The sequence below is a fragment of the Pan troglodytes genome, chromosome 3, assembly GCF_028858775.2.
Source record: "Pan troglodytes isolate AG18354 chromosome 3, NHGRI_mPanTro3-v2.0_pri, whole genome shotgun sequence".
Taxonomy (NCBI): Eukaryota; Metazoa; Chordata; class Mammalia; order Primates; family Hominidae; genus Pan; species Pan troglodytes.
In genome coordinates this window covers 109,061,695-109,183,590 of record NC_072401.2, presented here as the reverse complement: position 1 = coordinate 109,183,590, position 121,896 = coordinate 109,061,695, and the positions used below count along the sequence as shown (strand labels likewise).

General features: G+C 38.8%; 1 protein-coding gene across 3 annotated transcripts; it reads left to right on the top strand.

The window, feature by feature from the left end:
* Positions 1-2,100: 2,100 nt before the first annotated feature.
* On the top strand, positions 2,101-109,293 carry PAPSS1 (3'-phosphoadenosine 5'-phosphosulfate synthase 1). Of its 3 annotated transcripts, none has more exons than XM_016951973.2 (12): positions 2,101-2,406; positions 21,750-21,864; positions 29,018-29,253; positions 35,835-35,973; positions 40,872-40,990; positions 62,909-63,022; positions 65,972-66,083; positions 68,074-68,279; positions 69,350-69,485; positions 77,892-78,160; positions 91,103-91,332; positions 108,572-109,293. In XM_016951973.2, the coding sequence occupies exons 1-12, from the start codon at positions 2,119-2,121 to the stop codon at positions 108,708-108,710; spliced, it is 2,103 nt and encodes a 700-aa protein (XP_016807462.1). In that variant the 5' UTR covers positions 2,101-2,118; the 3' UTR covers positions 108,711-109,293. The 3 variants fall into 3 exon arrangements, with proteins under 3 accessions (XP_016807462.1, XP_063665784.1, XP_016807464.1); XM_063809714.1 differs by having other exon boundaries at positions 2,316-2,522; XM_016951975.4 differs by having other exon boundaries at positions 2,400-2,683.
* Positions 109,294-121,896: the final 12,603 nt, after the last annotated feature.

The following is a 121,896-nucleotide window of genomic DNA, read 5'->3' as shown; positions in this document are numbered from 1 at the left end:
TTACAAACACCTAGATTTAAACATATTTGATATATTTTAATATTTTGTAGTTCTAGTCCATTTAGTGCTTTAATTCTCCCATCTTTGACATGGAAAAATTTCTTTAAATTGGTTTCTGAGTCCTTTTGACATAATCCGAGTAGCTTTTGATAGCTTTTTGTTATGTTTCCTGTTTGATGTTTCTGGCTCATTTGCATGACCCATATCTGGAATCATGAATTTGGATGGACAGTATCAATGTAAACTTATGATATATTTTACCTTAAAAAAAAGTCTTTTACTAGAAATAAGGTCAAACTCACAGCAGTGAGCACTCCTAGAGCCAGATCGTTATATCTAAATACCATTTCCCTCTAATAAGAACCAGAACTCAGAGCAATGGCTAACTTCAGATGTGGCCCTATTTTCTCATATGAAGCTTGAGATCTTCTTCCAAGCTCATTCTTGTTATTGGCAGAATTTGAAATTATATTGAAATTCAGTTCTATGTATGAACCCCAGATTGAAATTCCCTAAAAAAAAGCTGAAGGGAACCATTCACATTTTAAGTAGTCAAGTAACAAGATCAGATTTCTGTTTCAGAAATACCGCTCTGACAGCAGGTGCAAGAATGGGGTGTGTGGCGGGGGTGTGGAGAGCGGCTGCACAGCTGGGAGGATGTCCAGTGAACGGGCTTAATGATAACTCAGGCTGGATATAGGGGAGGCCTAATTTAAGACAGTAGCAGTGGGGTAAATAGATGGAGGGCTGATTTGCTAGTCACTAACAGGCAGCAGCCTCAGGTCTTGGTGATGGGGGCTGATTTGCTAGTCACTAACAGGCAGCAGCAGCAGCCTCAGGTCTTGGTGATGGGGGCTAATTTGCTAGTCACTAACAGGCAGCAGTCTCAGGTCTTGGTGATGGGCGGGGTCAGGGGCGGAGGGCGGCTGTGTCACAGAGGGGCAGAGCTGCAAGCAACTCTCTTGGTGCCAGGGGCAAGCTGCGGAAAAGAGAACTCAGAGTTATGGGGGGTGTGGGGAAGATAACTCCTGGAGGAAACTCTGTCATGCCCCCAGCCCATCCTCCTACGAACTAGCCCTGGAATAATTAGGTGAATTTGAAAATGTCCTCCGTAGGCGGGAGTTCTATTCGGGGTTACCTGCGGCCTCCCCGGTCCTGGATTTCAGTCCTCTAGGTATTTCCTGAGTAGCTCTTAATAATACAGAAGCCCCTTTCCGGTGTAGGTGGGTAAGAAGCACTGCACAGAAATCTGATGCGAAGTGGGGCCTCCTAGCGGAGAGGGAGGCACCTTATAAGTAATCACTAATTCAGGTTGAGATATTAATTATTGATGTCAAGAAATCGGGCTTTTATATTTTTTTAAAAACTGTGTCTTGAGGCCAGGCGCTGTCGCTCACGTCTGGAATCCCAGCACTTTGGGAAGCTGAGGCGGGCGGATCATGAGGTCAGGAATTCGAGACCAGCCTGGCCAACATAGTGAAACCCCGTCTCTACTAAAAATACAAAAATTAGCCGGGCGTGGTGGCACACGCCTGTAGTCCCAGCTACTCGGGAGGCTGAGGCAGGAGAATCGCTTGAACCCGGGAGGCAGAGGTTGCGGTGAGCCGAGATCCTACTACTGCACTCCAGCCTGGGCGACAGAGCAAGACTCCGTCTCAAAAAAAAAAAAAAAAAATTGTGTCTTGAGTAGAGTTTTAATGTGGAGAATGAGCTGTTCGGTAAATCAATTCTTCCCTTTGCAAAGCTGTAAAACATTTAAAACATTTGGCCAGGGTGACATGGGCACAGAAGGGGCAGTCAGGAGGCCAGCAGCCAGGTCCGTGGAGGAGTAGCCAGAGGTGCAGGAGGCCGCGTCAGCGTCCTCCCAATCAGCCTCTGCTGAGGGAGAGCCGCGCGCGGCGAGCCGCGCACTCCCCTTGCCTTTCTCCCGGCGGCTGGTACTCGCTCTTAGAGATCTGCGCTAGCTCAGAACTAGGCTCGGTGCCGCAGAGGCACCTGAGGTTCCACGACTGCATTCCAGGCCCCGCCCCTTCATCGGGATCTGGAAGGAGGAGCGCCGTGCGCGCCCGCGCCGGCGCGAGCGCTGAAGCTCCGCCCCCAGTTTCTACCTCCGGTTCTATGCCGGCGTTTCGCCCTTCCCCACAGACCTCTGCCCCGGACCCATTTCCGAGGCGCGCCGCATGCGCCGCGCAACCCAGGCCACGAGCACGGGCGCGTGCGCAAGTCAGCGCGCGCCCGCCCCGACGCGAGGAGGCCCCGCCCTCCAGCCCCGCCCCGCTCGCTGGCCTGCCCTCCTGCTACCCTCCCGGCACAGAGAACCCCGGCTGCTCAGCGCGCTCCGCGGTCATGGAGATCCCCGGGAGCCTGTGCAAGAAAGTCAAGCTGAGCAATAACGCGCAGAACTGGGTAAGTTGGGGAGGAAGGCGAGACGGCGAGGAGCGGAGGGGCTGTGGGAGCAGCTCGTTCCGGAGCCGCCGCCTCTCTCCCGCCTCCTCCGCATCCATCCTTCCAGGAGCGCGGAGGTGGGTTCCGGGGCTGCGGCGCCTCCCGGCTGGGGCCGTGGGTGGTTGCGAGGCAGAGGGGCGCGGCGCAGGGTGGGGGTCTCGCCCTAGCTTGGCGCAGCGTGCGGTCCGAGCCACCGTTCGTGGGAAGAACGCCCCCCCTCCCCAGCGCCTCCGCTCAGGTAAGACCCCCAGGAAAATCCTTCACCCGTGAACTGGCGCTTGCTGAAACCTCCGGGTGCTGAAACCTGCGGCTGCAGAAACAGGAGCTTCCTGCATACCTTGGAGTGGCCTGAAGATCTGCAGAGGAGGCGGAGGCGGGCGCCTTCGACGCGTTCTTGGTTTTTCTTGGCTCTGCCAGTGCGGTTGGCCCAGGTTTGGGTCCATCTCCGTGTCTTTCCATTTCTGAGTTTCAGTGTGAAAGGAGAGTACCCAACAATGTGGTCATTCATGAGTTGAGACTGCCCTGAACTGAGGTTCTTTGTGTCTCTGTGTTAAATCGGAATGTTTAACAAGTAGGAGTTTGAAAGACTCCATTCCTGGTGACAGTCAGGTATGGGACCAGTCCTTTATAACGTTTAGTAACGACTGCCAGTTGACTTTGTAAAGTGCTGTGTCCTCATAACGTTGCTTACTTCCTTAATTTCTCTGTGATGAGAAAGAGCCTTATCTTCCTTTGTAAGTGTGTGGCAGGGAAGGGCCCATCTTTGGAGTCTGGAAAGGCACTGGTTTAAGTTGAGATGGAAATGTTATTTCACAGTCCAATGGAATAATAAGGTTTAAATGCAATGTCTCCCAAAACGTTACTTGCCCTAGATGAATCAAAGAAAAAAAAAAAAAGCAATTTCAGGCAAATGTTCTTTGGAAGTCATTAATATACCACATCTGTTGTTATTGTTATCATGAATTGTTCACTGATTCCTCTCTCCTTTTATTTAACTCTATAGATGGTAAGGAGGGGAAGGAGATTTAAAAGATGAATTAGAACAGTGGAAAGAGCGCTGGACTCCTGGCCTGGTCTCTCATCCCAGCTTTGCCATTTACTAGCTGTGTGATCTTGAGGAGAGTCACTTTACTTTTTCGAACCTCAGTTAACTTAAGGGTATAATAGTATGTACTTCACGGGATTGTTCTGCTGAACAAAGAAGACAGATCATGAATTTGAATGTGCGGTGAAACCACTGCCTTGAAACTCAGACTCAGTTTCGCTTCTGTTACCTTAAGGTATTTCACGGTTAGGGAAATAAGGTTGGCTTACTTGGGGTATTTACAGATAATTTCTGTTACATTGTCCATTTATGTACTCATTTATTTATTAACATTTGCCACATGGTGCGTATTCTATGTAGAGACTTGTGCTAGACATGGTGGTGAAAAATGTGGGACTTACTGCTTGCCTTCTGGTAGTTCATGGTTTGTGTTGGGGTTGTGACATTTGCCAAGTGGTGAATATGTCTTTGTGGTCCAGAGTGAGTGGCGTAAGACAGAAGTTTTATTGCAATTTAGAGGAGAGATTAGTTTCGCCTGGGCGTTTTGGGAGGGTTTATGGAGGATTTCAGATTTCTGAGTCAGAGGGGAACTGCGTGGATAAGTGTTGGGAACAAAAATTACTATTTTTTTTACTCCAGAAACATTGACGAAACTTGTTTGACTGCCCTGGAGAGTTTTTGTTGGGAAGTGGAGGTAAGGTTCAATAGGGAGGCTGGGGCTCCGTGATGCTCTTGTGTTTGGCTGCAGAGAAGACTTGATTCTATGGGGGATTTTTGATGGGGCTAGAATTTTAAATTTTCTGATCCTTGTAAATTTTTCTCTCCCTCATGGAACACCCATCATCTCTTCCTCTCTCATATTTAAATCATCTTAATAGGCACAAGTGTGAAGAACCCATATACCTTTAAAATTCCTATCACAGGATAAAATTGGTAATCCAGGAAGAATGTTCCGCTGAAGAAATGTAGACCCTGGTAGGACCCAGATGGGGAAGCCCTGGAGACCAGACAAGGTTATAGTAAGGTTTAAATGAATTAATAGATTTGAAGCCTGCCTGGTACATGAGCACTATTTATGTTCTTGTTAATTCATCCAGTGTGAGGGGCTGAAGGGCTGGGGTAAGGTGGCAGTGGGACTAGAGGAGTAGCTGCATTAAAAACATTTAAGGAAGAGTAGAGAGGACCGACTAGATTTAGGGGATGAAAAAGGGAGAAATGTTAAAAGATGATCCTGAAGTTTTGGTCTGGGAAGTGGGGAGAAAGGTTGTTACCTGTGTGGAAATTGGGAAGTAGGTTGGGCACGGGGGTAAGGGTGATATTAGTTAAACACAAAGGAGAGTTTAGTGTGTGCCAGGAACAGTTTGAAATGTTTTACCTATATTAGCCCATTGAGTTTTTGTTACATTTCTGAGGGTGAATATCATGAGAGACAGTGGTTAAAAGCAGGACCCTGGAGCTGACTGCCTGGGCTGAAATCTGGACTCCACTATTTATTAACTATGTAACTTTTGGTTTGTCACTTAATTTCTCTATGCCTCTATGTGCTTATCTGTAAAATGAGAATGATAGCCTCACAGGGATATTGTGACAATTAGAGTTAGCTCTTACTGTTATCATCCTCTATTACAATTAGCATTTGCATTTTATAGATGACGAAACTGAGGCACAGAGATGTCATGGAGCTTGTTAGTGCTGGACCCATTTTAAACCTGTTGCATTTGAGGGACAGCCTTAGTAGAGATAGTCTATAGAGGAAATATGAGCCATGTATATAATTCAACATTTACTAGATACCACATTAAAAAGTAAAAAGTAACAGCGAAATAAATTTCAATAATATATTTAACCTACTATATCCCAAATACTATCATTTCAGTGTTTTTTCAATGTTAATATAAGTTCAACACTATCATAATTAATAAAGAGTTATACAAATCTGGAGTTTTTTTTTACAGTTAGTAGACATTTCACTTCATACTATCCACTTTTCAAATAGTAGGGACATGTGGATAACATAGTTACAGAAATTGAGTTGTGCTGAGGTTGGAAGTAAAGGTTTCATAGTTAAATTTGAGTTAAAGAATATAAGGAAAGTAAATGTGAGACCAAATACTAAGCTTTGGATAATAGCTCCTGTTAAGGATTAGGTAAAGGAAGTGTACTCGTGGGAGACAATAGGCAAAGAGATGGGAAAATGTAGTCTTACAGCTCTGGGAAATGGTTAGAATTACAGGAAGTTAAAGTTGTCCATATACCTGTGAGAATAGTAAAGAAAAACCAAGAAATTAACTTGCTCTTGGAGCTGCCTCTTACTTCAGTCTGATAAAGCATCAGATATAATGAATATCATTTTCTATCCAATTGAATCTTTTTCCAATGGGACCAGTTTTCATCTGCCCTTGGGGATGTGTTAGTTGGGCTGAGGGAAATTTGGGACACTCAGTTCAGGCCCAGGTGTCATTCACCCATTTTGTAGAATCATATTGGGCTGAATCCCTGTTGGACCTGCCTTACAGTGGAGTAGTGTCCTAAAAGAAGCGTTTGAAACTGGGCGTGACATTAAGAAGCATATGCAGTCTCTGGTTTGCTTTTACATTCACCTTTCACAACTCCCTGAATTTCCATAGCTCCAGCCCAACTTTCTGTCCATATCATACATCCTCATGGTTTTACACAAGCCTTTCCTTCTCCCTGGGATGCCTGTTACCCTTTGTCAGGGGCTGAAATGTTTAGAGCCTTGGACCATTTTACCTTAACAAATGTGTGGCCCTCATAGGTACATATGTTCACTTGCTCGTGGGCTGAATTGTTTGTGCTCTTCTGCATTATGTTGCATTCTCTCTGCTGTTATGTATCTTGTGATCATACTTCATTATAGATGTTTTGTATCTACACCGAGCTTTTCCTGATATAACAGAATTGGGGATAAGGGGCAGATGCAAAGTAGCTCGGTAGCTCTGATATTGAAATCCTTAGATGATTCATTAGTATCTTACAAAAGCTTAAGTAACGGAATAAGCTCCATATGTGGGAGGATTCAGATTACGGTTTTGTCACTTACCATCTGGGTGATCTTGGGAACATTATTTAACTCCTTCATCTCTCAATATCCTCATCTGTAATGAGATAATAAAACATACCTCATAGTGAGGCTAATGGTGCATACCATATGGGGTTATAGTGAGGTTTAAAGAAGTTAATATATTTATAAAACTATGGTTCCTGGCACATGAGTACTATTCTTGTTCTTATTATTTATTAGCTCCTTAAATATTTAACACTTAAACTTTGTATGTGCCTTTGTTCCAGGTCCTGAGGATGCAGTGGTAAAAAGACAGAAAAGTGTCCTGTTTCATGGATATTACATTCTACCTGGGAGACAGTTAATTAAACCAAATAAATGAATGAAATAATTCTCCCTTTTACCAATTCTATCTTTCCCAAACAGCTTGTCTCCTTATATGTGGATGTTTTTCGTAGAAGGCCAGCAGCACATTCTGGATTTAGCTGAATACTCAGATGATACAAAAATGAAATAAGAACACAGAAGTGGAACAGACAGCCAAACAAGAGGCCAATGTACTTGTCCTTCAGAGGATTGGCCTGGGTGTGGTCAGGGGCAGGCGTTGGTCTTTTATTTCCCCCACCCCCAGGTTTAACAGAGAATTGATCTTTCTACCCTGGGAAGATGATACTAAAAAAATTGCCTGATGAAAAGGGAAACTTAAACTTCTACCAATAACAGCAATAAGACGAATGATAGTGAGGTCTAGATCTGTGTTGTCCGGTTCACGATCCACTTGTGGCAACTGAAATTTAATGAACATTAAGAAAGTAAAAAATTCTATTTGTTAGTTGCAGTAACCACATTTCAAGAGCTGTGTATGTGGTTAGTGGCCACAGGAATTGGACAGCACAGTATAGAACATTTTCATCATCTCAGGAAGCTCTATTGGACATTGCAGATCTAGATGTAGCTTTGTGATGGCTGCCATTTTTTTTTCCTACTTATCTGTGTGTTTATGTATTCAGGTATTTTTACTCTGTTCCCAAGAACAGGAAATTTCCAGAGTCAGTGGATACTTTGAAATTTTAGTTTTGGGCAGTTTTGCACCCTGGCTTCTGGTAGCGTGTCCAGCAGTATTAGCCTCCCCTTAGCGTAGTTGCTTCTTCAGATTTGAAGTGTCAATATGCTTCCCAGCCTGGGTATGTTACATAGAATTTTGAGGAGTAGTTCTCTATGCCAGTGGTTCTCAATCGTGAGATTTTACCAGCCCTAGGGGGCATTTGGCAATTCTGGAAACAATTTTGGCTATTCTACTTGCGTATGGAGGGGGATAATTCTTCTAACATCTATTGGAAAAGATTTCTTAAAAAATCTAAATTTCTAAAAAAAATTCTTAAATCTGAAATGCAAATGTAAAATCCAGTTGAAAAATCCAATTGATGTGGCATTTTTTTCCCCCATCAGCCTGGAAGTTGCCATTTCTTACTCTGAGATGGATCAGTTACTCATAACATACCAATAACAAGACAGGAAAACCCCAATCCTGAATTGTTTTGAAATCAGATTAAGTAATTAGTTCAAATGGAGGGAGTGATTTTTCTTTTTGGTATTAAGCGGTAGTAAAGAGAATGTTCTCAGGGAGACTATTGCAGTGGCTATAGAGACTTCTGCAGTGGAGTTTTGCCATAGGGGAGAGATTGGGCTCAGTTCCAAATACAGTAAGGAAAAGTGGGAATTTATGGTGAGGGAGCAGGGTGGGGGTCGGTGGATGGAAAATTACTAAGAGGAAAGATTAAGAATTAGGGAGTATTCTGACTAAAACGATTTAACAGGGTTCTTGCTGAAGGCAGGCAGGCCAAGGTGATCAGACATCATTGGGGGATGGTGCAGCTTGAAGACTTTGGTCAGCTATGGAGGATGGGGGATTTCTGCTAAAATTGGACTCTTGAAGACGTGCCCGAGGATAGGGCCCAGTTGAAAAAGGGTTCAGAAGGAGCCTGCCTAGTTTGATCAAGGAGAGAAATCTTGTCGGTGGTAATCGTTTCTGTGACATATCTTTTCCTAAAGACACAGTTGTTAAATTTTAACTGAATAATGATGGTGGAAATACCAGACATTATGTAGAGAAATTCAGTATCTGTCTTTGGATGAATGCAGCCATTGTGCAGACTGTTTTATTCTTCTCTCTAGTTACTTCGGTGCTTGCATACCTTCCCTCTGTCTTTGTCTTTCATATTTTTTTTTTCTTTTTTTTTTTTTGTTTGAGACAGAGTCTTGCTCTGTTGCCAGACTAGAGTGCAGTGGTATGACCTTGGCTCACGGCAACCTCCACCTCACTGGTTCAAGTGATTCTCCTGCCTCAGCCTCCCGAGTAGCTGGGACTACAGGTGTGCACCACCATGCCCAGCTAATTTTTGTATTTTTAGTAGAGATGAGATTTTACCATGTTGGTCAGGATGGTCTCGATCTCTTGACCTCGTGATCTGCCCACCTCGACCTCCCAAAGTGCTGGGATTACAGGCGTGAGTCACCATGCCCGGCCTGTCTTTCATATTTTTAAGTGTACAATTCAGTGGTTTTTAGTATAGCCAGAGTTGTACAGCCATCACCAGAATCTAATTTTAGAACATTTACATGTCCCCAAAAAGAAACCTTGTACCCATTAGTAGTCATTCCCCAGGCTCTGCATTTTCTCCTAGCCCCTGACAACCAATAATGTACTTTCTGTCTCTATGGATTATGCTATTGTGGGCTTTCCTAGAAATGAAATTATATAATCTATGGCCTTTTGTATCTGGCTTTTGTCACCTAGGATAATGTTTTCAAGCGTCATCCGTGTTACAACATGTATCAACTAGCCTGGCCAACATGGTGAAACCTCGTCTCTACTAAAAATACGAAAAAAATTAGCCACGCATGGTGGCATGTGCCTGTAATCCCAGCTACTCAGGAGGCTGAGGCAGGAGAATCGCTTGAACCGGAAGGCGAAGGTTGCAGTGAGCTGAGATCATGCCACTGCACTCCAGCCTGGGCAACAGAGCAAGACTCCATTTTGTATTTTTTTTTTAATAGTTCATTCATTATATGGTTGAAGAAAAAAATCCCATTGTATGGATAATAACACATCTTTTTTTTTTTTTTTTCTTTCCCGAGACGGAGTCTCGCTCTGTCGCCTGGCTGGAGTGCAGTGGCGCAATCTTGGCTCACTGCAACCTCTGCATCCCTGGTTCAAGCTGTTCTCCTGCCTCAACCTTGCGAGTAGCTGGGATTATAGGCACGTGTCACCACGCCCAGCTAATTTTTGTGTTTTGAGCAGAGACGGGGTTTCACAGTGTTGGCCAGGATAGTCTCGATCTCTTGACCTCGTGATCCACCCGCCTGCGCCTCCCAAAGTGCTGGGATTACAGGCATGAGCCACCACGCCCGGCCACATCTTCTTTATTCATCAGTTGGTGGACATTTAGGTTGTTCCTACTTTTTGGCTATCATGAATAAATGCTATGAACATTTGTGCATAAGTTTTTGTGGTTAGTCTTATGTGGTTTTAATAGTTAATTTCAACCTTTGAGGTGGACATTAGTGTATTTTGGCTGCCCAGTCTCTGAACCTCCCTTGTATGTGTGGTGAATGCCTCACTGTGTTTGTGTTAGGAGACAGGGTCTGTTACAGATTAATGATTTCTTTATTTACCTATGTATAACTAGTTCTTTTTATGAAATGTTTTTGTTTTTACTGTGTCCTGAGTGTCTGGAAAGGATCAAACAACAAATAATGAATGAACAGTTAGTCCCAGGCCCATTCTGACTTCTAGGAGTGTCTTAGGGCCGGAATTCCCAGCTGGAGGTAATGGAATGTAGGGCCCTTCCATTAAAGGTACTGATATAAAAACTATTAAATATTTAGAAGTTCTTTAATCTTTAACAGAATAGTTGGAGAGCCGTAATGTGTATGCAGAGTGTATGCATGACAGATGGTACTGATGAGATAAGCATGCTAGTAACTTAGTCCTGATTCAGGACGTCTGTGGTAGGGCCTGAGATTTGCTTCCTAACAAGCAGCCAGGCCATGCCAGTGTTGCCACAGAGCATATTTTGTAGTAGCAAAGTTTTAAGAGTAGCCTTTTCAAGTTGTTTTCTCAACATCCTCCAGGGATGTATGATCTTCACTTGCTTTTTTATCATTGACTTATTAATATTTAAAATATTAATTTCAGTTATTAGTTAACTCTGTGAACTAAAGGTTTTAATTATCAAGAACTCTGTGAACTAAAGATTTCTTTTCATTGTATTCTACAGTCTCTCATTTATCCATATTGTTGCGATCTCTACAGTTTCATCCATATTGTGTCTAGGGACATAAAAGAAACGTGCCTGTTACCATTTCAGGGATTTCTCATTGGAGGAATACACTGTTTATCAGTTTAGGGTGGGTGATAGGATGGATGAAAGATGTTGAAGTCCACAATTATGCTTAGTATTTGGTATATGCTTTGTGTCTTTATACATTTCACTTAAAAATGCACAATTCTTTATAAAATGATGAAAAATTCACAAAATATGAAATTCTCTAAGTAGCATCACAGAGAAGTTGATTTCCTTACAGGCAAGTGGATAAAATAACAAAACGGCCATGTGGAAATTAAGATGGGTCAAAAAGGGCCACTTGTGTCATTGATGAGGATGGAAGTTTGTAGTATGTACAGAAAATGCATACCACAAATATCAGAGGACATGCAATATTAGCCTAGTGACAGGATTGTTAGTCATTTAGTTCTAAATGTAGTAAATATTAAATGGCCTTGCAATGAATTATTCCATTTCTGCTAGATTTAAGATTTCCGAATATCAGTCATCATTTCATTTGCAAGTTACACAGAGAAAACAAACCATACTTTAAAATAAATGTCTTGTATCTAACTTTTATGAGTACTAACTAGTAACAAAGGAGGTTGGGCATTGTGGAAAATATGGATAATTGTAACTCATTGTAAAGAACATGGCTGTGCTTTGGTCAAGGATAGGTTGAGGCAAACGTCCAGAATGACTCAGCGAGTTTACAGCGCAGGTATATAACTCCACTTGTTATCACAGCCATGTAGCCATAACATGAGAAGGTTCATCATTTGGCTGTAAGCCACTATTGTTTGTAAAAGGTATAATTGCCTTGCTGACATTGTATGGGTACGCTTGCACCCAGAGAAGGAGAGAGAGAGCCAGAGCTGTCCATCTTTGCAGATGGACAGGAGCGAGCCAGGACACAGCTCGTCTTGCTCACACCCAGAGAGAGAGAGAGAGATTTAAGCTGCTGACCCTGAACGGAGAGCTGGCCGTGTAGCTATGTGTGGGAGCTGCTGGACTAAGCAATCAAGACAAGGCAAACAGTGTGAGAGAGCTAATGTGAGTGAGCTGCTGATGAGAGAGCTGCTGAGTAAAACTACCTTTCACCTGCCTATGCCCCTGAGTGTTCTTTCAGCTATCTGCTCATCCACTTACTCCCTTCAGACCCCAGCATGAGCTGGAACCTGACCCCGAGCAGGACACTCATAGTCCTTGACCTACTTTCTAGGAAATAATATATAGGCACAAGAAGACAAATAAATGTGTTAATGGTACATAAATAACAAAAGAATGATATGGGCAGTAAATGTTATAGGGACTTCCTAGGTACACATACTTACACTGAGCCAGATATACATATATATATATTTTTCTACAAAGCACCCAGACTATTAAGTAAGAAGCACTAAGCTTGGTTTCTCTCTCCTGTGTATGGAAACTAGGGCACCGAAGACTCAGTATAGAAATGTACTTTAAAAAATAATTCCAACCCAGAAAGCCAAGAATAGAAATTTAGAGGTGGAAGGAAGTAACTCATTCTCAACCCTTAATGAGTCATTAATGTCATGTTTCCTCAGCAGAATTATAGAAAGGATTTGGCTGAAGTGGGTGCAGAAGGAAGGAAAGGGGAAGTAGAAGAAGATTACATGTATAAGTGGCTGTGGAGTCTAAAAATTCAGGCCTAAGTCTACCACTTTGCAATTCTGTAACCACCCAATGCGTTCATTTTGCCTGCTGCCCACAGGCAAATTTATCAAGACAGGGTAATTGCAATAGAGAAAGAGTTTAATTAATGCAGAGCCAGCTGAACAGGAGACTTTTATTATTGAACAAATCAGCCTTCCTCAAAATTTAGAGGCCGGAGTTTTTTAAGGATAGTTTGGTTGGCAAGGCAATGGGTGCAGCCAGTTCGTTGGGGATGTAATCATAGGGGTGTGGAAGATAGTCCTAGTGTGTTAAGTCCACTTCTGGTTGGGAGCACACAGGTGGTTGGTGGGTCCAGGTGGAGCCATTGAGAGTCAGAAATGCAAAAACCTGAAAAGACATCTCAAAAGGCCAATCTTAGGTTCTACAATAGCGATGTCATCTGCAGGAGTAACTGGGGAAGTTGAAAATCTTGTGACTTCTGGAATAGTGGCTGGTAATCATTTATGTTTACACCTTGGGAGAGTTCAGGCTCCTTTCATCTCCTAACCTGGTGGTCTTTTATTCGCTTTAAAAGATGGTTTACTTTTGGGGAAGTACTATTATCATTTAAACTAAAAGCTAAATTTCTCCCAAAGTTAGCTTGACCCAAACCCAGCAACACCTAAGGGCAGTTTCGAGGTTAAAGGCAAGTTGGAGGTTGGTTAGATCAGATCTTTTTCACTGTTAACAATTTTCTCACTTATAATTTTTGCAAAGGCTATTTCAATTCCAGTAGTTTTATAAAAGTGCTCTTTGATTTACTTTGAAAAATTGGGAGGTAGGACAATGTGGCAATTTTTTTTAAGTTTATTTTTTAATATGAAAAATATTCTTAAAAACTTTAGCTGAATTAAATTTAAAAGAGTTTGAGCAAAGAACAATTCGTGAATCAGGCAGCCTCCTGAGCCAGAGTAGGCTCAGAGGCTCCAGTGCAGCCACATGGTAGAAGATTTATGGACAGAAAAAGGAAAGTGGTGCATAGAAAATGGAAGTGAGGTCCAGAAACAACTGGATTGGTTATAGCTCAGCATTTGGCTTATTTGAACATGGTTTGAACAGTTGGCCACATTTGATTGGCCAAAACTCAGTCATTGGCACAAGGGTGGATACAGTCTGTTTATGTCTTCAGCTAGGTTAGTTTACTACATATGGAGAAACCTTTAGGCTGAACTTAAAATATGTAAAAGAGGTAGCTTTAGGCTTAACTTGATTTAACAATATCAAACATACATAAACCAAAAAAAAATCTCCTTATATCCAGAGTACTATGTTTGCTGCCAGAATCTTTTTAAATGTAGGAGGCAAGAAACTGAGGGAGCATTCTTTTTAGAGATTAAAACAGACGGTCTCTACTTACCCTGTCTGTATTTTTTCTCAACCATATTCTCAGCAGTTGATAGCTTGACAGATAATTTTTATGCATTCTAGCTTGATTTGATAAGAAAAGCAGAAGATATTTTACAGAGCCCAAATCAATTAAAATTCATTAGATATATGTTTCTTCTTGTCTATAAAGAGTGAAGTAACTTGGAAAAATCTTCAAACAAAATGACCAAGCCAAACAGGTTCTACCAGTATAGGCAGCAAAATGTGTATAGCACCCTCTGCAATTCCCTTTTAGCAGAGACTTTAGCTCCCTTTTCCTCCTTAGCCAGTATCAATGGGAGCTAAAGCTAAAGAGGTGCCACTGCTTCTCAAGATATACAAATGTCTACTTCTGAAGCCCTCTTTTTTAAGTTCTTGGAAATGTAGAGCTGGTAAGTTGTATTTGCTTCATCAGTTTATTGAAAAGAAATGAATCAGTTTACAGTCCCACCAACAGTGTAAAAGTGTTCCTATTTCTCCACATCCTCTCCAGCACCTGTTGTTTCCTGACTTTTTAATGATTGCCATTCTAACTGGTGTGAGATGATATCTCATAGTGGTTTTGATTTGCATTTCTCTGATGGCCAGTGATGATGAGCATTTTTTCATGTATTTTTTGGCTGCATAAATGTCTTCTTTTGAGAAGGAAACCATCATTCTCAGTAAACTATCGCAAGAACAAAAAACCAAACACCGCATATTCTCACTCATAGGTGGGAATTGAACAATGAGATCACATGGACACAGGAAGAGGAATATCACACTCTGGGGACTGTGGTGGGGTGGGGGGAGGGGGGAGGGATAGCATTGGGAGATATACCTAATGCTAGATGACGAGTTAGTGGGTGCAGCGTACCAGCATGGCACATGTATACATATGTAACTAACCTGCACAATGTGCACATGTACCCTAAAACTTAAAGTATAATAAAAAAAAAAAGAAGAAAAGAAATGAATCTACAGACTCATTACAATTTTTTGTAAGTGATTATTAAATATGTAAAAGTATTTTATTGGAAATAAAGTATTAATAGTTATTGTGTAAATAATTATTGTTAATGAGATGAGTAGATGGGAAGGGGTGCAGCTTTTGTGGCATACCTATTAAAAAGAATTGTCAAATTGTCCCTTTGGTCCCAGAGGATTTTTCAGGTAATGGTAATGATGATAATAAGATTCAGATGTGTGGGAGATGGCATTTCTACTGTACAGGATTGTGAAGGGGAAGGTAGGAAAAGAGATCCTTAATCTCATGGAAGTTGAAGATTTGGATAGAAATTTAATTCCTTAAAAGTCAAATCTGTGTCTTGGTGGAGGTCAGCAAAATGACAGAATGGGACTTCCCAGTGCTTGTCTTCACACAGAAACATTAATTGAACAACTATTCTTGCACAAAAATACTTTAATAAGAGCTAAGGAAACCAGGTGAGAGATGACCGCACCTGGATGTAGCAGAGAAATCAGAAAAAACACATTGAAGAGAGTAGAAAGAACAGTTTTACATGACCTATGTTACTGCCCCCAGCCTGCAACCTCAGGCAGCACATGTGGAGAAAGATACCCTTTGCTTAGGGGAGGAAGAGGGCAGTAAGCAAAAGATTTTGCCTCGGAACCCAACACCAGGCCCACCTCAGTGAAACCCAGTGCAAGGCAGGCCCACATAGCCCCAGACTCCAGGATGGTACCCATGGAATGAGCGTCCAAGCCTACCCTGGTACTAAGCAGGATTCTGCATCCCAAGGTTCCAGCTCCTCCAACCTCCACCACCAGGCCAGACCCAATTGATGCAAGTTTTAGACTTGTCTTAGGGCCAGGCTGGCCCCAGTGGCCCTGGGCTTAGAGCTACCTTTAGTACCAGGCTGGCTGTCACAGGCAGGCACCTGTGGATACAGGCTTCAAGCTGTCCCAGCTTCAGGCCCTCTCCAGGTTTCAGACCAGCTGAGAGCCAGGTTGGCCCACACAGCCCTGGGCTTCAGGTCTGCCCCAGTACAAGGCCATTCCCTGTAGCCCCACCCTCCAGGCTGGCTACTGCAACCCCATACTTAAGAGATCCAAAGTTTCAGGACCATCCCAATACATCCCAGCACTATACCAGCTCCCATTGACCCAGGCTGTAAGACCATTTCTGTGGACCCAGGTTCCAAGCCAGCACCCATATGCTGAGCATCTAGGTCAGCTCCCATGGCTTCAGGGCAGGTCCTGTGATTCTAGGTAGGCTTCAGACCAACCACTGTAGACCTAGGCCTCCACATCCGCTCCAGCACCAGCTGAGCTCTGCCTACCTGCTGACCCAGATACCAGGCCAGCCTCCCTGAGGACTCCAGCAGCAAACCTGCCTGTGCACCATGCCAGGTGGCCTCCCCAGATTGGACAGGCTGACTGGTGAAGTGCTTCCCAAATAAAGCCAGTCTACAAAGACTGGAATAAGTCCCTACCTCTTCATTGTACAGATATTGATATAAGACAACAAGAAATGTGAAAAAACAAGGAGACTTAATACTACCAAAAGTATCAAAATAACCTTCCAGTAGCTGATTCAAAAGAAATGGAGATACATGAACTGCCTGAAAAAGAATTAAAAAATAATTGTTTAAGGAAGCTCAGCAAACCTCAATAAAATAGAAATAATTCAGTGTATTCTGGAAAACAACAAATGACTAACATGAGAAATTTAACAGATTGAAATTATTAAAAAAATCAAAAATTCTAGAGCTGAAAAATTTAATGAATAAAATGAAAAATGCAATAGAGAGCATCCATAGAAGCACTGATCAAGCAAAATAATTGTACTTGAAGACAGATTTCTTCCATAGTTAGAGGAGGAAAAAGAAGAATGAAAAGTAATGGAGAAAGCTTACAGGATTTATAGGACAGCATCAAAAGTACAAAAATCGAGGTATAGGAGTTCAAGGAGAAGAGAAAGACAAAGGGTTACAAAGCTTATTTAAATAACAACAGAAAACTTTCCAAATCTGGGGAAAGGTATAAATAAGTACAGGAAGATCAAAAGTTCTAATCAGATTCAATCCAAACAAGACTACCTCAAGACATATAGTTAAACTGTCAAAAATAAAAGAGGATTCTGAAAGCAGCTAGAGAAAAGCAAATCACATACAAGGGAGTTCCAAAAATGCTAGCAGCAGACTTTTCAGCAGAAATTTTGTAGTCCAGGAGAGACTGGGTTGACATGTTCAAAGTGTTGAAGGAAAAAAACCCTGCCAACGAAGAATACTGTATTCAACAATGCTGTAATTCACAAACACAAACGTACAGACTTGCCTAGACAAAGCTAAGGGAGTTCATCACTACCAGACATGTCTTAAAAGAAACACTAAAGGGAGTTCTCCAAGCTGAAATAAAAGGATGCTAATTAGTAACATGAAAGTATAAAACTCACTGGTAAAAGTAAGTCCACAGTCAAGTTCAGAATTAATATTGTAATTGTCGTGTGTCAATACTTTATATCTCCGGTATGAATGTTAAAAGACAATTAACAATAGTGACAATAATTTGTTAAGGGATGTCTTCACTGTTGAGTTCTACCAAACATTTAAAGAAAGATTAATGCTAGTCTATTAGTTCGTTTTCACACTGGTGTAAAGAACTCTCTAAGACCAGGTAAACTATAAAGAAAAGAGGTTTAATTGACTCACAGTTCTGCATGACTGGGGATGCCCCAGGAAACTTATAATCATGGTGGAAGGTGAAGAGGAAGCAGGGCACATCTTGCATGGTGGCAGGAGAGAGAGAACAAGGGGGGAAGTGCCACACTTTTGAACTATCAAATCTTGTGAGAACTCACTATCACGAGAGCAGCATGGGAGAAAGCACCCCCATGATCCGATCACCTCCTACCATGTCGCTCCCTCCACAATGGAGATTACAGTTCGAGATGAGATTTGTGTGGGGACACATAGCCAAACCATATCACGATTTTTTCTCAAACTCTTCCAAAAAATTAAAGAGGGAATACTTCCAAATTTATTTTATGAGGCCAGCATTACCTTGATACCAAAGCCACAAAAGGACACTAGAAGAAAAGAAAATCACAGGCCAGTGTCCCTGATGAACATAGATGTGAAAATCCTGAACACATAGTAGCAAACTGAATTATATAGCACATTAAAGGATCATTCATCCTTATCAAGTGGGATTTATTTCAGGGATGCAAGGATGGTTCAACATAGGCAATTTTTTCTCTTTTTTTTTGAGGTGGAGTTTTGCTCTTGTCACCCAGGCTCGAGTGCAATGGCATGATCTTGGCTCACTGCAACCTCCGCCTCCTGGGTTCAAGCAATTCTCCTGCCTCAGCCTTCTGAGAAGCTGGGACTACAGGTGCACGCCACCATTCCCGGCAAATTTTTGTATTTTTAGTAGAGATGGGGTTTCTCCACATTGGCCTGGCTGGTCTCAAACCCCTGACCTCAGGTGATCCGCCTGCCTCGGCCTCTGAAGTGCTGGGATTAGTGGTGTGAGCTACCATGCCCAGCTAACATATGCAAATTAATAAAGGTGATGCACCACACTAACAGAATGTAGGGCAAAAAACCTATGATCATCTCAATTGATGCAGAAAAATTATTTGAAAGAGTTCATTAACCTTTTATGATAAAAACTCTCAACAAATTAGGAAAAGAAGGAATGTACTTCAACACAATAAGGGCTACATATTTCAAGCCCACAACTGACATCATACTCAATGGTAAAACAGGAAAAGTTGAAAGCTTTCCCTCTAAGATCAGGAGCACAACAAGGGTGCCCACTCTTACCACTTCTATTCAGCATAGTACTGGAGGTCCTAGACAGAGCACTTAGACGAGAAATAAATAAAAGGCATCCAAATTGGAAAAGTAGAAGTTAAATTGTTCCTGTTTGCAGATGACATGGTTTTAAATAATATGGAAAACCCTAAAGATTTCACCAAAAGACTGTTAGAATAAATAAATTTAGTAAAGTTGCAGAATACAAACTCAACATTAGAAAACTAGTAGTGCTTTTATATTCTAACATTGAAGTACCTGTAAAAGAAATAAGAAAACAATCTCATTTATAGTTGCTACCAGAAAAATAAAATACTTGGGAATACATTTAACCAAGGAAGTAAGAGACCTGTATACTGAAAAGTGTGAAACATTGATGAAAAAAATTGAAGACAGAAATAAAAGGAAACATTATATGTATTCATGGATTGAAAGAATTAATATTGTTAAAATGTCCATACTACTTAAAGTGATCTACAGATTCAATGCAATCCCTATAAAAATTCCAAGGATTCTTCGCAGAAATAGAAAAAGCAGTTCTAAAATTTGTATGGAACCACAAAAGACCCCAGATAACCAAAGCAATCTTGAGCAAAGATAACAAAGCGGGAGGTATTAACATTACTTGACTTTAAAACACACTCTGAAGCTATAGTAATCAAAACAGCATGATACAGAAACAAACATATAAACCATAGAACAGAGCAGAAAGCCCAGATATAAATACGTGCATTTATATTTAATTGATTTTTGACAAAGTTGCCAATAATACATGATGGGGAGAGGACAGTCTTCAAAAAATGGTGTTGGGAAAACTGGATATCTGTGTGAAGAAGAATGAAGTTAGACCCTTATCTCACCTCATATAAAAAAAACTCAAAGTGAATTAAAGATTTACATGTAAGATCAGAAAGTCTAAAACTGCTAGAGGAAAGTAGGGAAAAAGTTTTATGACACTAGTTTAGGCAGTGATTTTTTTTTTTTTTTTTGGATATGACTCCAAAAGTACAGGCAACAAACATGAAAATAGACAAATGGGAGTACATCAAATAAAAATTGTCTCCACAGCAAAGGATGCAATCAACAGAGTGAAGAGACAACCTACAGAATGGGAGAATATATTTGCAAACCATACATCTGATAAGGGGTTAATATCCAAAATAGGAAGCCAAACAACTCAATGGCAAGAAAACAATGCAATTAAAAAATGGGCAAAGGATCTGAATAGACATTCCTAAAAGGAAGATAGACAAATAGCCAACAGGTATATGAAAAAAGGCTCAACTTTTCTAATCATCAGGGAAATGCAATTAAAACCACAATGAGCTATCACCTCACACCTGTTAGAATGGCTGTTATAAAAAAGACAAAAGTGTTGGTGAGGATGTGAGAAAAGAAAATCCTAGTATGCTATTGTGGGAATATTAGTATAGCCATTATGGAAATCAATATGGAGGTTCCTCAGAAAATTAGAAGTAGAACTACCATATGATCCAGCAATCCCACTACTAGGTGTATAATGAAAGGATGTGAAATCAGTATGTAGAGTAGATATTGGCATTCTCATGTTAATTGTAAATTACAGCACTATTTACCATAGTCAAGATATGGAATCAGCTTAAGTGTTGATCAATTGATAAATGGATTAAAAAAAAAGTGGTATTTTACACAGTGGAATACTATTCAGTCTTAAAAATTATACAAATCCTTTTGTTTGTTACCACATGGATGATAAAATGTTAAGTGAAATAAGCCAGGCACAGAAAGAGAAATACCATATGATCTCACTTACATGTGGAATCTAAAAAAGTTGCACCTGTAGAAGTAGAGAGTGAATGGTGTTTATCAGGGACTGCGAGGTTTGGGGTCGAGTGGGGGTCGAGGAGGATGGTTGGAGGAGATGTTGGTCAAAGGGTACAAAATTTTATTTAGATACAAGGATTAAGTTCAAAAGATGTATAACATGGTGATGATAATAACAATGTATTTCTGAAAATGCTGCTGTGGACATATGTATGTACAAGTTTTATGTGATCATATGTTTTCATTTCTTGTGAGTATAATGTAGGCATGGGATTGTTTGGTCATATGATAACTCTGTATTGAACATTTTGAGGGGCTGCTGTTTTCCAAAATGACTGTACTATTTTCGCAACAACAAATATATGAGGATTCCAATATTTCCATATCCTCCCCAGTACTTGTTATTATCTGTCTTTATTACAGCTATCCTAGTGGGTGCAAAGTGATACCTTATTGTAGTTTTGATTTGCATTTTCCTGGTGGCTAATGATGTTGAATATTATTTAAATAATGTGTCTTATTGACCATTTGTATGTTTTCTTTGGAGGAAAGCCTGTTCAGATACTTTGAGGCCTAAGTAATTTTATGCTTTTTTTTTTTTTTTTTTTGAAGCAGCTTTGGGAGAACATGAAGTTATAACCAGTACATTCCACTTTTTTCATTTCAGAAGTAGCTATCTCATGATACCCATAGGCATCTCTTTCACACTTTCTTTGGGAGTCTACTCAAATGTCACCTTCTTAGCATTTCTTGATTATCCTCTCTAAAGAGGCACTCTGTTTCCTTTTTTACCCTATGTTATTTTTCTACAGTGCACTTATCACTCTCTGATGTTGTAGTTAAGTTTTATTGGTTTACATTGTTCCCCAGTGGGATGTAAGCTAATTGAGGGTAGTGACCTTGTTTTGCTCACTTGGCATACTAGTAGGGCCTCAGTAGATACTACCTGAATGGATGAACGAATAAATGAATGTGTGAAAGGACTAGGCTCTGGAGTCTGCCACTCACTAGTTTTGGGATCTCCGGCAAGTTATTTACCATTTTTCAGATTTAAAATCTTCATCTGTAAAACCTTAGTAGTAAGAGTACCTATGTCATTGGGTTGCTGTGAGGATTCAATCAGTTGGCATGTGGAAAGCAGTAAACACCATGCCAGTACTCTTAAGGAAAAAAAAAAGAACTGTTTTATCTTTTTCTTTGCTTTTGGCATGTTACATAGACTTTTGTGTGTTTGCAAGGAATATGTGTTTGCCTTTTAAAGGACTCATGTAAACTAGAATTTTTTTTTCTTTTTTTTCTAGGGAATGCAGAGAGCAACCAATGTCACCTACCAAGCCCATCATGTCAGCAGGAACAAGAGAGGTCAGGTGGTGGGGACCAGAGGTGGCTTTCGTGGTTGCACAGTTTGGCTAACAGGTATGTTCAAGAGAGAGAAAGCAGTTTATTTTAAAAGCAGTGCATATAGGTAACCTTGGACTAGGCGTAAGCATATTTAAATTTTGAGCTCTGTTCTTGTATTTGGAGCATCACGACATATAACTGACATAGTTGCTTAATAATATTTCTTGTTATTTTTTTTGTTCTTTTATAGGATTGCTGTTAAATAAAGGTAAAAACCACAATGAACCTTAAAACTACTTTTTCATAGATAGCACATTAAATTCTACACACTTCTGAGTGCAAATAAGATCTGGATTCTGCTCTGAGAAGCTAACAGTGAAAACCATACGTCTTAGTCTATTTTATGCTGTTATAACAGAATACCAGAGACTGGGTAATTTATATGAATAGAAATTTATTTCTCATAGTTCTGGAGGCTGGAAAGTCCAAGATTGAGGGACTAGCATCTTCTTGCTATGTTTGTAATACGGCAGAAGGCATCACATGCTGAGAAAGAGCAAAAGATTGAACTCACAGCCTCAATCCCTTTTATAGATGGATTATTCCATTAATGAGGGTGGATCATGACTTAAACACCTCCGTTAGACTGCATCATTCAACACTGTTGCATTGAGGATTAAGTTTCCAACACATGAACTTTGAGAGACACATTCAAACCATAGCATGGTACAACCAGAAAGAATGAGTGGCAAGAATTTTCACAAAGTGAATTTCTATTATTCAGCTTTTGCTATGGCCTTTGATTGTTTCCCTAGAGTCTTGTCTTTTGGCTTAGTCATAGCAGGCTGGTGAGTGACTGAATTGATACAGATTTTGAAGTAGCTTTAAAAACGATGGATGCTTTTACTTCTATGAATTATATTTAAAATTTTGATACATTTTGCCACATTGCCCACTAAAATTTTATCCCACTTTACTCTCCTACCAGCAGTATGGGAGGGTGTTTATTTCCCAGTGTCTTTGTCAACAGTGGTTGTTACCAGTTCTTAAAAATTTGTGCTGATTGGCAAAAAAGTTACTCTTTTGTTTTTTTAATCATGTTTCATTTTTAGACAGGTCTGTTTGTTTTTGTATGAAAGAAGATACACTCTCACATTCTTCCCATTTCCTCATTCTTAATTCCAGACAGTTAAATTGTTACATTTTTATTGCCCAGGTTTATAGCACTTAATGGGTCAATAGTTGGTAGCTTACCATCAGTTATTTTACTATGACATGTTCACTCATGAGCTCTTTATTTGAATGGTCTTTAATTGTCTGTATATCATTGTTAAATAATTTTTGCAAGATGGCCTTCCATTAGGTTCTGAACTCCTGGAGGTTTTATGTTTGAGAATGACTACCTTTTATGCCAACTTGGCTGGGTAAAATATATATTTGGTTCATACTTTCTTGGTCTTGGAATTTTAAATATAGTACTCTATTGTCTTCTGGCATTAAATGTTTTGAATAAGTGTGAGCCTAATCAGCTTTTTCTTTTTAGGAGCGTTCCTTTTTTCATCTGGATGACTAAGGAATTACTTATTTCCCTGTAAAAATACAGGGAAATAGAGGCTTTTGTCTTTCTCAGTTAGGTCCTTATCTGCAGTTGATTTTTGTGTATAGTGTGAGGGACAGATCCATTTTTGTTTTTTTCCATGTGGATAATCACTTATCCCAACAACATAGATTTATGAGGGTGTCTTTTTTCTCTGATCTGCAGTGTCTGCTTTGTTTTATATCAGGTCTCCACTTATGTGTGGGCCCTCTGCTCTGTCCCACTGATATATTTGTCTGTTCCTCTGTTAATGCCACATTTCTTAGTTACTGTATTTTTATAAATCTTGAAGGACAGTGGAGTAAGTCCTCTTACCTTGTTCTTCATCAGCAATGTTGACTTTTCTTTTTCATTGTGACTTCCTTTTTCATTGTGACTTCCTTTTTTTTTTGGCTCTTAGTGTTGTCTAAATCTTGTAATAGATTTAACCAATTCCCCTGAACTCTGTTGTTATTTAGTTTGGGATTGCATTGTATCTAAGATTAATTTTGGGGGAAAATTGATCTTTAGAATATTGGGTACTCTTTTTCTTGAACGTGGTATTTTCCATTTATTTCATCACTAATGATGCTTACAAATAAAGCTTATCTGATTTTTTGGTACTTGCTCTGTGGTCTAGTATGTAATAAGTTTTCAGTTATCACCTTGCCCCCACCCTATGCCTTCCTCAATTGGGACGGGATGGCTAGAGTTGGCTGGAGCTGGTATTTCCCTTCCCCCAGGTCAGTTAGGTTCCAATAAAACCTCAGCAGGTTAGGCTTTGGTTAAATAGTTTCTCCTGAGTTCAGTCCTTGTTAAAAAAAAATCTGGTGCTCTGGTGTATTTCAGAATGGAAGCACTTGGGGATTTTTCTCCAATATTTACTGTGAGAACCTGATTGAGCTCCTGGAGGTGAAACTCACAATGTTGTGGGGCCTTCCCTATAACGAGGTTCCTTTGAAATTTTTAACTCTCGGACTTGTCCACACTGAGCCTTAATTAATTCATCAATTACAGTTTAGGTTTTTCTGTGTGACACTGGTTCCCACAGTACTTTTCCCCACAGTGAGTCTCTGCTCCAGTCAATAGTTACTCCCTGCATTTGCCTGTCTCCCCATTCATGGGGTCAGTGGTTTGCCCCCTGTCCTCCCCTCACGGATCCAAGAAGAGTTATTCTGTTCAGGTTTTTACTTGTTCGGATGTAGTGGTGACTTTCAAGCTCCTCCCATGTGGACCTGGAAAACTTGTAGTTTTCATAAACGTGTATTTGAAAAGAATATGTATTCACCTGATGTGTGCAGTATTCTGTATAATAGATTAAGCTTGTCAGTTGTGGTGTCAAATCTTCTGTAGCCTTCATATATATGTTTTTTGATAATGATGTTGGACATGGAAGTCAAGATTTGTTTTTTTCTTGCAATTCAGATGCTTAACCTGGATCTGCCCAAGCTATTGAGTGATTTTTGTATGCTGTTTTGCTAGACATGTTTCAGTTTTTATCAGATTTTATTTTAGGGAAATTTTGTTGTTTTGTGTTTCTACATTGGTTGGTGTATTAACTTCCCAGGGCAGCCATAACAAATTAACCACAAAATAGGTGGAGGAAATTTATTCTCCCACAGTTCTTGAAGCTAGAAGTTTGAAATTAAGTTTGTGGTGAGGTTGGTTCCTCCTGTAAGTGCTGAGAGAGAATCTCTTCTGTTTCCGCCTTGGCTTCTGCTGGTGGCTGGCAGTCCTTGGTGTGTGGACGGATCACTCCAATCTCTTTTTGTCTTATAGCCTTGTAAGAACACCAGCTGTTGGATCACCCTAATCCAGTATGACCTCCTCTTAATTTGATTGTGTTTGTAAAGACTCTATTTCCAGATAAGGTCACCTTCTGAGGTTCTGGGTGGACATGAATATTTGGGGAACACTATTCAACCCAGTAGAGCTGGTTTCTATTCTTCAGGTATACCAGTTATCCATATCTTAGATTTGGATTGCTTATCTTGTATTATCAGTTTCCTCTGACTGCTCTGTTGACTATAATTATCTAAATGAAACTGTTTATATCAGTAATTCAATTTTCAACAGTGCTTATTTGTTTCAAATTAAATATGCACTTAAAACATATAAATACACATGTATGTATGAACAGACACTTTTATTATAATTTAGGTTGTTTTTGTTGTGTAAAAGTTTAGAGTTTCAAACTTTTTTTTCCTGATACTTGATGCTCAATTGGTGGTTAAAAACAACAATTCAAAAGAAATAAAGAACAGCCTTTTTCACCCTAGCCACCATCCCTTTGTTCCACGTACTGTTACTGTGTAACAATTTGCCTAAAACCCAGTGTTGTGAAACAATTGCCATTTAACTTTGCTTACCATTTTGAAGGTAAGGGATTTAAAAGGGCTCATATAGGCAGCTATGCTTAGGGCTTGCTTGGTTGTTGTCATGCTGGCCTGGGCCACAGTCATCTGAAGTTTCAGCTGGGCTGGATGTCCAAGATGACTTACTCAGATGCTGCTGGTTGTCAGCTGTGAGCTTAGCGGGCTGAGAGTGGCTGGTACACCTGCTTGGGATCACGTTAGCATGGTGGTCTCAAGGGATTTAGTCGCTGGCTTCTCCCAAATTAAGTGACCAAAGAAAAGCTGCATAGCATTTTGTGACCTAGCCTTGGTAGTCACACATCATCGTGTCACTATTTCACTACATTCTTTTGGCTGCAGGTAAGTCCTAAGGCCAGCCCACATTTTAGGGCAGGGAATTAGTACCTCTTGATGTGACAGTAGTAAAGTCACATTGTAGACACTTGTAGGTTGGGATATTCAGTTGCAGCCATCTTTGGAAAATGCAGCTGGCTACAGTCATTAATATCGGTTTTTAATGTATAAAGCAACTGACACTGTATCGATGCTCTCAACATATCCTCCTCTTCTTTTTTTTTAAAAATTTTTCTTTAAGGTCTGGGATACATGTGTAGAACGTGCAGTTTGTTACATGCTTGTGGCATGGTGGTTTGCTGCACCTGTTAACCCATCATCTGGGTTTTAAGCCCTACATGCATTAGCTATTTATCCCGATGCTTTCCCTCCCCTACCTACCCCCAGTGGGAGGCTTCCACCTCCCCACCGATAGGCCCTAGTGTATGTTGTTCCCCTCCATGTCCATGTGTTCAGCTCCCGCTTATGAGAGAGAACATGCAGTGTTTGGTGTTCTGTTCCTGTGTTAGTTTGCTGAGGATGATGGCTTCCAGCTCCGTCCATGTCCCTGCAGACGACATGATCTCATTCCTTTTTATGGCTGCATAGTATTCCATGGTGTATATGTACCACATTTTCTTTATCCAGGCTATCATTGATGGGCATTTGGGTTGGTTTCATGTTTTTGCTATTGTAAATAGTGCTGCAATAAACATACATGTGCATGTATCTTTATAGTAGAATGATTTATATTCCTTTGGGTATATACCCAATAATGGGATTGCTGGGTCAAATGGTATTTTCTGGTACTAGGTCCTTGAGGAATCACCACACTGTCTTCCACAATGGTTGAACTAATTTACATTTCCTACCAACAGTTTAAAAGCGTTCCTATTTCTCCATAGCCTCTCCAGCATCTGTTGTTTCTTGACTTTTTAGTAATAGCCATTCTGACTGGCATGAGATGATATCTCATTGTGGTTTTGATTTGCATTTCTCTAATGATCAGTGATGTTGAGCTTTTTTTCATGTTTGTTGGCCACCTAAGTGTCTTCTTTTGAGAAGTGTCTGTTCATATCCTTTGCCCACTTTTTGATGGGGTTGTTTATTTCTTGTGTATTAAGTTCCTTGTAGATTCTGGATATTAGACCTTTGTCAGATGGGTAGATTGCAAAAATTTTCTCCACATATGCAAATCAGTAAATGTAATCCATCACATAAACAGAACCAATAACAAAAACCACATGATTATCTCAATAGACACAGGAAGGGCCTTTGATAAAATTCATCATCTATGTTAAAAACTCTCAATAAACTAGGTATTGATGGAACATATCTCAAAATAATAAGAGCTATTCATGACAAACCCATAGCCAATATCATACTGAATGGACAAAAGCCGGAAGCATTCCCTTTGAAAACCGGCACAAGACAAGGATGCCCTCTCTCACCACTCCTAGTCAACATAATATTGGAAGTTCTGGCCAGGGCGATCAGGCAAGAAAAAGAAATAAAGGGTATTCAAATAGAAAGAAAGGAAGTCAAATTGTCCCTGTTTGCAGATAACATGATTCTATGTTTAGAAAGCCCCATAGTCTCAGCCCCAAAACTCCTTAAGCTGATAAATAATTTCAGCAAAGTCTCAGGATACACAATCAATGTGCAAAAATCAAGCATTCTTCTACCAACAATAGAAAAGCAGAGAGCCAAATCATGAATAAACTCCCATTCACAATTGCTACAAAGAGAGTAAAATACCTGGGAATACAACTTGCAAGGGACGTGAAGGACCTCTTCAACGAGAACTACAAACCACTGCTGAAGGAAATAATAGAGGACACAAACAAATGGAAAAACATTCCAGCCTCATGGATAGTAAGAATCAGTATCGTGAAAATGGCCATACTGCCCAAAGTAATCTATGTATTCATTGCTATTCCCATCAGACTACCATTTGATATTCTTACAGAATTAGAAAAAAACTGCTTTAAATTTCATATGGAACCAAAAAAAAGCCCTCTCTTCTATTTTTTTTTTATTCCAGTTAGCCTTCTGTACTACCATGAATTCTTTCAAGAGCATTGGTACATTAGACTTCAGTATTTTCTCTCTTGCTTTAGAACTATCTTGGTTATGACACTCGCCAAGTTGGCAAGTAATAGTGCATAAATGTACTCTTTCCTTCTCTTTGTTTACTGCGTAAATACTGTTGGTATAGGAAGGTGAGTTGAAATGAGGGTGTTCTATTAAGATTAATTATATTACAAATTGGACTCCGAGATAATTGTATCAAGGTGGTTTGTGAGTGCTGATGATCTAGGAAAATGGAGGTACCTTTGTAACATTTCTTACTTTTGTCCTTTCTTTTTCTTCCCTCACCAGAAATAATTTGGGCATATGACTTTGTTTTAAAATTTGGCATGCAGCTTTAGAAAAGTGGTAACGAGAGGACAAAGTCAATTCCCAACCATGTCTGCTAATAAAATTAGTTAAGCCTTTCTGAAGTTTATCAGTGATTTCTGATACCTTTGCTCATAGATATTTCATTAAAACAAACACTTATTATGTTTAAACTTTAGGTGTTTTCCTAGGCAAGAGGTAAATCTTAAAGAGAAATATTAGATAAGAACATTACTGAGAGATTGCTTTGCATAATGAATTGCAATTTTTTATATCTCTTGAGGCCAGGAGTTTGAGACCAGCTGGAGCAACATATTGAGAATTCTGTCTCTACAAATAATAAAATAAGTTGGATGCGGTGGCATGTGCCTGTTGTCCTAGCTATTTGGAAGGCTGAGGCATGATCTCTTGAGTCCAGGAGTTTGAGGCTGCAGTGAGCTATGCAGCCTCTGCACTCCAGCCTGGGTGGCAGAGCAAGACCCTGTTTCTGGGAAAAAAAAAGTATTACTACATAGTTATCCTTCTAACTTTACACATGGAATCTGTTTGGACTGTTTAATTTTAGGCTTGTCTGGAGCGGGAAAGACTACTGTGAGCATGGCCTTGGAGGAGTACCTGGTTTGTCATGGTATTCCATGCTACACTCTGGATGGTGACAATATTCGTCAAGGTCTCAATAAAAATCTTGGCTTTAGTCCTGAAGACAGAGAAGAGAATGTTCGACGCATCGCAGAAGTTGCTAAACTGTTTGCAGATGCTGGCTTAGTGTGCATCACAAGTTTCATATCACCTTACACTCAGGTATGTGGTTTTTGTGCCATTGCCTTTCTGCTTACATTTATTGAGAATATGGTATCAGGCAAAGCACATACTTTAAACATTGATATGTGCTTTGAGGCTAACTCTACTCCTCCCCAGCTACCATCTCTTTGTTCCTATAACATAGGATTAAAATAACCTAAAACATTTCTATGCTGTGACTTTCTAAGTAAATCTGGTTTTGATAAAACCTGCTTTTAAAAAAGCCGTGAAGTATAACACAGTCATTGAATTTAAGCCAATGGCCAAATTATTTCAAGCTCAACTTTTCAACTTAATAAACCTATAGTGAATACCTGACAGATGTCAAATTCCGGAGAAAATCTAACTTTCTTAACATGTGTCCTACCATGGCTTCTTTGCTCAGAATTCGTTGTTCTTAGCTTGCATCATAGTTCCTCTTATTTTAGAGACTGCAGCAACAACAAACCATGTTTGTGTATTTCTCTGAAAAAATCATTTCTTATCTCAGGATTTTTGTTTCCTCCCTGCCTGGAAAGCACTCTTCTCCCTCCTGTTCCTGTTTTCACAGTGTCAGCTGACTTCTAGTTATAGATGGAGACTTAGGTTAGGTACCTTAACACATTATTTTATTTTCTTCAACTTTTATTTTAAGTTCAGGACTACATGTGCAGGTTTGTTAAATTGGTAAACGTGTGCCATGGTGATTTGCTACACAGATCATCCCATCACCTAGGTATTAAGCCCAGCATCCATTAGCTATTCTTCCTGATGTTCTCCCTCCCTAACCACAACAGTCATCAGTGTGTGTTGTTTCCCCCCGTGTGTCCGTGTGTTCTCATTATTCAGCTCCCACTTCTAAGTGAGAACATATAGTGTTTGATTTTCTGTTTCTGTTAGTTTGCTGAGGATAGTGGCTTCCAACTCCATCCATGTCCCTGCAAAGGACATGATATCATTCCTTTTTTAGCTACGTAGTATTCCATGATATATATGTATATATACACACCATGTTTTCTTTATCCAGTCTATCGTTGATGGGCATTTAGGTTGATTCTATGTCTTTGCTACTGTGAATAGTGTTGCAGTGAACATACTCATGCATGTATCTTTGTAATAGAGTGACTTATACTCATTTGGGTATATACTCAGTACTGGGATTGCTGGGTCAAATGGTATTTCTGCCTCAAGATCTTTGAGGATTCACTGCACTGTCTTCCACAATGGTTGAACTAACTTACATTCTCACCTACAATGTAAAAGCATTTCTTTTTCTCCACGAGCTCATCAGCATCTGTTGTTTCTTGATTTTCTAATAACAGCCATTCTGGCGAGTGTGAGATGGTATCTCATTGTGGTTTTCGTTTGCATTTATCTAATGATCAGTGATGTTGAGCTTTTTTTCATGTTTGTTGGCTGCATGTATGTCTTCTTAAGAGAAGTGTTTGTTCATACCCTTTGCCCACTTTTTAATGTTTTTTTTCTTGTAAATTTGCTTAAGTTCCTTGTTGATCCCATTCTGTAGGTTGTCTGTTCACTGTGATGATAGTTTCTTTTTCTGTGCAGAAGCTCTTTAGTTTAATTAGATCCCATTTGTCAAGTTTTGCTTTTATTGCAATTACTTTTGATGTTTTTGTCATGAAATCTTTTGCCTGTGCCTGTGTCCTGAATGGTATTACCTAGATTTTCGTCTAGGGTTTTTATAGTTTTGAGTTTCACATTTAAGCCTTTAATCCATCTTGAGTTAATTTTTGCCTATGGTGTAAGGAAGGGGTCCAGTTTCAATTTTCTGCATATGGCAAGCCAGTTCTCCTAGCACCATTTATTAAATAGGGAATCCTTTCCCGCTGCTTGTTTTTGTCAGGTTTGTCAAAGATAAGATGGTTGCAGGTATGCATATGTTGTTTTTAAAAACTCAATTCATTGACTGTTGATATTGATAGTAGCTGTAGTGGTAATAATATTAACATTTATTGAACACTTAACTGTGTTCTGGTAACTGCTAGAGTGCTTTTATGTGAATTAACTCAAGTAATTCTTGTCTCCTAGTGGGGACACAAGGAAACAAAGGTGTGCATTGCCCAAGGTCACACACTATACTTGTAGAAGAGCACAGGTTTGCATCCAGACAGTGCGTCTCCTGGGCTTAGATGCTATGCTGCCTCCAAACCCCACTGGCTCCTTGACAGCTGGGACCGTGTCTTATTTGCCTTTGTAATCTTGATGCCAAGCCCGGCTCTTGGACCATATTATATAATTAGTGTTTGTTGAACAATAGCATACTCCCTTGGGAAGCCCTGATATCAATGAATAAGCGAGTTAGTATAGAGGTGAGAGGCAGGGTCTTTGGAGTTGGAAACAAAGGGGCTGAAATCTCAGCTCTGCCAGTTATTGCTGCTGTGGCCTTGTCCAGCACACTTAACCTCCTGCAGTTCAAGTAATGCCTACAACATAGGGTTGCTCTGAAGATTACGTAAGTCATGTATTTAAAGCCTCAGCACAGTGCCTGGCATGTAATAACTATTCAATAAATGGAATAAATTATATTAGCACAATTCTAGTACTGTATCATAAATTTTGATGGTTACTTGGACTTTTCTTTTTTTTTTTTTAAACAAGATTTGACCTGTAAGAATTATGGATAAGTGTTAGATTGAGTATTATTTATACAGGTTCATTAATTGAACCATGGCAGGAGTACTAAAACATTCTGTAAAAACCATTTCTTGAAACCCTTGGGTCATTGCCAATATATCAGTTTAAAGTGTATAAATAATAGGAGCATAATAAGAGTTAGAGTTCCTGAATCCTTGGATATACACAATTTTCATAAAAATATGATATTGGCATTCTTATACCTTCTGGTGGGAATCTTGCAGCTCTCGGAAAAGGGGGAGGTCTATAATACCTGTTATGGAGAGCTATCAGCCGACACCTGGGTATCTAAGAGTATGTGCTGATCTGCTTTGTGGCCCCCTTGTTTGTATAGTGTGGAGCAAAATCTTCGTTGACCTCATCTATAAAAGCACTGTAATGAGGTTTGGACTATGTTTAGGGCATCTGAAAATCCATGAAAATATTTGGATTGAAACATGCAATACAGGACTTGTGTATTTTTCTGTATAGTCATGATTATATTTGTTCATTCAAGAGAAGTTTATTGGGAATTTCCATGTCAACCACTGAACTGGGCATATTGGTTCTGAAAATTAACCTGATACTTCCTATTCTGAAGGAGTTGGTAGTCTGGTGGGAATGCGGAGATGTGAAGAGTTACAATATCTTGAGGCAAGTGATGAAGTACATATATACGAAAGGTGTTATGGGAGATTCACAGAGGAGCTGCTGCTTGAAATGAGTCATGAAGGATGAATCAGAGTATACTAGTTAGACCAGAGGGAGAAAACTGTTTCAGACAGAGGAGACAGTACAGTATGCTCAATGGAATGTGAGACAGTTTGTTTTTTTGGGGAACTGTAGGTAGGTTGGTGTGACTGATATGAAGGATGATTGTGAGGGGAGATGGAGCTGATCAATTTGCAGAGGCTAGGTGGTGACTTCTGCACTGCTCAGAAAGGATTTTGCCCCAAAAGGAGTTAATAGTTTGAGATTATAACAGAGATTGGTATCATTGGGTTTGCATTTGAGTGAGGTCATCCTTGAAGCCTGGATTGAGACTGGTCTGGAGGTAGGAGACTAGCCAGGAGGCTTGCCGTAGCACCAGCTCCTTCAGGGAAGAGGATGTGAACTCAAGCAGCAGCAATGGGACTAGTAAAGATGGGGGCATATTTAAGGGCTCTTGAGGCTTGAGTAGCATCAGTAAGACCTGGTGCCTGCTTGATTGCTGATTTTATGGGACAGCAGAATGAAGCATGGTGCTTTCTGAATAAAGGTTGGTATGATTGAGTTATGAAGTACAGGATAGGAGGGGAGGACATGCGTATTTCATTTTTGGTGGGTTATGTTTGAAGTGCTAGTGGAGTTAGTCTAAGTGGAGATTACCACTGGGCCATCTAGGAAATTGGTTTTAGAGTTTAGGAAAGTTGTATGGGATTGAGATCTAGATTTAGGAATCATTAACTTTATTAGTTGAAACCTAGATGAGGACGATTAGATACAGAAGAGTAATAAGATGAGAGACAGGGATAGAAACTCGTTGACACTTTCCTTTAAAAGGATAGTTAGAATAGTAAGATCATAGCTTAATTGCTATTCCAGACACTAAACTTGTAAAGCTGATGAGATGATTTTAATATACTGGAAAAAGATCTATGATCATATATAGTGAGTATTCTGAGAACCCTGAGAAAGCAAGGGGCCTCATCAGCCTGAGCATGCAGGGAAGGCTTCCTGGAGGAGGTCACCATGGAGATGTGCTGTGAGGAAGCACATTGGTTTGTCCAGAAGAGAGGGGTTGAGTGTTGCTGGTAGGGGTTGGGTTGTGGCGTGGGGAGGCCTAAGGTAGAAACAGCCTGACCAGGCAGGTATTATTAATAGAGCATCAAGTGCAAGACTGAGAATGGTGGGGCCAGGTATAGGGCTGATGCCTCACATTAAGAAACTCGGATTTTACCCCAGTAGTGGCAGAGAGTCTCTGAAGAGTTTAGTAGGATGGTCAGATTTGCATCCTTTGCCACAGTGTAGATTATGGCTTTGAGCAGATCCGAGTTAGAAGCCAGAAGACCTGTAATATGTTGAGGCTGTTCAGACAAGAGAAGTGAGGTTGAACTAGGGAATAGGGAAAGATTGCAAACTGGGTTGGTGTAATATTTAGAAGTAACATCCGAAGGTCTTTGTGACTGAATTAATGTATGGGAAAGGGAAGGAACCACTCTTAGGATTGTGGGTGTGTAGTGTGGTCTTCCTTGATTTGGGAAGCATATGAGAGAATGTAAACTTGAGAGAAAAGGGACTGGATTTAGTTTTGGACATGCTTAGTTTTTAGCACCTGTGATATATCCAGGTGGACATAGGAAGAATTTGGACATGTGTGTTTAATTTCAGGACAGAGGTCAGGGTTCAAGCTTCAGTGTCGATGTATGTGTTGTAGTTTATACTGTGAAGGCACTTGAGAGAAACGCTCAAGAACTATGTAAGGTGAGCAGTGGGCTGTGATGGGAGTGTGGGCAACTCCAGTGTTAAGGGATGGGTGAAATAGGAGGAGCCCAGGTGGAGTCTGCCTAGGAAAGATCAGGGAATAACATTATAGGCATCCATAGGCATAGCAGTGGGAAAGCAGCAAAGAGGCCTGGTATTTTAAATACTGAAAAGGACCTATGGTTAAGGGAAAGTTTTTATATGATTTGTTAGTTCATTATGCTGAAAATTTTTTTAGAGACAAGATCTCACTCTGTCACTCAGCCTGGAGTGTAGTGAGTATTCACAGGCACAATTGTAGTGTGTTACAGCCTGGAACCCCTGGGCTCAAGTGATCCTCCTGCCTCAGCCTCCCCAAGTAGCTGGGACTATAAGTGTGCTACACCACTGCCCTTAGCAGTTGTTTTGTTTTAAATGGGTGAACTTCCCTTAGCAGTTCATTTGTTTTAAATGGACTTGTACTTGTTTGTTGCTGGGGAGCAGGGAACCCAGCAAAGGGGGAATGCTGAAGATTTCAGGTGGAGTAGAGAGAATGGGTTGAACAGGTCCTGTAGGAGTTCATGAAAGGGGAGGGAATTCCTAGTATGTGAAGGTAGGAGTGGCAGGGAGAAAAGGATCATTAGTATGTAGATAAATTTGTATGACAGAGAAGAGATTTTGCTTCAAAGAGAAGAGATTGAGAGCTTATTCTTGGAGATTTTTTTTTTTTGAAACATGAAGTGTGGTAATCTGGTGAGAGTGGAAGTAGGTGAGGATTGTCAGAGGGACCATAAGGAAGATGGCAAATGCTAAAATGAGCTGTGTGGAAAAAGGATGGTAGAAATTGCAGGGACCAGCTTTGAAAATATTGGCAACTGCACTTTGATTAATGGAGTATAAATGTGGAGCAAAGGGAGAATCAGGTTTTGAAGACCAGAAAGAAGAAAAGGTTGATTTACAAAGGAAACATTGTTCCAAAGGACAGAGTGGAGAGGGCTTAGAGGGAGCTGCAAGGGTGGTTACTAGAGAGTTGGGAGTTAGGAGCAGAAAAGTTAAGTTTGGGGAGTGTTAGAGAGGAGAAGTGGCTGCAGGGGGCTTGCATTTGGCAAAGAAGTAAACTAGCCTCAGGATTCTGAATGGATCTTTTTTGTGAAATTGCTTTCATGCCAGCTCAGGCTGGGTTTGAATGTGATATTAGAGAGAAGCCTGATGACACCAGCATTCAAGCTGGGCTTTGGCTCAGGATCCACGTAGAATTTGAGTGAAAGAGTTTGTGGTACATTCATTGTTTTCCTTCTGTACCTCCCCAATATCCTGGGTTAGTAGAACAGTATGCCTTTTAAAATTGTCATGAATAATAGGAATTAACCTAATAATTTCTTGGATTTTTTTTTCAGTTTATATTTAAAAACATAAATTTTGTCTATTTCCCACTAAATTGGATGAGAAGCACTTTTTACTCATCTTTAATATTAATATAGTACGTTTGTGATTTGTGTGATCACTTTTTATTTTTTTTTTTTAAGGATCGCAACAATGCAAGGCAAATTCATGAAGGTGCAAGTTTACCGTTTTTTGAAGTATTTGTTGATGCTCCTCTGCATGTTTGTGAACAGAGGGATGTCAAAGGACTCTACAAAAAAGCCCGGGCAGGAGAAATTAAAGGTCAGTAATATTTTCTTCCCAGTTTCACTTTGCTTAGATATTTTATGTTCCCATATCTAGGATTGATATTTTCTAAGAGATTGGAAGTGTTAGAGTGACTTGGAGCTCCTTGAGGAGAGAATGTAGTCTTATTACACTGTTCTATCTCTCAGGCATAGCAGCAGTGCCTGGTGCTGGACTAAATGAGTCTTGTTGATCCTTTTGGAATCCTGTTCACTAGCCAGAGTTGGGGCTCGGGAGTTGGCGAAAACCTACTTGATAAAATTAGGTGCCTAACATTAAGTTGGACATCAGTTGCCTGCTGCCACCAATTCTACTTTCTTTGTTCCAGGGAAAATGGAGGAAATCCCATAGCTATTGGAAAAAATGCCTGAATTATAAGCATCTTGATGATAAGGATAATGCCTTGTACTTTATTACAATCCTTGGAATGGTCCCTTATTCATTTCATGTACTACTGTTGAATTAGATTGAATTAACATATCACTGATTCTGTTAAAATATATACAGCTGACCCTCCACATCTGTGCGTTCCACATGTGTGGTTTCAACCAACCGTGAATTGCAAATATTCCAGAAGAAACAATATAAAATAATACAGCAATTTAAAAATAGTATAAATAACAAATATAGTATAACATCTATTTATATAACATTTACATTATACTAGGTATTATAAGTAATCTAGAGATGATTTAAAGTATATAAAAGAATGAACATAGGTTATATGCAAATAGTACACCATTTTATGTAAGGGACTTGCACATCCTCACATTTTGGTGTTCACAGGGATTCCGGGAACAAATCCGCATGATTACCAAGGGACAGCTCTACACCTTGCTTTTTAGGTTTTATGGTCCGCTTCCCAGAGTTTCAACTGTGATGGACATTGAGACGTTGAGGGAGAAATTTAGAACCCAACTCTGCTCTGGCCTTTGATATTAATCATACTATTTATCTTGTAGACATCCCTTGACTTGTCCTGTTCCATTATTGTTAACAGAAACAAAGGACTTGCTGGCAAAAACAAAACAAAAACAAAACGAAACAAAACAAACAAAAAAACTAACTAAAGATACCATTGTTTAGGGATCAGTGAGTCATGCAGGTAACTTTTAAGTTTGCCTTCCCAGCAGGGAATGTGATAACCTGAGACTGTCACAGAAACTCCCAGGAGCTCTCTCAGTGATAGATTTTGGCATTCAGTTTCTGGCCCTGAAAACAAAAAGATACAGTGGGAAGGAAAATGGTAGTTATTCTGGGTTCTTCTGTATTTGGACCTGGGAATGCTTTGGCAATTAGGTCAGGTTCCATCTGCTGTAGTAGCATTAGTTCCATGGGCAAGGCTGACCTCCAGTAATGCCACTATGGAGAATCAGCTCCTTGATGGGGACTGCTGCCTGTCAACCCTCTACCCCATTAAGCTGTTACTTTCTTGACTCAGAAAGATCAGGCTGCTTAACCAGAATAATTATGACAATTGGAGGAAAACCTATTTAGCCCTTCAGCTCCCATATTACTCTCTCAATGGCCAGTTTTCACTTCAGTCTTTGTGTAGAAATTTGGCACAGAAAAGCAAAATGGTGTGTCCAGGATCCTAAATAAAGTCTAAACCTTTTACTTACTTTAATTGTAGTTGATTTTGTTGTTTTTGAAAGAATGGATTGGTGAGGGAGGAAGGTTTGTCATCCTGGCTGGAGTAGGCTACTTGTGAGCAGGGAGATCATAGTGAACACTTGTGTGTGTTTAGCACAGTACATTGCCCAAAGCATACACCTGTCACACACATAGTTAATGCTTGTTGGATGGATGAGAAGGTGGAGTGGGAGTGGAATGTTCAACACACATTTGCCAATGCTTTGGCGACAAAAAGAGTTGAACTCTTGTAAAATATTTGAAGAGATTCGAGACCATCCTCGCTAACACGGTGAAACCCCGTCTCTACTAAAAATACAAAAAATTAGTCAGCATGGTGGCGGGCGCCTGTAGTCCCAGCTACTCAGGAGGCTGAGGCAGGAGAATGGCGTGAACACAGGAGGCGGAGCTTGCAGTGAGCCGAGATTGTGCCACTGCACTCTAGCCTGGGCGACAGAGCGAGACTCCATCTAAAAAAAAAAATTTTTTTGAAGAGATTTACTCTGAACCAAATACGATTGACCATGGCCCGTGACACAGCCCTCAGGAGGTCCTGAGAACATGTGCCCAAGGTCGTTGAGGCGCAGCTTGGTTTTATACATTTTAGAGAGGCATGAGACATCAATCAAATACATTGGTTTGGTCCAGAAAGGTGGGACAACTCAAAGCCAGGTGGTGCGGGGAGCTTCTAGGCTATAGGTGAATTTAAATGTTTTCTGGTTGACAATTGGTTGAGTTTGTCTAAAGAACTGGGATTGATAGAAAGGGAATTGTTCAGGTTAAGATAAAGATTGTGGAGACCAAAGTTCTTTTGAGGTCTTACAGTGGCTACCCTTAGAGACAATAGATGACAAATGTCCCCATTCAGATCTTAATCTCTTTAGGATTGGGAGGGTCTGGAAGAAAAAAATATAGTTTTGTTAATAAAGATTCTTGAAAGGTGCAAATTTTCCCCCACAAAGAACAGCTTTGCAGGGCCATTTCAAAATATGGCAAAGAAACATGTTTAGATGAAAATATTTTGATTTTCTTCTTGTCTTGCAATGTTATGCCAGAGTCAGGTTGGAAAAGAAGTCATGATATATAGGGTTAAATAAAACCTATCTGATGAAAATTTGTGGTTTGTAGGGCATGACTCCCCAGGCCCCTTAGATAGGAATTTGGGCAAGATAAAAAATCAGAGTTTAGTCCTCAGCTTTCTATTTGCAAGGTATGTATTTGGTGCCAAGTATTCAAAGATGAATAAGACCTTGTCCACAATGCTCTTGGGTCTCTTACAGTTTGTACTCTATAACTGGGAGTGTGTTTGTATTAGTCCAGTTTCTTGTTTACTTTCTCAATTGTTGACTACATTCCCCTGTTGTTGACTACATTCCCCTGAGTAGAGGTTGATAAAATGTTCCTTAGGTTAATATGTGTGTGTGTGTGTGTGTGTCTGTATGCATACACTGATACTTAGGTTTGCCATGGTGCTGGAGTTCCTGATTATAGAGTTGCTTATTTTTTTAAAAAGCTTTTACTTGTAAATGATGCTTAGCAAGTTCCCTATCAACTCTATTTCAAAGCTGTAATGGTATATATTCCAGGACAGACAAGATTATGTATATTCAGGGGGCCTCAGGCTTTTATAGACCTTTACATGACATTTATCGGACAGTCAGTATATCCTTGTATTAACCATTCTGATAATCTCAATTATTTTCATGATGACTGCTTAAGATAGTTTTTATTACCTGCTTAAATATGTTTTTTCTCACAATTTACATTTATTATTGTAATCACTTATGGATAAATTATCTAGTAGGAGGACTCCAGGGCTTCTAAAATGTTAAGCCACCTCTTCTAACCCAGTGCCTGTCAAGCTTTGCTGCATGTAAGCATTTCCTTGGGAACTTTAAAAAATCCAGTGCCAAGGCTGTACCCCAGACTAGTGAAATCAATCTCATGGGGTGGGACCTGGTGATTCCAGTATATCACCGCATTTGAGAATCAGAGCTTAACAGTTAGTGTTCTTAATCAGAATTATTTTTTTTTCCCAGCCATTTTCTTGTGACCCACTGCTAAATGGGAATACCGGTAACGCAGAAATTTTTTCTTGAGTTCAGGGCTGCAGGGGATGCTTAGAAATAGGAAATAGAAAAAAATGAAATAAATGGGCTGTAGGTTTGTAGTATATATTTTTGAACTCTTTTGCTAGCTGTATTTCTTAATATTAATGGTAATGATTTTAAATTCATGCATACCATTCTAACCTAAGAATGACCTAAGCTGTCCAAGATAGACAAGCCTTGAATGACCTAAGTGTGGGGTAAGGTCAGGGGTATAAGATAGGAATAGCGTATCTTTAACTCAGATAACCCTCTCTGGGAAATTGTCGTCTATTTGCTCTTTTCTTAGCAGTTATATGGTAACACATATACCATAGGAAAAATCTAAATAGTGGTTAATACTAAAATTATATGTGATTGTGTAATTTATTTTGTGATCTATTTACTATCCTTATTTATGTTTAGTTTAAGCAAATAGTAGTTCATTTGTCTTAAAACTTGTTATCTGATGGCAGAAGAAGCCTGCAGAGCTTCAATTTGGCCACAGATAATTCTTGTGAATGTACTGGACAGATTGACTTAGTGTTAGTTTTTGCATTGAGAAAAAAATAATCTTGTCAGGTTTGGTTTTATGTCCATGTCCTGTAGAGAATTGAGATGCCTTGGATCACCTGGTATTAATTCCATATATCTTCACAGGCAGCTTGGGCATTTTCTTAAGACAAAAAAGAAAGAAAAAAGGTGACAAAAGTAGTAGAATTGATTCTTACTATTTGTGGATTTGATATTTATGAATTTGCCTACTTGACAAAATTTATTTGTAATCTCCACATCAATACTCCTGGCACTTTCATGGTCAGTGCAACACGTCCGACACACCTGACACAGTTCCCAGCGAAAATAAACAAGGCAGCACTTTGCCTTCTGGTTTTAGTTCTCAAACCATAAACAATTATTCTTTTTGCAGCCTATTCGGTGTCACATTTTTTACATTTTTGTGGTATTTTAGGTAGTTTTACAGTTTAAAATGGCCCCCAGTGCAGGAAAAAAAAAGTTTAATTAGAAATCTCCCAAGAAAGATGCTTCATTACTATAGCCCTGTGGCTTGGGGGACAGCGCAGATACTAACTTCAATGTAGCAGAGATCTGCACTGAGAAAATAAACTATTTTAATTTTATTTTCCACCCTACTCTATTATCTGTTACCTTTTGCAGGTTTCACTGGGATCGATTCTGAATATGAGAAGCCAGAGGCCCCTGAGTTGGTGCTGAAAACAGACTCCTGTGATGTAAATGACTGTGTCCAGCAAGTTGTGGAACTTCTACAGGAACGGGTAAGAGAGGATGAAAGAAGGAATCATCAGAGAAAAATTATATCTCTCTCATAATCTTTCCCCTCCAAAAAAAAATGGTGGTGTTAATATTGAGTAACATTTGTATTTTAAATGCTTCGAAATGCCAACAGTGTTCTGTGTCTGTATGTCAGTGTGTGAGGTGTTGTGGGGAGCACCGTGAATGTACAGTATGTGAAATATCCCCGTCAGTATAAACCTCAGGAGGCTTAGGAGTCAGTCTTGTACTTTACCAGTAATTTTGCCACAGAAAAATACCTAACAGAAAATCCAGCCATGATTGTTCAGTCCTGTAACTTGATAGTATTATATTTTTCAATTTGAGGTATACAAAGTAGTTAACTTTTCTTAGATATTTAGAGCGCCCACATTTTCCTTGTGATAACATGATGATCTCCTTATGGGTGGATTCTAGAGAGGGACCTGTGGAGGATGTAAGTTTCTAGGACATAAGGACCTTTGGGTGCCTGGGCATATGGAGGCATGAAGAGGCTTGGGGTTCTCCAGGGTACTCAGGCCCACTAACAAGTGCAGGGTTCCTTCAGACTTTAGTCTGGGTTTTTAGAAGTTTTCTTTCCCTTGTGTTTTGTCCATACTACCCTCAATCCCCTTTCCCCATTTCATTGGAGGGTCACATAGTTCACTGTAGTTGAAGAGGATCTGGCCTCTATGTGGGTGGAGGTCTTGGGTCAGTGATTACCCTGTCACCTTGTCATGCATTCCCCCCTTTGCTATTCAGTCCTGACCTAGGGGTACACAGAAAAAGACATCATCTTTCCTCATTCTGTCCTAACTGTGGGTTTTGGAGTTCGAACCCCCTCTTAATCTGCAAAATCCTGTAATAAACCTCTTTCATCTAGTGTATCTTATAAACCTCTTTCATCTAGTGTATCTTAAAGTTATATTAGACATATAACTTTAAAAAAATTTCTTTGTCTGAATATATTATAAATGTTTAGCCTTTGAGTTTTTCCACATTATAAAATATCTACCAGGTAGGTAACTTGGGACTTTCCTTCCTAATTTATTTATTTTATCCAAACATTGTAGCTGAATATATAGAAATAATGTAAATTGATACTGCTCTGATGTTTTTCTTTGTATTTACTGATCAGATATCATTATTTGCAGGCCACTGAGACGTCCCAGGAGGTTTTATGCTTCATGATCTCTGCCTTCTAGGTTTCTTTTCAACTGACTTCTGCACTCTTATTCTAATCCTATTGTTCTACTTGTAGCTTCCTCCTTATCTCTCCAAAGCTGTCCCAGCATCCATTCTTTCATCATCCATCATCAACCACACATTGATTAAAAGCCCACCACTGTAGTTATAGTCCTAGGCGCTAGTAATGCAAAGATTTATCAGCTGTGCCTCCATCCTTGAGGGATTTACATTATAAGTGATAGAAACAGACATAAGAGTGTTTAACTCCTAGGAAGTGTGTTAGAAATCATGATTTCAGTTATGTCTGTGGCATACTGGGAGGCACAGGGGCTTTCTCATCTGTTTGTTCATTTTTAGAAAATACTTTTACTGGGCATAGAATTCTGCATGACAGATTGTTTTTTCTTTTAGTGCTTTAAAGATGCTCCATTTTTTAAAATTTGCTTCATTTCTGATGAGAAGTCTAATGTAATTCTTTTCTTTGTTCCTCTATGTGATTTTTTTTTCATGTCTGAATTTAAGATTTTGTGTTACTCCTTGGATTTTAGTGGGTTTAATATCATGTGTCTAGGTCTTGTAGTAGATTTAGGTCTTTTTTCTTACTGTTTAGAATTCCCCAACCTGCTTGGGTAGATATATATTTTTTTCATTAGTTTTTGAAAATTCTTGGCCATTATCATGTGAAATATTTCTTTTGCCGTTTTCACTCTTCTTCTGGGACTCTAGTTACACATATGTTGAATAATATATTGTCCCACAGTTTTTAGATGCTCTGTTTCTTTCATCCCTTTTCTGTTAACATTTTAGCTTTGATAATTTCTGATTTTTAAGTTTGCTGATTCCTTAGCTGTATCCAATATATTGATAGGCTCATAGAAAGAATTTTTAAACTCTGATAATCATTAAAAAACAGTTCTGTCATTATTTGACTTTTTTTTGATAGTATTCATTTTTCTGTTGAAATTCTCCATCTCTCCATGCATGCTGTCCACTTTTTCATTAGATCCTTTAACTTAATCCCAGTTAAAAAGTCCTATCTTGAGGAGTGCTTGAATCTGGGAGGTGGAAGTTGCAGTGAGCCGAGATTGCGCCACTGCTCTCCAGCCTGGGTGACAGAGCGAGATTCTGTCTCAAAAAAAAAAAAAAAAAAAGTCCTGCCTCATGGTTTGAACATGTGTGTTATTTCTGAATCTCATTTTGTTGAGATTTCTTTGTCATATCTCTTGACAGTGGGTAGTTTTTCTTGCTTTCTTGGTGTGTCTTGTAATTTTTTGTGAATGCTGAACACTGTGTCTAGATGTACAGTAGAGATTGAGGTAGTGTTTATGTCATGGGCATGTTTCATTTTCTGTCATACTGTTACTGTAGTAGGTTGATTTAGCCCTCAGCTGGATTTGGCTGTCCTTATTCCTTATGAAGTTATTCTTAATGCACCAGAGGCTTCAAATTTCTGTAGTGGTGGGCTCTTTTACCTTGTACTTAGTGTGGGGCCTGGCCTGCTCATGGGTTTTTCTTAGTGTTCCTGCTTCATCCTCAGTGTTCCCTGTATGCCTGTACCACAGAAGGAGTCTTCCTCCTGCTTGTCTCTCAGCAGCATACTGCTGTGGTTTATCACTTGGTGCTAGGCTCATGACTGCGAAGTGGTGATGATTCTCAGTTTCCTGGCCCACCTTCAGTCTTAGGCGTGACCTGTGCTCCTGAGTCTTGAGGTGGGTTTTTCTCAGTGCTCCTTCCCCTCCCTGCATAACAGCTAATCTCTGCTTTCACCCTGGGAGGCTTGGAGGGGAGTTTTCTTTTCCTCACATGCATTAGCATGTTTTATATCTGTTTTGTACTGGCTACCTGGTTTGTATGAATGCAGGATCTTGGGCCCAAAAGGGTTTCCTTCATCTCCTCCTTTGTGGCAGACCATATTTGCTTCCACCCCTCACCCAGAAACAGAGGACCCTGGGAAGGTTTGAGGGTTTCCTTTCCTTTTTCATTAGCTTAAGGCTTTTGTGGATATGAAAGAAGGGTCTGGTGAGTGAGCATAGTTTTTTTGCCTGTGCCCCACTGAGGAAGACTCTTTTTAGTCTCTAGACCTGCTCCTGATTTATGTTTTGAGCACCTGCCATAGGCATGCTTGTGAGTGAGTGCAGGACCCCTTGTGTCTGGTACCCCCCGGTCACCCATTGTACTAAGCCTGTCACACTAGTCTACACTCAGCTTTTAAAAGTTTTAAAGACATTTTAGCTGTTTTCCTCTTACCTGCCTTTATTGCAACTACCTCTTCCTCCCATGTTCTGCTAAAGGTAAGCAGTTCATGTGCCTGGTCTTTTCTTGGTGGGACTTGTCACTCTTCGGAAGCAGTTCATCTCACTGCTTTTTTTCACCTCAGCTCTGCAATGGGCTCAAGAAAGTTTATGATTGTAGATTGGCTGGCCTTTTCACTTGTTAGGTGATGCTCTCTTTTGGAATCTCTGTGTTTTGTTTTCAATGCATTGTCTACCCTTTCTCTTCACTTTTACTCTGTTGCTGTTGTATATCGTTTTCTTAGAAATTTGCATAAAATTCTAGTTCTAGACATAGATATTAATTCCATCTCTTTTTTTATTTTTTTATTTTTTACATTCAGCTAATACTTAAATGGCAACTTGATTTTTTTTTTCTTTTTTATACGTTAAGTTTTAGGGTACATGTGCACAACGTGCTGGTTAGTTACATATGTATACATGTGCCATGTTGGTGTGCTGCACCCATTAACTCGTCATTTAACATTAGGTGTATCTCCTAATGCTATCCCTCCCCACTCCCCAAGCCCCACAACAGGCCCCGGTGTGTGATGTTCCTCTTCCTGTGTCCATGTGTTCTCATTGTTCAATTCCCACCTATGAGTGAGAACATGTGGTGTTTGGTTTTTTGTCGTTGCGATAGTTTGCTGAGAATGATGGTTTCCAGCTTCATCCATGTCCCTACAAAGGACATGAACTCATCATCTTTTATGACTGCATAGTATTCCATGGCATATATGTACCACATTTTCTTAATCCAGTCTATCATTGTTGGACATTTGGGTTGGTTCCAAGTCTTTGCTATGGTGAATAGTGCCGCAATAAACATACGTGTACATGTGTCTTTATAGCAGCATGATTTACAATCCTTTGGGTATATACCCAGTAATGGGATTGTTGGGTCCAATGGTATTTCTAGTTCTAGATCCCTGAGGAATCGCCACACTGACTTCCACAATGGTTGAACTAGTTTATAGTCCCACCAACAGTGTAAAAGTGTTCCTATTTCTCCACATCCTCTCCAGGACCTGTTGTTTCCTGACTTTTTAATGATCGCCATTCTAACTGGTGTGAGATGGTATCTCATTGTGGTTTTCATTTGCATTTCTCTGATGGCCAGTGATGATGAGCATTTTTTCGTGTGTCTTTTGGCTGCATAAATGTCTTCTTTTGAGAAGTGCCTGTTCATATCCTCCTCCCACTTTTTGATGGGGTTGTTTGTTTTTTCCTTGTAAATTTATTTGAGTTCTTTGTAGATTCTGGATATTAGCCCTTTGTCAGATGAGTAGATTGCAAAAATTTTCTCCCATTTTGTGGGTTGCGTGTTCACTCTGATGGTAGTTTCTTTTGCTGTGCAGAAGCTCTTGAGTTTAATTAGATCCCATTTGTCAATTTTGGCTTTCGTTGCCATTGCTTTTGGTGTTTTAGATATGAAGTCCTTGCCCATGCCTATGTCCTGAATTGTATTGCCTAGGTTTTCTTCTAGGGTTTTTATGGTTTTAGGTCTAACATTTAAGTCTTTAATCCATCTTGAATTAATTTTTGTATAAGGTGTAAGGAAGGGATCCAGTTTCAGCTTTCTAAATATGGCTAGCCAGTTTTCCCAGCACCATTTATTAAATAGGGAATCATTTCCCCATTTCTTATTTTTGTCAGGTTTGTCAAAGATCAGATGGTTGTAGATATGTGGCATTATTTCTGAGGGCTCTATTCTGTTCCATTGGTCTATATCTCCGTTTTGGTACCAGTACTATGCTGTTTTGGTTACTGTAGCCTTGTAGTATAGTTTGAAGTCAGGTAGTGTGATGCCTCCAGCTTTGTTCTTTTGGCTTAGGATTGACTTGGCAATATGGGCCCTTTTTTGGTTCCATATGAACTTTAAAGTAGTTTTTTCCAATTCTATGAAGAAAGTTCTTGGTAGCTTGATGGGGATGGCATTGAATCTATAAATTACCTTGGGCAGTATGGCCATTTTCATGATATTGATTCTTCCTACCTATGAGCATGGAATGTTCTTCCATTTGTTTGTATCCTCTTTTATTTCATTGAGCAGTGGTTTATAGTTCTCCTTGAAGAGGTCTTTCACATCCCTTGTAAGCTGGATTCCTAGGTATTTTATTCTGTTTGAAGCCATTGTGAATGGGAGGTCACTCATGATTTGGCTCTCTGTTTGTCTGTTATTGGTGTATAAGAATGCTTGTGATTTTTGCACATTGATTTTGTATCCTGAGACTTTGCTGAAGTTGGCTGTCAGCTTAAGGAGATTTTGGGCTGAGATGATGGGGTTTTCTAGATATACAATCATGTCATCCGCAAACAGGGACAATTTGACTTCCTCTTTTCCTAATTGAATGCCCTTTATTTCCTTCTCCTGCCTGATTGCCCTGGCCAGAACTTCCAACACTATGTTGAATAGGAGTGGTGAGAGAGGACATCCCTGTCTTGTGCCAGTTTTCAAAGGGAATGCTTCCAGTTTTTGCCCATTCAGTATGATATTGGCTGTGGGTTTGTCATAGATAGCTCTTATTATTTTGAGATACGTCCCATCAATACCTAATTTATTGAGAGTTTTAGCATGACGCATTGTTGAATTGTGTCAAAGGCCTTTTCTGCATCTCTTGAGAGAATCATATGGTTTTTTTCTTTGGTTCTGTTTATATGCTGGATTATGTTTATTGATTTGTGTATGTTGAACCAGCCTTGCATCCCAGGGATGAAGCCCACTTGATCATGGTGGATAAGCTTTTTGATGTGCTGCTGGATTCGGTTTGCCAGTATTTTATTGAGGATTTTTGCATCGATGTTCACCAGGGATATTGGTCTAAAATTTTCTTTTTTTGCTGTGTCTCTGCCAGGCTTTGGTAGCAGGATGATGCTGGCTTCATAAAATGAGTTAGGGAGGATTCTCTCTTTTTCTATTGATTGGAATAGTTTCAGAAGGAATGTTACCAGCTCCTCCTTGTACCTCTGGTAGAATTTGGCTGTGAATCCATCTGGTCCTGGACTTTTTTGGTTGGTAAGTTATTAATTATTGCCTCAATTTCAGAGCCTGTTATTGGTCTATTCAGAGATTCAACTTCTTCCTGGTTTAGTCTTGGGAGGGTGTATGTGTCAAGGAATTTATCCATTTCTTCTAGATTTTCTAGTTTATTTGTGTAGAGGTGTTGATAGTATTCTCTGATGGTAGTTTGTATTTCTGTGGGATCAGTGGTGATATCCCCTTTATCATTTTTTATTGCATCTATTTGATTCTTCTCTCCTTTCTTCTTTATTAGTCTTGTTAGTGGTCTATCAATTTTGTTGATCTTTTCAAAAAATCAGCTGCTGGATTCATTGATTTTTTTGAAGAGTTTTTTGTGTCTCTGTTTCCTTCAGTTCTGCTCTGATCTTAGTTATTTCTTGCCTTCTGCTAGCTTTTGAATGTGTTTGCTCTTGCTTCTCTAGTTCTTTTAATTGAGATGTTAGGGTGTCCATTTTATATCTTTCCTGCTTTCCCTTGTGGGCATTTAGTGCTATAAATTTCTCTCTACACACTGCTTTGAATGTGTCCCAGAGATTCTGGTATGTTGTGTCTTTGTTCTCGTTGGTTTCAAAGAACATCTTTATTTCTGCCTTCATTTCATTATGTACCCAATAGTCGTTCAGGAGCAGGTTGTTCAGTTTCCATGTAGTTGAGTGGTTTTGAGTGAGTTTCTTAATCCTGAGTTCTAGTTTGATTGCACTGTGGTCTGAGAGACAGTTTGTTATAATTTCTTTTCTTTTACATTTGCTGAGGAGTGCTTTACTTCCAACTATGTGGTGCATTTTGGAGTAAGTGCGGTGTGGTGCTGAGAATAATGTATATTCTGTTGATTTGGGGTGGAGAGTTCTGTAGATGTCTATTAGGTCTGCTTGGTGCAGAGCTGAGTTCAATTCCTGGATATCCTTTTTAACTTTCTGTCTCGTGGATCTGTCTAATGTTGACAGTGAGGTGTTAAAGTCTCCCATTATTATTGTGTGGGAGTCTAAGTCTCTTTCTAGGTCTCTAAGGACTTACTTTATGAATCTGGGTGCTCCCGTATTGGTTGAATATATATTTAGGATAGTTAGCTCTTCTTGTTGAATTGATCCCTTTACCATTATGTAATGACCTTCTTTGTCTCTTTTGATCTTTGTTGTTTTGAAGTCTGTTTTATCAGAGACTAGGATTGCAACCCCTGCCTTTTTTTGTTTTCAATTTGCTTGGTAGATCTTCCTCCATCCCTTTATTTGAGCCTATGTGTGTCTCTGCACGTGAGATGGGTTTCCTGAATACAGCACACTGATGGGTCTTGACTCTTTATCCAATTTGCCAGTCTGTGTCTTTTAATTGGAGCATTTAGCCCATTTACATTTAAGGCTAATATTGTTATGTGTGAATTTGATCCTGTCATTATGATGTTAGCTGGTTATTTTGCTCATTAGTTGATGCAGTTTCGGTCTTTACAATTTGTCACATTTTTGCAGTGGCTGGTACCGGTTGTTCCTTTCAGAAGCTCTTTTAGGGCAGGCCTGGTGGTGACAAAATCTCTTAGCATTTGCTTGTCTGTTAAGGATTTTATTTCTCCTTCACTTATGAAGCTTAGTTTGGCTGGATATGAAATTCTGAGTTGAAAATTCTTTTCTTTAAGAAAGTTGAATATTGGCCCCCACTCTCTTCTGGCTTATAGAGCTTCTGCTGAGAGATCAGCTGTTAGTCTGATGGGCTTCCCTTTTTGGGTAACCCGACCTTTCTCTCTGGCTGCCCTTAACATTTTTTCCTTCATTTCAACTTTGGTGAATCTGACAATTATGTGTCTTGGAGTTGCTCTTCTGGAGGAGTATCTTGGTGGTGTTCTCTGTATTTCCTGAATTTGAATGTTGGCCTGCCTGCTAGATTGGGGAAGTTCTCCTGGATAATATCCTGCAGAGTGTCATTCTCCCTGTCACTTTCAGCTACACCAATCAGAAGTAGATTTGGTCTTTTCACATAGTCCCATATTTCTTGGAGGCTTTGTTCATTTCTTTTTATTCTTTTTTTTCTCTAAACTTCTCTTCTCGCTTCATTTCATTCATTTAATCTTCCATCACTGATACCCTTTCTTCCAGTTGATCGAATCGGCTACTGAGGCTTCTGCATTCATCACGTAGTTCTCATGCCTTGGTTTTCAGCTCCATCAGGTCCTTTAAGGACTTCTCTGCATTGGTTATTCTAGTTAGCCATTTGTCTAATTTTTTTTCAAGGTTTTTAACTTCTTTGCCATGGGTTCGAACTTCCTCCTTTAGGTCAGAGTAGTTTGATCATCTGAAGCCTTCTTCTCTCAACTCGTCAAAGTCATTCTCCATCCAGCTTTGTTCCACTGCTGGTGGGGAGCTGCGTTCCTTTGGAGGAGGAGAGGTGCTCTGATTTTTAGAGTTTCCAGTTTTTCTGCTCTGTTTTTTCCCCATCTTTGTGGTTTTATCTACCTTTGGTCTTTGGTGATGGTGACATACAGATGGGGTTTTGGTGTGGATGTCCTTTCTGTTTGTTAGTTTTCCTGCTAACAGTCAGGACCCTCAGCTGCAGGTCTGTTGGAGTTTGCTGGAGGTCCACTCCAGACCCTGTTTGCCTGGGTATCAGCAGCGGAGGCTGCAGAACAGCGGATATTGGTGAGCAGTAAATGTTGCTGCCTGATCGTTCCTCTGGAAGTTTTTTCTCAGAGGAGTACCTGGCTGTGTGAGGTGTCAGTCTGCCCCTACTGGGGGGTGCCTCCCAGTTAGGCTTGGGGGTCAGGGACCCACTTGAGGCAGTCTGTCAGTTCTCAGATCTCCAGCTGCGTGCTGGGAGAACCACTACTCTCTTCAAAGCTGTCAGACAGGGACGTTTAAGTCTGCAGAGGATTGTGCTGCCTTTTGTTTGGCTATTCCCTGCCCCCAGAGGTGGAGTCTACAGAGGCAGGCAGGCCTCCTTGAGCTGTGGTGGGCTCCACCAAGTTCCAGCTTCCAGGCCACTTTGTTTACCTACTCAATCCTTGGCAGTGGTGGGCACCCCTCCCCCAGCCTCGCTGCCACCTTGCAGTTTGATCTCAGACTGCTGTGCTAGCAATGAGCGAGGCTCCGTGGGCGTAGGACCCTCCGAGCCCGGCACGGGATATAATTCTCCTGGTGTGCTAAGACCGTTGGAAAAGTGCGGTATTAGGGTGGGAGTGACCTGATTTTCCAGGTGCCGTGTGTCACCCCTTTCTTTGACTAGAAAAGGGAATTCCCTGACCCCTTGCGCTTCCTGGGTGAGGCGATGCCTCGCCCTGCTTCATCTCATGCTTGGTGCGCTGCACCCACTGTCCTGCACCCACTTTCTGACACTCCCCAGTGAGATGCGCCCAGTACCTCAGTTGGAAATGCAGAAATCACCCGTCTTCTGCGTCCCTCACACTGGGAGCTGTAGACTGGAGCTGTTCCTATTCGGCCATCTTGGCACCACCCACCTCCATCTCATTTTTATTGGAACTATAGTTCTAGTATTTTTCCTTTTCGTTTTGATTGTAGTTTTGTTTGAGTTTTTTGTATACTGAATCTATCTTTTTTTTAACTTGAAATTTGCCATATCAGCGTTAGAAAGTTGACCCTCTGTATCTGGAGTTCTATATCTGTGGGTTCCACATTTGTGGATACAAACAACCATGGATTGAGAATATTCAGGAAAATTAATACAACAATGAAAAAGAATACAATTTTTAAAAGAATACAATTATATACTTATATAACATTTACATTGTATTAGGTATTATATGTAATCCAGAGATGATATAAAGTGTATGGGAAGATGTGTGTAGATTGTATGCAAATGCTATGCCATTTTATATCACTTGAGCGTCTGTGGATTTTGGGGTCCTCAAGGAGTCCTGGAACCAATTCCTCTTAGATACTGAGGGATGACTGTACAGTTTTATTATTTGTTTTGATTTTTTTATATCTTGTTAGTGATTCATAAGTGTTTTATAAGATCTCAGAAAAATGCACATATTTAATAGATACCATTTTATATAATTTTATGGGGCTTATTAATCTTTGACTATAAATTCCAGATACTTCAGACATGTATATGGGATTATTAAGCTTAATTTGCTTTGGGTGCCACAGGTTTCTCCCACCTTCTTCCCGTCTTTCTCTCTTTAAATTCATAATCACTTCTTTGGGGCCCTATTTAGAATAGTGTCCTTTGGGTTTGACACTTTTCCTATGTGTAGGCTCTTTTTTTTTCTTCAGGGAGGAAGATAATTTTAAGTTTTTCTTGAAAAAAAACAAAAACTTGATTTTGAGAAAATTTTGCAGCTCTTCACTTATTTTTTCACTAATGTTTTTCCTGTTCTAGGATTCAGTCCAGGATTCCGCATTGTATTCAGGGTTCAGTTGGTTTTTAACTATAATTCTGTATAATGAAAATACAGATTCCTGTGGTATTTGTGATGCACAGGACTTTGCATCTTGCTTTTATTCCCTGATGGTTAAAAACTGAAGGTAAATTGACACTGTATGATTTTAGGATCACACTATCCCATATTCCCCTAACTGGTTACCACAACTCCAGTTCTGTGTGCCCTTTAGTCTGTCCTATAATATTCACAAAGTAATCTTTCTAAAGTGTAGTCTAAGCATTTCCTTTTTTTCGCTCTAAAACACTTACTGATTTTTCCATTGTTTATAGAATTGAGATGATTTATACCTGGCATATGCCAGGTGTGGTGGTTCACACTTGTAATCCCAGCACTTTGGGAAACTGAAGCAGGAAGATTGCTTGAGGCCAGGAGTTCAAGACCAGCCTGGGCAACATAGTGAGATCCTGTCCTTGTCTCCAAAAATTTTTTTTAAAAAGTAGTCAGGTGTGGTGGCACATCCCAGATACTCAGGAGGCAGAGGCACGAGGATCTCTTGAGCCCAGGAGTTTGAGGCTGCAGAGAGCTATGATTCTGCCACTGCCCTCCAGCCTGGATGACAGAGTGAGACCCTGTCTGAAATAAAAAATAAATAAAATAAAATGCATCAATAAAAATAAAATAAAGAGGAAAGATGATTTGTGTTCACAGTTCTTCATAGTTTGGTTCCATGCTGCATATTTTCTTATTTATTGTCCTTATGAAGTTCACCGTAGTATTTTCTTTCTTTCTTTGGTGCTATTGCTTGTCTTATCTCTGTAGTCTTAGTTAATGCCTTCCTCCTAATTTATTTGTACCTAATTAATGATTATGCTAATTGCTCTTCCTTGTATATGGATACTAGTCTGTATTATGCTTGCTAGACAATCTGATGATTGGACAGTTTCATTCAAGGATATTATCCTTGAAAAAGAAGGATAGATAAGAAATTAACATTTGCTGAGTCCTTATTATAAGGGACATATTTATAGTATGTTGTCTTTTAAAATAACTTGTTCTGTTTATTTCAGTTGGAGGAAAGTGACCTTTTTTCCTAATTTAGCTTCCAACTGTCTCTCACCTGAATTACTGTGGTAGTTTTCCAAGTGGTCCTTGTGCTAAGCTCTTTTCATATGTTGTTTGATTTTATTCATACAGTAAACCTTTGAAGTATTTCAGAGAAATGAAGAAGCTTGTTCATGGACATGTTGGATTCTGCATCTAGAATTTCAGTAATTTTCTTATACCTCTGGCTTTTACTTTCAGGAGTGTTCTCCTTACACTTAAGTGAGATGTAATTAAATCTACATCCAGAAAGGGATTCTGGTTATGTTCATTTAGGAGAGAGAAATTTTCTTTTGAAAAAATTAATTTTTATCTTAAAGGTGGGTGGTGACAAAAGAAAAAATGCAAATGCCTCCTTAATTTGATAGCTTTCTTTTGGTATCACCCTCCTTTTCAATATTTGTTACATGCTTTTCTGAATAAATGACTTCACTTCCCAATGAAAGCACGCATATTTCTCTGTTGTACTTAGTTGATCTTTTTAGTTAATTTAACAGATAGTTAGTGCTATATGTGGTAGGCACTTTTGTGAACACTGCGGATGTGGCAGTGAATTAAACAATAAACATTCCAGCCTCATGGACCTTAATTTTTGGTCTTCACCACTGTTATTTTGTTTATAGTGTATAGACTAGAATGAGCATATATAGATTCATTTATTTCTCTTCTTTTATACTATGATGTAGAATTTAAAAATGCAATTGAGGAAGAAATACACATATACACACAACTATATCTGTCTTTTATTTTCTTTTGGTTGTTTTTCTCACTAAGTTGAATCCCAGTGGGCATTAGGGCACATGGAGAAACCAGTGAATACCTGACATTCAGCTCAAAGTTCATCCTTAGAAATGCCAGTTGTGCATTTGCCCACTGTACTTCATTGCAAAGTGACTTGCTATAATGTATACTTTTCATATCAAACTCCCTCTATCCAGGGGTAGCAAATTCAGTTCATTTAACTTCGTTGTTATCACAAAGACGTTTGTTAGGTTTTCCAAAGGTGGGCTATGGGAGGACACATAGTACAATCTAAATATAGATTGGGAGATGAAGGGGATGAATATATCAAGTACCATGTTGCTTTAAAGCAAGGAATAATAACCAAATTTATGTAGCTTTAGAGTATGTGTTTGGAGTAGGGAGGTGAAGGTTAGGGGTCCTACATTAACCAGCATTATGTAAAAGAATATATAAATGTGTGTGCTGAAAGCGAATGCCATGGGCAGTATATTAGGGTTCTCTAGAGGGACAGAACTAATGGAATATACGTACATATATATGTGTGTGTGTATATATATTTTATATATATATGAGTTTATTAAGTATTAACTTGCATGATCACAAGGTCCCACAGTTGGCCATCTGCAGGCTGAGGAGCCAGGAGAGCCAGTCTGAGTTCCAAAACTGAAGAACTTGGAGTCTGATGTTCGAGGGCAGGAAGCATCCAACACGGGAGAAAGATGTAGGCTGGGAGGCTAGGCCAGTCTCTCTTTTCACATTTTCCTGCCTGCTTATATTCTAGTGATGCTTGTAGTTGATTAGATGGTGCCTACCCAGATTAAGAATGGGTCTGGGTTTCCTAGCCCACTGACTCAAATGTTAATCTCCTTTGGCAACGCCCTCACAGATGCACCCAGGATCAATGCTTTGTATCCTTTCCATCCAATCAAGTTGACACACGGTATTAACCATCACAGGCAGAGATGGAGACCATCAACAGTAACTTACCAGTTGAACTCTTACTGTGTGCTAGGCCCTGTGTTAGGTACTGCAGTGGCATTATTGCATCTAATTTACATTGAAATTGAGAAGTATTTATAATTATCTTCATTTTGCTGATAAGGAAACAGATTCCAGAGGTGAAGTTGTTTGTCCCAGATAGTTCAGTTAGGGAGAGGTTTGCACACAGTTCTGATTGATTCTGCAGCCTACACACTCATGTTTCTACTACTCTGCCTTTACTAGTATTTAGATTCTTTCCATTTCTAGTTTATTTCTGAAATATGAATCTTTTCTCTGACTGTCTTTCACATTCCTTGATCAGTTGTTCCCTAACTGTAGTTGGGATTAAGAAATGGGAGAGGCATGGGCATTTCATTGACCTTAGAAAGATTTATTATTTCTTGAATACTTTTAAAATACTTGAACAGATCAAAGACAACACTATCTGGGTTGGAAAGAATGTTTATTAAAGAAATAAACTGCTCATACCTGTGTCCAGCTAGTGTGAAATGCTTGTTCTATGTACGTGCAATAAGAATAGTGTTTGTAGGTTATCTAATTTACCTTGGAAAGAGGCACATTTTGCCTAATGAATTATGATTTATGTGAGTCCTAAAACCTGAATTGAAGTGGTAAAAGGTTATACTATATATAATGACAACTTTATTTCTAAAATAAACTAAGTAAATTTTATCCCCTCTTCAAGCTTAGTTTTGTAATACTTTTGAAGACTTTTTTTCTCACAATAACCAGTTTTTTGTTTGATCTCTGATATCATCTGGTATCCAGTGATTCAATTTAATTTTGACCCTAGCTATGTGGAGTTAGTTCAGACCTCACAGGTTAAGGGCTCACTCCTATACACTGCCCTGTTTCAGACGCCAGCCCAAATGGGGTGCCCAGGCTACCCACTTTCTTGCCTGGCTGATTATAAATCCAAGGTTTCCCACCTCCCTACCCTGTCCCCACACCAGGTTTGATCATTGGCTAGGACAACTCATAGAACTCAGTAAAGTGCTTTATTTGCTACTTCCAGTTTCTTATAGACTCAGTAACAGCCAGATGGAAGAGATGTGCAGGGAAGGGGTGGCAGAGCTTCCATGCTTTCTCTATGAACTTCAACCCCCAGCCCCCAGTACCTCCGTGTGCTCACCAACTGGGAAGCTCTCTGAACCCCATCATTTAGAAGTTTTTATGTAGGCTTTACGTCGCACATTTGATTAAATCATTGGCCATTGGTGATTGAACTCAATCTCTCTAATGCCTTTCTGCTCCCCAGAGGTCAGGGGAGAAGAGTGAGGCTGAAAGTTTCAACCCTGTGATGGTGACTTGGACTTTCTGGTCCCAGTTCCCATCATGAAGCTGTCTAGGAGCCCTTCAGCCGAGAGTCCTCTCCTCAGCACTCCAAAGCCACATTGATCACTTAGGGGATTTCAAGGGTGTTAGGAGCTCTGTGCCAAGAACTGAGGACAAAGACCAAACACTGTATGTATTTCCAATTGTATACCACTTTTTATTAGAGAGAAGAAAGTACTATGGTCTGGGACTTCCCAGAGAATGAAGGTATTTGAAAAGCACTGTCTTCATGGAAAAATAGTGGTAAGTAGAGTTTGCTTTTATCTGTTCCTCTGTATTCCTTTGGAGAGACTCTTCTGAAGTGAATTGTACCTGGAATTGTTTAATGGTCTTCAGTAAGATACAGTATTTATTTCATTGTCCAAGAAAAATGTTTTTAGTATGCTGTACAATGGGTAATATAGGATGATGGGTCCTTTGGTTACCATGGGTACTTTACATAGTTAAGAATTCTCTGTCATTTTCTGGGTTGCCTTCTCTTTCACTGTGGCTATGTAATATAATCAGGATAGATAAAGTGGTCATTCATATAAAGACTGCATTTCTTAGCGTTTTCTCACAGCATCTTCATTTTCTTTCTTTGGTATGTATTTAAGAAAATAGAAAACACTAACAAATCAGGATTTTTTTATTTTTCTAGACCCTAAATTGGTCACTAGATGGCCTGCTGGTATTGCATTTTAACTTGGCTTGTTATGACATAAGGAAGTAGACTTCTTGCTGCTGGTTTTAATCTAAAGTGATATTTTAAATACTGTTTTAAAATCTACCAGGAACTCTAGATTTACTAGTGCTATAAATTATTTAAAGGTTTGTCTTTTTAAGAAATGGTGGTTTAGTGCTCTAAATGGGTTTTATGCTACACATAAAAGCCAGACTTTGCAGCTCAGTTTTAAAGTGTTGCCAGAATGTCGTTTGGTGTTCATGCTTTGGATGCATGTAGTTTAGATAATAGAAATTTAATAATTACATAAAAATATGAATGTGCCCTTGTGTTCAAATCTGTTGAGCAGATTTGGCTCAAGAAAAAAGTACAGAAAGTATTTAAAGGAAAACTTAAAATGTGGAATCATTGTATTAACATGTTCAGAGTTCTTTAGGAAGATTAAAATGAGAGGCGAGAGCTACCACTTTCATGTAGTGCATGTTGTTTGCCCTGCCTGCCAGTGTCCAGGTAAAAACAAAAACAGTTGTCTGTTTTTGGATACAACATATGTTAGATGTTAGACTGTCAAAGTCAATGCTCTGGGTACCCCGTGTTACATTTTAAAATTAAATTAATACTTATAAATTTATAATATCTCTAGACTTACAGGTTATGGAATTCACCTCTCATTAATAGTAGAGTGTGGGTCATTTACTGATCCCCTGCTCAGGAGGACTCCTAGGGCCTCCCTGAGCCCCCTTTACCCTTCAGTGCTGGGTGACTGGAGCCTTTCAGATTGGAGGTGAGATGTCCAGGTGTGTGCAGACTTTTTCCTGGCCTGGCTTGTGATCTCTTTGTGTTTTAAAGGACATTTCATGAAGCAAAGGGTTTTATATGTACAAATTGAAGAAGAGCACGTTGTTTCTAATAGCTGTGTCTGTGGAAATCCTAATGAATCCCAAATAAAGTGGATAGCTCATGTGGCGGGGACCAACTTTCTGTTGTCCAGATATCTTGTGTCACTTTGAGGTGGTTTTGCTCCTTTCGGATGTTTAGTAGTGGTTTTGGAAACTGAGATTTGTCACTGGAATGTGCTAGAAGCTGGCAGCATCTGCATGTTTAAGATTCTTTTTATATTCCTGTAAGAGACTGAGTCCTTTTGTCTTCACACATAGAATCTGTGTATAACTCATTTTCACAGACTGAGCAGATGCTCCCAGTTCCTCTTGATTCATGCTATTTTTGCATTAATTCCCAAAACATTCACTCTCTGTATCTTTTTTAGAAGAGAAAAACAGTAGCAACCTTTTGAATGTTTATTTTGGCATTGGTTAGGTATCAGAAGAATTTTGTATTGAAGTTGTGAGGCTAAAATCCATTTAAAAATATTGTTGGGTGTGAATTTTGAAAAGGGAAGAGTTTTATGAAATGCTTCTAATGAAAAAGTTATTTTGACTCAAAAACAAAATATGAAAAAATTTCCCTTCTTGAAAAGAAAGTGGTTATAGCCTTTGTTAATACATGTAAAGTAGCACATTAATAAAATTGTGCTCAATTATGAATAACTTTATTAGTGCACAAAATATTTCAGTAATTTGATGGGGCTTACAGTATAGATATTGCCCTTTTCATGTTCAAACAAGTTACCTTGGAGACAGATTTGATCGCAAATTATTTGTACAGTTTTTTTTTTTTTTTTTAACTTGGGGATATGGTTGGAAGGAAATGGTAGACATCATCTATAGAAACATTCGTTAGTGCAGAGTTCTTATTTGGACCATCTCTTCAGAGGAAGCAGAGATGCACCTGAGTGTGCCCTCAGTGTTGTGGGGTCTCCAGGTTGGAGGGAAGAGAACAGTCCCAGCCCTGTGCCTGGAGCATTGCAGTGGACTGTGCACACTGCTGCTGGTCTTCAGTCTTTGTGAGCTGAACTAGGGATGCTGGATTAGGAAACCAGCTAAACATGCCTTGTTGTAGCCAGTAAAAATCAGAAGATGTGTCTGCTGCATGCTTTCTTCTGCTTCTCTAGGATTGTGACAATTTTCAGCAGTAAACCTGGGGGAGAGTAGTCAAGCCCCATCACAGCATACAAAAAGATATCCCATCCTTACAATAATATACATTTCAGAGATGGCAAAGAAAGCTTTATATAGAGTTTTTCTTACCATTGAAGTTGAGAATGAGATTCTTCTCCTCTCTGGAGTCCTTTGTCATTTGTTCCCAGACTGCATGTCCTGCTAAGGGATCCTCAGCATTGGAAATGGAGGCTCGTGATTTATTCACAGTGGCAGGGTTTGGAACAGTTGGTTGCAAATTGCTTACTTGTCTTTAATAGAACTATTTAGGCTCACCTGACATGCTGAATATCTTTTATTTTTCTCTAGAACCTTACCAACGCATTGGAAGATCACATGCTGACTAAAAACTTGGGAATTATGTTTAATAAAATCATGAAAATAAGAAAAATTTGTGTGACAAAATACTTAATACCTTAGTTTTCAATACTTCTCAACTATATGACCTTGAAAGATATAGTCTAATTTCTTGGACTTCAATTCGCTCATCTATGAAATGGGAAATAATTAAAGTGCCTGCCTCAGGATTGTGCAGAGGATTCTATGAGTTGATACATGCAGAGTGCTTAAACAGTTCCTGGCATGTAGCAAGCATACTCTAATTATTGAGTATTCTTTTTATGTTAAGTCCATTGAAAGACAGTATTGCAGGGATTTGGGTCAAGTTGTTGACCTCTCTTAGGCCTCGATTTCGTCTGTAAAGAAGGGATAGCAGTAGTTTCTTCTGCCTTCATTAGTAGGACTGTGTGAAGATTAATGGATTAAAATTCACATGAAGCCCTTAGAACAATGAGTGGTGTTATAGTCAGTTCTCACTAATATTATCCTCCACTCTTCAGGTACTTTAAGTCACTAGTTTGTCAAAACAGCCCTGTAACATGTATGTGTGTATCTTTTTTGTACTTTTTTAAAAACAACTGGGGAGACACGTTGTAAGATGCTCAAGATTGCACTGTTAGAATTGGAACTCAGATCTTAAATATAAAAAGCCTTTGCCCTCTTTTTTTACTTCATATTCTTAGTGATAAGAACATTGGAAATAACTGACCTATAGACTCCTGTCGCTTTTTGTATCTCGTTGGTTTTGAAGATGTTATGCCCCTAAAGCTTTGTGATTATGTAAATATTTAATTTTAAGTGTCTCATGAAAGTGTATCATACTCTTCCTCACAAAAGTCCTAATGAGTGCCTGACTTTTTGTGTAACTTGTTATGTTTAGTGTTTTCTCCCCCTAGTATAGAAGATTTCAATTATTTACTTTGTAGCTGCAAAGAATCTGTATGCCTCAAGGCATCTTTGGAGGCTTTACATAGCGAAGAAGCTAATTGAACATACAGAATGTATGTGTAGTTCACTTAATGCACATCGTATTGTCCTTCCAGGAAAAATTGACTCTGAACTTTTATTTTCTACTTGATGAAGTAATAGGCTTTGTACAGACTGCTAAACTATCATTTGTCCTGTAATGTACCTATGGATGGAGACCAGATCAAAGGGAAGACAGAAAAATGACAGTGATAACCATATCTGGGATACAGGGTGATTTGGTTTTCTCATAAAGAGAATCTCCCAGATTCTCTTTACTGCTGTTTTATAATTTAAAATACATATATTAAAATAATTCTGGAGTTGGAAGATAAGCTATATCTCATGCTAGATTTAAGGAAGAGTCCTTTTTTTTTCTATATGTGGTTTCCCCTCCTGGTATTATGTATAAACTATGTATATTTAATTGTCACTGCTTTGAACTCCTTGGCAAAATTTAAGATATGCCCTCTTTAGTGTGGGTTCATTAGAAATAATCTGCCCCATTAGTGCATCTACAAAGAGAACATAGAAGCAGCTGGTGGAGCTTTGTTCCTTCACCATTATTTTTTAATGCCCTCCTGTATTATTTACCCTCAGTAAACACAATAGATAGCTTTTGGCTATGGGTGCCTGCTGGAAGCTTAATTGCAGAAGATTTGGAAGGTATACAAAATGTCTAATGCTGTGCCGGGTTTGTGCCTCACACACTTTTCTGCTTTCCTCCTATGAACAGTGAGACCCTAGAGGGACAAGGGGCCTCCAGAAAGTGCCGTTCATGTCTACACCCCAGGAGCAGCGCAGCTGGCTGAATTTGCTGTTGTAGCTAGTGGTGTTTATTTCTTGTCTGTCTTTTGATTTTGAATATTACTTTTTCTTTTCCTTGATGTTTATTCTTCTTGTTTATTTATTTATTTTTTTAATTATTAGAAAGGTCAGAGACTTTGAATTTACCAGTAGGAGGAGCCTGATTTTGGCACATATTTAGCCATTGCTGAACTGTCTCTTGTTCCATCTTTGAGGAAACAGGGTGTGTGAGAAAGTAGGAGAAATGTAAGAGGATAGTTCTTAGATTTTCAGAACCCATAGTTGTTGATTGATTGAGTGGTAGCACCTAGGTCTTTCATGAAGTCATCTGGCTTTGATTGACATATCTGCCTTTTTTTTCTACTGAACATGTCATGTAAGACCAAATATAAATTGAAGTTTCTTTCTAGAGGTCATCTATTCCTCAGGAAAAATAGTGGAGAGTGTCCTTAAAAATCCAGTTCTTTCATCTTGAATTACATTTTTTGTTGTTTTGTATTGTTTTAAAAAAAACAGACTTTTTTTTAGAGAAGTTTCAGATTCACAGCAAAATTGGCATCATGTAGTTGGAATCATATAGTCTGTACCCTTTTCAGATTGGCTATTTTCACTTAGCAGTTCTCACTTAAGGTTCTTCCATGTTCTCATGGAGCTCATTTCTTCTTAGAGTTGACTAATATAGCATTGTCTAGATGTTCTACAGTTTGTTTATTCACCTACTAAAGACACATTGTGGCTGTCAACTTTTGGCAATTCTGAATAGAGCTGCTTTAAACACCCTGTGCAGGTTTTTGAGTGGAGGTACGTTTTCAACTCATTTGGGTGAATATGAAGGAGTGAAATTGCTGATAAGAGTATGTTTAGTTTTGTAACAAACTGGCAAAATGTTTTCCAAAGTAGCTGTACCATTTTGCATCCCCACCAGCTATGAATGAGGGTTCCTATTGCTCCACATCTTTGGCAACATTAGATGTTGTCAGTGTTTTGGATTTTGGCTATCCTGATAGGTATGTTGTGCTATCTTGTTTTGATTTGCAATTTCCTAATGACGTATGATGTTGAACATCTTTTCATATGCTTATTTATAATCTATGTGTCTTCTTTGATGAGATGTCTATTCAGGTCTTTTGCCCATTTTAAAAATTGGGTTCATTTTCTTATTGGTGAGTTTTAATTGTTTATTTTGTATATTTTTGGATAACATTTATCTAAAGATATAACTTTTGAGCGTATTTTTCTCCCAGTCTGGCTTATCTTCTCATTCTTTTGAGAATTACTTTATTTTGAATAACAAAGTATTGGACACATGTATGAAAAGCCCTCCATCAGTGCCAATTTTGCATGGTTGTAGAGGTTACCTGACAGATTTGGCTTAAAACAAATTAAAGTGATTAAACACATTTAGTAATTATTCTCAGGAATATGTCAAGTGTTGTGAACAAGCCTTGTAAAGAGCTCCTAATGAGCAGTATGTAAATGGTTATGTTGTTATCACAAATATGTACTTGTAGTATAAATGGGGAAAAACACCATCCCAGTGTTTTATAAATGAGTATATGGAGCTTGGATAAAAATTCCAGGCTGCATTTCGTGTGGGATCAAAAAGTTCTGATTTTCAAACCACAGTGGTGGAAGTAAAGCTGACATTCTAGAATACCGTGTTGCTTGGGTAAAAGGTGGCTTTCCTGACAGTGGTGATAAAGGTATATATAAAAGCTGGAATAAAATGGTTTCGTGATATGGTAAAGATAATAAGGATGATGGTTCAGGTGGTTTTTGTTTGCTTGTTTCCAAATTCTTTTTGTTGTTACCTCTTATTTGAGGCCACCTCTCATTTGTAGTTGCCTGACTTTGACATATGTAGTATATTTTAGGAATTTATTCTTTCCCACTAGATAATGGGACATTGGGCTTAATTACTTCTTGTATGTGGGATACTATCTGCTTGAGAGTATTGGTTGAGGGGAACATAGCACTCACAGCCTTCTTTATGCTACTTTTTGGTTTTATTTTGAGAGATTTTCTTCATTAACATACCCTTTGGTGAACTCTAAATTCTTGAATCAAACATTTAAATTGTACTTCTGTTGTTATATAGGATATTGTACCTGTGGATGCATCTTATGAAGTAAAAGAACTATATGTGCCAGAAAATAAACTTCATTTGGCGAAAACAGATGCGGAAACATTACCAGCACTGAAAATTAATAAAGTAAGTTCTTTGTTACTTTTCACACTAAGTGATACAGCCTTATATACAGTAGTTTGTTAAATTTGTGACTTATAGCAGTATTTGAGGCCAGGGGTGGTATTAGCTGGGGGGCAAAGATGTTGTGGTATATGTCACAATTCTAAGGATGGGGAATGTGTTTAATTTGTGCAACCATGTTCCCAAGTTACCATGGCTTTGATTTGCTTTGAGTAATAATACTTATTTATTTTGAACTATCAAAGAACAAATATTACATGAGATCCTTAGGCTTATCAGAAATAATGGGTTCTAAAAGGTCAAGGAATACTAATCCATAGTAATTAAGTAAACATTCTCCCCTTCAGACATGTTTTCTAATCCCTTGCCAAAACTTGACTCTCTCTGTCTTATATTGTTAAGAATAATTTTATTGTGTATCTTAGCTCTGATGATATCATTAGCTGTCTTTCCCAATACAACTGCTTAGTTAAGCATGATGAGAATGGAAACTATAATTTATCATTTTCAAGTCTTAGAGAATTTTAAGTTGTATCATTTATGTATACTTTAAAAAAAGGGAGATTAAAAATAAGTATTTGGACTAGAAGTTAGATTCCCCATCCTTTCTTTTAATATAGTAAAAATCCAAAATACCCAAGGAAGTGCCGTATCTGAAAGTAAAGAGAAAGGAAAACAAAGCAAAACTTCTAGGCTTAGAGAAAGACTCTTTAAGTTGTTACCAAATCCCTGATGGGAGTAAATTATATTGGTACACTTTGTGTGTGTGATTGGGTCTCTGACCAGAAACCAAGACATGCCAGGGAGTGACAAGAAGGGAGAACTACAGAGCAGAGCAGCTCAGGAAGTGAACTGTTGCAAAAGAACAACAGAATTTGTTGCTTACAGACTGCATGGAGTGAATACACGCAGACAAAGGCAGAGAGAAGAAGAATGAGAATGAATGACTATGAATTTACATGTCAGATTCTAGAATCCAGAAAGACAGTAGCTTTTTCTAAATGGAATGTATTTTCAATTCATTGGTTCTCAAATTTCTTCAATTGGCAGAGCATCTGGAAGGCACACTGCTATTCTTTGCACCTCCTCACATGCCTATTTCTAAGTATGGTAGCATTGGGGTTAGGCCTTCAGTATAGGAATTTTTAGAGGACACAGACATTCAATCCCTAACAGATACCATCTAGAATTGAATTCCAGTAGAGACAAGTAGTAGCCACCATCAAAGGTTTTGGAAAAAAAAAAATTTCTTCATGAATACAATTTTTTTTCCTGTGAATTGATTTTGCAGTGGAACACATTGGCAAACATACTCTGGGAATAAATAGTAGGCTGCATTTTACTGTACTCCACTCAGCCAGGTGCTTTATCTTTCTCATTGGAGAGCCACTGCTGTATGCTCTGTTAAAAAATGAGCATATCCAGCTTACATTAACGATAAGTACATTGTTCATCGGTCCTTTGACGTTCTAATGGGATATGCTACAAATCTCAAAGTTCAAGAAATAATAGTCTCTGTAAAATGAAGAGTACTCTGTCATGGGTAAGAGACTTTTCTTGGAAAATATTTTATTTAAAGTTTCTTTCTTTCTTTTTTTTTTTTTTAAATGGAGTCTCGCTGTGTTGCCCAGGCTGGAGTGCAGTGGCTTCCCTTTTTTTTTTTTTTTCCCTAACAAGACCACAGAACAGAAGGTACTTAATTCTATACACCTTTTTTTTTTTAGAATACAGTACTTTATGGTCACTTTTTTGTGAGTCACTTGATGGACCAAGGCTCTTCTTATTTATTGTGTATCAAGTGACCTCAGCCAGTATTTTCCTTTTGAAGTTTAAATGGTCTTAGCTGGCCAGTGGGGTGATTCCTGTGTCTTTCCAGCAAGATTTTGTTAATCTTGGGAAGATTCCTTGCTTCCTGGCTCAGCAAGATGTTCCAGGCTCACCTTATACCTTCTAGCCCTATGATTGGATTCAGCCTTTTCTCCAGCCAGCCCTAGTTCCTTTTTGGAGACCATAAGCTGTGTGCTTGGGTGCACTGTAAAGGTACCAAACTGTCAAATAAAATGCAGCTTTATAGATAAAGGTGAAGTCTTCTCTATGAAATGATTATGCCATCATTTTACATTTCCCTGATGATTTATGAGAATAACCATTTTTTCAATACATTTGTTGGTCATTTGAGTTTCCTTGTCTCCCAATGACTTCTTTTTTTTTTTTTTGAGACATGGTCTCACTCTACTGCCCAGGCTGCCAGGCTGGAGTGTAGTGGCGTGATCTCAGTTCACTGCAACCTCTGCCTCCTGGGCTTAAGTGATTCCTGGCCCGAGCAATCCTCATGCCTCAGCCTCCTGTAGCTGGGACTACAGGAATGTGCCACCACACCTGGCAAATTTTTTGTATTTTTAGTAGAGACTGGGTTTCACCATGTTGGCCAGGCTGGTCTTGAGCTCCTGAGGTCAGGTGATCTGCCTGCTTTCTTTGGCCTCCAAAGTGCTGGAATTTCAGGTGTGAGCCACCTCCTCTGGCCGTAAAGTTTCTCTTGGTTAAGGAGAGTGGTTATCAAAGTGTTAGATCATCACTGTTATCATTTTCTGGGAACATTTTAGAAATACAGATTCATGGGCCCCACAGCAAACTGACTGAATTAGAAACTCTGCAGATGAAGCAGTCTCATTTTAGCAAGCTTTCCAGGGATTTGAGGTAAAGTTTGAGAACCACTAGTTTAGGAGAGGCTGTCTTTATTAGAAATACTTGGAGGCCTAATGTTATTTAAATTTAATAGGAGAAGGAAATATTTTCCTAGTGCCCTTATTCTTTGTTAGTTTGGTATAATCTGTACTCATCCTTACACTGTTTGTTTCCATTGCTTTCAAAATTAAATTCCTAAAGGTCATCACTGCTTTTGCTCATATATACATGCAATAGAAAATTTTGCTTTACTTTCAAATTTACTAGGTGGATATGCAGTGGGTGCAGGTTTTGGCAGAAGGTTGGGCAACCCCATTGAATGGCTTTATGAGAGAGAGGGAGTACTTGCAGTGCCTTCATTTTGATTGTCTTCTGGATGGTAAGACATTTTACATTCAAAATTATATTGTATGTGGAAGAGAAATTACATAGTTGCAGAGATTTGTCACTGTTTACAAAAAGTAGTAGGGTAACATCTTAATAGAGGTAGCATTATAAGACTAAGTTATATCAGTACCGAACACTTTATTTAAGTGAATCATGAGATCTCATTTTCGTTTTTCCGTGTCCTGACTCTTATTTATTGCAGAGAGAGAGGGAAAATCTGGGAATCAGGGCTGAGGATGGATTGTAAAACACATACAGTTATTCTATGCTGTTTTTGCCTGATCACTGTGGAAAGCTGCTTCCCACCCAGGGCATGTACATGCTGCGTTTTGCAGTACTGAAGCCCATGCTTGAGCTTTCTAATGAGGAATTGTGGAGTCTTAGTTAAGGAATTCTGAAATATGTGGCTAAAAATGTCCTTCCTATTCTTTTAAAACATTAACAAAAAATTGTCAGAGAAATTGTTGTTGGACAGGCGCAGTGGCTCACGCCTGTAATCTCAGCACTTTGGGAGGCTGAGGGAAGTGGATCACCTGAGGTCAGGAGTTCAAGACCAACTTGGCCAACATGGTGAAACCTCATCTCTACTAAAAATACAAAACTTAGCTAGGTGTGGTGGTGTGTGCCTCTAATCCCAGCTACTCGGGAGGCTGAGGCAGGAGAATCGCTTGAACCTAGGAAGTGGAGGGTGTGGTGAGCCAAGATCATGGCACCACTATACTCTAGCCTGGGCGAAAGGATGAGACTCTGTCTCAAAAAAATAAATAAATAAAAAAAAAATGATGTCCAACATATTATCATTATAATGCAGCAGGCTTTAATTTTGTGTTGTATATTGTTGGTAAGATTAATTTACTACCTTATGAAAATATTTTTAAATGTCACAGAACCCTACTATAATTGCTACCAAGTTTTTGTTTTGTGACTTCTTTTAACTGGGTGGTGAAATAGATATTAGAAAACATAATTCCTAATCATTCTTCTCAAGAAACTTTATCACAAGAACATAAGGATTAAATAATGCATTTTGATTTTCTTCCTTGGAACTAATTGCAAAGTCTTGTGGACTACCTCCTTTATGATGATTTAGTCTTGGGCTTGGTGCAAATCTACCTATTCATTTTCCATGTTACACTTTACCTAGTGGTAGTAATTTAAAAAGCAGCCAAGCAGTTATCATTACTCTCGTTGACATCTTTTGTTCAAAGAAGATATGCCATGATGTCCAAAAAATATGATTTCTTTAGTATATAAATAGTCCAAATATGAATGTGAGAGCACACTATTTTTCTAACCCATAGATGATGAGTAGAAAAAAGATTTTTATAGCTTGCAAGGTTGCATGCTGAGACTGTGCCTTTAGTATCACTGACAACACATTTTGGTTTAAATACAGTCATTACTGTCTTTATTTCTTGGTTAGTGATAGCTGGTATCAGTTTGAATTTGACTGTATTTAAAAAAACTTTTTGGATAGCTCTGTCTTCCTATCTCAAGGATACTCAAGTATACTTAATCAACTTGCCACATAAATTGTAGTTATTATGTCATCCTGTTATCAACAAGGATTTAAGTTTTTCCTGAAAAGGCCCAGAAACGTAGTTCTTTGTCTCTTTCATATATTGGAAGTGCACAATATGTATTTGGTGATGTTAGGCTTAACCAGCTGATTCTTTCTTGTTAAACAGTTTATTTTACTTATGTAATTCTATACCAAAATGTTGTACCCAAAAACAGTTTGATTCTTTTAATTTTTCCTTTTTTTTTTTTTTTTTTTTAAACTTGGGAGATCGTTGCTCATTCTCCCTGACCTTGTAGCTTGTTCTGTCTTTCGTTTTTCTGTGCCAGGTACCAGTTGAATACTGTCACTGGATCTACATCCTTTTATTATTTGAAGTGTCCCCTGAAGTGAAAGGTGGTTGTTAAGTAAAGCGTGTTGAGTAATTCAAGCTGTGTGCTTCATGTTCTTTTGTGCTCTGCAGGAGGTGTCATTAACTTGTCAGTACCTATAGTTCTGACTGCGACTCATGAAGATAAAGAGAGGCTGGATGGCTGTACAGCATTTGCTCTGATGTATGAGGGCCGCCGTGTGGCCATTCTTCGCAATCCAGAGTTTTTTGAGCACAGGAAAGAGGAGCGCTGTGCCAGACAGTGGGGAACGACATGCAAGAACCACCCCTATATTAAGGTGCTGAAAAAACCTCGCTGCATTTTATCTTGATTTGCCAATGATGTTTGTGCTGAAATGTGGGCATTTTCTGTGTATTGACTTTTCATTGGAATTGTTAATATTTTGCATAATAGAGATTGGACCTTAGATTAGTGTGATGAGTGTTTATGCTCTTGTCATTTTGGTCCAGATAAATATTTATTCAACAAACATATTTTAAATCTCTATTGTATACATGGCACTGAGCTAGGTGCTGATGCTAGGAATGCAGGGCCGGGGACACCACCGGCACAGTGTTTCAGCTCTTGGAGTATACAATCTCGTCGTGTGCTTAGGCATGTACTTATAATGAGCGTGTGAGGTAGAGGCTAAGGGAGCCCTCACCAGGGTGGTTTGATGTGAAAGCAGTGAAATATAATTTCTCTTCAAAGTACCTCATTTATTATATATATATGTTGTGTGTGGAATGTTATTGAAGTCAAATTTCTGTCAGTTGTTAGGTGTGTTAAGGTAGTCTGAGAAAGAAGCTGGGCACGTTGTTGGCACATAAGCCAAAGCCTCATGGGGAAAAGGAGGGCTGGAGCTGCCTTGTGAAGATGAACAGGTCCTGGAGGGTAATAGCTCCTCCTTTCAGATGCAGGGAAAGAAAGTAGTAAAATTGTAAGAAATTTGAGGTGGTGTGGAGATTGGAAGGCATGAATTTGTATCGAACTCGATGATCATTAATTCTTCAAAAGGTTAGGATTGGAGAACACAGAGTGTGGGGTGACCCAGGGCTACAAATTGTTCTGTTAATAAATGTATGATAATAATGAAAAGAATGTTTTTGTTACTTGAAAAGGTATAATTATTCACATTGCTTTTGTTTGCCTTTCATATGTAAAGATAGTTATTTCACAAGTTTTCTGGGAAATCACAAAATCGATTCTAATTTTATAGCATCTCTAATGTCAATTTAGTTGATAAGTCAGATTTACCTCATTTAAGATGAGAGTAGCTTACAACGACTGTATTTAGCTTATATGAGAGAGATGTTTTTACTTATTTTGATCTCGGTTTCCATTAAAAAAATTTGTTTTTCCTATTAGATGGTGATGGAACAAGGAGATTGGCTGATTGGAGGAGATCTTCAAGTCTTGGATCGAGTTTATTGGAATGATGGTCTTGATCAGTATCGTCTTACTCCTACTGAGCTAAAGCAGAAATTTAAAGATATGAATGCTGGTAAGACATGGATTTAATTACCTAATATAGGCCGGCTTGGAGAGAAAGTTCTAGACGATTTTTTCCAGTGCTTACTAAAATGTAAAACGATGAGTACAGGTAAATATAGCAGTGGAATATGTAAAGAAAGGTAGTCAATCAAAACTAGCCTGCATAGTTTCATTATATTGGTATAATTTGATTTGACATTATTTTGAATACTCTGGAAGCTAGATGCTAATGCAGAATTTACCTTTTATTTATTATAAAACTCGCATGTTAAAGCTGAATGGAACTATAGAATATTATTTGAATAATTCACTCATATAAATATGCTTTATATGTCAGAGTGTTTTACATGAGAGATATATATTCATATATATATTCATGTATATATTCATATATATTCATATATATTCATATATGTATTCATATATATATTCATATATATATGAATGTCATGTATCTCAGAATGTTTTACTTGACATTCATATATTGGAAGTGCACAGTATGTATTTGGTGATGTGTCACAGCAAATAATGATACATGACCATTGTATCATACCATTGTACCAATGATACACGACCATGATTTAAACAATAGAGAAAGTTGTTTAAAGCAAAAATTAAAAGAAACAACGCTGCGCATAGAAATACTTCTCAAAACAATTCATCAAACTGTCTTTGGGTACAAATTTTTGGTATAGAATTACAGAAGTAAAAGAAACTTAACAAGGAAGAATCAGCTGGTTAAGCCTAACACCACCAAATATATACTGTGTACTTCCAATATATGAATGTCATGTATCGCAGCAAATAATGAAACAACGGAACTTTTATCATGTTCACTTCATTTAAAAAATGTTTGTGGATCTTTATATGCCAGTATGCCATGTGCTGAGGATCCATAAATAAATACTCTAGGAGCTTATGGTGTAGAAGAGAGAGACATTAAACAATAACAGAAAAAGTTATTTAAGAGCAGAATAGAGAAGCTACAGATGCTGTTCTTTATAATACTGCTTTCTATATTATAAAGCAATCCAGGACAGGATTTTTATATCATATTTCCTGCTATTAGGTCTTTGACACAGAGGTGGGTAAATGATGTGCTTACCTTGGCGCACCCATACTCTTTCTATACCTGCAAATTCAAGGTTCTGTATCAGGGAAGAGCATTCACTGTAGATTTGGGGAGGCTTTTTTGAGCCTTAAAATTGGAAGCATCCTGCAGTTGTGCTCCTAATTAATTCCCACCCACTGCAGAGATGGTTTGGCCCTAAGCACTGGTGCTGCTCTCTTTCATATTTTCTGTGTAGAAATCAGATGGATGTGGTTGTTAAAGGGCAGGTGAATGTGTTTGCCTTTTTGGGGTATATAGCTGGCCACCAAACCATGTTTGTGAACCAGAGGCCCTCGTTCCAAGCAACTACAGAACAACTGGGAAAGAGCAGGCATTTCATTTGTGTTTGTCTTAGTGTCGGTGAACTCCAGAATGCTCCTGGTAGGCATTCAGAGTTCTGTGTTCAGACTCTGCCTCACCACCTAGCAGTTATGTGTTTGTGGGGAAATTACTTTTCTCTCTAAGGCTCATGGACAGTTGATGAGGATATTGATGGTACCTAAAGCATAACATTTTACTTTAAAAAGTGAAATAAGATGTGTAAGGCACTTTAAACTGTACTGGTATGTAGTAAGAGATTAAGTTGTTGATACGGTTTGGCTGTGTCCTCCCAAATCTCATCTTGAATTGTAGTTCTTATAATCCCCACCTGTCATGGGAAGGACCCAGTGGGAGGTAATTGAATCGTGGGGATGGCTTCCCCCATGCTATTCTCGTGACAGTAAGTTCTCACAAGGTATGATGGTTTTATAAGGGGCTTCCTCTTTTGCTTGGTTCTCATTCTCTCTCCTGCCACCATGTGAAGAAGGATGTGTTCGCTTCCCCTTCCACCATGATTGTAAGTTTCCTGAGACCTCCCCAGCTGTGTGGAACTGTGAGTCAATTAAACCTCTTTTCTTTATAAATTACCTGGTCTCGGGCATTTCTTCATAGCAACATGGTAATACAGGTGCCTTAATTTTTGTTGTGTGAACTGTAGCTAGACTTTATTCATGTGAAGGTTAGAGCAAGAATTATCTGTTTATACCTAAGTTCTGCTGTAGACTGCTGTAGACTGTGTTATGAACTTAATAAAATGGGTTAAGAACTGGAGGCCTCAGATGGGCCACCCACTCTTCAGTGCTCCATAGTTCCTACCTAGTCTGCTTAACTCATTCACATTTCTTTCTTGGCTTCTTTAGGGTTTTTGAGTGTGGGATCCCTTTTCCCCTTTTATACTTTACTCCTGATTTTGAAGCAAATATTTGGCTTAAATTACTGATACAGAAACTTCTTTTGAGTGCTATACTTGGTACTGCCTGTATAACAGCTCATTTCTCTTCTTTTTTGCTAACATGTTTTAGGCCCAGTATACAGGAATGAATAATGATTGATACAAGTTAATAATGATGCCCCACTCTTTTTTGTCAGTGTGTGATTTAAGGGTCAGTGCATTAAGTCGTTTCTGGCCATTGAGATCTAAGGAAGAGGGTTTTCAGGAAAGATTTTCTTTCTGACAGTTTGGCTTATGCCAGACAAATTCTGTTTTTTTCACCCTTCTCTTCCTGTTTTGGACGTTTGGAGTTCCTGCAACCATTTTGTATTCATGAAAATTCCAAATATGCTAACTTTTGTCCTTATACTGTGAGTTTCTCATCCAACAATGGAGTCATTTATCTCCAGATTTCTTATTTAAAGAGATAACATATATTCAAATTATTTAAGATACTTTTAGTTGGGTTTTCTGTGATTTGCAACCAGAAGCATCTAGTAGTTTATTATATGTATACTTCCCTTTTCTGCTGGTGAACAGAAACATGTTTAATGGAGGACTTGCTGTGACCGTGTTATTTAAATTTTTGCCAAAATTTGAATTCATATCTGGAACTGATGTTAGTAAATTAATTGTTGGCACTGTTGAAAGGGTCTTATCAAGGAATTATTCATAATTAGGGACTTTCATATTACATCTGTTTTGCACTCTTCTTTGTGAGCCAAACATTTTAAGTCATTTAGAGAATGTGTTGCATAATGAATGATTGCAACTTTGTTTAAAGTAGCTGAGAGCCAGTTATTAGCCTTACATCAAACAACAAAAATTGGAGGGTTATTTTATTTTTTCCATTTTTATACTGAGGCAAATAAGCAACAGACCGAGGAGTTTACTTTGTAGTTCTTGTTCACTCTTTTAGGAAGCCAATAACAAGTCAGTTCTGATGTGTTCAGGGGAGAGAAAGCAGGGAATTTATTTATTTATTTTTTAATCTAGGATTTCTTTTCTTACCTCTTCCTCCTTCTCCTCCCCTCATCTTAGAAGTACTTTGATTACCCCATGTGAGCTATTGTCCTGTGCACAGCACTATCAGTTTAGCTGTTCTTAGACCATTCTGTAGCTGGGAAGGATTGAGAAATCTTTAATACACACATCGGTGATTGCAAGGTGATACATTTCCAGATGGCAAGTTCTTTGAATTACCGATGATTGACCAATATCCTGGAAGGGAAGAATGCATTTCACTTAAGCCAAGTAAGAGCGTGTTAGTGTTTATTAAACATAGAATATTGGTGTCCTGCTGATTGCAAAGGGAAGAGTTGACATAATTTCTTTCAGACTAGTGTGTGGTAGTACAGTGTTAATAAATCTGAGAAACCTTTATAGCGTTGCTGAATTACAAACTACATTTTAAGTGTGTAAATGGAGACATCAGAAGAATGTTTTAAGTAAAGTTGAGGATGGTACATGAGAAAGCTGAGGCAGAAGCAGATCTATGTTTGGCTCTGAAGTGGATAGTGGATCTCGATGATAAGTGACAGCAAGCCAGAGAGCTGAGATTGGGTGAGGGGAACCTGTGTCAGTCAGCTCCCAGCAGGAAGCAGAAGGCACACTCAGATGAGGCTTTGAGCATAATTCAGTGAAGCGAGTATTTAAAGAAAGGTGGTCAGAGTTAAGGGAACCTACAAGGAATTGCTGAGGTGTCCAGGGACTAGTGGCATTGGGTAGTGTTAGCCAGTCCCAAAGGGGTGAGAGCAGGAAGCAGTGTTTCTGAAGCCAGGTGGGAGCTGCAGCTGTGGGAGGGCCACTGGGCAGCAGCTGGTTGCAGGGTCACTGGCACAGCCAGAATCATGCGCTGAGGCAGATGATAGTGGGGAGAAGAGCTCCCCGAAAACTTTTCTCCGTCCATCCTCTGGTTGCCTGCTAATGCCACCACCCTCAAGGCAGGAGGACAACAGCCCCTTCTAGGGGAAGCCCTGAGGGACACCTGTGCTCCCTGCCCCAGGACATCAGAGAATAGATGGGGAGGGGAATGGCAAATAAGCGGCACAGAACCCAGTTGGCACAAAGCTTTGTAGTCAACATCTTACTTTAATTTGGAAGTGTTTTTAGTCATGAGAATAGAAAGTAGTTCATTGCTGCCATACTTTAGAATATGAATTAACCAGTTTGTGAAAAATTCTAATATCTTTATATTTGTTCAAGGGGCCCATCTCTTATTCCTTTATTTCCACCCGCTCCCCTCCCCCCGCCCCGTCTTAAGCGGTTTGAGTAAAAGAAAGACTGTTAGTTTATGATAATCCTGAGGGAGGAGGGGAGATCAAACTGCTTTGTTATTCCAGGTCCCTTCACAAAAACCCACAAAAACAAACATTAAGCACACACACAACTCTAGTAACCCTAGAACCATTGTCTTGTTTAGCTGCTATATTGATTTAGGAAAATCAGAAATGTCTGTTCTTGGAGCTTTACGGTAGAGAGGCAGATAGAAACCTTGGGTGGGAGGGAAGAAAGGAATTACTAATTACTGCTCTATGTAGCGCAGTCTTACAGTGAAGTTAAGAGGAAAGAAGCAAGAAGATGTTGTAATTCTGTGTTCAGTGGTTGGGGTGGATACTGGGGCTCTGGCTGTGGGCTGGGATGTGAAGCACAGTTCTGGGAAGTCTGAGGAAGATTGACTAGGATTTAGAAGCACTGCCCTGCTTATCACCTCATTCATTTATTTGCTGGGTTTGCAGTTGTCTTTGGATACTCAGCTTGGAAAGAGTAGAGTCTGGGTCGCTCTGCACTGTGCCACGACAGTCCTTGCTGGCAACGCCTCTAGATGAAGCGGCCTGTGGCTTGTCCTACATGTGTTCACGGAATGCTGATATCTTCATTTCCTTCCTTGTCACACATGTATGCTCAGAAAATCTTTCTTCACTTTCTTCTTCCTCTTCTACCTGCTGGAAGGAAAGGGATCAGACTTCACTTGTTTCCTTAGTGTATTGGCTCCTGGACTAGGTGATAGGAAATCCAGAGGAAAGGGAGAGAACTTGCTCTGCTGGGAAGTTCCTTCACATAGACATGCAGTACAGGAGAAGGAATAGGCTTTGGGGGCCAGACCCAAATTTGGCTTGAGATGTGACAGTAATAGGAAAGGTAGAAGAATTGAGGGAAAGAGGTAGGTAATGAGCAATGTATATTGAAATAGTTTTTGTAATGCGTCTGTCCGGTGAACTGGAAGGAAGGACTTAGAGATGTGGCTAAGAGAAGCCATCTGTATGTGTGCAGTAATTGAACCCAGGTGTAGGGGTAAGCTTCCAGTGAGTCTGTCAAGAAGGAATTTCATAGGGCCCAGCAGTAAGCCTTGTGGCTCCAAGAGGACCACAAGATGTCAGAAACAGGTGGTTAGACTGGAATGGCCAAGCGGAATAGAAATGTCATATGTTTGATTATAGCTGTGTAAAAATGTATGCAACAAAGAGAAAAACTGGAAGATTGCACAAAACAAAACAAAAGACCGTGCTTTCAGGACAGTGCGTTTATGGATGATTTTCTCATCAAATTTTATTGGGTTTCGTGGTTTTTACTTTAAAAAAAAGCATAGAGAGGCAGATGACATATAAAAGGTTGGTGCCACAGTTAGAAGGCCTTAAGTGCTGTAGATTTTTATGTCAGTAGAGAGGTAAGGACCACTTAAATCAGGAAAGTGCCGTTTGAATTTGGCTCTCATTTTATCCTCACTGTTGATGGAACAGGAAGGAATCGGTTCAATCAATGAATCCAGTCCAGCAGTGTCATGTATAGGTGAAGACGCCCATTCTTTCCTTCCCTCACTCTGTCCTCCACACTGTGGTAGTGCTGTCACCAGTCTTGTGGTAATAGTGTGGAGGAGTAAGTGAAGGAATATTGTCATGTCCTGCTGGAGTTGAAGGAACTATTTTCCTTTTAACGTGTATTTATTCTCTTAGGGAACGTCTTTGCTCCCCTGCTCTGACTAGACTGTAAGCCCGTGGAGGGTAGGCCAGTTTTACTACTCCCTCAGGCTCAGCATGTCTCCAGCTGCATTTGCATCCTGTCCCTGGCGGGTTTCTTCCCTGTCACTGGCTGTTGTGTAAAGTTGGGTAGGGGAAGAAGACCTATTTGAAGACAGATCTTGTGAAGAGATGATGAAGGCTGAGTGTGCTGGTAATTAGTGTGCTGCAAATGAGGTGTAGGGAACAGAAGGGACTTATTACATGTGGAGGACAGGGCAGGAAGGGAAACTGAGCCTCTGAGGTAGGTAATGGTGAATTGCTGGTGAGGCGCCTGTGGAGCACTTAGAGGCAGTTGGGGAGACAGTAGTCTGAGCTTGGGTAGAGTTCTGGTCAGAAGACACAGGTTTGTAAATCACTAGTACCTAGGGCTCTGCTCAGTGACCTCAGGCACCTGAGAGCAGGGTTGGGAGGGGCTTGACGGGGAGGGCGGTGCCTGTTCTTGCTGTTGTCATAGTGTGGCTTTATTCACCAGTGTGTAGACTGTGGTCTGTCAGATGAGCCTTCATCAGATGTCCCCATTATTCTTTGAGCACTTCCCTTCTTAATGGTGCAAAAAGGTGTTTCAGCTCATGTTGTACTTTTCTTGCCCCAGCTCTAAAAGCTGCCATTTGCCAAGGAGCTCTGGTTTATTTAAGTGGGGAATGGTATTTAGAATGTATGGGCTTTTGTTTTGCTTCTTGCCACTGGGTAGTCATTGTTTGTAGGACCAAACAACGGTGCTACAAAAAAAAAAAAAAGTGGACAAAACTAAGAGATGTGTGTGTGTGTATGTGTGGATGTGTGTGTATGTGTGTGTGTATATATATATATATATATCTGTAGTTCTAGTGGTCAAAAGTGATATTTTGGCATCTTTTATGTCAATATGTAAAGCCAAATTTGAAGTACATTGAGAAGGATAGAAAAATGTTAGGTCTATTTCCCTCCTCCCATCCCAAAGCAAAATAATTTTAAATGCTTGTATATCAAGACTTTTCTGTTTTTTGTACCTAATGTCATATCAGCTATTTCCTTTGTGAAAACCAGCCCTGTTCTGTTCATGTATAAAGGTAACGTGAGGAACTTCCAAGAGTAATGATTATGCTGTAAATCTTGGATTTTACATGATGTGGCAAAACAAAAACAAAAAATCCCAGTTAAGTAGGATGCCACGGTCTTCCTGTGATACCTTTTGTTACAGTGATAGAAGAGGGTCAGAATTGAGAATAGATTGGAGATGATGTACTATTTGGCTTACAGATTGTTAGAAGAGAGAGGCTGTTCCTCTCCCTGAGTCGAGCTTGGATCAGCATGGCATGATGCTTTGTCAGGTATTATGAGGGCGGCGAAATACAGAGCTCCTCTAACTGGATTGGAAAGGTCTCCTGCTAGCAAGCACCACGTAGGAATGAACCCAGGGTTGTAAGCAGGAGATAAGGAGTTAACCAGTTTCGTCTGTCTAGCAGTTTTCATTGTTTTAAGGGATATTGTTGTTGCTAAACTATAATCCAAAATTCAGACCTTTGATCATAAAACAAAATACGGTTCTAGTCGAGCAAAGTAATTGTAAGTGAGCATATTTGGACAGTAAGTAAATTTTTGAAACTACAAACATATTTCTCTAACTTTCTGTCTCCCTTAGTAAAGCATTATATTAGGTCGTTTGGAGGGATTGATCTGGTGGGTAACTGAGGCACAGACCGAAAATGTTTATCTGTGGTAAGCAGTGGATCCAGGATGTTAGGACCAGAAAGTCTGATGATTGCTCTCATTTCCCATGAATGCAAGAAAGTAATTCTTATAAATCCATGATTGTTATAGTACATATCCTCAGATAAGTATGATTTACTTAATATTGTATAGTAGAAGTATAGGTCATGTTATCCTAAATGGTCAAAGCAGTACATTTTTTTTTTTTTTACCAGTTTTCTGATTTCTGAGTTTGCATATGTTTTGCTTAATCCTAAGTATCAAGTTTTAAGAAAAATTGCATATCCTTTGGAAAGTAATCTGTTAGAAACATGCTATTCTTAACTCTGGAAATTCTCTTTTCAGATGCTGTCTTTGCATTTCAACTACGCAACCCAGTGCACAATGGACATGCCCTGTTAATGCAGGATACCCATAAGCAACTTCTAGAGAGGGGCTACCGGCGCCCTGTCCTCCTCCTCCACCCTCTGGGTGGCTGGACAAAGGATGACGATGTTCCTTTGATGTGGCGTATGAAGCAGCATGCTGCAGTGTTGGAGGAAGGAGTTCTGAATCCTGAGACGACAGTGGTGGCCATCTTCCCATCTCCCATGATGTATGCTGGGCCAACTGAGGTAGACTGCTTGTAAGATTTTCACTGCAGCAGTGTTAAAGCCACTCTTACTAACACAGCTAGTGTCACCATCCGATTGCTTTTTCTGTGCTCTGTAGGCCTGTTCCAAACATTTGTTATACATGACATTCTCTCCTGCTCGTTAGGGATATTCCCTGGATGTTAGGGGCAGCCTTGAGAAAGGAAAGGTGGGGAGAGGTTTCACTTGCTCTTGTGGGTCTTGGTCCCAGTTGTGAAGGAGGGGATGTTCCCTGCAGACAGGGCTGGGTGTGGTTGGGAAGGTATGCCACAAGCTCCTCTTGTAACTGCTGGCCACATTGCAGACACAACAATAACACTGATCTTGTCCCGTTACCAGAGTTCTAGGTCTTTGTTAAAGAGGGGAGCTGGGCAAAGCCTGTTTGTTTAAATTCTTCTCTGTGTCCCTGTGTTTTCAGAGATAGGCACATTCCTTTCCTCTAGGTATAGGGAGGGCACCTCTGGAATGAGAGTCTTTTGACCTACTTCAGGGGAAGATCTGCTAGGTTTTATGACTGCCTTAGGGGAAGGTGAGAGTGGCTTGCTTTCTTCTGCTGTTTTCTCAAATGCCAAGGTGCCATATTTTGGAGTAGTGTGTCCTGAACCGTATCAATATGCTAGCTGCAGCAAGTCCTTCCCTGGCCTCAGATTCAATTCTGCTCACTACCCGCAAGAGCATGGTCTAGTGGAAATAATACAAGACGGTTGTCGAGGAGTCCAGGCACAGTTTAGGTTCTGGGTTGCCACCAGCTGGTTTGCAATCTCACATTAGACTTCTTGAGACCTCTCTATACTATGTTTGAGTGCACAGTAGGTGGTGTAGGTAGGACTAAGTGTTCTTCAAGATTCTGTCCCATTCTGATCGTTTCCTAATTTGTCTTATTTTCTTTTAACTTCACATTGAAATATAATATATATATGAGAAAGTATATATGAAAAAGTACATATTATTTGAGTTACAGAAGCATTAAAAGAAAAAGTGCATCTTTCATAGATGCAAGTAAATGAATTTTTCCCATTGGAACAGAGGCATACAATCAGCTTCCAGATTAAAAAAAATTTTTTATCATCACCCAGAAGTTTTTATTCTTGCCCCTTTCTATTCACTACTTGTCCTCCTCCTAGGAGTCATCGGTACCCTCACATTAACATCATAGGTCCAGTTAGCTTGTGTTTTAAGATTGGATACCCTGAGAGCAGACTCTGAGAGTGAGGTGCGGGTTCAGGAAGTCTCTTAGGGAGAACTCTTGGGATCAACACCTCTGGAAGGGAAGAGAAAGGAAGGGAGCAGGATTCTATAGAGAGGGAGGTCGAGCTACAGTTCAGTCTCAGTGGAGGCTTTAATTGAGTCCATGGGGAGCTCTGGAAAGGCCCTTCAGAGATGTCCAAAGTTGCATGGGAAATAGGCATTATACCTCCGTGTTTCCAGGGGTTGGCTGCCCATGGGAGGGGGCATACCTTTGGGTGCTGCTGCTCCTTTCAACAGAAGCAGTTTCTGAGCGGGGCGACAGCTGCTGGAGAGCCCGCTCCCTTCTTGCAGGAGGCCTGAGTATTGCATCACAGCATTAAATCCAGCTGGTTTTTAGTATTTCTGTAATTCAGATCATACTGCATATACTCTTTCGTGTCTGGCTTCTTTCACTTTACATTGTGCTTGTGAAACTCACCTTTATTGTTATGTAATTAGTGGCAGATTGTTCATTCTTGGTGCTGTGTGGTGTTTCATTGTGTGATTTTACCCAATATTGTTGATGGATGTTTGGGCACTTTACAGATTTTTGCTCTTAAGAATAGCGCTGGCGTGAAAGTTTTAGTGCATGTCTTTTTGTGGACATTCCTGTTGGTTATACCAGGGAGGAGAATTGCTAGGTCCTGGGATATGTATTTGTTGAGAGTTAGTAGATTCTACCAGTCAGTTTTTTGATGTGGTTGTACCATTTTACACTCCCATCAGCAGTGTATTGCCTCACCAGTACTTGAGTGTCCTTTTCATTTTAGCCATTTTGGTCCTTTAGTGCTGATTACTTAGCCAAGCACTCTGTAATACTTTTCCTATTTCTTAACCAGCCTCAAAAAATCTCCTCATTGAACCAGTTTCACTGAAATGGAGTCTTAGTAAATGAGTTGTAGTTATAAAGCATTGAGAAATAGAATATAATAGTCCATATTTTATTGATTTCTTACTGTATTTTTCAGACAATATTCTGAATGCTTTACATATGTTAACTAAATCCTTATAAAGATTGCTAGTTAATGTATAACTTATGTTATAAGTTATTTGTTGTAAGTTTTATGTTAGGTTTTATAACTTATGTTATAAGGATTAATCCTTATAATACTAAGAGGGTAGGTACTATTGTTATTCACAGTTCACAGGTGAGGAACCTGAAGTAGGGAGGTTAAACTGTGTTCAAGATCACATACTATTAGTAAATGGTAGAGATAAAATCTGAACCTAAGTAATCTGGCTCCAGAGCTATGTACTATAATTTCACATAATTTTTAATATTATATAACATTAAAATATTTTTAAAAATATGTAGCCACATCTTTTTTAAAAGACTAGAAATAAATTCTTATAATATCCTGTAAGAGTTCCAAAATAGTGAGTTAGGATGGCCCTGGCAACATTCGTTAGAGGTGGAATCTCCAAATAAACTTATTTTTTTTATCAGAGCCTAGAGTTGTGGGTTGTGATATTCTTTGTATAATAAGTATTCTTAATCTTTGTATTCTTACAATACCTGACTCATGATATTGGTAATATCTGCCTATGTTTCTATTGTTGAGAGGAGCAAATAGGATCAATGTAAATCATTTAACACATTGCCTGGCTCATGACAAGATGTGGTAATTAATATAATTGGCGTCCTTTAAAAAACTACTTTGCTGCAAATTCTCAGCATTTCTAGGATTCTAGCCCCATATCCAAGGAACTGTCTATATCTCTAGGCTGCTTCATAAGTCTATGAAGTCCTAGAGTTTGATTATGGCAGGGAGCCTGGTATGACCCACTGCCTAACAGGCTTCATGTCAGAGCATGTGTCCTAGCCCTGATTTGGGATATCCTTTGGTGTTTAATAATAATACAAAGCTAATATAAAGAAATTGAAAGTACCTATTTTATGAGTGCCTATGCATGTGTCACTCAGTGAATAGCTGCTTTGCATGCATGCGTTAGGTTACCCCACAACTTGGTGAGGAAGGTTTTATTCTTGTTTTACCAGTGCGATTACTGAAGCTCAGAGAGGATAAGTGACTTAACTGTAGTCTGTCAAAGAAGACCAGAGCTGTACGGTGATTAAAGTAATAAAAACAGAACTTTATTCAGGAAATATTGCAACAGGAGAATAAAGACCTCAGTATAGAACTGGGCTCAACTCTGAATACAGCATGGACAGGTGGGGATTGATAGCAAAGGACAGGGTGGAGGTAAGTGGATGGAAAATTACTGAGAGGAAACATTGGAAGTAGGGGATTCTGGGATAAATGGGAGTCTTGCTGAAGGCAGGCCAGGATCATCAGATACCTGGGAAGTGGGTGGAAGATAAGGAATTTGATCAGATAATGAGGGTGAGCAGATACTGAGAGTAGAGGATTCTCAATAAACAAACTTAGCAAGATTTTTGCTACAGTTGGGCAATGCAGGCCTGGTAAGGATGGACACTGAAGGTCAAGGCTTAGAGGGCTCAGAGGAGCCTGACTAGTTAGTGTTCTGTCTAGGAGAGACACAGAACTGGGACTGAAATTTGGGCCTGTTTTTTTTCCTTCTAGGGCTCCTTGCTGCCAAGAAGCCTCAAAGTAGCTTTGTGCTTTGGCATTTGGAGGGAAGGCCAAGAAGTTAGTTGTTCTGGGTGCGTGCAGAACTCCCAGGTTTTCTAGGGAGACTAAGAGGCACGTTAAAGCTGTGTCTGCCTCTACATCTCTGTCTGGAGTGTGAATTGTGAGCATAAGAGATGTGGTTCTTTTCAGGAAGGCCCAGCTCTGATGCCTGAGCAAAAGGCGGTTTTTTAACTTCTGAACTTGTAAAGAATAAGCTTTGGAAATTCTAGTAAACGTCTTAATATTTCAGACCATGAAGTGTTTTAATGTTTTTGGGCTGACAGTATTTAGGCTGTTGGATTGAGCTGCTTAGGAAAAGTATCTTTCTCGAGGACCTAACTTGTGTGTTTGACTTATTTGACTTATTTGCAGCCATAAGTGAAGAATTTTTTTGTAATAAAAAAAACACCCTCTCATTTTTGTAGCTTTTCCAGTGACATCAGGAAAAAGTCTGTCAGTAATGCTTATTTGCCAACTAATAATAATAAAATAAAAACAACGACTCTTCCTTTAATCATTTTCTGTAGGTCATTTAGAAGGCATTGGTACCAGATTTGTTTCCTTAGCACACATGCTTTTCAGAACCATGGGCAGCTGTTAAGCCTATTTGGTTATCAACAGGATATTCCTGATTTTATAGTCTATAAAGATTTCATGACTTGAATCCTAAATTCCATTTCAGGAATGGAGGAGGCGAGGATGTGGAGGGAGTGTTAACTTTCTAATGCTAAAATGGTGTTATAGATACACATTTTGTCTTTGTGAGGTATTGACTATGTAGGAAATTCTATTTGTCTCATCTCACTAAATACTAAATCTATTTTTGTGAAGGATAAATAATGCTTTCTAAGACCTGTGACATGAAAGTGTCAAAGGTAAGATGTTTTTGAGAATGTGGATATATGTTACTAACAGCTATACCCTCGGTTTATGAAGTTTTAATGAGATTTATCAGTTGAATTTGGGGGGAAATGCAGTTGGAGGTAGAGATTATCCTTTGCTATGAAAATTACCCATGCACTGTTAATTGACTCTTTAAGAGAAACTGATTCTGTGTAAGCGAGTGGATACCCTTCACCAGGGACAGTAGAACATACTATGACATGGATGCCAGTGTGCTTGTTTAATTAGTCTGTGCTTTACACCAGTATCTGGAGCAGTGAGTAGGGTGTCTGTTAGGATATAAACTTGTTCTTCCCTCTACACACTTCCAAGAGCTCTAGCAACTGATGTTACTTCTTGAGATCTGAGTCTAATTATACAAGCCATAGACACCTAAGTTTTACTTGTACCTTTGACTCTTTTTGGGGGTCTTTGATAATTTTGTCTTCTCATTTATCTTGTTCCAAAGTTTATTGAGTAGTATGACACAGTTCACAGTCTCTTTTCCAAAATCCTTAGGATTATGTATTACTTATTTCTCCTGATGGGTCTGGGATGGTACCCCCATATTAAAGCACATTAATATTCCTGTAGCAAAGTAAATGATTTTTCTCACAAATAGGATCGGCAAAAAGGCTGGTAGAAACTTCCTCAGTTTTGATCAGGTTTTGCTACCAAGTGAGTTACAAAACTGAGTTTTAGGTTTCAGAATTTTAGATAAGCAATTGTGGACCTGTACCACAAATGTATTTAGAGTGTGTTGATTTACTTTGAGAGTAATTTTGGGGATCCCTGTAGTCTGTTTTATATACTTTTAGCTTATATATGTCTTGAGAACTGAACTTATTTCATTAGGAAGCATCAGATTTTGCAGGTGTTTATAGGTTGCTTTTCATAGGGAAAAAATGTCATTTTTTTTCTCTTAATAGAGTTTCAGTTCAGAATTTGTTCTTGCTTGTTTCTTACTAAAGCAGTATCAAATTCAGATTTGTCTGTTAGTCTGATTTTTCAGGTTTTCCTGATTTCCCAGCTAGGTAATCTATACAGTTTCCTCCCTAAATGTCCTTGACACAGCGTCAGTAGCTCAGTATGAATAGGAATGTGTGGGTTTTGGGGTCACACAGACCCAGGTCCAAAGACTTGATCCTTCACTAGTTCATTTTGCAGCTAGGATATGTTATTTGAATTCTCCAAGTCCCTGTTTTCTTATTTGTAAAACAGGAATAATAACTATCTTATTGATTTGCTGTAAACATTAAATAATATTTATAAAACATTTTGTACAGTGACTGGTATATTAGGAAGAGCTTGGTAAGTGTTACCTATTTTAATTTCTTCTTCTCACCCTAATGAAGGACCTCATGAAATACTTTCCAGTGCTTTATCACCATGGTTTCCTTCCTCTGTTTTCTTAGAATAATAATCAGTGGGAAGGCAGAGAGCCTCTTGAGGGTCCCTGGGTTTGGGAGGCAGGAAGAGGAGGTGGAGGCTGAGCGTTTCCAGGCTTGCTGTCTCCACTCTGAGCCCCCACTCTGGGAGGGCTGATACTGTTCTCAGCTGACTAGGGGTCTGGGGTCAGCCAGGGCAAGGTCACTTCCAAGAATAAAATTAGTTTGGTTGCTGGTTGTTCTGAAAAAAATGCAGCTCTTACATTTGAGGTATATCTTTTTGGAGATTGAGAGATTATCCTTAAAGGAAATTTTGGGGAAATTCTGTGTATCTTGTATTGGGCCTCATATACGAAATGAAGAATTCAGACTCCATGATGTAGACTGCCTTTCAGCTCTTAAAATTGTATGAGAGTTTTTGTAAGGTATGTTTAATTCTTTCCTACAAGATGAAGAATGAAATGTCCAAGTAAATTTCATAATTTTTGCATTGCAAACTAGAAATGTGACTCTGATGAGACTACTGTTCAGTACCAGTACAGAGTAATAGAACTTAATTGAAACACTTAGAGTATCAGTTTTATTAATACAAAGAAGACCAAAAGCCACAGTATCAGGAATCTGTATGATGGGAGGATGAGCCTCACCTTTCACTTGCCTGTGTAGATTCTTCCAGTCAGCTTGAAGAGTTTAAAATAATTCCTATCTCTGGAAAATCAAGAGGCAGGGCACTATGATTTGGGAATTTCAAGAAAACATATTAATGCTAGATAATGTACAACTAAGATTAGGGATATTTTAATATGGAACTCATTAGATTAATTAAGGTATAGATTTTTTACACAGCAAAATTAGGTAATGCACTTGACTTCCTAAAGAATTTTTATAGCATTAACACAACCAATGTTTTTGACAGTCTAGAAAATAATATTCAAACATTTACTAAAAAAATAGTTTCTGGCCTGATGTTCTTTTATAAACACTTTGATTATATAAAGTTGGCCTTATAGAATATTGACTTTAATAAAATTTATTACACTTAAATAAATGCAGATTTTGGTGTGAAGATATAAAGAAATAAGCCACTTAAGTGGGACTTAAATTTTAATTGTTCAATTCATTATTCTCAGTATTTTTAATTCAGAAAAATTGAAAATATCATATATCTAATCTGCCAGATTTCTGGAACAGTGAAATTTCTCAACCATCAGGTGTGGGGAGAGAATGGTTTAGTGGTAGTGGTATTATATGTAGGCAGTATAGTCCATTTTATAATTTTATAATGTAATTAAATTTGAAAAGTAGGTTTTTAATTTGTTTTTGTTTTAGAAACTAATGAAAATAAAATTTACCGAAGTCTTTGCCAGGTTTGGAAGTGGGGAGATAAGTGATAGACAGTATTTTCAAATGGATTTGGAACAAATGAGATTTTCAGGTTTATAAAAAGGGGCATGAATTAAAAGGTTAAGAAACTCTTCTCAATAACATGCCATATTGGGATTAATCTAGAACAATTCTAACTCTGAAGGATTTTATATTATAAATGTGTGTGGAGGTAAGTAACTGAGGTTCTTATCCATCAGCGATCATTGACTTATTAGTCATGTGGTATCTTAACCTATGATGGATGGCAAGGAGAAACCATTATAGAACTAAAATTTTCATAGATAAATTTTTTTAAAGCATTGGCTATAATTTGGATCAGAAACTACTTTCCTATTCTCACTATTGGATAGTAAACTTAACTAATTCTTACTTGTTTGACTCACACTATGGAGATTAAGTAAAAATTTGAGTAAACCTTAGCTCCACAAATGTCTTTGGGAAGGAAATTTTGAAACAAATAATCTGTTTATTTTAATTACAGTTGTTTATTTTTAGTAGCCCATGTTCTGCCTTCCATTTTGATAAGACAATTCTGAAACTCTATCTAATGGTGAAATGAGATAATTATGGAACCTAAGTATTATTTATTTGAATTTGGTCCTCCTGTCCTCCCCTGCTTTTTCATTTTCTCGAACAAGGCGGTGTGGAAATTTTGTACCACGTAGTGAATCAGGTGCACACTAGGGATTTCATTATTCTTTTTCCGGAGTGTTAAGCCCTGCCTTACACTCCAGAGTGTTACCCCCTTTGGTTTCTTAGAATTCATACTTCTCATCACTCTCATTCCTCCTCTTCCTTGAGTTGCACGCTTCTGCTGTCGTTTCACTAGTAAGCGAATTCAGTGAGTGATTTTCCAAAATCAGATTCTCTAGGGCATGATGATTGTGTTAGAGATCAAGGCCTAGAACGTTTGTTTCGTTTCTCCCCAACATTTCTATTATGTATTTTGTATCGTAAAACTGCTTCTTAACCTTCCTATATTATAAATATCTTCTTATGTTAATTTAAATATTGATCTTTTTTTAAGTGATGGCACAGTTCCCTGCTGTTTAGGAATTTAATTCAATAACAACACCCAATTGAAGGATCTTTGAGTTAGTTTCTGTCTTTTTACAACCCGTAATGAATCCTGAAATAAACCTTTTTTGCATATTTGCCTCACAATATTTCTGGAATTGAAATTGCTTGGGTTTTTTGACATGTTATGAAATTCTTGACTTTCAGATATCTTATTCTTTCACATAAGCAGAGCAAAGTAGTATAATACTGTTTAAAAAGGTAATCACTGTGCACTCACACGCCTGCTTTGTCACTGACTTTGAAATACTGGAAGCTTGAAAGTTTGTGACTGACAAGATAAACAGAGAAGCACACTTACTAAGCCAGGGGTCTCTGTGTACCTATGTCACCAAGTCCATGAAACACCACAGCTTCCAGAAAATGCAACTGTTGTGCTATTTCAGGTGATAAGAATATTTTAAAGTCTTATAAAGTAATGTTTATTACATAATTTTTTAGTTTCACGGTCCCAGCATGTAGATTATTCTTTCTGTAAGGTTATTACCAGCATATAAATTTATGTTAGTGGTTTTATTTATTTATTTATTTATTTATTTATTTTTTAAGTGGTTTTATTTTTAAAATGTTAACTCACTGGTCACATCCTATTGTTTCTCCTTTTTGTTTCCTATAATTGCCTCACTTTATCATAAAAACAGTTTGTAGGAGATTGGAAGTATGTAGAGGAAAGCAGTCCGTATTTGCTCCACCTATTTCCTTTAATTATTGGCCTGCTTTTAAATGCAGAGGTCATTGAATTGACATGTTGGATGAGCATCTTCTTGGCTTTGTTGATGACAAAAAGAATCATATTTGTGGAAATATTTTTCTCTTTAATTCTTTTAGTTTATTTTAAGCTGTACCCTAGTGAAAAAAGATCAGCAAATGTATACCATATTAATGCTTGGGAATAAAATACAGTATAAAAGTTAAGATTTTTTTCCCTCGAGTTTTTTCTCTCACTTTTTGTTTTTAGCAGTCGTCTTTAGGGAACTTGTCTTTTTCAAACAGTAGGTTTCTTTGGTCAGGGAACTGGAAATTGATGAAGTCTATCTAAAAAATTGTATTCATGTTTTAGTCAAGGTTAATAGAATATAAAAAATAAGGAAAAATAAAACATTTTAGAAAAAACTTTAAAAATATGTCTAGAATAGGCCAGGCGCGGTGGCTCACGCCTGTAATCCCGGCACTTTGGGAGGCCAAGGCGGGTGGATCACAAGGTCAGGAGATCGAGACCATCCTGGCTAACACGGTAAAACCCCGTCTCTACTAAAAATACAAAAAAATTAGCTGGGCATGGTGGTGGGCGCCTGTAGTCCCAGCTGCTCGGGAGGCTGAGGCAGGAGAATGGTGTGAACCCAGGAGGCGGAGCTTGCACTGAGCCAAGATCGTGCCACTGCACTCCAGCCTGGGCGACAGAGCGAGACTCCATCTCAAAAAAAAAAAAAAATGTCTAGAATATTGTAGAAATTTTAGATCTTGTGAATATTTTTTGCAAAATTTAGCCATCTTTTAATTTTTTTTCCAACTTGTGTAATGTATACAAAATCTTATGGTTCATATACTTCGGAATACATTTAAGCAATGTGAGTTAGGAACCCTATGAACCAAATTAGGTAAAATATGAGCTACATTTTAAGAAATGTATTTCTTTGGGTTTATTTTAAATGATGTGTAGATAACATATCTTGTTAATTTTGTTGGTAAATTTGAACCTTAATAAAATGTTCCACCATTTACTTGGAAAAAGTAAAACACGGTGGGAATGTAAATTAATATTACTTCCTAAAAATATCTTGCATGGACCTCAGATGCACAGAATTGGATTAATCATTATCTGTGGTATGTGATGCCTTGTCATTAGCCCCTGAATTAATTGCTCTTTTTAATCTTGATTGTGTATGTATTTGTTATTTTTAAAAACTATTTAATGGCCAGGCACGGTGGCTCACACCTGTAATCCCAGCACTTTGGGAGGCTGAGGTGGGAGGGTCATTTCAGCACAGGAGTTCAAGACTAGCTTGGGGAACATGGCAAGACCTTGTCTCTACAAAAAATAAAAAATAGCCAGGCATGGTGGTGCATCTCTGTGGTCCCAGCTGCTTGGGAGGCTGAGATGGGAGGATTGCCTGAGCCCGGGAGGCTGAACCTGCAGTAAACCATTTTTGCACCACTGCACTCCAGCCTGAGTGACAGAGTAAGACCCTGTCTCAAAACCAATAAACAGACTATTTAATGAACAGCATAGAATTGCTGCTAATTTGATAAGTATGACTTATAATCTAGCAGGTACTCCTACCAATCCCATTCTTTTTTTTTTTTTTTTTTGAGACGGAGTCTCGTTCTTTCGCCCAGGCCGGACTGCAGTGGTGCTATCTCAGCTCACTGCAAGCTCCGCCTCCCAGGTTCACGCCATTCTCTTGCCTCAGCCTCCCGAGTAGCTGTGACTACAGACACCCGCCACTGCGCCCGGCTAATTTTTTGTATTTTTAGTAGAGATGGGGTTTCACCATGTTAGCCAGGATGGTCTCAATCTCCTGACCTCGTGATCTGCCCGCCTCAGCCTCCCAAAGTGCTGGGATTACAGGCATGAGCCACTGCGCCCAGCCACCAATCCCATTCTTACGCTGCCATTTCCATCATCCACCACCCCCCGCCCCAGATAATCTCTGTCCTGAATTTTGTATTTTTTCCCTTATCTTTACACACATACACACACAGTTTTATTATTATGTTAAACTGTGTGCTCATGAAGCAGGTTAGAGCAAGGTACACAGAAACCTGGCAAAGCTATGCAAGTGGAAAAAAATCAAGGCAATCATTAACTCTAGGAAAAACAGTTGTACAAAAAGGGGATTAAAATAGAGATAATAGTGGCTAATATTTATTGTATATTTACTGTGTGCCAGGTATTATTCTAAGACCTCACATGTTTCATTTATTAATTTTCTTAAAACTTCTATGAGATAAATACTATTATAATCCTCACTTTACAGGTGAATATTGATTTCACCAAAAATGTTGATATCACTGTACCTGTTGGGGAATAAGAACCTCATTAAATACTCGAATATGGTAGGAAGTCTAAGTGATGTGGAAATAAGGTCTATGTTATATACTATGTAAAATTAAACTGTCATAACAAAGTGTAAGCATGCTGTTTGAAAACATGCAGGCAAACATCAGTAGAAACAACTTAAAAAGTTGAAACCCCTCAGGGTGAACAGTTCAAGTGTGAGGTATGGAATTGCCCTCTTACTATTGCACTTTCTAAACTATGTTGGTAAATAGATAAGTACCTGGTATGCAGGAAATTACCAGGAGAGAGAAAATGAAAACAAAACAATAAAAGATGATTTGGTTATTTATGTGTAGTGGTTATCATTTATACCTTATTTTAATATGGAACAGTGATGGTTTTATAAATTATTAAATAATGGAGCCTTACACTGAAAGGAAGCTAAGTCCAAATTTCTAGGCCTGAGTTTATCCTAAACTTTATTGGCCAGTCATTTAAACTTTCAGGGGCTTCACTTTCTTCAAATTTTGAGGAGAATGTTGAACTAGAGATGATCTTTTACTGTCACTTTAAATTCTAAAGTTTCATTATTCTAGGTATTAGACTAATTTTTGTTTTTTAATAATAGGTCTTACTAGGTCTGAAACTAGAGGCTTCAAGGCTAGTTTTGGATGCAGCATGGCCGTTTACTCACAACCAATCTTTTTTTTTTTTTAACTAGTATTAGGCATATGTTATAAGATTAGTTACATATTAGTTATACGATTTTCTCAGTACTAGTTTATGTAAGTACTTACATGTCATTTTTATCCAACAGGGGTTTTTTTTAACCTGTTAAAGTATAATATACAGAAAAGTTCATAAATTATAAGTGTGTATATATCTCAATGAACTTTTACAGTGAGCACACCCTAATTACCAGCACCAAGATACTGGATCAAGAAACAGAGCATTACCATGATTCCAGAAGCTCCTTGCAGTTGCCTCCCTCCAGGGATCAGCCATTATCCTGACTTCTAACCTCATATATTAGATTTTGAGCTGTATAAATGGCATCTGGTAGTTGTGTAAAATCAAACATCTAGACACATGTATGTTTACATATATCTTATAAGTAATACATAAATATATATACATATATATCCATAAATATTTGTGGATATATGCTTTTAATCTTTTGGTTTGGGGGAGGTTTGTTTTTGTTTTTTGTTAGTTTTGTTTCTGGCTTCCCAGGATGATACATCTAAATTTGTTGAGATTTCCTACCGATAATGATTTTATAAAAAGCATATGCATTTATTATCCACTTACTATTTCTAAGTACATAGTCATAAAAGCAAAGTTATCTAAAATGAAACTTTTATTCTAGGTCCAGTGGCATTGCAGAGCACGGATGGTTGCAGGAGCCAACTTTTACATTGTTGGACGAGACCCTGCTGGCATGCCTCATCCAGAAACAGGGAAGGATCTTTATGAGCCAAGTCATGGTGCCAAAGTGCTGACGATGGCCCCTGGTTTAATCACTTTGGAAATAGTTCCCTTTCGAGTTGCAGCTTACAACAAGAAAAAGAAGCGTATGGACTACTATGACTCTGAACAGTAAGTCTTACATTCTCTGTACAAATCTTTGAAGTACTTCGTGGTCTAGCTGCTCCCAGGGATTTAGCTTATTGTCTAATCTTTACTGATGACAGGTTTTGTGGTACCCATGTCAGAGAAAGGTAAACCCAGAAAACTAATTTCCCAACATTCTGGAAATTAGAAGTAGAAATAAAACTTGAATCTAGTTTCATGGTTTCAGGAATTTTGTTTTGAAGTCTGTAAGGACAATATTGTTATTTCTCTGCCTACTGTGTCTGCTATAGCTTACTGAGCATAAGTAGTTTGAGGACTTAGTGATGTTTACTCTGGTAAGCCCAGGGAGTCTATGTATGGAGAGAGAATTTAGCTAATATTTGTGCAATCACTATGTGACAGGCAATGTCCTAATTATTTACAAGTATTAAATTATTTACAGGTTGTGTATCCCTTGTATGAAATGCTTGGGGCCAGAAGTGTTTTTGATTTTGGATTCCTTCAGATTTTGGAATATTTGAATATTTGAATGAGGTACCTTGGGGATGGGACTCAATTCTAAACATGAAATTCATATATGTTTCAAATATACCTTATATGTATAGCCTGGAGGTAACTGTACACAATATTTTACATAATTTTGTGCATGAAACAATTTGTGTACATTGAGCCATCAGAAAGCAAAGGTGTCAGAGATGGAGTTTTCCACTTTTGTCATGTCGGTGCTCAAAAATTTTCAGATTTTGGAGTATTTTGGATTGTGGATTGGGGTGCTCAACTTGTATTTTCCACAACAATCTCTAAAGTAGGTGCTGTTACCTCCATTTTATAGGTGAGTATCTAGAGGCATACAAAGGCCAAGTAGCTTGTATAAGATCACAGGACTAGTAAATGGCAGCTCAGCAGATGAACCCAGGCAGTCTGGTTGTAGAGTCTGTGGTCTTAATCATTAACAGCACAACTTCTGTCTTCAAAGATCTTAGGAAGAGCAAAAAAACCCAAGCTTTTAGTACAAATTATTGGTAGTATTGAACATTGTATTTGTCCGTTTTCACAGTGCTATAAAAAACTACATGAGACTGGATAATTTGTAAACAACAGAGGTTTAATTGACTCACAGTTCTGCATGGCTGGGGAGTGAAGGAGAAGCAAAGCACGATTTACATGGCCACAGGAAAGAGAACAAAGCGGGGAAGTGCCACACTTTTAAACCGTCAGATCTATGAGAACTCACTATCTTGTAAACAGCATGGGGGAAACTGCACCCATGATCTAATCACCTTCCACCAGGTTCCTCCCCTGACATGTGGGGAGTATAATTCAAGATGGAATTTGTGTGGGGACACAGAGCCAAACTATATCAAACATACGTGAGGGGACTTCAAAAAGTTTGTGGAAAATGGAATTAAAACATAAAAATAAAAAATGTAAACTTTATTTCTTAACATAAGCTCCATCAAGATCAGGACACTTTTGTGAGTGATGATACCAGTCATTTAATCTGTTCCTGAAGGATGAGGGTATCTGGAGATCTGGAGACTAGGGATAAAAAAGAACCAAGGGTCCTGGGAATTTAACCATGTCAATGTAATCTTTTTTGACTGAAGAAAAATGGGTGCCCCTTAAAGATTTTTTAAGCTTAGGAAATGAAGCCAGAAAGAGCCAAATTAGGAGCTTAGAGGTGGATGCCTAATAATGTCCCATTGAAATTCCTGTAAAATTGCCCTTGTTTGATGAGAGGAATGAGCAGGAGCATTGCCTTGGTGGAGAAGGACTCTCTGGTGAAGCTTTCCTGGGCATTTTTCCACTAAAGATTTGGCTAACTTTCTCAAAACATTCTCATAATAAGTAGATGTTATTGTTCTTTGGCCCTTCAGAAAGTCAACAAGCAAAATGCCTTGAGCATCCCAAAAAACTGTTTCCACGACCTTTGCTCTTGACTGGTTCACTTTTGCTTTGACTGGACCACTTCTGCCTCTTAGTAGTCATTGCTTGGTTGTGCTTTATTTTCAGGATTGTGCTCGTAAAGCCACGTTTGATCTCCTCCCTCAGTTCTTGCCAGGATCTTTATCCCACTTGTTTAAAATGTCCATTGAAAGCTTTGCTCTTGTCTGCAGCTGATCTGGGTGTAGTGGTTTTGGCACCAGTCAAGTGGAAAGTTTGCTCAACTTTAATTTTACAGTCAGAATCGTGTAAGCCAAACCAATTGAGATGTCTATGGTGTTGGCTTTTGTTTCTGCTATCAAAATTGTTGGTCTTGGGCATGGGCAAGATTAATTTCTTCCTTGAAAATTTATGTGGTCTGCCACTATGGGCATCATCTCCAACATCATTTTGTCTCTTCTTAAAATGTAAACTGCTGATTTCTTTGGGACATTATCCCCATAAACTGTTGCTGAAGCATCAGTGATTTCACCATTCTTTTACCCAAGCTTAACCATAAAAAGTCGATGTTTGTTCTTGCTTCAGTTTTAGCAGAACTCATATTGCCCTGATAGGGGCTCTTTTTCAAACTGATGTCTTACCCTTCTTAGTGCCTCAAACTAGATCCTGTTCAGACATGTTATAATCAGTTAGTGTGAGTTTATTTTGGTGAAAAATGGAAATCCATGCATAGTTGTTTTTGATAATGAACATTTTCCATGAACCTTTTGGAGGCCCCTTGTATCTGTCTCTCTTTGACTGACAGAATTGTATTAACTTTCATCTATAGGTAGTACACTCTGTAAGTTTAAAGTGGTAGTGTGAACCTGTAAACTCTGAAGTTGTGGGTTATAGCCCTGTCCTTGCTATATAACTTGAGAGTCCTGTCTTCTCTGCCCTGTTTCCTTGTCTCTGGAATAAAGGCAGTGGACAGGGTGATTCCCTCTTAGCCCAAAATGTGTAGCTCTTTGCATTATCTATAGCACCTAGTTATTTTTACACCTTAGTAGGTACTTGTACATATGAAATGTTTTGTGCTGGACCTTTGTTTAGTATACCTGCTCTTTTAGTACAAATCACAATCCACATTCAGCAAGCAAACAGATAATACAACAAGCAAAACAGATAATTTTTTTAATTTACATTTTTATCAGTGTTAGCTCTACTGACATGTGCTAATTGGAAATTGACTATGGCCTAGTAACCATTAGTCTGAAAGCTGCCATCCTTTCCCATGATACTTCATAGTTGGTTCCCCATTTAGGAATAATGTAGCCCTGACCCTGTGTCCTCATTTTTATGGCTCATTTTGTAATAGTGGGGACAGAAGAGAAAAAGAAACCTTTAAAAAATTAAAACAACATTCTCTTGTTTCTAAAATGGATGTAAAGTTTGTTGTCATTTGATTTATTTGAAATAAATGATAAGTTGTCTGGAGAAAGAAATACTATTATTACCAGTGGAGATTGGGAGATGTTAGGTTTCTCATTAATGACAGAAATAGTTCTGGAGACAGTGCATACTTTTAGATGACAGCAGACTTTTCTGAGCGATGAACTGTAGCTAAAATGCAGGAAAGTCTTATGAGAGTGAATGAACAGAAAAGGCAAGTGTAAAAGGACTCCTGACTATTCCCTATATAATTCAAGACGGAAGATATTCTAGTTTATATTTTCTGAAGATCTGAAATGTGGCCCAGATTCTAGTATACTTCTGAACCACACCAAAAGAAAAATTTGCAACAAACTAGAACATTTTTACCCTTGTACAAAATTAGGTTTGTAAACATTTAGAAAAAGTTCTAAATCATGTGGGATTTTGTTTGCCTTTAAAAGAAATATGTATCTGTATGTATGTGTATATATACTATATATGTACACCTAGTACGATTTCACTGTCTAAAAAGTGCAGCTGTAAAAGCGGTGTGCTGAGAGTTATAAAAGGATTTTTTCTACCAATGGACCTTTTCTACCAAAAGGATGCCTTAAAATTTTTTTAAGAAAAAAAAAGAGAATAAAAAGAAATTATAGTAAACCTTGAACTGTTTTACCACAAAAGGTGATTAAAACTTTAAAATATAAATTGATTATTAAGGGAAGTAAAAAAGTTTTGAGTACAGTTCTACCCTTTTATGGTAGGCCATTGTCAAAAATTCTAATTTACTTAGTCTGGGGAGAGGCCCTATAATTTGTAGTTCTTTTAAAAGCTCCCCACTTTAAAACCACTAAAAAAGGGTGGCAGTGCCTTCCTACAGATCTATAAAACATACAACGTCAGGTGAAATGCTGGGCCCAGAAACCTTTTGCTTCTCACCTAGCATGAGATTTATTTAGTTTGTGTATAAGGGATTATGAACACAATCTTGTTCTGAGCATTAGGATTAACTTCCTTAAGTTGCTAATATAGTGGCAAGGTAGAGCAAGGAGAGGGAAATAAAATTATTCTGCTAATGGCTAAATGCTTAAAACTTAGGTGAATTTCCATTTTGATGAGTTATGAAAACCAAACTAAAAAGAGTTGAGCTTTTCTTTTACACTTCTTGTGCCAAAATGTTTCATTACTGTGGTCTCTTTGCATGATCAGTTGGTTTAATCACACGCAGGACCCTAAACCCCATCTGTATGTAGTTGACTGATGTGCTGGTAAGCCTTTGGTAACTTTGATGTTTGGTTAAATAACTGTGTAGTATTGCTTTAAGTCTCTCTTTTAATCATTCAAAAGCTAAATAATTACATCAGTTCTCTTAAGATTTTCCAAAGATGAATTCTATATTAGTTGCATGAGTGGCTCATTTTCTTGGAATTTTTTGGGGGTTACCAAATCTTAATAAGTAATAACTGGGGAAGCTTTAAAACTGCCTTAGTTTTCTAACTTTTTGTGTTTGTGTTCAAAAATAATTAAGTTGATGGTAATACGTTGGAAAGTGATTAAAATTTTGTGGAAAGGTGATAGCATTTGATGTAGTGAGAAAACAGTTATTAATTATGCACAGATGAGGTTGTCTTTTGTTTGATTAATGGATGTTACTCGGCGCCAGCTTTTATGTAATTAATGAATTTGTTTTGTTTTTTATTTGATTAAATACCAATGTAAGACCATGCTTAGGAGAAAAGAAACAAACTTTATGAAGATTTCAGGCAAAATGTTGTTGATAAGAATTATGATAAAAATCATCTGTTTATATTTAGAAAGTTAAGGAGGTTCAAATTAGTTATAATAGGCACTAAAGGAAATTTAGTTTTAGGACTACAAGATTAAAGTCCATTCTTTCAGAAATTGCAAATAAACTTTTAGAGGTAATTCAGTTATCTTATTTGTATTTTTTTCCCTCTATTATAATGTAAGTCTTTGTATTAGGGTAGATAGATACAGAATTATTCAGATTAGTGAAATAGTAAACTCAAAAAGCAGACAGTACACACGAGTGAGAGTGCCTTGTGGAAATGGGTAAATGAATGGGTAGGTGGACATAAATGCCTGTTATCTGGTTATTTCCACATTTTCAATAGAGTATTTCTTTCATGTATTTGATGCCAGAGTATACTTTTTTTTTTTTTTTTTTTTTTTTGAGACGGAGTCTCACTCTTTTGCCCAGGCTGGAGTGCAGTGGTGCTATCTCGGCTCACTGCAAGCTCTGCCTCCCTGTTTGACGCCATTCTCCTGCCTCAGCCTCTCGAGTAGCTGGGACTACCAGCGCCTGCCACCGCGCCCGGCTAATTTTTTTTATTTTTAGTAGAGATGGGGTTTCACTGTGTTAGCCAGGATGGTCTCGATCTGACCTTGTGATCCACCTGCCTCGGCCTCCCAAAGTGCTAGGATTACAGGCATGAGCCACCGCGCCCGGCCCAGAGTATACTTTAAATAATGTACTGTTAGTGTCATTTTTAAAAAACACTCTAACTGTAGGCATCCTTCAAGGCTTTTTCAGATATACTTTCCATGGGAGAGCTCATCCGTTCCTGTGGTTTCTGTGGGGGTGATTTTTAAACCTGTACATCAGTGTTTCCCAGTTGTATTAGTTTTTCGTTGTTGCATAACAAAGCACCACTTAAAGTCACACCCATTTATTACCTCATGCATGGTTCTTTAGGTCAGAAGACTGGGTGTGCTTGACAGGGTTCTCTGGCCAGGTTGGGTTCTTATCTGAAGGCTCTGAAAGGAATCCACTGTCAGACTGAACCTTGTTATTAGCCGAGTTCAGTTCCTTCTAGTTACAGAACTGAAGTCCTTGTCTTCTTACTGGCTATTGGCTGAGCATTGCTGTCTGCTCCTAGAGGCCACTTTTGGTCTTTTTTTGTGGGCCGCTTCATCTCAGCAGTAGAACCTCCCTCATGTTGCATCCCTGTCATGCCTCAGATCTCTCTGACTTCCCTTCTGCTACAAGACAGGAAAATTTGAGTGATTAGCTTAGGGCCACGCAGATAATTTTGCTGTTTTAAGGTCAACTGATTAGTAACTTTAATTGTATCTGCAAAATCTCTTTTGCCATGCAATAACATAGGATGGTAATAACACTGGGGGCAAAGGTCATTGGGGCTATGTTAGAATTCTGCCTGCCACACTAGTGAACATTTCTACTTAGATTTCTTGCTTCTTTGATTTCTTTCTAAATTTATTTCTTCTTCGGCCATTTCTTAAAATGGCCAAAACCAGCTTTACCTTTACCCTCATAATATCCCCAAACCCTACATTTCTTTAGTTACTTCTTATTCGCACTATATAGAACCTGAAAGTCCTTTATCCTTTTCCCTCACTCTTCATAGCCGTCTTATCAAGTTGACCACTGAAACGTTTCTTGTGTGAATTCTTTCCTTTCCCTTTCTTGCCACAATCTTTGCAATACACATGTATTTCTGTTAGAGTATTGGGAAACTGTCTTTTCTGTTAATTCATAAAATGCCTTGTTTTTATTAATTTTGATGTTTCGTCTGAATACATGTAGAGTCTGACTATAACTGCGTGAATTTACCAATGAGTCTCATCCTGTATTTGTTAATTTTGCACATACTTTATAGTGGGGAGTTGCTTCATGATCATTAATAGATAAGACTTAATTTAAACTCTATCATATTGTCTTCTAGTATGCATTTGAATTATAATTAGGTATAGTATAACTATGTATATTTTTGAAAATCAAATTATATATTTTATATATACTGGATCTTGTATTGAGGTCAATATATTCTATTGAAATTAGTACAAAACTTTGACTTTACTTTGCATTATTCATTTATTAATTTCTTATGGAGCCTTTACTATTTGCAAATAGTTTGCTTGCAAGCCATTGCTAGGTTGTAGGTACTATAGTTGGAAACAGGCAGATATTGTCATTGCCCTTATGGAACTTAAATTCTAGGAAAGAAGACAGATAGTAAACCACTGACCATACAATTGAAGATGGTAAGTACTTGGCAGAAGACTGTGGGAAACGCAGTTAGCACTTGCTTGACCAAGCCTGAGGTACCGGGGATAGGTTCCTGGAGTAAGTGATGTTTGCACTAAGCTCCAAAAGATGAGTCAGCACTCCTTTGATGAAGAAGGGAATAATAGTATTCTGGACAAAAGGATCTGTGCATGTCAAGGTCTTGGGTGAGAAGGATCATAGAGGGTTAAACAGAGTGAGGTAGAACAGAGTCAAAGGAGGATGATGAGATATTCGGGGGCCAGATAAGGCAGTTCTTGAAAGGTAGGAGCTGGAGTTGATAAGAATTTTTAAAAGATGGTGGTGTGACTGTATGGATTGGTTATAAAAAATTCGGGTTTCTGGTAAAGAGGTAGGTTAGATTTAACAGATTGCCTTTCTGAAGAAATTAAAAATGCTGGATTAAATGAAACATTTTCATAAAAGTATTGTGGATCTGACAAGATGATGATAAGAACTGTGAGGCCAAAACCAGTAAGCGAATGCTGAAAATTCACATAAGCTGAGCGTTGAAGCTGCTTTTGCCCTGGTAAACCTAACAAACTTGAGAGTATTGATTTTCAATGCCTCATAGTGTAGATGGGGATAGAAAATACAACTCTGCTCATGATCAAGGTGGAGAGCCCAACAGGAGACACTCCCATTCGGTTGAGACTCCCTGCTGCCTTAATTAAGTGTAAGGGAGAACCTGAAATGAACCCAGTTCCTTCTCCTGTTCTAGGAGACTGTGAGCAGGACATTCTACTTTAAGCTCGAAAGCTGAAAGCTCTGCTCAAATGGGCCAGACTTACATTACCTGGGTGATATTAAAACAAACAAACAAAAAACCCTCAAGTCATGAAATTAGTTTTTTGTGGTTCTTAAGTAGGCAGGCCTCTAAGCATTCAGCAGAAGCAAACATAAACTCTTCCTAGAGCAGCACATCAGTGTCCTAGGTCTCGACTTACTCCTATAAATATTTATATATACTTAATGAACAGTTTTAGTCAAAAATGACAAAGGATACAAGGCAACAAAGCACCATAAGCAAGAAAAAAATGGAAACTACAGTCAGCAGAAGCAGACCTGCAGAGACTTCACGTGTTAGAATTACCAGATATAGATTACAAAGTCAGTATACTTGTAGTGTTTGTAAAACCAAGGACAAGTGTGAAAGTATCCACATAGAACATAAAAGTTATAAAAGTGACCTAGAAGTTTAGAAAAGAGAAAGACAGGGAGGTCAGTGTGTAGGCATGTATCAGTATCATATGGGTGGGTTGCAATGGGCAGACTGGAGGAAGTGGCTTGACTTCAAAGCATCTTCAGGAGGCACAGTCAGTAGGACTTGTAGTATAATTGTTATATTAAATGAAGGCTGTTTTGCTTTTTCTTATCAAATACATAAATTTACTCACCTCCCCCATTTCAAAACAAAACCAATTTAGTTCAGTATCCTCTTTTGTAATTCCACAGGTAATGGGCAGAGAGTTTTAATGGAAGGAACTGTAGGTATAAAAGTGTGATGGAATTAGTGAAGGGTTCGTGTTTCACACACCATCATTATTGTGTACAATTTAAATTTTCTGTAACAGCAAATATTTTGATTCCAAAAGTGTTCTGATGGCAAGAGTCTGCTTCTACATTTCGTAAAGCAGTTAATAAAAGATTTTGTGTATTTTGCTCCCTTTAGAATATTATTCAACAATAGAAGATGATACATTCTACCTAGTTTTTATGGCAAACTTTCTTTAATCAGTAATGCAACAGATGACATGGAAATATGCATTATTTGTTTTATCTTTTCATAAGCCCCTCTTTTGAAACCATTGTAGGGAAGTGAGAAGCTTACATTTTCTGGAAATAAAATAAAAGTGATTTTTTTCTCTTAGTGGTTGATACTAGGAATGATAGATAAGACACCATTAAAGAGATGGTATTATGGTATTTTTGGTATAAAACCCAGCAATACCTATATGCTGCTCTTAGTCAACTATAGTATCTGGGAGAAAGAAGGGAGGGGGAAGGGGAGATATGCATGGAGCAGTAAACAGCAATTGAAGACAGAGCAGTACTCTTGGGCTTTGCCCCCAGTGTGGAATTCTAGTGAGCTGGAATCGACTATGTTGAAGACATTTTTTTTAATGCCAGGAAGCCAAAGTAGCTTTGAACCCAAAGCAGGACAAAGGTCATTTTCTCTTTCTCTAAAGCCCTGACGGGGTTTGACCACTCTTGTAAAGTATCAGTACCAGAGAAAAAGTAAAAAGAGCAAATGAGACAGTTCCTGAATGAGTATTTTCCCTAATGCATATGTAGAGCAGTCCAGGTCTCCCCATACAAGTGCCCTTGATGTCCTCCAGTGGAAGAAAAATAGGTCCCAGCCATTTGTGCTCACTCTGAAAAACCTGTCTTCCGGCTGGGCGCGGTGGCTCACGCCTATAATCCCAGCACTTTGGGAGGCTGAGGCGGGTGGATTACGAGGTCAGGCGATCAAGACCATCCTGGCTAACACGGTGAAACCCCGTCTCTACTAAAAAAAATACAAAAAAAAAGTTAGCCAGGCGTGGTGGCAGGCACCTGTAGTCCCAGCTACTCGGGAGGCTGAGGCGGGAGAATGGCGTGAACCTGGGAGGCGGAGCTTGCAGTGAGCTGATATCATGCCACTGCACTCGAGCCTGGGTGACAGAGCAAGACTCCTTCTCAAAAAAAAAAAAAAAAAAAAAGATAAAAAACCTGTCTTCCTGGAAAGTTTCTTCTTTGTGGCTAAGTAGGGTGCCCTGATTTTGATGCATTCTTGGGTGAATAAGGGGTAAATGGAGTAAGTGCCCCCTAAGAGGTCAACCAATTGAAAATATGTTTGAGAAAAATTACGAGAGCATTTAAAAAGAGAAAATTAACGCCTATGTCACCAATACTTTTTGTGTGGTTTGCTTTTATTCTCTTTATACATTAATCTAACACAGTTGTACGTAGTTGAGTTTATAATATAATAGAGTTTTGTGTCCTGCTTTTTAATTTACTTTTCATGAGCATCGTTCCATGCTACTAGAAGTTCTTTGTTATCATTTTAATGGCTCTTTGTCAGTATCTGGTACCATACTATGCCGTAAGTCTCACTGGTTGTAGTTGAATAAAGAAGTTTATGAAGGCTCCCCCCTACTCTGGAAGAGGCTTCCTCACAGCACACTCATGTCCTTAGGTATCACTGGGGGCAGGTAGCATCGATCTCCTTGTCCCATTTCTTCCCATTCCTCTTAAAAACAGAGTATAGTTTTTCTGTATCTGTACCATCAGATGCCACTGAGATCTGGCCATGATGTTCCCTTAGGCTGTAGACCTGAGCTGTGTCTAGTCATTGACCTTCTTTCTTACTGTAAAGAGGTCTAGGAGGAAATAACTGTAAAGCTATATGTCTTATATAGTGATGTTTTGTTCTGTTACCTGCTTTTCTTTTTTCCTGTGACTTTGAGATCTCTTTTTTCTTTTCTGCCCCTTTAGGGTGAGAGTGAAATTTACATTTTATAAAACTATCAACTCAATCTTTCTTTCTTTCTTAATATACCCATTAGCAGGGTTTCTCAATCTCAGGAGTATTGGCCTTTTGGGCCAGATAATTCTTTGTTCTGGAGAGGCTGTCCTATGCATTATAGGATGTTTGCCCTGGGGAGGGGGAAGAGGATGGCAAAAATCATCTCTGTTGAGAAATTGAGTTGATTTTGCAGTACACTTTAGGACAGCCCTGGAAGTCCATTATTTGGCTGAATATTTAATAGGTGCCACACTCTAGCCTTTATTTAAAAGACTGGAGTGCTGGGAGGAAAACATGACAAATGAGTGGCTTTTATTAATTAGATTTTAGATAATTCAATTTTTCATGTCTTTCAATTGTCTTTGGTTTGAAAATAAAAATTGTTAAGTTTGTCATGTATGATGTCAAACAGTGCTTAAATTCCTAAAAAGATAGCCATAAATGTTTATCTGATTTTGAAGAGAATTTTTAATCCCAGTCTTAAGAATGCTTAATGTTTTGATGTATACTATGTTTGATGTAACCCGCTTTCAAGTTAGACTCAAAACAGATTCACTTATAAGTTACCACTATTATTTTTCGTCCTATCAAAGAAGAAATTCCCTTTTGCTTCTCTGAATTGCTTGTTGCCTAGTTAGCACTTTTAAAAAGCTGGTCTAATCGAATATGAACCTTCAAAAGATACACTTGAAGGGCCATCTGCTGACCCCAGCTCTTGTCCATGTGAGCAACTTGTAATGGTGGCTCTGATGGCCATGTATGTGGAGTGAGAAACAGCAGATGGTTGTAAAGATTTAAAATCTTCAACAAGTGGCCGAGAGTCATTTCTACTTTGGAGTTAGTCAAGATGCTGGCCACATGTGGTTAGTATGTTATGAAGGGTTTCACATATTCTGCTCATTTCGGGTTTTTTTCCCCTCCTTGCTGTTCTAACCTCTTCTCTTTTGTTTTAAGAGCTAGCATTCTGTCTGCTGTAGATTATAAGAATCTGTAACCAAGTGGTTTTGAAAAGGAAAAAAAGCAAACATACTTGTATTTCTTTTTCCAGGTGCCATAGAAGATTGGTTAACTAATGTAGTGAAATGGCCCAAATTAGAATTTATTTGTAGTGAAAACCTAAGGTCCCTTATTTAGTAGCCTTTCCTGCTACTGGCAGATTCCTGATTACTCACAGGTGAAGTTCAGAGATAATTTTAGCCCATTCCAGAAATTCTTCAGTTTTTTTTAAATTTAGTTATTTCTGTAAAATAATGTCCATTTGAAGATGTACTTGTGAAAAATATGATTTGATTATGGTGACTCTTGTGTCCACTCCTTGAACCTACATTCTGATAAAAAGTTAAAATCCTTATGTGACAGAGATGGAAATGTAAGTATGAGGTGGAGGAAAATGTGTTTTCCGTAGCCAGGGTGGAGTGGAACCACCACCATGTGGAAGCGGAAACTCCCATTCCGTGTGATGAAGAAATGCTTGTGGCATGCAGGGCAGATGGAGTGTGAAATAGCTTCAGGACAAGAGGTACCCAGGGACCTTGGTTTAAAATTGCAATTTCAGAAGGAATGCAAGCAAACTTCTGGATTTCAGACAGTTTGGCATTCTGGGGAAAGAAAGGACTTTAATTGGTCTGGCGTTTTTCCAAAAAGTTAGACAGAGTCATCTAGCAAGCTGCTCTCTTCTTTTTCATTGCCTTCAACAACAAGCACTTTATAAAGCAAGTGACAAGTTTTTCTTTTTTGAAACCAGAGTTTAAGATTTACATGACCAGAAAGTTCTAGTATCATAATTTTTCAAAATGAAGCTTATTTAGGGAGCCAATAAGTGGACCTCCTAAGGAACTGAAACACATTCAGTCAGTATTTTGTCAAATTATTATTGACCAAACCAGTTTTTAATTTTACATCTGGTTAGAGCAAGCATTTTTGGATATAGTTGGAAAGCTATCTGGACCCCCTCCATAACTAGTCAACTCCCTTAGCTTCCTGTCTAGGCTCTGCTTGCTAAGTCTTGTCCTGAGATGTAACCTCTCTGGCCTGGAGATAAAGTCAACTAACTGCATGGATGGATTATTTTATATATTCATTCACATGCAGATTCTCCACACCCTCAGAAGGCAACCTGACATCTTTATTGAGAAAATTAAGACCATTTTGCATTAACCACCACATCTTTTTCTAACACCAAATCATTTCTGTCTCTCTCCACTCCCCCGCCACCTTCTGTTTCCTCTTTTCATCACTCCTGACCCTCCTCCTTGTCAAAGCCTCTCTCCCTGTGTCTTCATCCTGGGCTTCCTTCTCCATCTTATGTTTCTCTTGTTTCTTCTCCTGGCACTCATCCTCCTCCCCTTTCTCATTCTTGCCACTTATTTTCTCCTGCCTATATAACTTGGTAAGCCTTCTCTCGTTTCCTTAAAAAAAAAAAAATCACATCTGAACTCCATTGTGTATCTCTGCCATTTCACTGCTCTATCTCTTTCTTTTATCATCTATTAAAACTCTTCTATTAAGGAAGATTTAAATTCTGATTTGTCAACTCAGTGTTTTGTTCCCTACTGTGGTCATCTTCCTAAGCCCTCTGTGGCCTTTCCATTTTTAAGTTTCCCTTCTTCCATGACTACATATAATCATCTTGGTTCTCTTTCTACCTTTTTGACAAATGTTTTGCCTTTTGGTGAGTTTTCTTTCTTTGGAGAGCTTCTCCATTTTCTCAAACTCAGTTTTTATTTTAGTTTTGATAAACTTACAAATTGTTTCTAACTCCAGCTCTCCTGATTGTTTTTGAAATCTCTTCTCTCATAGCCTTGCTTATTTTTCTAGGCTCATTTCACATGCAGTAACTTTGTTTTTTTCCCCTTAAGTCATAGTCCTTTATGTAATATAAAGATGATAGTTTACTTTATTTTGAACTATAGTAACCAGCTCATCTGCATGGACCCGTATATCATGGTCGACTTGACATTTCTTGCACATTGAATATGATAGAGGTGGGAGATACTCCCTACATTTATAAACTCTCTGAATCAAACCATCTTATTTTGAAGCAATATCTGTTAATCTTTCCTTTTTATCCATCATCTTTAATAATTTGGTGTAGACATGTAAAATGTGTTTTACCTAAGAAGATGAGAGTTGAAATACTGAGTTGAATGTGTATGTCTGTCTTCCTGGTAATGCAGGGAATAGGAAGAATAGACAGGATGACTAGGGGAGGATGTCACATATCTGAATTAAAGTAGTAGTACCTTTCTGCTTAATAGTTAGAAATGAGATTATAAAACACTGATATTGATTTTTCTTGTGACTGATTAAATGAGTCACACTAGTTTATATTCGTATCGTATATGTATAGCATTCCAGAGTAAAACTCTTAGACATGTTTCAAAGGGGAGTGGAACATTTGTTAGAATCCTGGTTCCTCACTGGGAAGTTGGAAAGGCCAGAATTGGAGCTAACAGTGAATCTAAGAGGTAGAACTAGACCGGGAACCAAGTGTCAAGTTGATTGTAAGAACTGACAGCAGTGGTCAGGCAGAGGGGTAGGTCAGGTACAGGAGATGCTTGGAGGCCGGTGGTGAAAAAAAAAAAAAAAAAAGCCGAAGACTCATATAAACCCTGTGAGCAGTTGAGTCATTGAGCACACAGATAACAAACATCAAACAGAGGAAACCAGAAGCTTGATATACCACCTAGATCACTAAGGAAATCATAACACTTCTTTCATGTTCTAGAGCCCACCCTAGTGAGTGGATAGCCCACAAGCTCATAGCTAGACTCAGTGAACTGTGATAAGGAAGATGGTGGAAAGCTGACTAGTGTGGAGGTGAGTGAGGTCAGAGAGAAGACAGATCTGAAGAGGATTATTGATGAGATCATTATGAAGGGCATGCTGAAACTTCTCATATGAATAGTCCAGATTTAGATAAAAGGGAATGTAGAAGTAGCCCAAACTTCAGTAACTAACATTTCTTATATTATGTATTTATGTGTTCACTTATTTATATCAACACTCCTATCCCATCTTAATGCATGTTAGTTTTTTGTCTTATGACCCTCTGCCACCCACTTCTAAGACCCATTCTTAATTTGTTACATTTGAATAAATATGTTTCAAAAAACAAAGTAGTAGCACAAATTGACCACAGTATTCAGTAAAGGTAAATTCCCCTTTTTGCCACAGTATAAAGTCACTCATTAAGGTCTATGAATGGTGCTATATTGAACCAATACATTTTCCTTTACATGTACCTATTTATCCTTTCATATTTCACCAAATATTTACTGAGCTCCTAGTTAGATAATAAACCACCTTATCACTGGTCAGTTAATATTTATTGAATATATTTGGTGTCCCTAGCACCATTCAGATATATTTTTTACTGCTAATGTCTGTCATTTACAGGTGTGTTAATAGCCATTATAATTGTTGTGAGGCCAGAATGATCACTTTGGATAGAGATTTTTAAAATGAGTTTTTACTCATTATAAAATTATAATAATTGACATTCTCATTTGATTTTGATAATATTGATAACTGATGAAATGATCATTGTAGAAAACTGCAGAAAACATGAACAAAATAAAAAGCACTTGTAAGACCACTTCCTAGAAATAACCACTGTTAACATTTGGGCATATGTCTTCTTTTTTTTAAACCCCAACAATGACTACATAGGGCATATTTCTTTATGTGCACACACTCTCTCTCTCTCTCTCTATTTTCTAAAAATAGCAGTGATATTTGTCTGAGTTCAGGCTGCTATAAAAAATACCACAGCCTGGAAGGCTTAGATGACAAACATTTATTTCTCACAGTTCTAGAGGTTGGGAAGTCCAAGATCAAGGTGCCAGCAGATGCGGTGTCTGGTGAGGACCCTTTTTCCTGGTTGTGGATGGCTGCCTTCTTGCTGTGTCCTTATGTAGAGGAAAGAGCAAGAATCTCCTGTCTCTTTCTTTTCTTATAAGGGGATTAATCCCATCATAGGGGGCCCACCCTATTGGCCTCATTTAATTCTAATTACTTCCCTAAGGTTTTACCTATAAGTTCATAGCAATGTTTGTATATAGTTTTGTGTCCTGGTTATTTTATTTATCATTAATCACATCATGAGCATCTTATCCCATCCGTACTTTAATGACTATGTAATATTCGACTCAGGACTATACTGTAACTTATTTAGGATCTTTCGGCCTTTAGGTTATTTATAGTATTTTGCTGTTGTAAAATGACTTTCACATAGCTGTCTTAGGTATAATATTTGTCTGCCTCTAATTATTTCCTTCTAGGTTTGTAGAAGTGTGATTATTAGTTAAAACATACTTGGCATACCTCCAGAAGCCAGGGCCACTTGGTAGTTTATGATTGCACCAGGTTTTCAGGTTAAGTCTATAAATAATGAAGAGAGGAAGGAACATAGAACTGCCAACTAGAAGTAAACAGGCTCGTGATCTGGTGACCTGAGCGACTCTGAATGCTTGCTGAGTCCTAGTTGGCCATCTAGGTTGGTTCCCATGTTTGAGAGACGAGGATGGATGAATTTAAGGTAAGCAATATATGCCATAGCTATACGTGCTCTGTGCTTACTGGTTTGAGGGCTTTTGTGTGTTTTTGTATGTGTGAAGATGAGAAAAACTATCAACACTACCTCTGTTGTGTCTTGTCAATTAAATAGTATTGATTATTGCTACTTGCTGTTCCAGAAAAAAAAAAATTCAATTTTACTCTTAATATTCCAGTATTAATTTAGCCTTTCCGATTGAAACTTCTTTAAAAGTTTTCAATTTATGCTAGTTAAATTAGATTTAGTGTTTTCTTGAAAAAAAAAAAAATCTAGTTTTAGATTAGTGGTTGCCAGGAGCTGGGGAGTAGAGGGCAGAGGGGCAATGCAGGTATGACTATAAAAGGGCAACCCGTGAGATGGGTGTGGTTTTGGAAGTGTTCTGTGGCAGCTACATGAGCCTACACATGTGATAAAGTAGTACAGTATTAAGTGCATAAGAGAAATTAGTACAAGTAAAATTAGGAAAGTCTGAGTAAGATTGGTAGATTGTTTCCACACTGATAATCCTGGCTGTGATATGCTATAATTTTGCAAGATGTTACCCTTGGGAGGAAACTGGATAAAGGGTACAATGGTGACTGGCTATATTATTTCTTACAATTTCATGTGACTCTACAATGGTCTCAATAAAAATTTCAAAACTAATTTTTTTCTGGTTCTAAAAATTGGTAATATTCAATAGCGGTGTTTTTTGTTCAGTGACAAATTTGAAATGAGATTTATATTCACAAGTACTATGTTCAGTTTTTTTTTTTCATTAAGTTTGTCTAATATGAACAGAAGGAACAAATGCTTTTTAAAAATCTAAGTTTCTAAAATTATGAAATAATTTTCTTTTTTTCCTCTCCTTTAGCCATGAAGACTTTGAATTTATTTCAGGAACACGAATGCGCAAACTTGCTCGAGAAGGCCAGAAACCACCTGAAGGTTTCATGGCTCCCAAGGCTTGGACCGTGCTGACAGAATACTACAAATCCTTGGAGAAAGCTTAGGCTGTTAACCCAGTCACTCCACCTTTGACACATTACTAGTAACAAGAGGGGACCACATAGTCTCTGTTGGCATTTCTTTGTGGTGTCTGTCTGGACATGCTTCCTAAAAACAGACCATTTTCCTTAACTTGCATCAGTTTTGGTCTGCCTTATGAGTTCTGTTTTGAACAAGTGTAACACACTGATGGTTTTAATGTATCTTTTCCACTTATTATAGTTATATTCCTACAATACAATTTTAAAATTGTCTTTTTATATTATATTTATGCTTCTGTGTCATGATTTTTTCAAGCTGTTATATTAGTTGTAACCAGTAGTATTCACATTAAATCTTGCTTTTTTTCCCCTTAAAAAAAGAAAAAAATTACCAAACAATAAACTTGGCTAGACCTTGTTTTGAGGATTTTACAAGACCTTTGTAGCGATTAGATTTTTTTTCTACATTGAAAATAGAAACTGCTTCCTTTCTTCTTTCCAGTCAGCTATTGGTCTTTCCAGCTGTTATAATCTAAAGTATTCTTATGATCTGTGTAAGCTCTGAATGAACTTCTTTACTCAATAAAATTAATTTTTTGGCTTCTTATTTATGTGATCTATTTTATATTGCTTTGTTTCCGTATACCCTTTCCTCCTTGTGAAAAAGTTTCTGATGGAAGAGGGAAAACGCAGGCATCTTTTATTACTGGAATCCAATACTTAGTTTCTAATACTGTATTACAGTGAAATTTTTGATAGCAGGAGACTGTGTTCCATTATTTTATGTGGGAAAATAATAAGGCATTCTTAGTCCATCCAAAAAAAAGTTTCTTTGAATATTTCTCTAATATTCTTAAAACGCCTGTATAACAATTTCCAAGGATTTGGAACATAGATGGGTACATACTGCTTTAGTTAGGAAAAACTAGCTTATGCTGTGGAAACACATCTCTAAATTTGTGCCATTTGATCCATACAGGTTGACATTCTGTTCACCTTAGTCATTCAGGGTGAAGTTCTCCCACCTTATGTTCCTATGTCAAAAAGAGGTTTTAGAGGGAAAGAGCATAAAAATTACACACCAACTCTTCAGTGTTTTGAATCAGAAGTAACACACATCACCTGCTGGTTCATTGGGCAAAACAGGTCACACGGCCCCACTCAAATGTAAGGAGGGTTAGGAAATGCAGACTTCTGTGGGTATAGGAAGGCAAGTAGACTGGGAATATTGGTGACCATGAGTTGTGAGTAAGTACCAAAGTTGTCATTCTGTTCTGTGTATTTGGAAGTGGGGAGTAGGGATGCATTTCTTGTATTGGTCCGTTTTCACGCTGCTGATAAAGACATACTTGAGACTGGGAAGGAAAAAAGGTTTAATTGGACTTACAGTTCCACATGGCTGGGGAAGCCCCAGAATCATGGTGGGAGGTGAAAGGCACTTCTTACATGGTTGGCAGCAAGAGAAAATGAGGAACATGCAAAAGTGGAAACCCCTGATAAAACCGTCAGATCTCGTGAGACTTATTCACTACCATGAGAACAGTATGGGGGAAACTGCCCCCATGATTTAAATTGTCTCCCACCAGGTGCCTCCCACGACACGTGGGAATTATGGGTACAATTCAAGATGAGATTTGGGTGGGGACACAGAGCCAAACCATATCATTCTGCCCCGGCCCCTCCAAATCTCCTGTCCTCACATTTCAAAACCAATCATGCCTTTTCAACAGTCCCCTAAGACTTAACTCATTTTAACATTAACCCAAAAGTCCACAGTCCAAAGTCTCATCTGAGACAAGGCAAGTTCCTTTCACCTATGAGCCTGTAAAATCAAAAACAAGCTAGTTATTCCCAGATACAATGGGGGTACAGGTATTGGGTAAATACAGCCATCCCAAATGGGAGAAATTGGCCAAAACAAAGGGGTTACAGGGCCCATGCAAGTCCGAAATCCAGTGGGGCAGTCAAATTTTAAAGCTCCAAAATTATCTTCTTTGACTCCAGGTCACGCTGATGCAAGAAGTAGTTTCCCATAATCTTGGGCAGATCTGCCCCTGTGACTTTGCAAGGTATAGCCCCCACCTGGCTTCTTTCACTGGCTGGCGTTAAGAGTGTGGCTTTTCCAGGTGCACAGTGCAGGCTGGCGGTGGATCTACCATTCTGGGGTCTGGAGGACAGTGGCCCTCTACTCACAGCTCCACTAGGCAGTGCCCCAGTAGGGACTCGGTTGGGGGGCTCCCACCCCACATTTTGCTTCCACACTGCCCTAGCAGAGGTTCTCCGTGAGGACCCCACTTCTGCAGCAAACTTTTGCCTGGCCATCCAGGCGTTTCCGTACATCTTCTGAAATCTAGGTGGAGGTTCCCAAACCTTGATTCTTGACTACTGTGCACCCACAGGTTCAACACCATGTGGAAGCTGCCAAGGTTTGGGGCTTGCATCCTCTGAAACCATGGGCTGAGCTGTACCTTGGCCCCTTTTAGCAATGGCTGGAGTGGCTGGGACACAAGACACCAAGTCCCTAGGCAGCACACAGCACAGGGACCCTATGCCCGGGCCACAAAACCACTTCCTCCGGGGCCTCCAGGCCTGTGATGGGAGGTCCTGCCATGAAGATTTCTGACATGGCTGGAGTTATTTTCCTCATTGTCTTGGGGATGAACATTCAGCTCCTCGTTACTTAACGCAAATTTCTGCAGCCAGCTTGCATTTGTCCTCAAAAAATGCGTTTTTCTTTTCTACTGCGTCATCAGGCTGCAAATTTTCCTTTTATGCTCTGTTTTCCTTTTAAAATGAAATACTCTTAGCACCCAAGTCATCTCTTGAATGCTTTGCTGCTTAGAAATTTCTTCCTTCAGATACCCTAAATCATCTCTCTCAAGTTCAAAGTTCCACAGATCTCTAGAGTAGGGGCAAAATGTCACTAGTCTCTTTGCTAAAACATAACAAGAGTCACCTTTGCTTCAGTTCCCAACAAGTTCCTCGTCTCTATCTGAGACCACCTCAGCCTGGACCTTATCAGTATCAGCATTTTTGTCAAAGCCAATCAACAAGTCTCTAAGAGGTTCTAAACTTTCCCACATTTTGATGTCTTCTTCTGAGCCATCCAAACTGTTCAACCTCTGCCTGTTAGCCAGTTCCAAAGTCGCATCCTCATTTTTGGATATCTTTTCAGCGACACCCACTCTCGGTACCAATTTACTGTATTAGTCTGTTTTCATGCTGCTGATAAAGATATACCCAAGACTGGGAAGAAAAAGGTTTAATTGGACTTACAGTTCCACATGGCTGGGGAGGCCTCAGAATCACAGTGGGAGGCAAAAGGCACTTCTTACATGGTGGCGGTAAGAGAAAATGAGGAAGATGCAAAAACAGAAACCCCTGATAAAACCACTAGACCTCATGAGACTTATTCACTACCATGAGAATAGTACAGGGGAAACTGCCCCCATGATTCAAATTATTTCCCACTGGGTCCCTCCCACAACATATGGGAATTATGGAAGTACAATTCAAGATGAGATTTGGGTGGGGGCACAGAGCCAAACCATATCATTTCTCAAGGAGCTTGTAATCATACACACCAGCAATTGTAGTTCAGTGTTAAAAGGGGTAATAGTAGATAGAATACTGTATGATTGAATAGTGATGGAACAGAGGAAGGAATAAACTAGATATAGGGGATGGCAGTAGAGATAGGAGGTGAGAGGAGGTAAGAAATGCTTCACAGCAGAGGTGAACTCTGAGTTCAGTTTTATATCATGAGCACTTGTTTTCTGAGTAGAAAAGGTGGGAAAACATACTCCTAGCAAACAGAAATACATAAAACAGTTGGACATATTTCAGAGACTGTAAGTGCCTTGGATACAGTTTGGGTGAAAAATGCCAAGTGTGGGAAGCAGTGAGAAATGAGGCAGAAGGAATAACCAGGGCCCTTCACTTAAGATAAAATGAGAGCCTGACTTAGTCCAATGGCAATAGGGACAGATGAGAGAACAGGGCAGAATCAAGAAATATTTATGTGGTAGAACTGACAGGGTTGTTTGATTCTCTGGATCTAGAGGTGGAGAAGAAAGGAGAACTTGCACAGACCTTCAAATTCCTGATTTGGAATGAGACAAATGGATGGATGGTAGCACTGGTAATGGAGACAAGGTAGATGGAGATAGAAGGATTCCAGTTAGTCTGTTCTTGGGGGTGTGGAGGATGGGGCAGCCTATCAAGTTGGCTCTTATAGAATATTTGCATTTGTAGAGTATCAAATAGGATCTTCAAGTAAAGATGCAGGAACTGGGTGTAGAATTCTGGCTGAGATAAACTTTTTATGATCATACTTTCTATGATGAAATAATCTTTTGTGATCTGGCCTTGAAGATTCATCATTTATAAAGGGATAGCAGATTATACATGGAAGTTTTGTACTGGCATTCAGGCAAATGGAAACAAAATACCACTAGGAAAGGAAATAGAAGGAAAAATGCAAAAAAAGTGGATCGTGGAATCATTAATGAGAAAATTGATAAATAGAATAAATGGAGAATATGAGTAAGTGGATTGTGAATAAAAATATTCATTAGGGAGTGGTACAGAGTGGCATATGGATGTGTTGGGGAAAAATTAGAGGTAGTAGTTGATAAGCATATACACACATATTTTTTGTTCCACATTATTTAGATCTCACTATTTAGGAATAACTCCTTTATTTAAGTCTACAAAGACTGAAGGGTACCACAGATACTCCTCCAACCACAAACAGTTAGAGTGTGACATCACGCCTTAACTCCACTAATTCAGAAACTCCCACCAGAGTTGAACGTGTAGAAACAGATGCAAAGTTCTAGAGACAATGCATTGTGAGTTCGTGGTGGCAAAGACAGAGCTGGGATTCTGGAGGCAGCAACTGTCTAGTGGAGATGGCTCCCATAGAGGTGGGGTCTCGTGTAGAAGTGCTGTCCTATCTAGAATATTCCAGGGACTTAACCTTGGCTGGGTCCTCTACTACCAACTTACTTTCATTCTTGAACCACTTTCTAAACCTCATTCTTTTGCATTTTTCATCAATTCTGTAAAATACCCAGTAGCCTTCCCATAAATTCTCTACAAAGACTGAAGGGTACCACAGAGACTCCTAAATTATCTGGAGTAAGTTTCTATCATTTGCTACCAAGAACCCTGACCATGACAGGTGGCACGTGAAAAAAAGTGTATTTTTCATAAAATTCTTGATACTGCCAAATCTCTAGATGATTTTTACTGTCAACAGTGTATTTTAAAAGCTAAACATACAGGGGGGGAAAAGACATTTTAAAAAATACTTGGCAGTCAAGAAACAGCATCCTTTCAAGACTACACCAATATACTTATTAAGGTGAGAATGAGAAGATGAGAAATTAACAGCACTGGGGTGAAATACGGTCTAGAAAGTAACCATGTGTTCTGTCAGGCAATTGTCGTTAGTCTAGTCCCCTCTGTGACCTCCTGCCTCCAGCTCACCAGAGGGGGACATGGTGAGAACATGACTCCAGACTCCTGTGTCCATGGGGTAAGTCACCCACTTGTATGTTCCAGACAGAAAAGAAAATAAAAGCAACCAATGATTTCCACCAGTTCACAGGTTGGTATTTGAGTCTTTACAAATCTAATATATGCAGAAATTTCATTTTTCCTCTTCCCAGTTCATAAAAATGAGCTCAAACCAATGTTTAAAACATTGAACCCTCATATCAAACCTCTCCTGTCAAGTGGTCTTGGAAATCTAGTGCCATTTTTATCTATCCATTAGCTGGAAAAGTGAATGGAAAAATATATTTTTTTAAAGGAAGAAGGAAAAGTGCAATCATCTTGGCAGAAATACAGTGTTTGAAATCTGTCACTTCTCTATTTCACTATGATAACCAAGACCACATATTTGAGTTCCATTTCCGTCCAAGAGGGGAACAATTATGTCTTTCTCTTGGAAGTCAGCATTCAAATTCTTTATGAGGGAAAATTCGGAAGTCATGCTTCCCACATATGATATATCCTTATCAGCACATATACATCCAGGAGTGGGTTGGCTTGCAAAGTAAGGAGGTATTTGCCCACTGGGCTTCTTTTATGTGTGGAGTGTATTTCTTAGAAGGCCTGCAAGCCTTTTTGGTTGTATTTCTGCAGGATCGCATTTTCTATTCCACACAGTCTTGTGGAATAAGACTGTGGAATTATATTGAATATAATTATATATAAGTTGTGAAAAAAATACCTGCCCACCTAACTCTCAGTCAGTCTTTTTCTAGACTGAGCTAAAATCTGGCCTCCCTTAATGATATGCATTTGAGGACTACAACTGAGCAGAGGCACGGTAAGACTGAAGCCTTATCCCCACTTTATGCTCCCCATGATTCCCAAGGGAAATGGCACCAGACTTTAGGGCCTAGATTTAAGGAACTGAAATAAGAAGCATGGAAAATTTCATCATGAACTTTTATCTCCCGGACCTGTACCAGCACTGGGCATCTATAATGATCTTTATTAAGAAGGGGAAAACATCTATACTGAAATAAGAAGACCAATGTCCGCTCTGCTTCCCTTCACCTTGGCTTATCCAGTCTGAGAATCATGTGTTCTCCCCAAGAAGGTAACTGCTCTTGTCCTCCCAAGAGGAAAGTAATTGTATGTTAAAAGCAAACTTACTGGGACCTTGCTGCATAATCACTTCTCCAAGAAAAAATAGCCAAGTTAGAGTAATTCAAAGGGAAGACTGAGCTATGTCTGATACATTTCTGGAATCAGCATCTGGCTGCCCTGAAGCCTGCTTTAAGTGATTTTTCAACTTGAGCATATGGCCAGTGCTATTTTGTGTGATCCAGGGCCACACGTATGTGTTCCATACAGGCACATATATAGGAATTTGACTTTTGATATGTTGTAAGCAATTTCTAATGGGCTACTCATAGCAATAAAGAATTTTGAGTAAGAAATCAGTTAAAAGTTTAGTTACTTAGGAGAAAATGTTTTGGCGAAACAGAAGACAAAAGTTTAAGAGAATATAGTTTTGTGATTAAGAATTCAGATTCTGAACTCAAACCACTAATTCCTCCTTGGTTTTTGACTTTCAGCTTTATTAGGCCTCAGTTTCCTTGTTTGTGAAGCAAAAGTTATAGTCAGGAATTAAATACTGCATTAAAGAACTGCTGCTTTTATTAGTAATTACTTACTTTTAAAATACAGTCTTTGGGCCAAGAAATACAGTGATATCAAAATTGACAAGACTAGACCTTGGAATCTTTGCTTCATAGTACCACTCTCTAGCTCACTGAGCCAAGTGACTAAATATAATGACAGGGATACATTCTGAGAAATATGTCCTTAGGTGATTTTGTCATTGTGCAAACATCATAGAGTTGACTTAATCCTAGATGGTACAGCCTACTACACCCCTAGGCTATATGGTATAGCCTGTTGCTCCTAGGCTACAAAACTGAACAGCATGTTACTGTACTGAATACTATAGGCAGTTGTAGTACAATGGTAAGTATTTGTGTATGTAAACATAGAAATGGTACAGTAAAAATACAGCATTACAGTCTTATGGGACTACCCTCTGTAGATATGTAATCGGTCTAGGAATATAGTCTGTTGTTTACTGAAACATCCTTATGCTGCATGTGACTGTAGAGATACATGGTAGATACAAATCCAAAGGCAGTCAAAACACAGTATTCTTGGTTCAGCTGCACTTCTTTTTCCTTGTGTCCAACTTCTCTAGTGTTTCTTAGTTTTTTTTTTTTAAAGTATATTTTTACAGGGGGAAAAAGCAGAAAAATGGAAACATTTGTCTAAAACAAGCATAGACAAATTCAAATGTAATAGAAAAAAATTGAAAAAAATGATAGCACTTTGGAAAAGTAGAATCAAGTGTCTTTCAATACAGGTAGTGGAATATCAGAATTAGAAACATAGATTATTCTCAACATTATATTTAATTAAGAAGGTCTGCTTTAATTGTGTTCATTGGTTATATTAAAGCTGCATTTTATAAGCATTATAATTTTCATATAAAAATTCAATTTGATACTTATCATCAAAGCATAAAATCTTACATACATTTAATCTTTAGAATTGAACTAACTATAAATGGTGCTTCATGTGTTAGCTCATTATTTGTATAGTCTGGATATTAACAGGTATTGGGAATATGGGAATATGAAATACAAAATTGTATACTGTTTCCCACAGTTTTCCACACATATATTTTTTTCCCGCTTCATGTAGTCAAAAGATCTCATGGCTATGACTAGGATGATGACCAAAGTATAGCATAAAGTTTAAATTCATCTTGAATAAACAGCAAATTCTTAATAATGGCTAACATTTACTGAGTGCTTACTGCTCTTTTTGCCAGCCATTTTGCAAAGTGCTTTGCATATACTGTTTTATTTAATGCTGGTAACAACACTGGGCACATAGTAAGAAATAGTAAGAAAGGAGTAGGAAAAAACAAGAGTTCTAAATTGAGAATTGAAAGGAAAATGAAAAGTACAATATAATTTTGTAGAAAGGGAAATTTAAAACTTAAATTTGACTTTAGTAAAGAGGTTAGGCATAAGATAAATGTGCAAAAATCAAAATTCTCTGTATTAATAATAATTGACTACAAATGAAAATGCCCCAATGATGGCCATAAAACTTGTAAAATGCATATGAACAAAATTCAGAAAAAAAACCAGGGCCTGCTTGAATACAACTGTAAAATTTTAGGAAAAGACAGAAAACAAGGTCTGAAAAAATGGAAGGGTATACCATGGTTTTAGGTGAAAAGACAATATAAAAACATCAATCTTTCTAAAATAAATAAATGGGGAAATTGCAATTAAAACCTCAACGATTTATTTTGGGAATTAGAGAAAATAGTTTTATTAGTTCATTTGGAATAATAAATACCAAGAACTGATGAGAAAGTTATGATGAAAAAGTGAGGAGAGACTTAACCGTCAGACCCAATGACTCACAAAAGATATTAAGTAGTTGTCTTAAGACACTGAGTTTTGGGTTGCTTTGTTACACAGCAATAGCTTTTGTAGGGGACAAAAAATATGCTCCATCTACTAATGTTCTCTGGCTAGGGCCCTGTAAATTAGACTAAAAAAAGGTTAACAAGAGAAAAACAGTTTATTAATGGATGCAGTGCACAGCAAGGCAGAAACCTCTTGATGAGTAGTTGAAATGAAAGAAAGGCTAGAATTTGGCTTAGATAGCATATTTTGTTTTATTTGTATTTATTTATTTTTGAGACAGGGCCAATCTCAGCTCATTGTAACCTCCACCTCCCAGGTTCAAGTGGTTTTCCTGCCTCAGCCTCCCCAGTAGCTGGGACTACAGGCGCATGCTACCCAGCTAATTTTTTTATTTTTAGTAGAGACTGGGTTTCACCATGTTGACCAGGCTGGTCTCAAACTCCTGACCTCAGGTGATCCATCCACCTCAGCCTCCCAAAGTGCTGGAATTACAGGTATGAGCCACTGCGCCTGGCCAATAGCATTTTAATGAAAACAAACAAACGAACAGAAAAACATTGGTAAAGAAACAAAACAAAGAAAAAGGGTTTCAGGCTTTCAAAGGTGGTGCTGTGGTTTGAATTTGCCTCCCAATGTTCATGTGTTGGAAACTTAATCCCCAAGGCAACGGTGTTTAGAGGTAGCATCTTAATAGGTGATTAGGACATGAGGGCTCTGCTCTCAGAAATGGATTAATGCTGTTAATGTAGGAGTGGGTTATTATCTTTGAAGTAGGTACCTGATAAAAGATTGAGTTCAGCCCCCTTCTCTTTCTCACAAGAGTGCCCACTTGCACTTCTACCTTCTGCCATGGGATAATGCCACAAGAAGACCCTCTCCAGGTGTCAGCCTTTCAATCTTGGACTTTCTAGCCTCTAGAACCATAAGAAACAGATCTCTGTTCTTTATAAATTACCTACCCTCAGGTATTCTGTTACAGCAGCACAAAATGGACTAAGACAAGTGGCAAATAGAGAGAGGGTGAATATGTGGGAGAAATGAATGGAGTAAGGTTTGTTTGTTCAGGTCCACCTTGGTGCAGACTTTCCATCTCCTTCACGGCCATCAAGGAGAGGACATTCATGGCAGTTCTCCCTTCTCAGAATTGTCTGCATTTAGCTGGATGTGGAAAGCTCCAGGAATACTTCTTTATATATCTGTTGATTCTCATATGCCTCCAACTCAAAACAATTTTTATGCCAAAGTGGCATATTTTGGGATGCCATATTCTGATACCTTACACTAATTAAAACAAGTATTAAGGCTAATGTGTTCTAACTCAGCTGTGATTGTACTCATCAGCAGATGAAGGCTGGGGAAATTTGGGTTGTGATAAAGGTAAAGAAAGTTAAAGGAATCTGAAATTGGAGCTAGAAGCTTTACAATTAGAAAAATGCCTGATAGATTAATTAGAATAGTAGTGTCAAGAAATAAACTGGAATCAGGCAACAGTGTATATTTTTTAAAAATAGGGTTGAATTACTGAACTATAAAATAGAATATATCCTTAATACAATGAGGAAAAACAAACTAGCTAGAATTCTGTAGACCAGCAGTTGGCAAATGACCTGGCTCACTGCCTGGGTCTGTAAATAAAGTTTTACTGCAACATAGCTATGCCCATTTGTTTATGTATTACCTGTGGCTTCTTTCGTGATCCAACAGAAGAGGTGAGGAGTTCAAGACAGATCTTACAGCCTGAAAAGCTGAAAATATTTACTATTTAACCCTTTAAGGAAAAAGCTCGCCAACCCCTGCTCCAAACCAAGAATTAATTCTACATCACGGGGTCCGCATATCAGAGTTTCCATCTAAAAGAAGGGGACAGGTTTGGGGAACATAGCATTACATATAATGTTTAGTTTGTATATCGTGCCTTTCTATTCCCTTCTCTGACTTGGAGGGAAGAAGCAGGGTAGGGGGAGATGACAAAGGGAAGAGACCAAAACTCTCCAGCAGATTTAACCCCTCAAAGTCAAAGAAATCTGCTTGGTGCTTGTTCAATTGCCTCCTATTCTAGGAGCGAGATTGGATGTCTACAACTATAAAATGTCTGAACAATTCAGTTAAGTGTCAGACATTCAGTCTGACTCAGTTTGGGGCCTTGTGGACTGATCTGTTTACTGAATAGAGTTTTTATATTTATTTATTTATTTGAGATAGAGTCTTGCTCTGTCACCCAGCCTGGAGTGCGGTGGTGCGATCTTGGCTCACTGCAACCTTCACCTCCCGGGTTCAAGCGATTCTCCTGCCCCAACTTCCCAAGTAGCTGTGATTACAGACATGTGCCACCACGCCCAGCTAATTTTTGTACTTTTAGTAGAGACAGGGTTTCACCATGTTGGCCAGGCTGGTCTTGAACTCCTGATCTCCTGATCCACCCACCTCGGCCTCCCAAAGTGCTGGCATTACAGGCGTGAGCCACTGCACCTGGCCTAGATCAGAGTTTTTTAGCACTGTGTCGATCCATCAACCCAATTCTGGTAATGGAAACTAAAGACCTGTAAATACAGATAAATATATTGTTTTAAGATACAGTGCAGAGAATAAAAATAGATAATTATATTGTTTATAGATACAATGCAGAGAATAAAAATAAATATGAAATTTAATAAGCAATTATTCTAGTAGTTTTTTTCACTTCTAAACATATGATGACTGTCCGGGCAGTTACAGATTTACAAGGGTTCATGACCAGAATGTCAGGTTAGGCAGGGCGCAGTGACTCACGCCTGTAATCCCTGCACTTTGGGAGGCCGAGATGAGTGGATCACCTGAGGTCAGGGGTTCGAGACCAGCCTGGCCAACATGATAAAACTCCATCGCTACTAAAAATACAAAAAATTAGCCGGGCATGATGGTGGGTGCCTGTAATCCCAACTACTCGGGCAGCTGAGGTTAGGAGAATTGCTCGAACCCAGGAGGCAGAGGTTGCAGTGAGCCGAGATCATGCCACTGCACTCCAGCCTGGGTAACAAGAGCAAAACTCCATCTTAAAAACCAAAATAAATAAACAAACAAACAGAATGTCAGGTTTATCAGCAGGAACACCCAGATCATGCATAGAAACAGGGTACATGATCTGAGGTTCCTATGAGAACATTCAACTTTGTGCTTCCTGACTTCCATGTTTTAATTGGTGTCTTGTGCATTGTATTAGTATTTTTTTTGCATTTAGCTTCCTTTTAAAAATTGAGAACAAAAGAAAAATTTTAATGTCCCAATCTCTCAGGGAAATCACCATATATCCACATAATAGCTATATTTGAGGTCTTAGGGTTTTAAAAATATTTTTGTCTTTGGGAAAATAGGGAAGGGATTTGGTTCCTTTTATTCATATCTCAAATGGATTAAAAATATTATGCCCAAAGTTTGCATAAAAATTTTCTCTTGCTGCCTGAAACAACCAAAAGAGAACAAAGAACCTCAACACAGAAAACTAAAGTATAATACAGCTTAGAGACACATTTGAAAACTCAGTTTTAAGTGATTAAAATTACATTAAATAGAAACTTTTAAAGGCAATCTTTTTAGAAAATCATCAGAGAAGATACGACAAAAGCAAAGGGCTCTGTTTACAGGCACTATATCTATAATATCTATAATGTTACGTTAAATGAGATTTTTTTAAAAAGTGAAAGTACCTGTTCCAGAATTTTCCATGTATAATAGTAGGTGTTCAACATTTATTTGCTTTCTTCCCTTTTCAGGTAGACACTAGGAGTTACCTAGTGTTTATTTCACCTTCTTTATAGACAGGATCCTGATTCTGTTGAGGTTGGCAACATACTAAGCCCTGGTGTTGGGTCATGATCACTTGGACTGATCATGACAGCCTTGTTCCCAGCTTTCCCAGGCTCTGTGGTGGCTATGAGAGGCCATGGGACAAGTTTGGACCAGGATACCTAAATAGAATTTTGTCTGGGAGGAGGCTTTTTTTTTCCTTATAAAAGAGAGTGGACACTGCTAACCATAAAATAATTCCTCTTTTTTTTTTTTTTTTTCTGTCTGGTAGGTAGACTCAAGAATGCTTCCTCAGCAAGCTGTATAACAAGACATGATGGATGTCATTTAGCAATTTCTGTTTGGTTGTATTTAACTGAGAAAAGTCTAAAGACATGTTTTTCAAATTGTGGCCTTGGCCCATTTCTATTAAATTCACCACCTGGGTTGGT

What these genes read in the sequence shown, in the direction of transcription:
- PAPSS1 (XM_016951973.2), top strand. Translation starts at nt 2,119, where the DNA reads ATGCCGGCGTTTCGCCCTTCCCCACAGACCTCTGCCCCGGACCCATTT. An exon ending in TCATATCACCTTACACTCAG is followed by an intron (nt 29,254 to 35,834) that starts GTATGTGGTTTT and finishes TTTTTTTTTAAG; the next exon opens with GATCGCAACAATGCAAGGCA. An exon ending in CAGCACTGAAAATTAATAAA is followed by an intron (nt 63,023 to 65,971) that starts GTAAGTTCTTTG and finishes CAAATTTACTAG; the next exon opens with GTGGATATGCAGTGGGTGCA.